This window comes from Halichoerus grypus, chromosome 1, assembly GCF_964656455.1.
Source record: "Halichoerus grypus chromosome 1, mHalGry1.hap1.1, whole genome shotgun sequence".
Classification (NCBI taxonomy): Eukaryota; Metazoa; Chordata; class Mammalia; order Carnivora; family Phocidae; genus Halichoerus; species Halichoerus grypus.
In genome coordinates, this window is record NC_135712.1 from 197,878,424 (window position 1) to 198,014,664 (window position 136,241).

At 58.9% G+C, this 136,241-nt stretch overlaps 5 protein-coding genes across 13 annotated transcripts in view; all 5 read right to left on the reverse strand.

Annotated features, from left to right (window-relative positions):
• Positions 1–4,563: 4,563 nt before the first annotated feature.
• Positions 4,564–24,898, reverse strand: GNAI2 (G protein subunit alpha i2). Of its 2 annotated transcripts, none has more exons than XM_036092014.2 (9): positions 24,675–24,897; positions 10,678–10,720; positions 10,275–10,416; positions 9,940–10,100; positions 7,542–7,670; positions 6,981–7,110; positions 6,748–6,901; positions 6,201–6,415; positions 4,564–5,584 (listed from the first exon to the last, which is right to left on the reverse strand). In XM_036092014.2, exons 1-8 carry the CDS (start codon positions 24,790–24,792, stop codon positions 6,225–6,227), a joined length of 1,068 nt encoding a protein of 355 aa, XP_035947907.1. In that variant the 5' UTR covers positions 24,793–24,897; the 3' UTR covers positions 4,564–5,584; positions 6,201–6,224. The 2 variants fall into 2 exon arrangements, with proteins under 2 accessions (XP_035947907.1, XP_077933978.1); XM_078077852.1 differs by having other exon boundaries at positions 5,486–5,729; positions 24,675–24,898.
• Positions 24,899–36,779: 11,881 nt separating this feature from the next.
• Positions 36,780–50,884, reverse strand: SLC38A3 (solute carrier family 38 member 3). 5 transcript variants are annotated; one of them, XM_036091980.2, is made up of 18 exons: positions 50,779–50,838; positions 45,408–45,486; positions 43,391–43,426; positions 43,132–43,280; positions 42,956–43,037; positions 42,668–42,783; positions 42,029–42,102; positions 41,853–41,945; positions 41,673–41,754; positions 40,469–40,551; positions 40,318–40,376; positions 39,949–40,113; positions 39,789–39,868; positions 39,411–39,511; positions 39,052–39,176; positions 38,822–38,966; positions 37,797–37,900; positions 36,780–37,708 (listed from the first exon to the last, which is right to left on the reverse strand). In XM_036091980.2, the coding sequence occupies exons 4-18, from the start codon at positions 43,230–43,232 to the stop codon at positions 37,604–37,606; spliced, it is 1,515 nt and encodes a 504-aa protein (XP_035947873.1). In that variant the 5' UTR covers positions 43,233–43,280; positions 43,391–43,426; positions 45,408–45,486; positions 50,779–50,838; the 3' UTR covers positions 36,780–37,603. The 5 variants fall into 5 exon arrangements, with proteins under 5 accessions (XP_035947873.1, XP_035947874.1, XP_035947872.1 ...); XM_036091981.2 differs by having other exon boundaries at positions 43,391–43,474; XM_036091979.2 differs by lacking the exon at positions 43,391–43,426.
• Positions 50,885–55,437: 4,553 nt separating this feature from the next.
• GNAT1 (G protein subunit alpha transducin 1) lies at positions 55,438–61,900 on the reverse strand. Its single transcript, XM_078077899.1, has 8 exons — positions 61,251–61,900; positions 60,017–60,059; positions 59,769–59,910; positions 59,510–59,667; positions 59,293–59,421; positions 58,896–59,025; positions 58,469–58,622; positions 55,438–58,341 (listed from the first exon to the last, which is right to left on the reverse strand). The coding sequence occupies exons 1-8, from the start codon at positions 61,354–61,356 to the stop codon at positions 58,151–58,153; spliced, it is 1,053 nt and encodes a 350-aa protein (XP_077934025.1). The 5' UTR covers positions 61,357–61,900; the 3' UTR covers positions 55,438–58,150.
• A 1,927-nt stretch (positions 61,901–63,827) lies between these two features.
• Positions 63,828–93,437, reverse strand: SEMA3F (semaphorin 3F). Of its 3 annotated transcripts, XM_036091970.2 has the most exons (19): positions 92,880–93,437; positions 88,800–88,959; positions 74,620–74,780; positions 74,453–74,515; positions 74,233–74,352; positions 73,519–73,611; positions 71,857–71,950; positions 70,430–70,549; positions 70,107–70,246; positions 69,874–69,988; positions 69,641–69,710; positions 69,327–69,471; positions 67,948–68,170; positions 67,259–67,347; positions 67,092–67,133; positions 66,757–66,914; positions 66,268–66,335; positions 65,823–65,956; positions 63,828–65,161 (listed from the first exon to the last, which is right to left on the reverse strand). In XM_036091970.2, the coding sequence occupies exons 2-19, from the start codon at positions 88,909–88,911 to the stop codon at positions 64,748–64,750; spliced, it is 2,361 nt and encodes a 786-aa protein (XP_035947863.1). In that variant the 5' UTR covers positions 88,912–88,959; positions 92,880–93,437; the 3' UTR covers positions 63,828–64,747. The 3 variants fall into 3 exon arrangements, with proteins under 3 accessions (XP_035947863.1, XP_035947864.1, XP_035947865.1); XM_036091971.2 differs by lacking the exon at positions 73,519–73,611 and having other exon boundaries at positions 92,880–93,435; XM_036091972.2 differs by lacking the exons at positions 88,800–88,959; positions 92,880–93,437 and having other exon boundaries at positions 74,634–74,766.
• Positions 93,438–123,251: 29,814 nt separating this feature from the next.
• The window catches only part of RBM5 (RNA binding motif protein 5), a 24,972-nt gene continuing 11,982 nt past the window's right edge, over positions 123,252–136,241 (reverse strand). For both annotated transcript variants that reach the window (XM_036092038.2, XM_078077911.1), the window contains 18 exons: positions 134,938–134,998; positions 134,400–134,465; positions 133,980–134,140; positions 133,439–133,536; positions 132,737–132,824; positions 132,482–132,559; positions 132,330–132,402; positions 131,400–131,485; positions 130,928–131,012; positions 130,622–130,713; positions 127,912–128,073; positions 127,320–127,469; positions 127,166–127,237; positions 126,392–126,571; positions 126,000–126,074; positions 124,912–125,009; positions 124,704–124,833; positions 123,252–123,751 (listed from right to left, as the gene is read on the reverse strand). In XM_036092038.2, the coding sequence (XP_035947931.1) occupies positions 123,626–123,751; positions 124,704–124,833; positions 124,912–125,009; positions 126,000–126,074; positions 126,392–126,571; positions 127,166–127,237; positions 127,320–127,469; positions 127,912–128,073; positions 130,622–130,713; positions 130,928–131,012; positions 131,400–131,485; positions 132,330–132,402; positions 132,482–132,559; positions 132,737–132,824; positions 133,439–133,536; positions 133,980–134,140; positions 134,400–134,465; positions 134,938–134,998 (1,881 nt within the window). In that variant the 3' untranslated portion in view covers positions 123,252–123,625. The remainder of the gene's footprint in view (positions 123,752–124,703; positions 124,834–124,911; positions 125,010–125,999; positions 126,075–126,391; positions 126,572–127,165; positions 127,238–127,319; positions 127,470–127,911; positions 128,074–130,621; positions 130,714–130,927; positions 131,013–131,399; positions 131,486–132,329; positions 132,403–132,481; positions 132,560–132,736; positions 132,825–133,438; positions 133,537–133,979; positions 134,141–134,399; positions 134,466–134,937; positions 134,999–136,241) is intronic.

The following is a 136,241-nucleotide window of genomic DNA, read 5'->3' on the forward strand; positions in this document are numbered from 1 at the left end:
TAACATATATTAACATAAGTGCTATCTTCCCTTAATCGGCTCGGGGGACAGCTGCCCGGGAGTGCGGGTTGGGGGGCTCTGGATGCTGGGGTGGGGGCGAACCTGCCCCAGGGATCAGCCCCCTTAGTAGACTGGGAGGAGCAGGGTGGAATCGCGACTGCTGCTCCCCAGCTGTGTGTCTCTAGGGAGACACTGAACCTCTCGGATCTCTCTCCTCAACTGCCCTGCGGTTGCAGCTGGGTGCAGGGTGGGGGAACACAGGGGTCCGCTCTTGGTGCCACCTCCGCACCCGGCATCCTGGGCCTCCAGGCAGACCCTTCACTGCTGCGTCTTTCAGTCCGGCTTCCCCGGAACCCTTCTCGGGCTTGGCTCTTCTCCTGTCCACCCCCGCCCCAGCCCCCAGCACAATGACTGCCTCCACCCTCCACCTGAACCTCTGTCCCTCCCCGACCCCTGGGGACTCCTCAGTCTTCTTCCTCCGAGTCTCCAACCCAGCCCTGGCAGGGGCCAAGCGCCCATCCCTTCTCCCAGAGGCCCCGATCTCAGGGAGAACTTTTTGCCCAGTTAGACGGACAAGGCCCCGCCTCCTCCCTCAGCAGCTCGTGGCCTGACCCCTTCACCCTACTCCCAGGCTGTGCCCTTGTGGTCTTTCTGCCACTCCTCCTCCCAATGCCTCCCCTCTGCAGTACCCCGCCCCCCACCTCAGAGAGCTCGCTGGAGCTTGGGGGTTCCCAGGCTCAGCCTTAGCCGACCCCGCCAGTGCTCCGGGCACCCAATTTTGGGGAAGCAGCAGCTCTTTCTTTGCCAGGACTTTGCTTTGGGCTGTGCTCGCCACACTTTAGGCCCTCCCCTTTGCCACCTGCTAGACTCTCTTCTTCACCATTCAGTATCCAACTTCCCCGGTGTCGTGTCGGTGTCCCTTCCTCTGTGAAGCCCCAGATGCCTAGAACACCCAGGTTCAAGCCTCTCTGCAGGCCTCTGGGTCCCCCAGTGGCTATCATCAGGCAGAGGACAGGTACAGGGAGGGAGGAGATAGAATGCCTGCAGGAAGCCCTTCCACCCTCCTGGGCCTGCTGAGTCGGGTGGTGGGGTGGGGAGGGGGGCGATGGGAGACTGATGGACAAGGGACACATCAAGTCCCTACTTGACCCTGCACCAGCCCCTCAGGCCTTGACTCTCTCCACCCACAATGAGTTTGGAAAGCAGAGTCAATGGGAAGGGACATCAAACTGATTTTTCTCCTAAGTAAGATCACCTGTGGGGCTTATTTCATGCAAGGGGAGAAACCAAGACGGAGAAAAAGTGATCCATGCCCGCTTGGACCCTGGTGTCCATCACCATTATTAACCGAGCAGCTGAGTGGCTGGCAAGTACGGACACACTCACTATCACACAGCTGCACACGTACCCCACCTGGCCCAATGCCCTCCTTGGATGTGTGGTGGGGGCTGGCTTTCCCTCTGGGTGTCCAAGAGGGGTTAGGGGAATGTGTAGCCCCATGACAGGGATGTGGGCCCCCAGGATCTCTTTTCAGGGCAATAGACAGGAAGATTGGGCTCAGTTGTTTGGGAGTGAGCCTGAACCCAGAAGTCAACCACGAGAAGCTACGATCCTGTCCCTGCCCTCTCCCTGACTCCCAGGGCAGCTAGGACCTGGCCTACCATGCCGCAGAACAGGTGGCTGGAGTCAGGGCTTGTGTTCTCCAGCGTCCTGGCTGGCCTGGCATTCTGGGTCTGGGATGGGGTCTGTGGGGGGATAATATGAGGGGTCCTGGGTGGGTGGGGAGTAGGAGGTTTGCCTGACATCAGAAGAAACCGTGGGGCTGCCCAGGAACATGGTGAGGTGTTCTTCCAGGCCTTGGCAGCCCCTGCAGCGTCACAGGTCCCAGATCTCATGGGTCGCCTCCCCATTCTGCACCTCGAATCTTGGCCTCCACCCACCTGTTGTGGGGGGCCTGGACCTGAGCTGCCCACTGGCTCCTCTCCACAGGGTCTCCCTAGATCCTGCCCTCCTAAGCCCTCTGGCTCTCAGAGCTTGTCTCTCTCTCTCTTCCCAGCTGTTTCCCCACCCTGCTGATGGGTTAAAAATACCAAGGCTGCCACCACATCAGTAGCCTGAGCAACTGTTTGGAGTGGGGTGGGCCCTCTGAGAGGTGGATCGGCCTCGTGGAGGTCTCCACCGGCTGGTGACAGCCCACTTCACACTGGGACCCACAAGCTTAGTCTGGAAGCAGGAGCCTGGGTCCCTTCCCTAGCTCTGCCTTTCTAAGAGTCCCAGGCCTCATGGCCGCCGCTGCCCATGGGTGGGGCCAGAAAGATGGGCCTTCTTAAGCTGGGAGTGCTCCAAGGTACACAGGGCCAGGGAGCACTGAATCTCTCTGGCTGCCCTCACCCCGCTGCTCCCGGGGATGAGGTTCAGCCCCTGGAACGCTCCAGGCAGTCGGGGATCCCCAGGAGTCAACCCCATGGAGTTCCTCCCTTTGGGGTGTAGGACACCTGGGATGCCACCCCCCACACCCCTGCCATCCTCAGCTGCCCCCCAAGGCTGGGAATTTCCCAACTGCCAAAGACAAGGAAGAATTGAAAGGCCGCCCCCGCCAGTGCTGGGACAATGGGGCCTTATAGCCTCCAAATCAGAGCAGGGGTAGGAAGGCCGAAGGCAGGTGGGGGCCTAGCTGTCTGCACCCAGGGAAGCCTTGCTTGCCAGGACCCAACCCAGACCCGCTGCAAGCTGGGTACAAGGGGATCCTGGCCAGAATCCTGCAGGGCCCACCCAGGGAGAGAGGCCCTGGGTGCGTCTGGCAGACAATGCCGGCCCCTCAATGGTCCCTCTGTGCGGGGGTTCCCCTCAGGAGGGAAGGAAGGAACCATCTCCGGCGCGGCTTCCTGCTGAACGGGCTTCACGGGGGGGTGGAGGGGCTCCCCCGGAGCTCCCGCCCCGCCCGCGTATCTGGGGCTCAGCGGGGTCCAGGCCTGACCGCCGAAGGAAGGCAGGGATCCTGGGTTGGGCGCGGGATCCTGTTCTCCTCGTCAGCCGGCCCTCAGCCCTCAGTCTCGGAGGCAGCGGTAGCAGGAAAGGCCCGAGGTACTGGGCCGGCAGCGGAGGCTGGGGGATGTTGATCTCCTTCCGATCGGGCGGCCACAGCCTCTCATCTCTTGCCAAACACTCGGGGCCCTGAGGCCGCGCGGGGACTGGCAGGTGTGCGGAGGCGGGGTCCCGGGTGCCCGGCCCCACCCTCCCACCCTCCGCCTTCCCCGCCTCCGCGGCGCCGACCCCGGCCCGGGCCGCTTTGTCCCGCCGCGGGCGCGGAGCCGTCGCTGCCCCACAAAGCTGCCTTTGTGCCCTGCGGCCTCCGCAGGACCGGCTGACGTCAGCGTCCGTGACCAGCCCGGCGGGGCCGGGCACGGACTGCGGCGCCCCCTGGCGGCTGAAGGCGGGGGGAGCTCGCCCCTGAGCCCCGCCCCGCCGAGCCCTTTTCCGTGGGCTCAGCTGCCCGCGGTCGCTGCCAGCGGGACAAAGTCCAAGCGCCTTCCCAGGCGCTCAGGGCTCACCCCACAGGCACCCCCCCCACCCCGCGTCCCGCCGTTTTGTCATCTGCCACTGTCTTCTCCAGCGACGTGCGTGCACTTCCCATAGTCGCACAGAAGCTTCCGCATTTCTGGGGCCCTTGTCCCAATGCACCCAGAGCCCTGCCGCCCTCCAGGGCCACTTGGCCTATGGCTATGGACACACTGAAGTGTGGCCACCTACCTGTCTCTCCCCGCACCCCCTCCCCAGGTTTGGAGGGGGACCTCTGGGGCAGAGACCCTTCTAAACATGGCTCGGGCCCCTACGGTCCCCAACTTTGTTTCGTCAACCCTAAGAAGCCCAGCCCTGAGTAAGGATCTGGGCAACACCTCAGACTGGGAGAGGGGAGGGTGTACGAGGGACTCGGCAACTCCCGGTCTCTGAGCCCCGGGCCTGGGAGGTCAGAAGTCACATTCTCCTCCTGCACTACTCACTGGACACCTCTCACGCTCCCAATAAAGAGGAACCCCTTAGGGGCACCTGGGTGGCTCAGTTTGTTAAGCGACTGCCTTTGGCTCAGGTCATGATCCTGGAGTCCCTGGATCGAGTCCCACATCAGGGTCCCTGCTCGGCAGGGAGTCTGCTTCTCCCTCTGACCCTCCCGACCCTCCCCCCTCTCATGCTCTCTCTCAGTCTTTCTCTCTCAAATAAATAAATAAAATCTTTAAAAAAATAAATAAATAAAGAGGAACCCCTTAGAGGAACGGCTCCCGAAGAAATCTGCCCGGCTGCTGCAGTGAGGCTTGAAGACTTAGCCACAGACCCCAGGCCGCCCAGGGGCTGGGAGGAGAGCGGGGCACGTACAGGCCCCAGGAGGTACAATGACAACCACGCGGGAAAACCGAGGTGCCGCGTACAGGGCCTGAGGAGGACGTGGAGAGCCGAGCGGCCAGGGCCCTGCCACAAATGAGGACTCTGGTTCGGGTCACTGTCACCTTGGTGCAGCTTAGTCTGGGTCTCTGGCCCCAGGACAGAAGAGGACCGAGCAGTACTTGGTATTTTTTCTTTCTACATTTTATTATTTCAAACCAGGTGAACAATTCCATAAAACATGTGAAAAAAGCAAGGAAGTGTTCAACGCTGAAGGACCCGGGCCTGGGGCAAGGGCACGAGGGGCGAGGCCCTCAGCAGACAGCAGCAGTTCCTAGGTTAGCGCGCTAAAGAGCTACATTTAGGTTAATGGAGCCAGGGCCCAGGGCCACTGGGATGGGGCCCTCGGTGATGTTGGCAGTTGTCTGGATCAGCCCTTGGAACCCAATTCTGTGGAGGGCAGGGCAGGGCAGGGCAGGAGTGCCGCCCACACGGGGGAGGTGGGGTAGCCAGCCGAGGATGGGTGTAAACACGCAGACACACTCAAGGCACGGAATCACTGGAAGGGGGCTGGGGGGGCGCTGGTCAGGATTTGACAGTTTTAAATAGTTTTTCTCTAAAAAGTTTTCTAGGTTTGCAGTTTTGTCTTTTTTTTTTTTTTCCTTTACTTTCATTTTTTTAAAAAGCTACGAGAATGAGCAGGTGGACTGTAGTCTCCGGGAACGGTGGCGTCTCACGCTTCTTGTGCTTTTTCCTTTGGGGCCTCCGAGCGGCTGGAGGGGGGTGGGATGGGCAGGAGGCTCCCTGTAAACATTTGGACTTGGGCTGGGTCAGGGGCTGGTGTTGAGCGAAGCCAGGGGTCCCAGGCTGGAGAAGTGAGTGCCCCTCCAGACACAGGCCTTGGGAGACTCAGCATGTGCTCCCCTCCCCATCACAGAATAAGACAATGGTTAAAACCAGAACAGATGCCCGGGAAGGGGGTATCGCGGCCATTTCCGGCACCTAGGACAAGGGCCGGCTTTAAACAGGGAGGCCTGTGGCAGTTCCTCCCCCGAGTCCCTGGAACTGAGGGAGGGGACAGGGGAGCCAAGAACAGAGAGAGGAAAGAGGGGAAAAGCAGCCCGGGGTGGGGGGGGGCAGGCAGGGAGCGTGGTCCTCTTGCCCCCATCTTCCTCAGGAGCTGGGGGAAGCAGAGTCAGCGGTGGCCCTGGAGGTGGGGGACAGTCAGGGCATGGGTCGGGAGGCAGCCGGGGTGTGCCTCTCCTCCCACCCCCCTAGACAATGACCCTCTCCTTTTTCTCATTCACCTGTTACCAGGGACACAGTGGCTGCCCAGGAGCCAGGGTCTGTTGCTGGGTTACATGAGGGAGGGTGACGTGAGGGAGGGGAGTCTATCGCACTGGCAGAATCTTCCCCATCTCCCCCAGGGCCGGTGGGGCCATCGTCAGCCCAGGACCCTCAGATAGGTCTGAGGGAAAGACTGCAGGGCTGAGCACAGAGCCGGTCACACTGAGTGTCAGGTGGCTGGGGCCTCTGTCAGCCAGCCTCCTTCAGGCCAGGCCAGTGGCTTGGAGGGGGCGCAGTGAGGAAGTGAGCTTTCTCCAAGGGAGGCCAGGACAGCCCTTCCGTTCCCTCCAGGCGCACGGCCGGGGGCTTCTGCTGTCTGGACCGCTGCCCGGCCTGTCTGTGTGCTCGTGCCCCTCATGCAGTCGTCCTCCTGACCTACCATCCCGTGCTCCCAGGCTCCCCACCTCCACCCTCCCCAGCCCCCAGTGGTCCCTTCCCTGGGCTCGACAGCTCCGCTCCGTCCCACCCCCGCTCACCATCCTGCCAGGCCCCGCTGCCCCTCAGAAGAGGCCGCAGTCCTTCAGGTTGTTCTTGATGATGACGTCGGTGACGGCATCAAACACGAACTGCACGTTCTTGGTGTCGGTGGCGCACGTGAAGTGCGTGTAGATCTCCTTGGTGTCCTTGCGCTTGTTCAGGTCCTCGAACTTACTCTGGATGTAGCTGGCTGCCTCGTCGTACTTGTTGGCCCCTGTGGGAGACAAGACGGTGAGGACTTGTGCCACCTGCGCAACAGGCACGAACGACAAGGTTCTGTGCACGTGGACAGACAAGCATATGACCTGTGCACACGTGCGCGAAGGGTGACGATGTGCGTGTACATGCGTGCCTGGGTGTATAAAGAGGGGCTCCTGACTGTGCACATGTAAGGGGCACGTGCCCTGCGCGCAGGCCCAAGCCCGGAAGCCTAAGCGAGGCCCAGCTCCGGCGTGAGTGTCCTGCAGTTACCCTTCCGTCCAGTGGGGGGCGCCTGTGCACCACCTGGTCACCACCAGCTCCTCCCCAGAGGCCCAGTCCCCACACCTGTGTACTCAGGGAAGCAGATGGTCAGGGGGCTGTGTGTGATCTTCTCCTCAAACAGGTCCTTCTTGTTGAGGAAGAGGATGATGGACGTGTCTGTGAACCACTTGTTGTTGCAGATACTGTCAAACAGCTTCATGCTCTCATGCATGCGGTTCTGGGGGCAGGACAGCGCGGTCAGCACCTGCCCCTGCCCCCCGCCCCCACGCCCCCCCAGCGGCCTGTCGGCCTCTCACCATCTCCTCGTCCTCCGCTAGCACCAGGTCGTAGGCGCTCAAGGCTACGCAGAAGATGATGGCGGTGACGCCCTCAAAGCAGTGGATCCACTTCTTCCGCTCAGACCGCTGACCGCCCACATCAAACATCCTGCAGACACGGGGTCGCCTTAGCTCCAGAAAAGGCACTTCCCAGAGGGGGGGTCCCCGTTTCACAGGTTGGCTGAGCACAGACGCCTGCTCAGAGGGGGGCAGCTGTCTTCACAGCATCCCCCCCACCTGCGTGCCTTACGCCTGGTTCTGGGCCAGAGCGCATCCGCACGGGCAGGGCCGGGGCCGGTGAGCAGGGCAGGAGGCAGCCACACGGCGGGGGCGGGGGGGGCGGGTAGCAGGGGAGCCGAGCCACCGGCAACCACGCAGCCTCGAGAAACCTCAGAGCGGGGCTTGGAACTCCTGGAACGGCCCCTCCTCCCACCCAGCAGAGCCATTAGCGGGCCTTGGAGTGAGGATCCCCCCACCCGCGTCCGGTGCCCCAAAGACTGGCAGGTCCCGCCCTTCCACCCTGCCCACATGCCGGCTCACTTGAAGTGTAGGTCCTTGAAGGTGAAGTGCGTCTCCACAATGCCCGTGGTCTTCACACGGGTCCGCAGCACGTCCTGCTGTGTGGGGATGTAGTCACTCTGTGCGATGCGCTCCAGGTCATTCAGGTAGCTAGAGGTGGGGGCAGTGGGTCAGTGGGGGCCGGCATGAGGCCTCTTCACCTGGACCCCGGGCCAGCTCACCCAGGCCCCCTATGCCTCCCCTCCCCTCATTTCTCAGACAAAGCCCTTGCCTCTTCAACCCTTGCCTTCGTTACAGTCATTGCTCAGATGAGGAAAAACTGGACCAGAATCCCTCGCCTCCTGCCCGGGGAATGGGCCTGGAGGAGGTGCAGCTCTGTGCCCGGCCAGCCAAGCCCTAGCGCCCAGGTCTGAGTCAGGCCTGCCTCGGACAGGATCTAGGCTGGTGGAGCTGCAAACTGAGGAGGGTGGGAGGGGGCCAACGCGTCCTTCAGGGAGGGATTCGGGATGCTGATCGGCACAACCACGGCACCCGCTGCGGAGCGGCCCGGCATGCGCCTCGACGCGGGGCTGGACAGGTCGGGGCCTGCCAGGCTCAATGGGCTCTTTGCCCAGTGCCCAATAAAATTTGGGCTCCTCGGGGGGAGGGCACGGACACCTGTTTGGCAGGAGTCCCGGGGCTCCTCATTACCAGCTCCCTTGATTAGTATCAACACTGCCCCTGCCAGGCCCTGGGACTAGCTCTGCCGTCTGCCTCAGTATCCTTGCTGTGCCCTGGGGACTGGGTCCTCCGAGCCGCTGTCCAGTGCTGAGGTCTCACTCCTGGCGCAGGCCTGCTGGGGCCAGCGGGAAATGACCTCAGAGACGCAGGGACAGAACAGAAAAACAGGAAGGACCACAAGGGCCCATGACGCATGTGCTGTGACCTGCTTACTGCACCCTGTCGCCTACTGAGAAGCTCCTGCCTAGAGGTCTCCTGGGGGGTTCCACACCAGGCTCTCCCTTCTCCCCAGCAGGGCTCACCACAGGGACCCACCACCCGCCAGCAGCCTTGAAGGACTGCTGTGAAGAGGGGGTGGGGTCCTCCTGTTCCCTGTAGCGTTCCAATCTGCTCCCCACCCCACCCCCAGCTGGGGTGAGCTTGTCATGGCCTAGGAGAGCGGGACCCCTGTCGCTGCTGAATCCCCACACCCAGACCAGAGCTGGGCACACAGTGGGTGCTGAATGGGGAATGAAGAACGGCGTGGTGAAGGAGGGGGGAATGGCCCAGAAGGTGGCCCCATCCCCACCTCTGTGAATGCCCTGGACACTGAGGTGGTAATGGTTGGGAGGGCCCAGCCCTGCCTGCCTCTAGGACCTATAAGCTCTGCTGGCGCTGAGCCCCGGGACCTCTGGGGGTGGGGGTGCGCTGAGGTCCAGAGGCCCCACTGTGTTTGGCTGTGATTCTGCAGCTCCTGAGGTATTCAGGCCACTGCAAGGAGAGGGAGTCAGTCCGTGTGACTGGGGCAGGGCTCAGGGCTCAGGGCTCAGGGCCAGGCACGGCCCGCCTCCGCCTCAGGCCTGGATGGGCGGCCGAAGGGAAAGGTGCTGCAGAGGGGCCGGCTTAAGCAGAGGGGGGACGGCTCAGGTCTGAGCACAGGCACCCTGCCTCTTTGGGTGTCCTAGCCCAAAAGGGCTGTGCACGTCTCCTACAGCCCCCCGGCCATCAGCACCGGCCACCGACCTGTCCTGTTCTCCACGGGGGCTCAGCCCCCTGCACCAGGCCTGGCACGTGGCAGGCAGCTCAGGCAAGGAGTTCAGAGCATGACCCTGTGGGCTGGGCCTCTGGACAACTCCCGGAACCGCCTTGCTTCCCCAGCCGAGTCTTGGGCTCCAAGCTGCACACAGATCTGGCCCCTCCCAGCCTCTTCCCCTTGTGTCTTCGTCTCCAGCCAGTGTGAGTATCTGTAGCCAGCACTGCTCCCTCCAGGACTGTGCCCATGCTGTGCCCCCCGCCCCTGAGCTTGTCCTGTTCCTCCCCTGCCCATCTCTTGCTCAGAACTTGGCTGAGGCAGTCCCCCACCATGACACGGACCCCGTGGGTAGTCACTGCTTGGGGACTCGTCTGCTCCCCTCATCCCTGGGTCCCTCAAGCCTTGCCCAGGGCTTGGCACAGCTGGCAGCAAATGTCCTTTAGGACGATTATATCTAAGGACAGATCAGACTCAATTGGCCCTGGGGGACAGCAGCCCTGCCTGTCCCTCCTCCTGGCTTTCACTACCACGCCCCCCACCTCAAGGCAAAAACCACCAAGGCCTTGGTTGACAGTCATCAGCTTCGTAAACAGAGACTGGCAGTGTCTTCCTGAGAGTGCTCAAGCCCTCCACTCCCGCCGGCGGTCCAGCACCCCGTCACCCCGCCCAGCCCCGTGGGGTACTCACTAGGCCGCGGAGTCGTTGAGCTGGTACTCCCGAGAGCGGCCAAAGCAGGCCTGCACACCGTGGTCGGCCCAGAGCCTCCGGATGACGCCGGACAGATCCTCAGGGAGCACGCCCTGCTCCTCAGCGGTGCAGGACAGGGCAAACAGCTGCCGGGCATCATCCTGGGCACGGGGGGCGGGGGGTCAGCCAGTCACAGGAGCACACCCCCACCCTACCTGGCCGAGGCAGGGAGGCTTCCAGAATGGGGCCTGGGCTTGGATATTCCCAGGTTCCGTAGGACAAGGCTTGCCCTGAGGCCTTTAGGGAGGCAGGCGGGGGTGGAGGGGAGGACATACCGCTCGGGAGGGGTCAGCAAAGTCAATCTGCAGATTGCCCATGGCTTTGACAATGGCCATGATGGACTGGATGGTGTTGCTGTAGACGACCGCCCGGTACTGCCGGCATTCCTCTTCTGAGTAGCCGTCCTCGTGGATGATCCTGGCAGCCAGGGGTCAGGAGTTAGGGCTCAGAGGGCAAAGGACCACACACGGCCTCCTGGGGCTGCTGGGGCCTGCGGGACCTCCTACAGAGAGGAGGAACCACCACCACCCCCCCACCTGAGGATGGATGACTGCCTCTGGCAAGGTCCTGGGCGTGGCGGAGACAGGCTGGGCCATTACTCAGGGGGGGCAGCAGAGACCCAGAGGAAGAAGAGGGGAAATCAGGGTTTGGCAGCTGCTTCTCACACACTGCACTTACTTCATCTGCTTGACAATGGTGCTCTTCCCTGACTCCCCAGCACCTGGAATAGAGGGTACAGGCGGTCAGGGAGCAGCCCCAGCGGGGCCACACGGACAAGCAGCCAGTGGCCCAGCCGCCTGCAGCCCTGGAGGCAGAACTCACCCTGCCCATCAGCTGCACCAGGAGACGGAGGCAGTGGGGGCCTGGTGGGCAGCAGGGTTACCCAGGGTGCAGCTAGCAGGGCCACAGTGCTCAAGGCAACCCAGACCGCCTGCACCCCTGGGGGACTCACCCCAAGCCTTTGTTTCCCACGAGCTTCCACTGCCCACCACGGCAGCCCCCGACCCCCACTGCCGACCGCCAGCCCTCAGGAGTCTCCCTGTCATTCTCAGGCGGGCAGGCTCGCCAACATGGCGCCTGGGCAGAGCTGACAGGAAGGAGCCCCGCACACTCCAGCAGGGTACAGTCCCTCTTCTCCTCACACTCTGAGCCACCGAGGGGCCTGGGCTGGGGCACAGTGTCATAGTCCTGCCTCCCAGGCATGGCCCAAGTCTACCCTCAGCAGATGGAGACCAGCACTTGGGAGACACGCGGCATGGCCAACACAGACTCACACGCACACACCCCAGTCTGGCAGAGGCCCATTCTGTATTCTCTTTGGCCGGTGCCGAGGGATTTGCTGGTCCTCTTTCCCATGACAGTCATATGAGCCCCACAAACATATTGTTTCTGTTCCCATTTTACAAAGACAAGGACACTGAGGCTCAGAAAAGTAGTCCTGGCCCAAGATTGTGCAACCAGGATTCAGATGGGCAGGGAGACGCATAGGACTATGACGCCTGGCCTGCCCAGCCTTTCTCAAAATATGGCTCAGATGCTGCAGGAAGCCCTGGGAGGGTGGTTTTTGTTTTGTTTTGTTTTTAAGAAAGAAAAAAGCAGATTCCCAGGTCCCATCCTAGACACAGAAAGCCAGATCTCAAGGGGTACAGCCCAGAAACCCACATCCCCCAGGGAGTCTGCAGGGAAGTGTGAAGACCAGGAGGGCTGCCCTATCTCCCTGGCTGGGGGACGGCGGGGGTGGGGGCAGGAGCTCATCTCCTCCTTTCACTGTCCTAAACTCCAAGTAGAACACATCTCAGTGGGGCCAGCTTTCGCTCCCAGCGCTTGCCCAGACTATTCCCTCTCTTCCTTCCCCATCACTGCCAGTCACACCTGCACCTGCCAGGCCCTGCCTCTTGCCAACGCCAGGCATTTACCCATGGAGTTTTCTCTGCTGGGCACACGGGCCCCATGCCCCATTTCCATGTGTCCCAACCCTCTTGATCAATGTGGCAGGTCAGTCCCTCTGAGCAGCTCAGCGGGGCAGATGGTGGGGTCTGTGGGGAGGTTACACTTGGAGACTCTGGCTTCCACATCCCTTGGAGTAGGTCAAGAAAACCTCAGAAGGGGGCGCCTGGGTGGCTCAGTTGGTTAAGCGACTGCCTTCGGCTCAGGTCATGATCCTGGAGTCCCAGGATCGAGTCCCACATCAGACTCCCTGCTCAGCAGGGACTCTGCTTCTCCCCCTGATCCTCCCCCCTCTCATGCTCTCTCTCTCTGTCTCATTCTCTCTCTCTCAAATAAATAAATAAAAAATCTTTAAAAAAAAAAAAAAAAAAAAGAAAACCTCAGAGGATGAGGGGCTAACACACACACTAACGTGAGCAGCAAGAATAGCGTCAGCAAGAATCATAAGAGCAAAGCCACAAACAGCGCCCTCTATGGGTCAGATGCTATTCGAAGCCTACCGCGCCAACTAAGTTTCATCTCCCAGCAATCCCACCTAGCAAATGAGGAACAGAGAGAGGCTGATGTCACCGTGGTCCTAATCCCCTCTGTAGGTGGCCCACCTTGCTGGCCTCCTAGAGTTGCCCTAAGAGCCCTTTACTGCAGCTGGACCACACTGTCCTCAGGCCCCGACTGCACCTGTCACTGGGTTCACTCCTTGCCTTCCTAGGCAGATGTTGCTCTGAATCTCTGCAGTGCCCTCCAGTCGGTAGGAGAGCACCCCCACCCTGTCCCCGCCAAGGCCCCTGCCCACCTCCATTTACCCTACTCCCACCCCAGATCCACATTTTACCCGGGGAAACTGAGGCACAGCTGTGGCCCTCACAGGGGCAGGCCTGGGTATGTCCACAACCCAGTGGCCTCCCTGAGAAGAAGGGTCTGGGCTCTCCTCACAAATGCCACCGGACTGCCGGGGATCACTGGGCTTCTGACCGTCCCAGGCCTGCTTCCCAGGATAGGGGACTAGTTGGGGGGAGGGGGGACAAACGTGCAGTCTCTGGGCAGGTTGGGGGTGGTGCTGAAGCAGCGAGCCCCTCAATCAGTTCAGCCCCTGAGCACTAGAAGCACCCGTCCTGGTGCATTCCCCTGGACATGGGCTTGGTCAAATGGCAGTACTCCCACTTCTCCATTGGGCTGCGCATGGCAGAGGAACAGCCAGGGTCCCCCACACTGACATCCCATGCCTGCTGAGTGGAGACCTGGGGAGAGGGCCTAGGAAGGCCCGAGAGTGATGCCCAATCATGGAGGCCCATCCTCCAGGGCCAGGGAGGGCAGCACCGGACGGGCAAACCACAGGGGCCAGGTGACCTCCTGAGGCAGAGAAAGACTCAGGAATCAGGGGTCTCAGCCAGTACTGGGGGCCCAGTGGGGGAACAGAGGCCAAGGATGTGGAGTGATGGGTCAGATCAATCATGCGGGCCCCAGCCAGGCAAACCTAGACTCAGAGCGGGCAACTGTCCGGGACACAGGAGACCTGAGATTTTGGTGAGGTGTCCCCTCTTGTGTGTCCACCTGAGGCACCAGTTTCCCTGTCTGGCCTTTTGACCACTCTCTTGGTAAAGTGCTGTGGCATTCCGTGGCCCTGCCCAGAGATAGGGATAACAGCACTCTTGCTTTGCATCTGATTTTCCTAGCAGCAGCACACCTGGCAGGCCCAGACGTGGGCAGTACCTGGGTGACCAGGCTGGTGCCAGCACACTTGCTCCCTGCCCCAGCCAACTGGGGGTCCACTTTCCTATCCGCTTTGAGCCTCAGGCTCCCTTCCTATCCCATTTTGAGGGTTAGGAGGGCATTCTCTGCCCCCGTCTGACAGGTGGACAAACCCAAATCAGGGAACCCCCATCTCTGGACTCAGGGCAGTCCCTTTGTCGTCCCAGCAGCTGTGACTCAAGCAGAAAGAAGTGAGCGGCAGGACGAAGGTGTGGTGCCGGTGGCCAGGCAGGAAGCTGTGGGGGACACAGGACAGAAGCAGAGGCATGGCCCAGGAGCAGCCTCAACACACGGACCAGGGAGCAGGGGCAGAGGCGGTGAAAGGGTGGAACAGGTGGGGCTAGGTGCCCCACGAGCTGTGGGTCCTAGCCCCCCTCCTCATTCCCTCCCCCGGGGCCCTATCCCATCAGGGCCTGGCAGTGCTCCCCTATCAGATAAGCTAGTACTGGGCTCGGAGTTTGCTTGTACCCTGCTGATCCTGGGTACCCGGCTCCTCCCACCCAGCCCTGCACCTTCCCCTCAGAGGAGGGGGCTTCACTGGCTGGCCCTGGACTGCTGCCAAGGTGCTTCTGATAGAAGGCGGCAGGAGTCTCCCGCCCACAGAGGATCCCACCAGGCGCTCCCTTCTCCAGCTGGGTGAGATCAGAGGGGCCCACAGAGGCTCCCTAGGATGGCTTCGGTGTTCCCATTGGGCCATACCTCTTCCCACCAAGAAGAAACCTCGGCAGCCCTTGCCCCAGGGCGCAGCTGCTGGACCCCCAGCAGACAGGCAGTAATTGCCATGATGTGCTGGCGACCGGGTCTGCTCTGCATTAGAACATCTGCTTCCACTCTGGGAGTGCCGGGCCCCAACGGAGGAGGGAACGGAGGGGGAAGGGAGCCGGCACAGCTCCACCTGCCTGAACAAGGAACAAGGCCGGCGGGCCGCTGTGGCAGAGACAGGACCGCGGGGCCTGTTGCCTCGTGCCGACTTCCAGCCCCAGCATCAGGTCACTGCTGTCTGTCGGTCTTGGACCCTCTACATCCCGGACAAGGCTTTGCCCTGCTGGGAGGCCCTGACACGCTGCTGTTGTCCTCTCTGGCCTCAGTTTCCCTTCTGCAGGGGCTGCCAAGCCTCGAGTGGCCAGCTGGCCTATCTCGCACTCTCAGATCCTCTCCCAGAGGGAGGTCCAGACCTCCCACAGCCCTGGTGCCCACCCTGATCCTTCCTGCTGTCTCCAAGGGCCTCATCCCCTTCCTGCCCTCGCTCTGGTACCCCATCCGTGAAACAGGACACAGAGGGGACAATTTGACACAAAGCGCTTCTCACAGTGCCCAGCACACGGCAAACACTCATATAGAAGTTATCGCTATGTTTCTACTCTATGGAAGATCACAGATGTCCCCAAACCTTTCATTTCCTGCAGCCTACGAGGACCACACTGCATAGGTCACTGTAACCACAGCCTGCAGAGTGGCCTGCTGAGGCCATCTCATCGGAAGGAGAGTTTCTGAGGCTTTCAGCTGAGGCACAGTGGAGGGCAGTGACCAGTGGCCCACAGGCTGGCTCAGCATCGCCGTTCCCGGGGGGACCTTGTGGACCCTGGGACAGCAGTCAGAGCCACTCGGGCCTCTGCGGGCTGCTGGCCCTGAGTTCGTCACTCCCCTTCCACATAGGCCAGGACTCGTCTGTAGCTGGAGCCTCCCTCAGCCCCTGAGCCTTGCGGCAGATGCTGCTCCCGGACTCCATGCGCTCAGAAGGCTGCGCTGGTGGGCTCCGCTCTAACACATGGGGCTAGGGAGAGCAGCCAGCTGACGTGGCGGCCCGAGGGCAGAGATTCTCATGCGCAGCGGGGCTGGGACCACAGGGTAGACTTGGGCTGCAGCCCAGCTCCAACCCACAGTACCAGGCCCGCCCCCACGGCCACCCCCCAGCCAGCCCGAGTGGGGCACAGGGAGAAGGTGGGGATGACCCTTGGGAAGCCTACCCCAAAGGCAGCCCGGGCACCACCTCCCACTCTCATCCCAGGAAGGTGCCACGTCTCTGGTCCAGCCAGTGGTTCCGGGCCCCTTGGCTCTGGCCCCTCCCCTGCAGCCTCAGGCCCCCAGGCCGCGCCACCGCCAGGGGGAGCCCAGCAGCCAGAGACGGTGGAGGAGGTGGGGGCTGGGCAGTGCTGGGGGAACCTTTGCTTCTGAAAAGCAGCCTAGGCTAGGGGCAGCTGGGGGAGGTGCCTGGACCCTCACTCGAGGCCCTCCGCCGGCGGAGACCCCGCACACCGGGGAACAATGGAGATGGGAGAGAGGGGGAGGGGAAGGGGTCCGCCAGACAAAGGCCCTCCAAGCCCCGCCCCTGGCGTCTCTTCCTTCCTCCAGGTGCTTTTCTTTGGTCCCCTCACTCCTTCCAAGGCGCTCAGTAAGGGTCTGGCACTGTGGGGGGCAGGGACATGAGTCTTGGATGGGGGCTGCGACATCCCCACCCACAAGTGTGGCCTTGCTTGCCCCAGATGCCCTAATAAACCTGGAAGCTCCCTCTCTCCAGTATCTGCCACTTGGGCGGCCTCCGTGGCTTCCAGGCCTTCATGATGCCCCCACCAGGGAAGCATTAGCAACCAAGATCCGGCCTACTACTCCCAAGTCAGAGCTCTGTGTGTAAGGGAGTGGCCTCAGGGCCTACCAGACACGGAGAGGGCTTCCCGGGACAGGGCTGTGTCCCCTGTTCTGTGGCCCTGCCCACTGGACAGAGGGAAACCGAGGCACTGGGTAAGGCAGGCCAGCTTGGAGGGGAGGAGGCCCTTTAGCTACAGGTCTCACTCTCTACAGGAGCCAGGCTATTTGACACACTCTTCCTGGATGCTTCTTTGTTGAAGGAATCCCTTTGCTGTTTTCCAAGAATCTGAGTCCCCCCATCTCTCTTCGGGTTCGTTGTGGTGGGCCCTGGGTGAGATGCCCAGGCCCCAGGCCTCAGTGTTCCCATCTATGAAATGTACCTCTCCAGGGAGTGTGCCAAACTCAAAGCCTGCCCTGAGCAGCCTCCCTCGGATCCTCACACTCACCCAAAACCGCCCCAAGGTCCAGCCCAAGCACACAGCTTGTCTCTGTGCCCATAAGCCATGGGGCCTTGCTGAGAGTCATGACGTCACAGGTCCCAGCGCCCCGTACAGAGAGGGAAAAGGACAGCCTGAGGTCACACAGTGAAGAAGGCGGGGGAGTGGGCTTTCTGGGACCCAAGGTCTTGAGTGACCGCGAGGATGCGTGTTCTCTGCTTTGTGCGTGGTGGCCCAGCAGGCCTTGAAGCATCTACCCGAGCTGTCCTGAAGTCCCTCTCAGGCTCCTCAGCCCCCTACGGCCTGGCCTGATAACACAGAGCACAAGCCCCAGGAGCCTCCGTGGGGGAAGGCAAGGCCACACAACTCGGATTCCCAGGCTGCGGAGCATGGGGACCCGCCTCCTCACCCAGCATGCTGTTGTCTGCCCACACTGCGGACACATTCGGCTGCTGCACGGCGCTGCAGACAGCCCACCAGCCTTCGCGCTAGTGGGGGCCCTCTGCGGGAAGGCTCTTTCCTTCTCCTCATCTGGACAACTCCCGGACTCAGGGGCCCCCACCCTGGACTTTGACAGCCTCTGACCCTTCCTCAGGCCTCCTCTCGGTCCTCCTGAGCCTGGGGGTTATGGGAGGGACGAGCATAGTGTTAGGAGACAAGTACTCAGTGGCCGAACTATGACCTGAGTCTTTCTGTGAGGGAACACGGGCCGGGGGCAGGGGGAAGACGGGCAGCTGCCTTCGGATAAAGTCACCCCGTGGCCACACAGCAGGAAAAAGATTCATAAACAGACTCTTGGGTCCCCAACCTCCAGGGCAGGCAGACTCAAAGAATCTCCGAAAAGAGGAATCGAGGCCCCCCACCCCAGAGACAGGTCCCCAAGCATAAGCAGAAAACACGTGGACCCACAGCATCCGCCTCTTGTCCAGACTGACCAGTTCTTGCCAGTTGGACACACACTCCTGACGGACGAAAGCAGTTGTGGACAAGTGCTCAGTCACTATCTGGTCATACCTTGGTGTCTCCACCTATTGGGTAAGTCATGTAATATCTCCAAGCCTGTTTCCCCATCAGTGAAATGGACAGAATGTCAGTCCCAGCCTCACAGGGTTAAGTATGGTAAGACCGTGAAGAGTCCAGTCCTACATAACAGTCACGGTTCAATCAGAGACAGCGGCTGCTATCACCGAGGGGAAACTGAGGCCCAGTGATGGCACCCCCAGGCCCAGCAGGTGGTAGTGGCGGGGCGGGGGGGGGAGGGGGATCCTTAGGCTGGACCAAGGGCCCCTCTGTCCGCTCCCCGGCCGGGGAAACCCAGAGTGAGCTAATCCCGGGGCTGCTGCTCCATTTCCGGGCATTCATCTCTGCCTGTAGCCGGCCTTCCGGCTTCGCAGGGCAATGGCCGCTCGGGAATATAAGAGCAGCCCTCTGCTTTCCTGCTAGCCGCCCCCCCCACCCTGCCGCCGTCCCTCTCCCAGCCACCACTTCCTGTGGTCGAAGGAGGGGCCTGGAATCCTTCTCAAAGGCACCACCTTTTCTGAGATCCGGGGCCCAATAGTTGCTGAGGTGGGACAAGGGACAGAGTTGCCTGGAGTGACGCCGACCTGGTGACTACCAGCGGTGGCCCTTAGGGCTATAGAGAGATGAGTCTGGGCAGGTGGGGTTCAGCTTCCAGGCCCCCCAGTTGACAGGGCTCACACCCCCACCCCAGCAAAGGGCAGGAGCAGTCCTCTAGCTTCTTCCTCTTTTGGGCCCCTCCTCCCCCAGCTGCTTCCTCCTTTTCCTCCGGTGTGGACACCACTTCCCCAGGCCCAGCCCTGCCATGCAGACTTCACTGCCCCTCCTCCCGTCCAGGGCACAGTGGGTGCTGCCATCGACAGCCCCCCCATATTTTGAGGCCGAGCAGGCTTGCACCCCAGAATCCTCCAAGCCTTCTCAACAAGCTTTAGACAATCCCGCCTTCAGGCTTTGTTTCAAACTGACCTGGCACTCGCTGCCAAGCCTTGGAAATGCCCGCAGAAGGCCAACACCGTGACCCAACCCGACCCAGCAACTGTTGGGTGATTCCAAGGAGATTATTTCTCCCAAACCACACAGCTGAACACAGCTCCAAGAAGCAGCATGGGGGTGAGCGTGAGGATGGGGTTGGGGTTTAGTCAGAACAAGAGCTCCAGGTTGGAGGGGCTGCATGGAGCTGGGCAGAGGGGTCCCACCCTGCACTTGTGGCTGAGAGAAGGGCTGCCTGAGAGCCCTGCCTGAGGTACCAGGGCCGCCATCAAAGGGCTTAGTCCTCTGCCCTCGTCAGGGCACCTTGAAATGTGTCCTTAGGCAGGGCCCATGAGCTGTGGCCCAGCCGGAACCTGATGACCCCTGCCCCCTCAATGTACTCCTAGATTGGGACTCCTGCCCCAAGATATTGTGAAGACAGGACGGATGCTGGCCTGGGCCCTGGCCCCATCCGCCCAGAGCTGCCTCCCAAAGCACAGAGGGGTTTTGGGGAGGCAGCACTCAGGCTCCGGGTCAGACCATCTCATCCTCTGCTGGGGGTGTGATGGGGCGAGGCCCCAGTCCCTCAGTGGACAAAGCTTATGTGGACAAAGCATCTTCCATCCCGTTCCTGCCGAAAGAATGGGTGGCTTTTAGAGACAGAGACCAAGAGAGACCGCTGTGCCCGGCCACCTTGGCCCAAGGCACCCCAAGTACAAGCCCCTGCAGTGCTGGAGGCATAGTGACCGCCCCGGCAGGGGGTCAGGCCCCACCCCTACCTGCTGTCACTTGCTGGGCAACAGTCTGCAGGCCTAGGACACCAATGATGCTACCCAGTGACCCTGCAGCTCAGGCCAGCCCAGGGCCAACCCCTGAGAAGCCACCCAGGCCTGAAGGGGTCCCAGACCATGCCAGCCCCCCTCCGGCTGACTAGGCTTCAACTCAGCACAGTGGGCGGCTCGGTGCTGCCTCGGGGCCTGGCATGGAAACCTGTGCTCCCCAGCTGGCCTGACTTCCACCTCCAGCTATGGAGGCAGCTCATTCCCTCTCTCCTTGCCACCTGCTCTGCCCTGTCTGGGGTTCTCCACCCCCACCCTCCTAGGATGCCCTCAGCTGAGTGCCAGCGTCACTTCGTTTGCAAAGCCACCCCGGTTCACCCAGTCTCGTGGCCCAGGGTATCCCCTGAAGGACCCAGTCCCACTCCTATCTAGAGGTCCCTCCTGTTGGCTGCACCAACACTAGGGGCAGGGGCTGGGCCCAGCGGCACTGGGCAGGACGCAGGCCTGAAATGGCTTAGACCCTTGCTCACTTCCCAGCGTGGGAGCCCCAGTGTGGCTGCTCGGGAAGACAAAGCCTCGCCCAGCCTGGGGGAGGGGTGGGAAGGAGAGACGGGAGGCCCAAGCTACCCCGCCCCCCATTCAAGTGCTAATGAGCTCCAGCCGGGACCCCGGAGGCTGTGGGGAGATCGGGGAGGCGGGAGGCCGGCCTGGGTACCAGCCCACCTGGTGCCTAGAGCCCAGCCACATCCCCAGCCTTAGGCCCCCAGGAAGGCCGCTCAGTCCCCAGAGGTTGGGCTTATGGTCCCCAGGACAGTCTGTCACTCTGGCTGGCACCAACTGTCTACACACCTCGGTTCCCCTCCTTGCTGCGAGCAGCTGCCTGAGGGCAAGGGAGGGGGTTCCCCCGGGGCCTCCATCCTGGGGCCAGGCAGCCTGGAGGCTGGGAGAGCCTTCCCCACCAAACTCTCCACGGCGTAGGAGGCATGAGGGGCTCCCTCACCTGTTTTCACACCTCCAGGCTCTGGGGCACTGTCCCCCACCTGTGGCTGCCTGCAGGCGCGCCGTTCCCAGGTTCCGAATGGGGAACAGAACACCTACAGGAGTTCACTCATCTGTCTCTGCGTTTCCCAGCGAATGCACCAGGTGGAGCTGGGATTGGAACCCACGTCTGTGTGACCCCAAGAGCTAGTCCAACGAGATGAGCCCTCCTCCCCCAGGCCAGGCCTTCCAGCCTCAGTGCCCTCGCTGAGTTGAGTTGGTCCCTCGGCCCCATACCTACCCCCTGGCAAATGCTGCTCATTTTTCAAAGCCACCCAGAGGACCGCCCCCACCCTCCCCCCACACACACTCTATTCAGTCTCTTCCCATTACCCAGCCAACCAGGATCCCAGGCTACCCTTTTTCCAGCTAGACCAAGCGCCAAGCAACGGCCCCAGAATTACTTACCCCCGTTCATGGATGTGCTCTATAGAGTGTCATTCTTTCCATACATGCTTAATAGGCACCTACTGAATGCCAGGCCATTTGTTAGAGACACAGACAGGACAGAGACCACAAAACTCCCTTCTTTTTCTTTTGGTAAACCTAATTGAGCCCTTGTATGTGCAGTCCCTGCACTGGCCAGGCCAAGAACTCCTGCAGCATTGCTCTGGCCTGAGCCCCAGGGCTGTGGGGCAGTCCCAGCCCTGAGAGCTAGACCCGCTCTCCTGGAGCAGCGAAGATAGCAGGCCTGCAGCAGTCCCCAGACCGCCTGCGCTGCAAGGAAGCATGCCACGCCACTCTGCTAGGGACGCCACAATGCTAGGGACGCCACTCTGCTAGGGACGGCTGGAGGCCCTACATGCTCTGCCCTGTGACAGGCTACGGACTCATCAGCAAGAGTTCTGCACAGGGTGCGATGAGGGCTGTCTCTGAGGAGCCAGCGGGCAGGTGGGGAGTTGAAGAAGAAACAGCCTGAAGAACTTCTCCCTCGCTATCCGCCACCAATCCCTGCCACTGGCCCGACACTGAGCCCTTGCCACCTGCCCACAATACGTCAGGTGCGGTGACCGCCATCTTACTCCTCCATCTACCCACCCGTCCCCAAGACTGAGTTCAGACCAGTAACACTTCTTTCATTCAACAAACAGACAAGAAGCATTCAATAGGTGCCAGGCTCCACGCTTGGCCTTACAGAAGGCTCAGAAACGAACAGGACACAGCCTGCCCCTGTAGTCTCAAGGAAAGGCAGCAGTCACCCAGGCAAATATGATGCTCCGATGGGGGACGCTCCAGCACCACGAGCCAGAGGAGGTGCTTCAGCAGCCTCTGAGAAGGGGAGCTGTCAAGGAAGGATCCTGGGAGGTGGTCCCCGAGCAGAGTCTTGAAGAACAATCAAGTAGGAGTGAGTTAGATGGAAAGAAGGGAAATGCATGCCAATCTAGGAGAGTAGATGCAAAGTCCCAGGGACAAGAGAGAAGGCCTATTATTTATACCCTGAAGCCTTCATGGAACCCACCAGGGAAAGTCTCTCCTTTCTCTGGAGGCTGCCCACACAAGCCCATCCCAAATCAGAGACATCCCCCAAACACACACTCTTCCTTTCCCTTAAGTGCCCAGCCCAAGGCCCTAAATTCCACCTGGGGATTGTTGGTCAGTCAGGTTGAACTAGGTGGCGGTGGGGGGGGTGTCCCTGAAGTAGGGCTGGTGTCAGCAGCAAGCTACCAGGAAAAACACCCTCACTGGTGTGTACCCCATCTGCCTCTGCCCTCGGTGCCCATCCGCCAGCAGGGCTACCCAGGAGGGCAAGGAGCCAGTATGCGGGTGGGGCAGCAGGCGTGGTTCTGGCTGGAAGGGAAGGCTGGCAAACTGCCCAACCGAAGAGGCCCGTTGCCTGGACAGAGTTCCTCCCGCTACGTGGGACAGGCGCCCAGCACTCTGAAGCTGCCCCAGCTGGGCTCCCAACACCTCCCTGTATACCTGGATGGGAAAGGGATGGCCAGCCAGGACCCTTACCCATGCAGCCGTGGGTCCCCGATTTCAGGCAGAGGTAGGTCTCTCAGCCCCTTGCGGTACACCCTCTGCGGGGTCTTAGCTCCCATCCCCTACCCCCAACAGGGACCTCCCTGTTCTCCCCATCCTGGGCCCAGCACTCCTCTGGCCCAAACCCAGGAAGCCCATTCAACAGAGGAAGCAAAGGCCAGAGGAGCAGGATGCTGAGATGGACTCCCCAGCCTAGAAAATGCTGAGCCAGACCCTGCGCCCCTGGCTGCTGCCAGCCCAGTGTGGGAAGGGTTGCCAGGCCCAAAACCTGAGCTGAGCTCCAAGGAGCAAGACTAGTGGAATGGGGTTTGGGACACAGAGGGCCAGGAGTCCTCTGTAGCCCGGCCCTGTGGCCCAGTCGCCCATCTCCTCAGCCGATCGGCCTGGGAAGGGGCCAGCCAGCGGCCTCAGGGTGGGCACCAGGAGACGGCGGAAGCACCCTACCCAGGCCCAGCGGGCATCAGCAACGGGCCCTCCACCTTGGCGACACCCACTCACTGGTGCTGCCGCACTCGCAGTAAAGACAGGAAGAGGCAAGCGCCCAACGCAAAACAGCCCAGGAGGCTGGGCCGCCGCCCCTTCCCGCCCCTTCTCTTCCTACCCGCAGCGGCGGCGGAACGGATGCCATTTTGAAACCTCTGGGCTGTGCCCCTGAGGCCAGGCCCCCAGGGACAGTCAACAGATGGGCTCAGATGGAAGACACACTGTCCCTCGGCCAGGCACCCAGCAAGGAAAGCTCTGCTTTTCACAGCCTGGGGACCCCACCGCGGCTCTGAGGCTGAGGGGCCACACCCCCCCCATACACTGTCCAGGCCCCCACGCTGCTGCGAGGGCATCTCTCCCCCCACCCCCGAGCCCCTGAATCAGGCAGCCACCGGGCACCACACCTGCTCCCAGTGGAGGCTGGACGGGGACAACTACCAGGCCCACAGTCTTTGCAAAAGTCCACCTGAGATGCCCCCCAACTCCAGCTGGCCCCCAAGTCCTCATCTAGCTGGTCCGCCCCTTCCCCCTCACAGGGCCTCACGATCTGACAGGCCCCCCCCACTCCCAGAGGCCAAGTCCGTGGCCTTTCGGCCCAGAAAGGGTGCGGGAAGACCAGCACCCGTCAGCACATCTCCTTGGCCCGCCCGCCGGCCAGGGCACCAATATGTCGGCTGTCTCACCACTTCCACTTCCCCCCACCCCTCAAGCAGCCACCATCTTCCCTGGCCTTGGAGGCGCCGCAACCCAAACTCCTCCACACTCACACTCCCTCCTACTCCCCAGACGCCCCCCTCACCGGCCCAGATGGGGCTTAGAAACTGGGAAACAGCCAGCCGGCGGAATCTCCCTGGGAGGCTGGAGGCCTGGCTCCCTCCCCCAGTGCAACCAGTGGAGCCTCAGTCCAGCCCCTCAGTCTGGGCCCCCTCCTCTCGGCCGGGCCCACCCGGTGCAGGAGGGGTGGGGGGAATGAGAGGTAGGCCAAAGTGTGGGAGAGGACTTAGGGAGGAGGAGCAGAGGGTCTGAGGAGTACTGTGTACAGAGAGGGACCAGGTGGGCCAGATGGAGGGAGCAGGGATCTCTAAAGGTTTGGGGGTTCCGGCTGGAGAGAGGGCTCATGAGCAACCACAGTTTCCACTTGAGAGGTACCCTGGTGTCAGGGTGCACAGGTGGAGGATACAGGGTTCAGAGTAGGGATAGGGCACAGAGCGGGAAGGAGGGAGTGGGTGGGGGCCTGGCAGGGGCCCCAGGGATATTCATGCCCAATAGGAACTAGAGGAGCAGGTGGGGGAAACAGGTGGTGCCTAAGGGTGGGGACCAAGTGGGGTTCTGGGGCTTTGAGTAAAGTCTAGGGAAGGATGGAAGGACAAGGCAGGGACTCTGAAGGTCTGTGAGGTTGGTCAGCAAGGGTGAATGGTCAAGCAGGGTTCTGGATCTGGGGGTTTGGAGTCTGCGACGAGCTGAGGGTCTAACCTAGAGTCTGGGCTACGGATCAGAGGTCTAGGCCAACACAGAGTTTTGAACCATTATTTGGGTGTCCTGGCCAGGCGGGGTCTGGGAGTTCAAGTCCAGGTGTGGGGGGTCCAGGCTGAGTCCGGGAGTTCAAGGCCCTCAGTCTGGAGGTCAAAGTCCTTGTCTGGGGATTCGGGCGGGGAATCGGGGGTCCCAGCGCAGGGCGCGGCCTCACCCAAAAGCAGCAACTTCACCTCCCGCGCCGCCTTCTCGCCGTCTTCCCGCAGGTTCTTGTCGATCATCTTGGAGCGCTCGGCCGCCGCCTTGTCCTCGGCACTCACGGTGCAGCCCATCCCGCCGTCCGCCGGCCCGGCCGCCGCCCGGCCCCCACACGGCCCCCGGCCCGGCTCGGCCCCGCCCGACCCACTCCGCTCCCGCCGCTGGCCCTCTACGGGTAGCTCTCGGGTCGGCAGTTCCGAGCGTCTGCGGGCGGTGCCTTCCCGGCCGCCGCGCACCGACGGCGGGGCGGGCCGAGGGTGGGGCCGGAGCAGGCTAGGCCCGGGACTGGGCCGGGGCGGGCCCGAAGGCGGGGCCATAGGAGATCCGGGGCCGGTGATTGGCTAGAGGGCGGAGCGGACTAGAAGTTAGGTTCAGCCCAGACTCGGGCCCGGGCTGGAGGCGGAGCCACGCCGAGGAATAGGAGCAGGAGTGGAGCCAAGCCCAGAGGGATTGGGCTCCGGGCGAGCTGCAGGCGGGGCCGGGCTCCGATTGGATGCAGAGCGCCTGGAGCTCGGCTGCCCGACGGCGGGGGCGGGCAGATCTTGTAGCCGGAGGGTGGGGATCCGGGGCACCTCGCCGGCTGAGCAGAAACCAACCCTCGAGCTTTAAGCAAGTTGGGCTAGCTGGGTGGAGGAGGCGTGTCTTCGTCTCGTTAAAGTTAATGAACCCAATAAACTTGTTTCAGGATCTACAGAGCCCCGGAGTCTTTCTCTGTCTTACGGCGAGTTTGGCCCCTTCTCTCTTGAGTTGCAGTTTAAGAAAATGTCTACTGCCACCCCTACACCTTTGCCCAGGCTGTCTCCCTCAGCCGGGGTGCCCTCTCTTGTCACCCAAGGCTTTAAACATCCTTCACCGATCTAGGAGGCATCCTCCTGCACGAAGTCATCGTGGACTCCAGCCTGGGCCATGGCAACCAGGTCGAGAGAGAGAGAGAGAGAAGTAGAGGTCCATCTGACTTCTGGAAACATAAGTGGCCATGATTCTATGGCCTGTCCCCATTGGACAGTGGCTGCAACCCTATGGCTGGGCAAAGGTGGAGTGGAGGCAGCAGCATTTCTAGCAGAACATTGCAGTCTTTCTGATCCTCTTCAGGAAGAGCCCACAGCCCTGACCTCCGATGGACCTCCAATGACAGGTTCTACCAAGGGCTACCGAGAAAGATGTCCTGTGTGGCCCCAATGCCATGAGGCGAGGAGGCCTCAGCCCAAAGACAAGGAAGGTCCACAAAGCCAGGGAGGGAGCTGGCCACCCGCAGCCCCCTGTTCGCATAGACTCCCTCCTTACCGCCCTGCCACACATCTTGTTTCAGCTCCAAATCCTCAGGCTGTCTGCTTTCCCTGGAGGGTCTGTGGATCCCTATCTGAATGGCTCCCTTGTTGAGGAGCCATTGGCCTGTAAGTCCTCCAAGGCTTCCTCCAGGGTTCTCTCCTGCCTGGAGCCAAAGCTCAGGCAGGCCCTGCCACAAGCATGCAGCAAACATGATGAAAACATATAATGGCCATCCAGGGACACAGACACTCAGAGATATGCACTGTTCATCCAGATATAGGCCCAGCTTCCAACATGTCTCAAATCCACAGAACATACTATAAAATGGGTGCACATAGCCTGTCCACACATAGGCTACAAACCCAGCTTTAAGGCCAGCCTCTTCCCCTGCCAGCCCCGCCCCACATTTGAGAGCTGATCCTCCCTCCTTGGGCCTCCCCAGCTGGCTCCTAGCAACAGCCAACAGCTCTTGCAGTTGCCGGGCAACGGGGAGAACCTGTCAGCCCCTTGGAGGCCAGGCTCACCAGAGGTGGGCAGACACAGACCCTAATCAATGGAAGCAGGGCAGGACAGGGGCCACGGGGAGGCATGTCCTTCCCCAGTCCCAGGCCAGGCTGTGCGGTCCTTGCACAATTCCACCAGATAGTCACTCCCTCAAATTATGCATTCTTCCCAGAGTGTCCAGCAATCCCCGCTCCACCCCTCCCAGCTGCCCCCTCTCCGGCTTCATGGGGGCCCCAGGGCTATGGCTAGGCCTCTGCTTGCCACTCCATTCACATGCCTCCCTCCCACTACAGGGGCTCAGAACCCCACTCTGTCATCTCCAGCCCAGCTTCTCCCCTAATTACCAGCCCCATGTCCATCACTGGTCTGAAACCTCTCCCACACACTTCAGGCACCTCCAGTGGCCCTTGTTCCTGGTCTCTCCACTTTGTGACCTCTCACCAGCCAGAGCCACAGCCCCCTCCTCCCCAGCCCTACATCCTTTCGGTTTCTTCCCCTTCTCAACTCCCCCCTCAAATGTGTCCCTGTCCTATGTCCTTTATTGTAGGCCTCCAGCCTCCTCCCTGGCTCTCGTTTCCTCCACAATTCATCCTCTACATGGCAGCCAAGGGATCCTGCTGAAAGAAATCCTATCACTCTCTTCTCACAAACCTTCTGTGGCTCCCCAGTGTCCTGAGGATAAAACCCCCACACACCGGTTTGGACAGTGCAGGAGGCAGAGGTGGTAGAGTGCCAGTTGACAGCAAGGACTCTGGGGAGCAGTCTACAAACTTGCCAGCTGCGTATTACTTTGGAGAAATACCAGAAACTCCTGGTGCCTCAGTTTTCTTATCAGTAAAATGGGCCCAATAGTAATATCTACCCACTATACTGGCTCAGGTCAGTACTAAGGGAGGAAATGTAGGTAAAATGTTCAGAATATGCACGAACACGTGGAAAACTCTAAGTAGGGGTGTTTGCAGCAATTTCTGCAAGGCCCTGTCCCCACCCAAGGCCACTCCCTCTCCCCCCACTTAACACACCAGCACTCAAGCCATCTGACTGACCTCTCTCACCCCATCCTCTTGCTCTTCCTCCCTGTTGCTCATTGCATGGCTGTGAGCTGAGCCTCTAGGACTCCACTGTCCTGGAGCTTCCCCCACCCCGGCCCAGATCCCACCGTCCCAGTGGTGAGTCTCTCCTGCCCGGTTCTCTGATTCCAGACCCCTTAGAGCATAATCCTTGAGGGTGGCAGGTAAATATCTGTCAAATTAAATGAGTGAATCACACAAACCCTACCCCACTTTTCCAGGGGTCTCCCCCCCGCCGGAGCTAGGAAAGCTGTAAACAACTAATCCTGCTGCCGCTATAATATTTGCCATAGTCATGTGTGCAGAGAAGGGAGAAACTACTCGTGCTGGGGAAGGAGGCTTCTTGGTGGTGATGTGGGGAATGGTAGAGGGAGAAGAGCGCTGAGGAAGAATGTAGCAGCAAGGCGGAACCAGGAGGTGGGACTGTGAGGGTGGGTTTGGGGAAGAGCCAGTGAGAAAATCAAGGGTCACGCTGGAGAAACCCCTTGCTTTGCTGCTGAGGGTCAGAAGGGGACAGGACCCATCTGCGGTCATCTAGTGAGGGACAACAGGCATCTGCTTCCTTCCCACTTGGGAATCTGGGAGTCCTTTTGAGAGATGTTGGTTTGGAGGCCGGGGACAGCTGCCTAGCCATGGGCATCCGAGGAGGCAGGACTTGTCCCGGGACTAAACCTGAAAAGACAGTGAAAGGACAGCCAGCAGAAGTGAGGGCGGCACTCAGGCTGGAATGGATAAGTGGCCGCTGCCTGCTCAGTCGGCTTGCCACTGGGACAGCTAGACTAGCCCCGGGGCTCGCCACAGGCCACGCAGGGCCAGCTTGTACTGAGTTCTTCCTACCATGCACCAGGCTGAGCAGGGGGAGGAATGGAGACCCTCTCAGTGGGTCTGTGACACCCCAGCCCACAGGCTCCAGGAAGGGGAAGCTAGCAGCGCTTCCTCAAAAGTAGTTTCGGGGTGGGTGTGCCTGCCCTCACCCAGAGTCCAGGAACAGGCAGGACCCCACGGAGACACCCAGAATCCTGGATCCTGACCACCCCCACTTCCATGGCTTTCAGGTGGCAGGGAGTCCCCAGCAAGAGTCTGTGACCACCAAATCACAGGCCTTGCAGATAAGAGCCTCAGCAGCTTCTGCTTGTAGATCTCAGTGGCCAGAGCTGGCTCCCTCCCTGCAGCCCTGAGCCAGGCTCCACCTCCTGGTACATTCCCTGCACTTCCCCCTTCCTGCTTTCCTAGCCCAGAAGCAGTTCTGAGACTGGAGTCAGCTACCCTGCCCTCTCTGCCCCTTCCTTCCAAACCTCTCTTCCCAGGCCTCTCTTACCCCCTGGAGAAAGAGTCCCAAGCCTGGGAGGCCTTGAGGTCCAGGGTCCCCCTTCCTGGTCATCCACCTCCTTCAGAGATAATTGGCTTTGGCCTGGAGAACTCAGGCCAGGAATTTCTGGATGGGCTACGGGGGCAGGAGGAGTCATCTATTCAACTACTGACTACTGTGAACCCATGTGGGCCACTGTGCTGAGAACCCTGGGGAGAGAGAGGCAGCTGGGACCCTGCCCTTCAAGAGCACATGCCAAACAAGTAAACAGGGATATGAACTCCACAGTTTCAGAGGAAATCAACAGGGTGACAAGAGAGCCACTGGGAGTGTATGCAGGAGTTTAACAGTCTGAGGAGAAGACCTTTGAATGATAAGAGACCAACCGTGTGACAAGCCAAGAGAGCGATAGGTGGAAGCAACAGCAAGTGCAAAGACCCTGGGGTAGAAAGACATTTCGTGCGGTGCCTGGGTGGCTCAGATGGTTAAGCGTCTGCCTTCAGCTCAGGTCATGATCCCGGGGTCCTGGGATCAAGCCCCGCATCGGGCTCTCTGCTCAGTGGGAAGCCTGCTTCTCCCTCTCCCACTCCCCCTGCTTGTGTTCCCTCTCTCGCTGTGTCTCTCTCTGTCAAATAAATAAATAAAATCTTAAAAAAAAAAAAAAGACATTTTGTGTTCCTAGAACAGAAAGGAGGCCACTCTGGCCAGAATCGAAGAACAAGAGGTACAGTGATGTGAGAGAAGACTGCCAAGAGGCTTTACTGCGGAGTAGGGCAGGCAGGAGTTTCCCAAGTCCCCAAGAGATACTGAGGTAGGGGTACACCTGAGCCTGCAGCAGGCATCAGCATCTCCAGGCCAGTGACCCATGTCTGGCCCTGCAAATCCAACTGGTCCTGGCGCTCAGGCTGCCACTGACATGACTGGGGGAGAACTGCCCAGGGAGCCCTTGGGGCTTGGGGGCCAAGTCTAAGCTCCGTCCCTCTCCTTGTCCTTGAAGAGTTCACGGTCCTACTCCTCACTGTGTCTGCCACATATACAGCCTCTAAAGGCCACCTCCACCAGGAAACCCAGGGTCCTCAGAGGGCCTGGGAAATGATAATCAGCCTAGCCCCAGGAGCCACTCTTCTGTTCACCTTGTTACCTAGCCCTCCCTGTCACGCTGTCCAAAGGCTGGAGCTGGTAGCCTCTCCCGACTCGTTAGGGCCTTCATTAGCAATGCTTCCTGGAATTTAATTTAATGAAGGAGCAAAAACAGCCCTAATGAAGGTGATGCAAGAGCAAGCAGCCCATGAGGTGCCTCCAAGGCCCAGCCACCTGGGCTCAGGGGCTTCCTGTAGATGGTAACTGGGAATAGAGGGACAAGAGAAAGGGGACTTGTCCTGGGAGGGATGGCGGTCATTGAGCCCCGAGGGGAGGGGACATTGCCCTGCCATACAGCAGGGAGCAAATGTTACCACTGAAGCCAACGACACACAGGAATGAGCCTGGCTGGGCCTGCTTCAGGCTGCTGGAGAAAAGCTTCTGAGATGCTATCAAACAGGGCAAAAGTCCTGGGCCAACATGGGATGTTGGGATGTCACAGCACGGTCCAGGCCGTGGGCTAGCGCCAGAGGGTGGTCAGCAGGGGCCAGGTCATCAGGGCCATGGGGCAGAGAGGAGTTTAGATTTCATTCCAAACGTAATTGTGATTGAAACAACTAGGGTTTTTGTTTTAACAACTAGGGGGTTTTTAAGGGAGGGTGACATGATCTATTTTAAAGTTCCCTCTGGGGGTACCTGGGTGGCCCAGTGGTTAGGCGTCTGCCTTCGGCTCAGGTCATGATCCCAGGGTCCTGGGATCGAGCCCCGCATCGGACTCCCTGCTCGGCAGGAAGCCTGCTTCTCCCTCTCCCTCTCCCCCTGCTTGTGTTCCCTCTCTCACTGTGTCTCTCTCTGTCAAATAAATAAATAAAATCTTAAAAAAAAAAACAAACTCTGGCAGCTATGAGGGGTATGGCCCCTGTGGACAAGAAAGAAGGCAGGGAGAGAGGCAAGGGGTGAAGGTGATGGAGGGAAGCCTCCCGAAGACATGGTTGTCCCTCATCCCCTAAAAAGCAGCTCCGGGGACATGGACTGGGGGGCATGTATACCTGGATTGAGCTTGTTTCCTCTAGCAGGTTTGGGCTGGCTGGTCCCCCTTCAGACCTCTCCACAGACTTGGCCTCTCCTCCAAACGGACATTTAAAGAAAATCGGTCTAAAGGGTTCCCCGCGCCCCATACCTGCTTTCCCCACCTTTGTGCCCCTCCCACCTCCCCGACTGGAGTTCCCTTCCCATTTCTCCACTGCTCGAAGCGCTCTGTGCCCTGACCCCGGGCCTTGCGCAGCGCTAGGGCCCCCGGAGCCCCGGGACTGTATTTCATAAGGGAAAGGGCCCGGAGCTCAGGCACAGGGCAGCGAGCTGCGAGGCTGCAAGTTCGCAGACTAGACTCGCTCCAGTCCTGCCGCCTGCAAGCCGCGTCCCCCCACCCCGCCCACGGCAGCCCTCTAGCACCGCCCCATTTCTTGACCCCACTCCCCAGATTCTCGCCCCCAGGCCCCACCCACGGACCCCCCATCCCCCCACCTCCCGGGCACTGAAGCCGGAAGCAGCGTCCGAGCGCGCGCCCCGCCTCTTCCGGGGCCTCTCTAGGCGGGAGTGCGGGACTTCAGTGGCCGCAGGAGGCCCGGCAAGGCTTCGCGGGGCAGCGGCGCCCCCTGGCGGCTTCGGGCACAGCGCGGGAGCCGAGGCCGGCCCGGCGCCCCCGTCTCGGCCCCCCTCCCTCCGCCGCCGCGCAGCCTTCCCCTCTCCTTCCGCTCCTCTCCTCTGGCTGTAGTAGGCCTGCCTTCTCGTCTCGTTTAGTCTCCGGCTCTAGCCTCGGCCTCCGCCGACCTGCCTGCCGCTCGAAGGCCGGCGAGGTCCTCTGTCCACAGGGCAGCAGCCGTTCGGCGTCCTCTGGCTCCGAGTTCTCCAAGGCGCCCCGTGGCGTGGCCCTCGCTCGCGCCTGATCCCAGTCGGCCAGGCCTTCCCAGCCATAGAGGAAGAACGTTCCCTCGGCCCATCCCCAGAACGTGCCCTGACAGCCGCCTTCTGCTCTCTCTGGTCCCGGCACCTTCACGCCCTCGATTCCAGGACGCTCTCCCGCCTCCGCATCCCCAAATGCGCAGCGGAGATCAGGCGCCGATCTGGGGCACCATCCGGGCAGGCACTTCCCGGCGGCTCCGTGTCTATGGCCCGCGCCCAGCCTGGGGCCGGTTGCGCAGTGGGGGGCTCTGAGTTTGACCCCGGGGTAGACATGGGCAGGATAAGGAGAGGAGTCGCGCGGGGAGGGACTCTCAGAAGGCTAGAGCAAGAGTGGCTCTAGGAGTCCAGCCCCTTCCTTCCTTCCAGATCAGGCAACCGTGTGGAGGTCCAGGCCTGCCCCCCTGAGGACCTGGCCAAGTGTGGGACTGGCTCACTGACTCACTCACCTGCCCAGGATGCCCTTCCCCGCCCCCTCCGCCCCGTTAAGGTCCCGGCCCCTCCTTGGCCACCTTTCCCCCTCCTGTCCCTCCCCGAGGCTTCCTGCCCCGGTTCCTTCCACGCACCAGCCGGGAAGCCTCTGGGGACTGCCTTGGAGTCTTAGGGCCCGGCTGCACAGTCACAGCTGACCATCCCAGCCACCCAGCCCCTCAACGTGTCGAGTGGGTCACGGCGCAGCCCAGACTCCGACTGTTGGCCGCCAGGGGACAGCAGAGGCCGCCTTCTACAGACCTCGGGGTGAGGGTGGGGGGTGTGGGGATCAAGTCGCCGCCTAATCCTGTCCAGGTCCCGCTGTGCGTGGCAGGGCAGGTTTGCAACCTTATGTGGTTTTGAAAGCAGTTTTGTTCTTTCAGATTTTTTCCAGGACTACTCTAACTTCCAGTCAATTATTACTGTTCCAAGTTGTTTGAAAGTCAGTTGCTAGATGAAATTTAAACAGAGGTCAAGGCAGATATCTGGATGAGTCCTCTGGGTCCCTCGGTGTGCTCTTCCATGGCCCTGGCTACCAAAGCTTGGCCAGGCCCGCTAATATCTGCCTGTATACTTCCTGGTGCTAACTGTCCGACCTGCAGCTGCTATCTTCTAGCCCAGTATCTCTAGAGCCCTGGCCTTCACCTACCTCCAACCCACGGTCCAATCTCTTTCCAGTCTTCCTAAAAGCCTCTGTTGGCCCTGCTGCTCTCACTGCACACAGGTCGTCCATACCTGGTCTCACCAGTCCTACCTCTCCCTCCTCTGCCTACTCTGGTCAGGCCTGCCCCTCCCTCCACAAAACAGCCCTGGCCTGGGGTCCTCAGCGACCCACACGTTGATGAACTCAGCTGAAGCTCCACGCTCACCTTCCCCGGCACTTGACTCCTGCCTGGCTCCCAGGAGCCAGCTTCCTCCCTGGTTTCCTCCCACCTCCTCCTGGCTCCCTCCGCTTAGCTCCTTTTCAGATTCCACTTCATCTCTCCTACCTCCTAACAGGAGTGTTCCAGAGCTCCGTCCTGCCTGCTGCCCTCCTGTCTACACTCACCACCCTCTTCTCATCCAGGCCCCTTTGCATCCCAGACCCAAAGCTCCAGCGCTGGCCACTCTACTGAACTTGAGTCACATATCCAGCCGCCGACTGGGCATCTCCACTTTGATGTCCAGTCAGTGTTTAAAGCTTTTTTTTTTTTTTTAAGATTTTATTTATTTATTTGAGAGAAAGCGAGCAAGAGTGAGAGAGAGAGCAAATATGAGCAGGAGGAGGGGCCGAGAGAGGGACAAGCAGACCCCCCACTGAGCAGGGAGCCCAATGTGGGGCTTGATCCCAGGGTCCTGGGATTGAGACTGGAGTGGAAGGCAGACGCCCAACCCACTGAGCTACCCAGGCGCCCCTGTTTAAAGCTTTTCATGGGCAAAACTGACCTCCCTCCCTCCCAAGAACTGCCTCCCTCAGGGGATGCAGTAGCAGTGTGGTCCCTAGACAGCCTCAGGATCACCCTAGACTTGTCTGACTGCCTCACTCAGCATCAGCCACAATGACTTCCCGGGTGCCCCACTCACGGGCACATTCCGCCTCAAGGCTTTGCACTGGCTGATCCCTCTGGCTGGAATGTTCCCTGCAGCCATCCACATAACTTCTTCCCTCTCCAAATCTCTGGTCAAACATCTCTTTCTCAGTGAGGCCCACCTTGGACCCACCCCCGGAACTCCTGTTCTTTGTAGCCCTTATCTTGCCATTGTTAGTCCCTATGGTACTGACCATCTTCTAACAAACCATGTCACTCACTGATTAGGTTTCACGTTTCTGGTCTGAACTCAATCTCCCAGCTAGGATATAAGTTCAAGGAAGGCAGGGGTCTTCACGTTGGTCACCACTGTGTGTACCGGTGCTGGAAGAGTGCCTAGCACGTGGGAAATCTTCAGAAACTCTTGTTGAGGGGCGCCTGGGTGGCTCAGTCGTTAAGTGTCTGCCTTCGGCTCAGGTCATAATCCCAGGGTCCTGGGATCAAGCCCCGCATCGGGCTCCCTGCTCGGCGGGGAGCCTGCTTCTCCTTCTCCCACTCCCACTGCTTGTGTTCCCTCTCTCGCTGTGTCTCTCTCTGTCAAATAAATAAAATCTTTAAAAAAAAAAAAAGAAATTCTTGTTGAATGAATGAATCCCTTTTCCATCAATAGGTGAAGGTGTGCATGCGCACATGGGTGAGGAGGGTATGGAAGGGGGAAGCAGCTGGCCAGAGGAGACCAAGGCGGGGCTTTGGCCCCTTTTCCTGGTTTATAGCATCTCATTTTGCTGTTACAAACAGTCATAAAAAAAGCAGTGAAGGGGCGCCTGGGTGGCTCAGTCGTTAAGCGTCTGCCTTTGGCTCAGGTCATGATCCCAGGGTCCTGGGATCAAGCCCCGCATCGGGCACCCTGCTCAGCGGAAAGCCTGCTTCTCCCTCTCCCACTCCCCCTGCTTGTGTTCCCTCTCTCGCTGTGTCTCTCTCTGTCAAATAAATAAATAAAATTAAAAAAAAAAAAAAGGCAGTGAAAAGAAATATAGAAGACCTCTGTGCTGGACTTTCGGGCTGCTTTAACTTGTTCATATTCCATGCAAAGCAAATTTTAAAAAAAGGAAAAAAGAAGAGAAAGAAGACCTAGGAAATTCTTCAAAATATACCAAAATGCTTAAGTATGATCAAGGGCCTGCAGACCCATCCTTATGGAGGTTGAGTGGCTGGACCTTTTTTTTTTTTTTTAGAGGGAGAGAGAGAAAGAGAGGGGGGATGGGGGCCAGAGGGGCAGATGGAGAGGGAGAGAGAGAGAATCCCAAGTAGGCTCCTTGCCCAGGGCATAGCTTAACTCAGAACACGATCCCACAACCCTGAGATCATGACCTGAGCCGAAATCAAGTCGGACACTTAACCCACTGAGCTGCCCAGGCGCCCCTGAGCAGCTGGACCTTGACAGCCAGGGACAAGGGATACTCATTTTCAGGCAGCCATGGGGGCACTTGGCTTTTAGATATAGTCTACTGGCCATATCACCTGCCCCCTCCCCCTGGAGAAGGCTGCCCACGGGCCAGGCTGGAGGAGACTTTGCTGGGCAGGCAGAGGAGGCCTGTGGGGGGCCCGAATCCTTCCTCCACCCCAGTTCTCTGTGTGTGTGTTGGGGGGGGCAGGGAGGAGAAGCAGGTGGGGCTCCAGTCTAAGCGGCCTACAGCCAGGCCTGGGGTTTTAAGGGAACCCAGGCAGTCCTGTGACTGCTCTGACCTATAGCCTTCTTTGGACAGACGGGAGTATGAGAAAAGCCCCCCAGGGTCTGTCAGCAGGATGGACCCCGTCCTTCCCTGCCTCACACTCTGCAGGAGTCCATGCAGGGCTATGACCTAATCCGATGACGAGGAAGCCAGAGACCCCCAGAGGGCAGCCCGTACGCCAGGACACTCAGGGCTGCAGCCCCCTCTAGGCCGGTGTCCAGCTCTTTTCTGGGGCTGCAGGGTTCCCGGGGAAGTCCCCAGGCTGGAGTCCAGCACCTGGGGCTAAAGGGAACTAGATCCGGGAAGCCCCCCTCTGGTCAGCGGGCCCTGCCATGGGCCTAGCAGCCACCAGCTTGAGGAAATTCTTTCTTCAGGGGTTTCCCAAGCTGGCAGCTGCCTTGCCAGTTCAAACCGGATTTTTCCTGCTGCCCTTTCCCCGGCGGCCTAGCCGGGTGCAGGGTCTCTCCTAATGAGAGTTTGGTGCCAAGGCCTGGGCAGCTCCATCTTGCTGGGTACCAGCTGGTTTAGGCCTGCCCCAGGCAATAGGCCGCTTCCCGGTCCCATCGGCGGCCAAGGCCACCTGGGGCTACCCTGCATCCTTAGACTAGCCCTGCCCTGCTTTGGACCCCCTACTCAAAACCCAGGGTCCCCAGTACAGGAATTCACTAACCCACCTTTATTCACAGTGGGTTTTACTATTAACAGAAGATCAGTCTGACAGGTCACAGGATTCCTGGACTTTTGTTCCCAGACTCAAAGCATTGACAGAGGGTTGACACGGCAGCCAGGGAGGGCAGGGGGCCCTTCGACAGTGCTTCCACAGGGCTCGGCTGCCCCCAGCTCAGACCCTCCCTGAAGCTGCTGGGGATGCACCTCACGTTGCCTCCTTCCGGAGGCCTCTCTCTGTCCCATTTCCTGGGGCCTCATTAATTCCTCCCCACCTCACCCCGTGAGAAAGCAGGTCTGTGCTAAGCCTGGCCCAGATCCAGAGCTGAGTCTGAGCATACCACTGGCTGGTTTGGGAGGAAGGGGGCCTGTCCCCACCCTCATCTCAGGGAAGGAGGCCGGAGGGGCTCCCATTACCATCCATGTCCCGATGTCTACCCACTTTCTAGGAGCACAGGGGCCATGGGGATCAAGAATACACAACATAGCTGGTCTTATGTATAATATTTATAAAAGGGGGCCCACCACCTCTCCACTCCTGCCCCAGACCAGCCCCTGGGGTCTTTGGCTCCCAGGGGACAGAGACACTCCGGGCCCCAGCCTCTTTCTTCTCCCAGAAGTGGAATGTGAGCTATGGCCCAGGCTTGGGGTGGGGGGAGTCCCAGCCTCCCCAGGACTGGTGAAGGGACAGGGTAGGGGTCCCTTGGGGGTGCCCACACCAGCCTCACACTCAAAAGAACCTGCTGGCTCCAGGTGTGGGGGGGAATGGTCTGCTTCTGGTGACGGGGATGGGAGAAGGAGACAAGAGTATCTAAGGGCCTGAGTCCAAGTGCCTGAAAGGGGCCTCAGGGACAGAAGTGGGAAGAGGTGAGTGAGCTGAGGGAGATGAGGCCCCAGGGTGCAGACCACGGCCCAGCAGCACGGTGGGGAGATGGCTGCAGGCCTGGTTTCCAGCTCTACGTGCCCTATAGGCTGTGTGACCTCGGGAGGCAGCTGCTGGGCCTCGTGTGCGCATCTGTGCAAAGGAGAACAGAGGCTTGGGTGGGAGCTGAGGCAAGAGTGAGGGAGCAAGGGTACAGCCCTACTCTGCTCTCAGCCCAGGCAGCCCCTGGAGCCCGGGAGCCCAGAAAGGGAGTGGCCCTAGGGCCTTGGTCCTGGCTCCGACAGAAACCTTCCACAGAGAGGATGTGAGGCAGGGCCAAATGCCATAGTGTTAACACGTCTTTCTTCTCCCCCTTGGCTAGATGGGAGCAAGGGCTGAAGACTCTGGGCAGGGGTACGTGGACGAGTAGTCAGAACAGGATGGGTGTCTCCTCCTAGTGGCTTCCTCCATGCCGGCCGGTCCCTGACACCCAGTCAATGATGATGAAGCTCAAGCTCATGGTCATCAGCAAGAGGCCAAGCACAGCGAAACAAAGGGCCTGTGGGGACAGGAGTCAGAGTCAGGGGTGCAGTCAGGGCAACCCCCTCAGCCCCACACCAGGCCACCAACCTCCAGGACCCTCGCACCAGGATTTTGGGGGTAGACTTTGCAGGCTCCCTCTCGGTGGGTATGATGCGGAAGTAGAAGATGGCAGGGAAGATGAAGATGAGGCATGGGGCAGATGTGGCACCTGCAAAGAACGAGGCATGTCCGCATACTGGCTAAGGTCTGGGGGTGGACCCTTCAGTGAGATCAAACATTCCTTGTTGGCGGAATGTCTTCCTTGAGACTCCACTTGAGAGCTCTGCCTGATTCTGGAGAGCCCACCAGCCCCTCCCCTGGTTCTCTGTCTACCTGGATGGAAAGCTAGTGCTGTTGGCAGTCGAAGAATCTCTAGCAAAGAGAAAAGGCAAGCCAAGAGATAGACACAAAGCCCTGAAGATATTGGGTTCCTAGATATAGCTATTCCTGAAGGCTTTTTCATTATTTGAGCCAATTCATTCCTTTCTGCTTAAATCACTTTTAAGTCAGATTTCAGATATATAGAACCAACAGTCTTGCTTATGATATCCATGACACTCGGCCCCCCAGGCCTGTGCGTTGGTCCTTGCAGACTTGGGTTGGGGAGTGAGTCTTCTGAGTTGGGTCACCCCAAAGATATCTCAGAATTGTCTGATCTTCTAGCTCAGAGCCCCAGCTGGGATGGGACAGTGGACAGAGTACCAAACCTATAGTCCCATTATCCTAGAGCTAAATCAAGGCCCCCCACTTACCAGCTGTATGGCTCTGCTACTCCCCTAATCATGATGGACCTTAATTTTCTCATATGTGAAATGGGGACAAGACCCAGTGAGATCATTCATGGAGGTCCCTGGCACCTGGGCTCCACCTCATCCCCCAGCAAGGGGAACTGTCTCTGGTTTTGAGCCCTCAAAAGGGATTAGAATAGCCTTAAGGACAAAATCTCAGACAGGAAGCCAAGCTGTGCACACATGGCCAGTAGCCATCACTTAAATGTAGGGTATAATCTCAGGAATCTGCCAGGATTTGCAGATAGGAAATTCTCTGGGCCCATGCCCTGTCTCTATACACAGCTGGGCCAGACCCTCACCGATGACCCCGAAGATGCCCAGGATGTTGGGAGCGAAGATAACCAGCAGGTTGATGCAAGTGAGCAGGCCAATGGCAATGAGCGTGTGCCGCAACCAGTTGAACTCCTGGTTCTTAAACAGCATCTGCTGGATGGCACGGCGCACCTGGGGGGCGGGGGGTGGGAAGAGTCACCAATCTGTCAGCTCCCTCCGTCCCACCCTGCCTTGGTCCACCTACCCACCGGCTCACCGGAAACAGAACGATTGGCACCGTGAGTGTGACTGCCGTCAGCACGGCCACACGCACACAGAGGATCAGCACGTCGAATGGGTCCACCTTGCTGTAGGTGTGCAGTAGCTCCGACTCCACCCCGTCTGCGGCAGGCAGGGAGGGCGGTCAGCACGTGGCCCGGGGAGGGGGGTGGGCTCTGAGCCTGGGTTGACCCTGACACTGTGCGAAGTGGCAACAGACTCACCTCCACAGCCGCAGGGCACAGTTAGGCGTCGCACACCTACTTAGCGCCTACAGTATGCAGGGTGCCATGGCCACTGGCCAGCCCCGTGCCCCCCAGCCTGGCCTCTGCCTCTGCCCCCATGGTCCAGCCATACCGTAGAAGGTGAGGTAGCCGAAGAGGGCAGCCAGGAAGTACATGACATACATGACGGAGATGGACAGGTTGGAGATGTGCTGCATCTTCCTCTTGGAGGGACTACGGCGAAGCAGGGGAGGGGACTGGTGCCAAGCTGGGCCACACCAGAGACCCCCCTGTGCCCTGGGGTCTCTCCGGCACCACACCCTCACCATCTGGCAGCTGAAGAAGTCTCCTTCTTGTCCCCAGTCGCCCCTCAGGGCAGCCACGGAGAGCTTTGATAAAGTGACTTGGCTCCCGTTCCTCCCCACCCCCACCCCCTGTCCTGTCAGGACCACATTCATTCTCCCCAAACCAGCTTAAGGTGGCTGCCCCCCTCTCAACCACAGACACCTACTCCTTGAGCTCTGTATAGATGGGCAGCACCTCGGGATGGCAGACGAAGGCGAAGGCCATGATGGGGATGGTGTATGCCGTCTGGGGAGACACGGGGACCACGTCAGGGCAGCCCCCCCACTCTCACGGGGCCCACCGCCCCCACCCTGGCCTGTTGGGACCTGTGAGTTGAGTGTGAAGTAGCTCGGGGTGCAGAGGGCTGTGGTCTCTGTCTCAACCCGCAGCTGTGCCTCCTCCTTGGTGACCTCCACGAGGCTGAAGTTGCCCGTGATGTTGGCGAAGTTGACGGGCAGTGGGCAGGGCACATGGAACTTTTTGTAGATGACCTGGGTTGGGGAAAGGATGAGATCAGGGCCAGGCTAGATCTGCCCGGGAGTCACTATGACGCCACACCTAGATCAGGACGGAAGGGGCTGCCTTCTGACCCAGGCTTCCCAGAAAGGCCTGACCCCTCCCCCTGACAGAGGAGCCTGCCCCCCACCCCCTCCCCAGGACACCTGCCCTCCACTCCAGCACGGAGGGTGACTCACTGCGATTAGGAAGAACACCATGCAGCTGAGAGAGAAGCCGCTGGAGTAACCCAGGTAGCCTGCAAAGTGCGGAGGGGCTCTGAGACTGGGGTCCTCTCCCAGGCATCCCTCCAACATCCCCCCTCCAAGGCCCTGGCCTTGCCACACTCACCAAGCTGCCGCATCAGTGCCAGAGGCAGAATGACGGTGACAGAAACTAGGATCACCAGGTAGTTCCCGTTCATGTACCAGTTCCTGCAGGGACAGGAGTGGGGAGCCAACATCAGTCTCCTCAGCCTTAGGGTGGGGGGCGTCTGCCTCCATACCTAATCGGTGCACCCGGGGTGCTACTGAGTGACCTCTGGAAAATACTTGTTCAGAGCACTGAGTCTCCCTTTCCCCATCTGCAAAATGGATGTTCTCTCAGCACTCTCCTGGGCGAGGTGCGGACTAAGGCGCCGGGCTCCTGCTTGGTGACCATTATAGGTATAGTCACTGCTCTTGTTTTTCTCAGGACACACAGGTCTGGGTCCAGCTTACCCAGGGAGGGGCCCCCAGGGGCCCAGGGAGGCAGGGGGATGAACGAACCTGGCTCTGAGGGGTGGGACATTTTCTATGGGGGGATCAGGGACTTGCCAACGTCTGGTGCCCCTTGTGGTCCCTCCTGACATCTGTATCCTGCATCATCCTGCACCCCGCCACCACCAAGGGACAGGGGGCACAGAGAACTAAAGGGATAAGGAATGAGACCCCCCTTCTCAGGGAAGCCTAAAGGTCAACTCCTTGGGAAAGGCCCCCAGGACCCGGTGGGGGGTCGGGGGAAGAATCCTGACTGCTTCTCTCCTCCCAGAGCTGCTCTCAACTTCACACCCCTCTGCTTGCCTGGGCTGTGTGGCCAAGGGCAGGGCCTGGCTGTCATCTCTGTTTCCACCCACAAAACATGGCTGATTCCATTAGTGCTGGCTAAACTGATGATGGGCAACTGGGACACCATGGGCTTAATTTCTTGGTTGGGGGTCAGCTAACACCCAAGCCATGGTCAGGAATAGCAGGGGCTTAGAGCTAAGCCCAAGGCTCTCAGGCCCTCGCGTGCTCACAGGCTGGGTCCAGGCCCAGGTGGGGGCCCAGCTTCCTCGGCCTCACCGCACCCCTTACCCCCACTGGCCTTCCTGGGGGATTCCCCTAGGTGCACCCTAAACGAGTGTCGACTGAATGTTAGCTCGGCTGGCAGCTCTCTGCCCCTCCAGCTGCCGCTTGCAAGCACTGTCTCGTCTCTCCCACTAGCCCAGCCTGGGTTCCCGGGGCCAGCAGGGCACACGGAGGGGTAGACGAAGACCTCCCACCCTCACCCAGCCCCGCCCCACCCTGGGGCTCACGAGGTTTGCTCCTCCAGGTTCAGGAAGGTCTGTATGACAAGGGGCAGCTCAGACTTGATGATGTACAGGTAGCTGGACATGGCTGGGGGGAGAGGGGTAGGCAGGCACTGGGGTCAGCCAAGGCAGCCAGCCCTCGGACTGCCCACCAGCCCACCGCCTGCCCGTGTCTGCCTGCCTCACCTCCAATATTCTGCAGCGTGATGGCCAGGGCCGCTGCCAGCTTCCCTGGGGTCCCAAAGGCACGGTAGCCCAGCTGCTCGTAGGCACGGATGCCTGTGGGCACGAGGAGTCAGAACAGTCAGGGGTTCTCTCCCCGGTCCAGCCCTCCCTTGCTCCAGGTTGGGTTGAAGGCTCACCCACGATCCCTGAGGACTTGAGTAGCAGGTGGATGGAGTAGCTGGAGAGCAGGGCAACGGCCGTCAGCAGGAACCTGAGGAAGATGGATGAAAGGAAGCCACCTGGGGCTTCCCTGGGTGGCAGGGGCGAGGAGCTCTGGGAGGCCTGGGTGTGTGGGTCTGTGACCCAGGTGTCTGGACCCCCAACAGGTGTGGATGCAAGTTCAACAGGCCCCAGCAGTGGTGAACACCACCCATTTGACCCACGGTGAGCCGCAACCCAGAAGGGGCCTCTGAGCACCCCCTCCTTGCATTCTTGGAACAAACACGTTTTCCATTTGGGCAGCAGGGCAGAGTTCCCAGGTAAAGTACACATGTGCCCGCACAAGGCCTGGCCGCGGGGGCTCGCTCATCACGTGTAAAGGTGGTAGAAGGATAGACTCGGGTCTGTTAGGCTTGTCCTGTGTTGTAATCTCACCGGCTTTGCTGGGAAATGAGGGCTGTTTGTCCAGCCATGGCGGGTTTTTTTAGCTGTGGTTTGGGTTAAGCCCACCCACTGCAGCCTGGGTCTTGGGATGGGAAACCGGCGGGTCCTGGGAGGTCATGGCTGGTGGCCTGTTTAGGGCTCCTGTCTCGGGAGGGTTCGCTGAGAGGACTTACAGGAAAAGGATGATGCCCGTGTTGGCCATGGCGTAGGCGAGGCCCAGGATGCCGCTGCCCATGATGGCGTTGCTGAGATTGAACACTGACATCCCAAATGAGGTCTTCCCCTCGAACTGCAGGCACCAGAGTGAGATGGGAGTTGGGGGGCGGGGGTCAGCAAAGCATGGAGGGCCTCCCAGCGTTCCCCCTCACTGTCCCTTAGCCTCCCATTGCTGCCCCAGAGCACTTCATTACTGCACACAAGCTCCCAGCGGTGTCCCGAACCCCCAGTGCACCCCGGCTCACGTCAGTGAAGTGCGGCTCCTTGCTGGGCCTTTTCTGTAGGAAGCCCTCGCCCTCAACACAGCTCCGTCTGGGGCCCTCGACCCTGCAGGCACAGGCCAGAGCAGGCAGCTCACCTCCAGCCCTTGCTCGGCACCCTGCCCTGCCCTGAGCCGGGGCTGGGCCTCTCCTCTGCTCACCTCGGGTTGCCGGCCATGGGGGTGGCGACTGGGAGCAGCCCCTCCGAGTGTTTGCCGTTGGGCACCAGCTCCACCATTTCCGTCTGCAGAGGTGCCTCCATGGTCAGGGCCACCAGCAGGATCACGAGCTCTCACACCAACACAGAAGTCTGCAGAGCAATGGGTCCCTCTGGTTATCCCCGCTCCCGGGACCCATGGCCCAGCCTCCCACCGGAAGTCTAGCCGAATCACACCTCCCAGAAGGTCACTCAGGACTTACGTGCATATGCGGCTGGGCCTGCTGCCTCCCTGGGCCCTGCTTTTGGGGGAGTAGAGCTCAGATACCTGAGTTCTCCGGGACATCCTGAGGGGACACCTTGGCCAATACATAGCGCTCCCTGCCTCCCCCCCCCCCCACATATCAGCCCAGGCAAGCCCGTGGGGGCCTCAGTTTCTCCATCTGTGCAGTGAGGATCAGCTGGATGACCTGAGTTCAGAGTCCAGTGGTGCCTGGACCCTAGGATGCTGAGTCCCAGGCATCCAGACTCCACTCTGGGGGTGGGCCCCGGACCGACACCCCCTCCCTGACATTAATACCGGGAGACGGTTTCCTGTGCCGGCCCTGTGTGCCAGGGGCCTCCTAGCCAACCTAGAATGGCACTGCCCGACGGCTGGAGGCCTCGGGAGAGGGTGAGGGCTGTGGGCCCCGTTCCCAGCCGCCCGGCGGACACTGCTGGCAGCCAGAACAAAGGGCCTTCTGTGGTCTGAGAGCTGGCGCTGGGAACGGCAGGCGCAAAGGCTACCCCCCCGCCCCCCGGAGCCAGGAGGCCTGAGGCGGTGCTGGGTGGCTGGACACCTGGCCCCTGCCCGCCTGGCCGCGAAGGGCCCTCAGGGGGCCTTCCAGGAAATGAGTGTCCCAGGGCTGAGCTCTCTGGGCCACACAGGCGTCACCCTCCACACAGCCCTGGCCTTAGGGCCACGTTCTCCTTCAAGCCTCTCCTCCTAGGGAATACCCCCACCCCTTAGGTGGCCACCCTCCAGGAGTGGACCCTTTGAGCAGATTCTCCATTTCCCAGAACCCCAGGCCAGGAACTCAGGGCCTGAGGCCGCTGTAGAGGGGCCTGGGCCACTGGATCCATCCTCCCTTCCCTGCCCTCAAGGCATGGCCCTGGTGGGCCTCTAAGGAGCCAGTTCCCCTACTTGCCCCCCACCACCCCTGCCCCCTGCCACACACCTCACTGGCCCCTCTCCTATCACTGGGGCTGGGAGCCACCTACCCCATGCCCAGAAGGTACCTGGGCACAGTGCCCCAGGATCTATAAGGACGTCCTGAAGGCTACATAGGCCAGCAGGAGACCAAGGAGGGGGCAGCACTGTCATGTAAGTCCCCCAGAGCCTAGTCTTTTTTTTTTTTTTTAAGGTTTTATTTTTAAGTAATCGCTACACCTGATGTGGGGCTCAAACTCACAACCCCAAGATCAAGAGTCGCATGCTCTACTCACTGAGCCAGCAAGGCGCCCCTCCCAGAGTCTCGTCTTGACGCCATAGCAGCCCCTCTGCTTGGGAACTCTGGATCCGGCCCTGAATACCCCATCCCCCTCTGGATCCTGACGGTCTCAGGTCTACTTAGAACCCAGAGCACCAGGGGTCTTAGCACTCGGAGTTATGCGTGGGGACAGGAAGCTGGGTTCAGGCCTCAGGCCCCAGTGTCCTGGGGGCAGCCCACCATTGCCCCAGGCAGCCCTAGGCCAGAGTTCAGATGCTGGGGACCCACACTTGGCACCCTTGGACTCCCTCACCCTGCCTCCCCTTTTTCTGATGCTGGCATCTGAACCCATCTCACCTCCAGCCCTGCCCCTCAGGACTATGACAATGTGACCATCTCCTCTCGTGCTCTCCTCCTCTGGATGAGAGCCCCTGAAGTCAGCCTGTCTTCATGCCCCTGCCCTAAGCCTCACCATCAGCACCTCTCCAAGGGTCCCAGTTGGGTGTGGAGATGCCAGCATCTTATCTCCAGAGTCACTCCCTGGTGCCCCCTGGCTCTCAGCTAGGGTTGCCCTTTTCGGGCCTCCCACCCTGGGCAGGCTGGGACAGGCCCTCAGAGTGTGCTGAGTTGGCAGCTTGGACAAAGCACCCTTCTCTGCCTTAATATCCTTCCCTAGCAGCCAGGCACTACCTCCAGGGAGACCACAGCCCATGGCATGGTCATGGCCAAAGGGCCTGAGTTCCTGGCTCCAGGTTCCCCATCCCCCCAGCAGGACTTAGGCCTAGACCTTCACGTCCTGTCTATTACTCACAGTCAGGTACTGCTGGGTTTTGGCCTGGCTTGAGATCCCAGAGAGGACATGGAATATCCTTCCTTAAGTGGCTTCCAGTCTGGAAGGGACAAAATCCCCAAACATATACCCATGCACAGCAGCTGAATGTGAGCCACATAGTGCTGGGACTCAAAAAAGGGGAGACAGAGGCATCAAGGAAGGCTTCCTAGAGGAGGAGGTGATGGAGCCAGTTCTGAAATCTCAGGAGGAGTCCCAAAAGTGTGGAATGGGAAAGAGTCCCTGAAGCAGAGGGCACAGCGTGGGCAAAGGCTCTAAGGTGTGCTATGAGGCAGACTGAAGAAGGTTCCACGGCCACAGACAAACCCAATGAAGCCTTGAAGGCCAGGTCAACGGGTCTGTACTTCAGCGTAGGGCAGGACTAAGGGCTGAGAAGCCAGGGTGGAGATGAGTGGCCCCCAGCCATTCCCTGAGGCTGGCAGCCCGTTTCTGACATCTGCCGTCCCTCAGGCCTATCGCCTAGGCTCCTTTGTATCAGGGAGTCAGGGTAGACTCAGGGATAGCTTCTGCCTAACACAAGCTGCCAGCCGATTCTGACCCACGGTGGGGAAAGCCCAGAGTGGACATTCTGAGTCTGAGTCGTGGCCTGGCCCTGGGCCAGGGGGACCAGGGGCAGAGCATTCCCGACTCAGGACCTCAGTGTCCTCCTGCCCTCCAGGGGTCCCATGAGGTTTGGCAAAGCCGGGGACAGAGTGAGAAGCCTCCCCAAGGCCTTTGTCCCAGACCATGCCATGGGCTCCCAGAGAGGGGTCAGGCTCCAGGTTGGAAAGACCACTGCAACCTTGGGCAGATCATCAGAATGGCATCTGTCATGGGTGCAGCGTGGACTTGGGCAGGAAATCGATGGCCTAGGCCACTGCCCTGGGGCCTGTTGGCTCTGCTGGGAGATAAGGGCCAGGAGAGGCCAGGAACCACAAGGATGGTGCGGCAGGTAACGCTCGCCCACGCGGCCATCACAGAGTGAGAATTTGTCAGGCACACCTCGACAGGTGTTAAGTTTGGCTAATTAAAGATTTTGAGGCCCAGGAATCCAGGCCACTGCTTGCATCAGCTGCTGTGGGACACATACCTCTCTGTCCCACAACCGAGGTCCTTGGAGCCACCAGGGACTTGAGCACTGCTTTCTTCCCCCAATGCTCAGGGACATCAGTAGGTCTGCAGTAGTGGGCTAGCTAGCTACAGGGAGGCATCCACGCTGTCCTTCCCTCAGTCCTGCAGCCACATAAGCTTAGTGGGGGCACAGACCCCATAGAACTTGCTGCTGCAGCCCCCAGGTTTCTGGTGCTTGGGCAATCCTAACCTCAGCCCAGATGTCAGGGGACAGGCAGCTGGCCTGGCCTGCAGGTCCATTGCGATCATTCCCGGAGGCTCAGGGATGAGGGCTGCCCCCAGTTCCAGCTCAGCCATCCTTATTCCCCTCCTCGGCAGAGACAAGGGGCCCCTCCTATCCCGGCACCCCTCTGCCCATCTGCTTCTCCAGGCTTCAGAGGGAGAACACTATCCTAGGACAAGCTATCAGTCAACAAGGAAACTGGATTAAATGGACCTGTCTGAATTATATGTTCTCAAGGCACGGGCCCAGGGATTGGTGGGGAGATGATTGCTGAAGTCAGGGGACTAGACGTAGGGCACGCGGGAGGGTGTTCTGAACATGGGAGAGTGCTATAGCCGTATACACTCCTAGCCCCTCTTCCAGGCCCACGACTCCAGATTTTGACCTCAGTAGACCCAGGCCCCCGTCCACTACTCCTTCATTGTCCACAACAGTGGGTAAGTAGGCAGTGCCTGGCCAACGCCGGGCTGGTACTGAGGCGGGTGGTGTGCAAGAGGGGGCACATCCAGAGAAAGGAAGATGGCCCAGAGCACTGATGTGTCGGCAACGCCAATCCCTCCTAGTCTAGCTCCCTGGCCCTGGTGTCTGGGGACTGTGCTTCTGTGTTCTGGGCATCCGGAAGTGTCTAGGAGGATCTGAGGGGCCCAGCTGGGGCCGGAAGTTGGACTTTCCTGTGACAGGGTACATTTTCTAGACACCCAACAGATGCGTAGAGTTGGGCCTAACCTGAGACACCTAGGCCTCCCCTCCCACCCAGCCCAGGACCCTCCTTGCTCCCCCAAGGGAAGCTGTAGCTGGAACCTCTTGGCTCAAGACTGGGCCAGAGCCAGAAACAGCCCCCTCCCCCCACTGCCAGCCTGCTGAGAGGGACGTGCAGCCCGAGGCCCAGCTGAGGCAAAGGACAGGACATCACGTGCTTGTGGCCCCCCAGGGGCAGGGGAGACCCCGAGCCAGCCAGCCCATCCTCCTCCCTCCTGACCCGGAATCCCCTGGAGGCGGCCAAATATTTGGACAGCCGGACTTCTGGCCCCAAGGAAAGCTGGAGCAGGGGCCTGGGGCAGCTCAGGACTCATTGGAGACCCTGGTGTGGGCGGCTAGAGGCAAGGTCGGCCTGGAGGAAAGGCACCATCCAATGTCAGGCAGAAGCAGAGAGGCAGAGGGAAGGAAGAGAGAGACAGGGAAAGAGGAAGGACAGAAAGCACATACGTGTGGTACATGTGTCCACGCATACTGATCCAGACAGACAGACAGAGAGGCACAGGGAGAAAGAGAAATGCAGATGGATATAGAGGTATACAAACAGAAAAATGCACACACAGAGAGAGGTGGACAGACATTCAGACAGGGAGACAGAGACAGAGAGAGAGACAACCAGGGAGGTGAGATGGCCAACCGGCCAGAGATAGCCAAGTGGAGAGAGACAGAGAAACAGGGAGACAGCCAGTGAAAGACAGAGAGAACCCCAGAAGGAATGAGAAGGGGAGAGAGAGCCAGAGGCCCAGGTGAGTGGGCAGCAGGCCCAGCGAGCACCACAGGGATGGCCAGGCGGAACCCTGCAAGACCCTGCAAGAAGGCTGCCACAGCATTTGCAGGTTCCTACAAGGGCAGGTTAGACCCCTACTAGCTGGGTGCAGGGACATCCAGCCGGTGGGACTGAGCAGGTGCATGGCCAGTCCCAGCTGGAAAGACCGCTCCCCAGTCCAGCGCTTGTCTACCCGCACAATGGAAAAGATACACAGAAGTGATGGCCAATTGAAGTGACCCCCATTCTCAGCAGCCACGCACGTGTGCAGACGTGCCGGCCGAGAGGCTGTGTACAGGACGTGGCCCGCAGAGCGGAAATTCAAAACCAAGCCACCCCAGGCCGCTGACCGGAAAGCCCCTCCTGCCCCAGCAGCTGGTCCTTCCCTTTGGCCCCCAGACGCCCCGCCTGGTCCTCTAGAGTGCCCCCCCCACATCTGTCTTCCTATCCAGAGTCAAAGGCCAGTTGTCCACCCACCAGACTGAAGGTGCGCAGGGCACACGGTAGGTGCTCAGTATGTGTTGCTAAGTGAATAGAATGGGTTCAAGGCCCTTGGCAAGCCCCCAGCCCATGTCAGCCCAGCTCTAAGTGGCCCCTGGCCCCTGGCCACGTCTGCACTAGACCGTGTGCCTGCAGGGCTCCTATCTTACCACAGCACAGGCTGCACATCCCACCGCAGCTTTCTGCGCACACAGATACCAAAACCGTACCTCCCTTGCAGTCAACCACTCCCCTAAAACATGCTTTCCCCTCTGAATGAGTGCCTGTTTCCACACCCAGCCTGGACTTTCAGGGTGCACTCAGTTCAGCTCAAAAACCTTCCCTGGCCCTACCCAGAGACCTCGAACCACCCAGGCTGTCTTGTTGTGCCTCCGTTTCTCAATTTGCCCAAGGCTCCAAGGCCACTTGCTAGGGCAGCAGGCAGCAGGACAGGAGCAATCTGTTATGGTCTGGCCACCAGGAGCCCTGGACTGGGGGGGAGTGTGTGTGGAGGGGGGCGTAGTGATGTGGGCCAAAAGAACCAGTACTGAAGAAAGAATGGTTTGAGAAGCCAGTGAAGACATGGGCTCGAGCCCAGGCAGAGTGGAGTTTTGAGACATACACCCACACCCTCCCCAGAGAACTGGCCCCCTGTCTCCAACCCCCCAGGGGGTCAGAGATTCTCGTTTCTGATTCCAGTCACTCCAGCCCTCTTGGAGATGTGCCAGGCCTGGCCTCACCCACCCCTGATTCCTCCCTCCTCTGGTGCTTCCTACAGGAAGACTTCCAAGGTTGTACAGAACCGACCCCTCTCAAAATGGAACTGTCCCCAGATCTCTCCGGCTTTCTATGCTCCAGACTGAGAAGCTCTGGGGCATTTTGTTCCTCTCTAGAAGGAACTGAGCTCCCATGCCACACTGCGTACTGAAGAGGAAGGGGTGGAAGGTCCAAAGGCTTCTCCCAGGGACAGAACAGTGGCCCAAGGCCGTCATGGAAGGAAAGACAGGACCGGCGGGCTGAAGGAAGGGTGGGCCTGGGTCGAGGTGTCCCCAGGGTGCAAGGTGCAAGGACCTTTGACTTAGTCCTCTCAGACTTGTCCTAGAGCCTCTACCTGAGCTCAGGGCTCAGGTCACTGCGGGGGAGAGCGCGGATTCCCACAGGCCCCGCCCCTGGCCTCCCCCTCCCCGGGTGTAAACAAACGCACGCATTCGCTGTGGCCAATCGAAGGGGCCAATGGAGCGGGGGCGGGCTCCTGCAAACCCAGTCCTGGTCCTTTCCCTCTGCCCTACGCTCGGCGCCCGCTCTCACACCCTCACCGCGCAATGAGGCGGCAAGGAGCGCGCACAGAGCCCCGCCCTCGGGCCAGAGAGCCACACGCGCCCTGTACCCGCCGTGCCCGCTGGCCCGGCTGCAAATGGCACGGGTTCCGGGACCAACATGTGCCCCGCGGCCCCTCAGGCAGCCTGGCCCGATCTGCCCTCAAGCCCCTGCCCAACGCGGCCGGGATAAATATACCCGGACTCCCGGCGTGCCAGCCGGGCAGATTTGCCTGTCAGGCGCCCGTCGGGGCAGCGCTCCAGGGCCCGCTCCCGGCCCCTCTTGGGCCCCCCTCCGGGACGCTCTCCAGCTAGTCCCCGCGGGTTCTGCCTCGGGAAGCCCCTCGCGCACCGCCCCGAGCCCCGACAAGGCTTCCTGCGGCCCCAGCCCCGAGTGCTGACCTCCTGCTGTCCCGCCCGGCCCTGCCGACAGGCCCCGAGGCGACGAGGTGCCTCTCCCGGGATACCAGCTCCATCTCGGAGCTGAGTCCTGCCTGGCGGGTCCCCGGACCTGAGCCCAGATCGCGCGGGGTTCTGGCTCGCTGGAGGCTGGGGGGAGGCCCCTGCCCGGGGCAGGGCGGGCGAGGGGAGCTGCCCGGAGCCCGGCTACGGACGGGAGGGTGCACAGTAGGGCTCTGCCCGCCCGGTGCCCTGGGCTGGGGTCGGCGCCCCCAGCGGTACCTGGCCCGGCGGGTGGGGGACGCACGGAGCTCCGCTCTGGCTGGCGCTGTCCGCTCTGCTCCCGGCTAAGCGCAGCGGCGGGGGATGAAGGGCGCCCGGCCCCGCCCCTGGCCCGCCCCCGGCCCGCCAATCCCAGGCGGCGGGCGGGAGGAGGGGCTGGTCTGGGGAGGGGGGGGCCCTCCCCCGGCCCGCCGGCTGCAAAGGGGCAGCCCAAGCGCTAAAGAGCCCCTAGGTGGGGGAGCAGCTGCTCCAGGAGGGGCTCAGTTGAGTCCTGGGGGAGGAACGCTTCAGTCCAGAGCAGATTCTCTCCGAGTGCCCTCTTAGTCCCTGAAATGCTCCGCGCTCACCTCCCTGAAGCCAGAAGAGAACGGAGCAATGCTTAGCTTCGGTGGAGGGTGCTCTCAGTGGGGAACTTTCAGATATCAGTCAGACACAAAATGTCTTTTCTGCCTGCTTCACCCTTCCCAAGCAGAGGTGGGAGAGCGGTGAGGACGGGGGGGGGGGGGGGGGGGAGGCGGGGGGGGGGGAAGCGGGGAGGCTACCTGCATCAGTTCTTCTCTCTTCACCCCAGGTATTCAGACGAGATTGAGGCTGGGACAGACAGGGCTAGGGCCAGTGAGACAGGAGGGGAGCATGGCTGGGCTTGTGCTGAGCCTCGCTGGGCTCTCCCTGGCCATTCCCCCCATTTCCTTATTTCTAAGGAGTAAGAGACAGCTGTGTCTGCCCATGGGAAGTGGGGATGGGGACTTAGTGCCCTGGGTGGGGGAGGGGTTTTAGGCTGTCCTGTTCTTGACTGGGGGGCTCCTATCCCACCCCTGCCTGCCTCCCACCCAAGGCCTTGGTGCTCAGAGGTGGGTGGCCGGTGTTAAGGCCCCCCAGGCCTAGCCAGCAGGGAGCTGGGAGAGGCCTTGACCTTGGGGGTGAGCTGGGGGGTTCCCAGAACAGCTGTGTCCCTTGCTTCTCAGCCACTGGCTCTGATCCGATTAATTCCATGGCCTCTGCTGTTCCTAGCCAAGCTGGATGTCTCTGTGTCATGTCTGCCCCCATCCTGGAACCGGGGGAATGCCCTCAGAGGACAGGTCTAACCTCTCCCCTGCCCTGGGCTGGGAATCAGGACTCCTGGACTCTCTTCCTACTGACTCACCAGAGCCAAGCCCTAGCCTATCTCAGTTTCCCCTCGTGTCACAGGGAAATGGCTCTGTCCTTTCCCCTGGCCTGAGGGGAGTGGATGAAGGGGAAGATGTGAGCCGAGGGAGGAGACTCAGCTTTGGCTGGGAGTGCCAGGGAGCTGGGAGGACTAAAGAGAAAGGCACTGGGATGGTGGCAATCCCTCAAACCACCCAAGCTCCTGCCCTGCTAATGGCTGAAAAATAGGAAGGGACTGGCTTTCCCTCCTGATCTGGGGCTAGCGTAATCCCCAGATCAGAGCTTACCTTGGTCATGAGGGACCCTAAGTCTCTCATCCTCCAAAGGGGCTTGAAGACTGCCCACTGGGTAGTCAGTAAGAGAGGTACTGACCAGGGTCCCCCACCACCACCACCTCCTAGCTACATATATCCTGGATGCTCACTGAAGCCATTTGCAAAGGGCTGAGGGCTCCCACTGGCAGTTCCTGAGGGGCCAGGCCTGGCATCAAGGTCACCCAGCATGTGGGTATTGGGGTCCTCAATCCTGACTGGAGGGAGCTGGGCTGGGCTGCTGTGGGTGGCCTGAGGCAGCATGATGTGGGGTCCCTGGGCCAGACCAGTTGTGGCCAGGAGGGGGAGGGGCTGCCTGTTTGTTGATGCTAGGTCTGGGCCCCAGCCAGGGCAAACACAGCCCGGAGGCCTTTCCCTGCCACCTGCCGAATCTCCCAGCCCAGCCTGTGGTGGCAGGACAGGGGGCAGTTGGGATGGGACTCAGAGCTGCCAGGCGCCTTCTCCCGGGGATCGGAGGGAATGTCCATCCGTGTAACACAGTGGTGGGGGCAGCCACCTGGTGTGGAGGGGAGGGGGCTTTATCTCAGCCCTCAGCCCAGCCCCCACCACTACTCCCCCATCTCCAGAAACTGAGACACAGGCCCAAGAGGCTGCCAGACACGTGAAACAGAACTTAGGGTCCCGGCATCGCTCAGACTCTCCTTCCGGGGTCCTGGCAGCCCTTTGCTCTCCTCCTCCCTCTTCAATCATGTCCTCTCAGCCTCCAGCTAGGTGGCCCCCTCTCACCATGTCACCACCTCCCCTGGCATGTCATCCACACGGTGCCCCAACACCCTTCTCCAACAGTGAGACCCCATCTTCACCTCCAGCCCAGTCCGTCCCCAGAGCCCAGCATCTGCACCCACTGACGCCTCAGATACTCTGCGGGGCCCTGCCTCACCCTCAGCCAGCCTCCCTGACATCCTCTCTCAACCTGCTCCTTGTCCCAGTTGGCCTCCCCCCACCCTAACTGGCTGGCCACACATGTTCCCGTTGTTCTCAGAACACACCAGCCCCTTCCCCTCCCTGGCCTTCTCCCCCCACCTCCTCAGCAGGCTCCTACTTGTCCCTCAACACCCCCATAGAAGATGACCTCTGAATACCCTGGCCAGCTCTTCCGGTACTTCATGTGGCCACTCTTGCCATCCCACCACACAGCCTCAGTGTCTCCAGGTGCTCCCTCCGGGTCGTCTAGACGGGAAAGCTCCTGCCAGTTTGGAGGCCGAGAATCCAGAAAAGCCTGATGAAGAAGCAACCTGTGGGCTTGGCTCTGCTGAGGGGAAGAAAGGCACGTGCCAGTTGGGGAAGAGAAAGGGCATTTGGATAGAGGAGACAGGAAAGCGTGAGTATGAGTGTGGGATTAGCACCCGTAGGGGGAAGGCTGTGTGTGTGTGGGGGGGGGGGGGCAGGACGCTTGGCCTGGAGTCATGTGGGGGGTTTTAAGGCCTCATAGGAGAGGAGGGTTCTCACCTCCACGCCCCAGCGTTGAGGACCCACACCCATAGCTCCCGACTGTGCTCTGCCCAGTTTGGTGCCTGGGAGGCTCCTCTTCAGGGACAAGCAGGGCTTTAGATGGTATAATCCAGGGTGTGAAACCCTGTGAGGGACCCATAGGCAGACAGTCCTGTCTAGCCCTCCCCCTGCCTGGGTCCTCAGAGCTGATGACCTCTTGGCTGAGGCCTGCTCCCACAGTTCTGGCATGCCCTCCCTCTCTCCCCTGAGATCTGGCCCCCGGCTTCTCTGGCCACTGAAGCGGCTTAATGAGCCCAGGTCACATGGGCTGTGCTCCTGCCTGTGGGGAGGGCCCAAGCCCCTAGTGGCCACCCGACCAGGCCCTGACGTCAGCAGCATTAACCGTCCACCAGGCTTGTCTAATCTCTGGTCAGTGGCTGGGCCAGGTTAGTCCCGCCAGAGCCAGAGCTGAAGGCTGTGAGGGCCCTCGGGGGCACCTTGAGGTTGCAGGTCAGGCAGGGATGGTGGTGATTGGAGGTGCCCACAGAAAATGACCCCGACCTACAAGACTAGGGTGTGGCCACTGTGCTGACTCTGGGCCGGTTCTGATCCTCTGCCCTCAACTGTGAATCAGGCACTGAGCACCCATTGATCCTGCTCCTTAGGGTGTAATTACACTGGTGCGGTGAGTAGGGCCGAGGAGGCTCTGAGCTGGGAGACTCAGCACCACCCCCCACCCCGCCCCAACCCCATCATACTTGTGGCCATAGGCAGGGCAACTTGGGGCCAGGCCCTGGCCCCAGCCCATGGGATCCAGGAATACCAGTCTGGAATCCCCGACCCTGGGGTCAGAATTGTGTGTGGAGGGGACTCCCTGGAGGGTGGGGTCCGGCCCCTGCCTGGTGTTTGGGCTTCTCTCTGCCCCTGGCCCAGGAAGGCTGGGGAGCTCATTACTTTTCTTCCAAGACAAGGTGACTATGTGGAAGACCCCATTAGCACACCTCTCCTTACAGCTTCCTCCCTTCCAAGCCTACCGCTTCCAGCTCCTCAAAGCCTCTTGTCTTCTGCCTTGCCTCTCCCTACTAAATCCTGAGGTTACTCCCCTCAATCCAATAAACTGCTCAATCAGAGGGTCCTTAGTGGAGATGAGCAGCCTGGCTCAGCCAGGCCCAAGACCACCCAGTGAGGATCCTGAACCACTGACCCAAGCCCCATCTTCCCCTCAGGAACTCTGAGCAGCACCAGTGTGGCTGAGTTCCCTAACCCATCCAGGGTCCCTCTACCACCACCCTGTGCTCAGGCCTGGGGACCATCATTCCCCCGTCTTCAGCTCACTTCAGGCTCACAGCTCTGCCCTCTACTTGGACACTGAAGATGCTGCCCACATGTTGCCTTCTGCCCAGTCCCGGGTATCTGTCTGCCTCCTGGGCATCTCCCCCAGGTGGCCACAGGTCTGGAAAGCTTAGTCCACTCAAGAGTCCTGCAGTCCCAGCTTGGTGGGGGCATCATATGCACTTGTCCAGATCCAGACCCTTGTGGCTGAGCCCCATCTGCAGATCCTGGCCCCATGGGGTAATGGGGACATAAGGCTCTTCTCATGGATTCCCCAGCCCTGCTCTTCTCTTCCCCCATACCCTCTCACACTGGCCCCCAGGAAAAAATGTGTGCCCCTACATACCTGTTTTCATGAAAAATTTTAATGATTATTTTTTTCCAGAAACAGAGTTGTAAAATATTATTGATGATTTTATTTTCATTAAAGCTAGGAAAATAAGATTATAAATTGTTTCACATATAGATAAAATAGCTAAGCTTAAAATAATGTTGAGTTTTAATATACCCACTTCCAAATTTTTTTCAACTAATTTAATAGTCTATAAAAAATTTACCATTAAAAATACATAAAAGCATATATAGGAGTGGACAGTTTCCTTTTGCTTCAAGCTCCAATATATAGCTCAGCAGAGTTCTCTTGGATCTTGTCTTTATTTAAAATTTTGATATTTTGCTCATCATGGGTTTTTTGCAGTGATTTTCTTTCTTTCTTTCTTTCTTTCTTTCTTTCTTTCTTTCTTTCTTTCTTTCTTTCTTCCTTCCTTCCTTCCTTCCTTCCTTCCTTTCTTTCTTTCTTTCCTTTCTTTTTCTGAGTAGGTTCCACACCTAATATGGGGCTTAAACTCACAACCCTGAGATCAAGAGTCACATGTTCTACCGACTGAACCAGCCAGATGCCCCTGCAGTAATTTTGAATTTAAAAAGTATTGCATTAATATCTTCTTTATCTTGATTAATGAACTTCTTGGCACCACCTTAAATTTTGCACCCCAGGTGAGTGCCTCTTTTGCTTCAACCCTAATCCCAGCCCTGCTATTAGGCCCTAACTTGAAGGGCTTCCGAGACCCATCATCTTCTGGAGGAAGCCCTGGCCCTCAGGCTGGCACTTGGCACCTGCCCATTGTCTCCCCACCCCATGTCCCCTTTGCCTGTTCTTGCCCTATTGAACTATTATGGCCCACAAGCCCGTGTTTCTGGCCCCTCCTCTCCCTGATAGAATAAGCTTCTACCTCAGAACTCCCTCTTGATCCAAGATTATCCCTGTGAACGTTTCCCACGGCTCCTTTCCCCTTAAAGCCCTCTCGAGAGGCACAGGTTGGTCCCATGTCCCCTGTGCTCCTGCCATGACAGGCCAGGTGCTTCTCCCTGGAAGAGCCCATTTTCCCATTTATGTCCAGCCCAGCACTGGGCATTTAATAAATGCCCATGACTCGTGATAATGAACGCCTTTCCCTTCCCCACAAGAAAGGACAGCTGGGGCCTGATGCAAAGGTTTATTGCTGAGTCTGTGCTTCTACCTGAGGGGAGTGCAGCCTGTCATCTGGCCTTGAGAGATGGAAGCCCCTGTCCTCGACTTAGCACAGGTCTTGGCTCACAGGCATCAGCAAGGACTCAGGGCTTGATGAGGAACTGGGAGCAGGGATATAGGGACATGGGCCTCTGTCCCTGACAAAATTCAGACATGGCCCTCAGTTTTTCCTGCCAGGGAATGGGCTCTGAATGGAAAGGGTTCGAGAAGTTGCTGGCAGGGACAGGAGGGTTACCTGGGTTTGCTTGTGACCCCCCCTGAGGTAGACCACTCTGGGCCCGACCTGGGCCTCAGTCATTTCCCAAATCCTCTGCCTGGGGCTGATCGATGGAGCTGGACTCTGCCCCCTCAGCCACCCCTCAGGACAGTTAGACCATTGGCCACAGCTGGTGTCAACAGTACCCTCCCTCAACAGACCATCCCCTTGGCCGGCTGGCCTGGAGCACTGTGGGTGGGTGGGGGTGAGGTAGGACATGGATCTGGTGTCCAAGGATGGAGGGGGCAGAGCCTGTGGGGTAAGGGGATGGGGGGTTACTCTGAGCCTGCTATGTGGGGAAGGGTCCAGCTTGAATCTCTTCCTGACACCCAGGGGCTCCCAGGTGTGCCCCCCACTCACTAATTCATCTGTGCAGGAGCCAAACAGGCCAGAGTGGCTTGGACTTTGGACCCCTGAAGCTACTGAGAGGGACAGTCACTGGCCACTGGGTAGACAAGTGTCAGACTTGTCACATGGAGGTGGTAAGGCTGGAATGGGCTGATAGTAAGCCTTGGAGGAGGGATCTCTGCCTGCTCCCCCGCTCTTCATGAAACTGGGAGGGAGGGCTATTTGCTGAGCCCAGACCCACCAGGTGAGTCATGGGCCCCCTGGGGAGAGAGACCTGCAGGAGATTGGTCAGTTGGGCACTGCTGAGTCACTGTGAGCTCTAGCTATCCCACGTCCTGCCTGTTCCTAGCTGGGGCTGGCTGGGGTGGGTCCTGGAGGCCAGCGCAGCCAGGCCGTGAAGGGCAGCAGTGGGGTTGGGGGCACTGGGCTCTGGGAGACACGGGGGAGGGTCGGGGCCTCAAGGCTAGTGGGGCTCAGAGTTTTGGGTGTGTGGCTGGTGGGGCCACAGGCTGGGGCCCAGGAGTTCTGGGGGGCTGATAGGCTCCTGTGGGCTAGGGCTACAGGGCGGCTAGAGCTACAGGGTGTCAGGGACACGCATGAGTTCAGGCACCTGTGAACAGAAAAGAGGAAGCGAGTCAACATCCCTGAGCTCCAAAATAATTGGCTTTCGGCTGAGAAGCACTGTGGAGGTGGGCTTGTAAACAGTGACACCAGAGGGATCAGGGCGGGGTCAGAAGAGACTAGGTGGGGGGGACCTGTGCACGGGGAGTGCAGGGTGGTGGTGGGCAGTGGGATGGAACCTGAGGGGCCAGGGTGGGGCCTGGGAATTGGGGGCCAGCACCAGGTCATGGAATGGGTCTGGAGAGCTGGGGCAGCCCCTGATATCCTGCAGTGGGGTCTGCTGCAGTGAGGTGGGGTGGAGAGCTGGGGATGGAGAGTGAGGTATGAGACCAAGGGGCAAGACAGGAGAGCATCCCAGCCCTCGAGGAGCCTACCTCAAAAGAGTCCGCAGTCTTTGAGGTTCTCCTTGATGATGATGTCTGTGACCGCGTCGAACACAAATTTGACGTTCTGCGTGTCCGTAGCACAAGTCATATGGGAATAGATCTCCTTCACGTCACGTCGCATGTTGAGCTCGAGGAACTGCACCTTGATGTAGTTGCCCGCGTCCTCGTATGTGTTGGGCCCTGGCAGGGAAAGGGGGTGCTCTTACTAGGTGTCCCCACTCCTTCCCGCGGCGGGGGAAGCGCAGGCCCAGAGCACGGGGTTGGGGCGCCGCCTGGCGGCCAGGCTGCGGGGGGGGGCGGTTCTCACCGTCGTAATCCGGGAAGCAGATGCTGAGATGCGCCTTTTTGATCTTCTCGGTGAAAACGTCCTTCTTGTTGAGGAAGAGCACAATGGACGTGGTGGCGAAGTAGCGGTGGTTGCAGATGCTGTTGAACAGGTGCAGGCTCTCGTGCATGCGGTTCTGAGGAGGACAGAAGCTGTCGGGCACCGGGTGGGGGGCCATGGGCAGCCGTCCCTGCGCGGTCGCGGCCCACAGGCTCCGGGGCACCCGGGGCCATCCCGCTTGGACAGCTCCAAGTCAGCTTCCCCCACTGCCCCCCTCAGCGTGGCTGCTGGCTCTCTTGTGTCCTCATTCGGACTGTTCTGGGACGAATGTCTGCTCTCAGACGCTCCCCGCTCCCACAGTACTCTCCGGCTTTCCCCTGAAACACTCCAGGCCCTGCTTGGCACCCACCACTTCGTCGTCCTCCACCAGCACCATGTCGTAGGCGCTCAGCGCGGCGATGAAGATGATGCAGGTCACACCCTCGAAGCAATGGATCCACTTCTTGCGCTCTGAGCGCTGCCCGCCCACATCGAACATCCTGTGGAGCAGTTGGGGCCTGAACCCGCTTGGAGCCCCCTGGACGCGCCCACAGGCATCCCCTTGCCTCCTAATGCTGGGGGGCACTCAGATGGGACTGGCATGTGGAGGGGCCGGAACTTTCTGCGGGCGGGGTATCAGAGGAGGGGCAGGGTCTCCTTGGGATGGGGCCTCCGGGACGCGACGGGGCCTCGGGGCGCTGCACTCGCAGCCGGACCCCCAGAGCGAGGGCAAGGGCGAGGGTGAGGGCGAGGGCGCGGGGCCGTACCGGAAGTGGAGGTCCTTGAAGCCGAACTGCGTCTCAATGATGCCTGTGGTCTTGACACGCGAGCGCAGCACGTCCTGCTCAGTGGGCACGTAGCCCGGGGTGACCAGGCGCTCCAGGTCCGAGAGGTAGCTGCGGGAGACCGCGGGGTGTGGGTGGGTGCGGTGGAGGGGCGTGGTAGGACCCCGCCCGCACCCCCGCGCCCCGCCTGCGCTCTCACTAGCCCGCGGAGTCGTTGAGCTGGTACTCAGAGGCGCGATCGAAACAGGCCTGGATACCCGAGTCCTTCCACAGCCGCTGGATGATGTCCGACATCTCCTTGGGCATCGTGCCCTCTTCGATGGTGTCCGCCATGTGCATCAGCTTCCGGGCGTCGTCCTGAGGGCAAGGGTGGGAGTTGTTGATAGTGACCGTGGACTTGAGACCAGTCTCGCGCCTCGAGTCCCCGGAGGCCCTGCTCAGCCAGTCTCCCTGCACACCTGGCGGGCAGAGTCTCCATACTGGATGTTGAGCGTGGTCATGGCGCGCACGATGGCAAGGATGGACTGCAGCGTGTTGCCGTAGATGATGCTAATGAACTCGAGGCACTCTTCCAACGAGTACCCATCCTGGTGGATAATCCTGCGGCCGGGGTGAGCCGGGTCAGAGCCAAGTGGACTGTTGGGGAAGGACAGGCCCGGTGCGCGCGCCCACCCTCAGGGACCTCAGAAAAGGCAAGGGCACTCACTTCATCTGCTTGACAATGGTGCTCTTCCCGGACTCACCCGCACCTGGAAGGGAAGCCCCGCCTCAGAGCTGCGCTGGCCGCACCTCCCCACAACTTCCCCACCCACCCTCCACCCCGCAACCGGGCGCGGAAGATGGGGACCCGCAGACTCAAGGCAGGTACAAGTCCAACCCCAGTTCCCCCTGTTTCCCCCACCCTCCACCCCAAAGCAAGGTCCTGACACCCTGGAGGAAACACGTCTGTAAATGCCAGCAGTGACATAGGGGGCTGACGAGGGCAATCAACGACCTCAACTGTGTTGGGGAGCCTCCAAGACCCCTTGTATTTGCATTCTTGATTATTCTGAAACCAAAATAAAGGAACCTGGAGCGCCACATTGTGGAGGGTTCTGGTACTGCACGCAGAGGATTATTTGACCGGGTCAACCCTTGCTTTTCAGGGGTTGTAGGGAGGGGAGTGTCTCCAAGAGGCTCAGAGGGAATTAGCGCCTTTGAATGGGGGAGAAGACAGAGCTCACAGCCCCTCTGAGCCTGCTCTCGCCAGGGCTCTGGGCACAGTTAATGGGATTTCTGGCTTAGCCTCTGTCTTCCTGGGGTGCTCTGGCTTGGTCCCTCTGCCCACAACCAGATGCCTGATTGGATCCTGGAGAGCCTGGGGTGGAACCCGCCTGCCCTCTCAAAGCAGCTCCTTCTTCCACTTGTGGGGAGGTAGTGGCCCAGAGGCACTGTGTCAGCCCCACCTCTCCTCACCACCCATGGGACCATGGACTTGGCTTTATCCGTTCTCCACTGGGCCTTAGCTCTAAAGAGGCACACCCTCTTTAGGTCTGCCAACAACAAAGCTCTGGAATCTAAGGGCTGTTGTCTGTGGATCTGGACGGTCCTTGAAGATGCCCACTCCCAGGAGGACTGTTACTTTCTTCTTCCAAAGAAGCAGCCCTATTGTAGGGCTCCCAAGGAAGCCCCTGGTTTCTGACCCCTGCCCAGCAGGGCTTCTCCAGAGAGGAAGGTGCCTGAGTCAGGGCCCTCCGGAGAGGGGTTTCATGATGGGATACCCAGCCTTGGGGAGTCAGGGTATCGCCTATCAGGGCCAGGGCTCCCACTCAGTTCCCTGACCTGTCTTAGGGTCATTCTGCTTCCCAAGTCACCCCTGTTTCACAGAAGGGCTACCTGCCTGCCCCCACCCCCGGCCTCTGACCTAGTGGCAGTGGCCCCACCTGGACCCACACCCATACCCAGAAGCAGCAGTTTCACAGTTCGAGCATCCTTCTCAGCATCTTCTTTTAGCTTCTTTTCCAGCTCTCTTGAGTGCTTCTCCTCAGCGCTGGCCCCAGCCCCCATGGTCCCAGCAGCACGTCAACAGGGTGGTTAGTTGGCTCTTCTAGATGGAGGGGATCCCCAGAGCCGGGCTCGGGCCGGCCTCAGGTCTCCCAACACCCTTCTGACTCTGGGACTGGCAATCAACTGGCTTTCCCCAGACCTGTGCAGGCCCGGGTGATGCTGCTTAGTGGGATTTGGGGGCCAGGGGTTCCCAAGAGCCAATGAGAGACAAGGACAGGTGAATCCAGCTCAGCCCCCAGCCCTTCTAATCAGGCTGGCATGGCCCCAATCCCTCAGCTGCTGACTTTGCACCCCTCTCTATGAGCCCCAACCCTCTAGGAGAGACCGTGGAGACAGTCCAGCCCCTGCGCTGGAGCAGGGTGACATGTTCCGTAGGGTCCAGGCTTAGAAGGGGGGAGAGTAGGACCCTGAGCCCCTAGGGTGGGGGCAGGGAGGTGGGGCTGGTAGAAGGGAAGAGAGGGAGAGCCAAGCATGGAGCACCTGCCCATGTCCAGCACTGGACTCAGCACTGCTCCTTATTTTGTAAGCTCACATAGGCCCTGGTGGATGGGCACCCACGTCATCAGCCCCATTCTACTGATAAGGAAGGAGAGGCTCAGAGGGTCACACAGAAGGAAGTGGTTGAGAAGGGCGGGTGACTCTGGACCAGGGTTCTACGCTCTGCAGAGAGTCAAGAAGGAAGGGAGGACATTGAGTTTGCCCCGTACCGAGGGCTGGATCTGACCTGGGCAGGGCCTCTACATACCTCCACGGCTCCAACAGACTTGGGGGGGGCCGTGCACGTCTGCTATGTGTGCCTGGGTGTGTGTGTGTCTATCCTTTGCTGGCAACAACCAAAACAATGACATGACACGTTTGTTCACGTGTACGCTTGCATGTACGCCCGTGCCTTGGGAGCACATGGGTGCCCACGCACGCCAGGCACATGTGTGCACGTGTGTCGACACGCTTTTGTTCCTTCTTCCTCACGTGCACACGTGCTGATGTAGCATGACACGTGCACTTGGGTATTTGCGTATGGATGCAAAAACACGCGCACATGAGCCGGTGTGTGCGATAGCGTGCACGAGCCTGTGGTTTTCGCCTGGGCGTGTGTGTACACTTATGCACGTGCGTGCCTGCCTGTGTGCACACTTGCGCCTGCCTGTGCCTATGTGCACACGTGTGCCTGAGCACAACAAGGTCTCTGACACGCAGAGATGGCCAGGCTCTTCCAGAGCATATTTTGCAGGCCTGTCGTCAGATGGGGAAAATGAGTCCCAAGGCAGGTGCTCCCAGGGGCACGGAGGAAGGACTCACTTCCTGTCCTTCTCCTGATCTGCTGCCTGTGGGTGTCTGAGACCCGCTTAAGGGCACATAGGGCATGCCTGTCTCAGCTGAGGGGGTCTGGGGTCTGCGTATAGGTTCAGACGGGACAAGGAGTACTGCTGGGTGGAAGTCGTTCAATTAAGCCTAAAGTTCCCAGGCTCTGGAGATTTCTCACCTCCTATAGGAAGACCCAAACCCTGGGCTCCCAGGGCTCCCTCCAGAGACCCTGAGCCTTCTGGCTGGACTCCTCCCGGAAACCTGGCTGCCTTGTAGTACTCAACTCTGCTGCAGACCCAAGAGACCACGAGGGGGTGCCAGGGCCTCAGATCCTGAGTAGTGGAGACTGTCCCCAAGCCTGTGGGAAATGGATACTGGCTCCTACCAGAGGCTGGTGGCTTCACATCTACCCTGCTGGGTGGGGGTGGGGTCTGTCCAGAAACAACAGATTATCTGTGCTACTTTCAGCTTCCAGGGTCCATCCAGCCTCTACCCCCCACGTTGTAAGTGGGCCCTGGGGGTGGGGGTGGGGGTGGCTCTGCAGCCCCTAGGGATTTGGGGCAGTGCAGGAGCCCAGGTTTGTTACACCAAGGCAAATCTGGTTTCTGCTTATTGGGTTTATTTAGAGTGGGGCCATCCACTGTCTCCCAGTCCCCCTCTGGCTCCCCTTGCCCACCAGATATGGCCATAAGCCCTGCTGGACCCATAGGCCTCCCCAGCTCTTAGCTTCCCCTGCCAGGGCTTGACTCATTAAATTTGGATCAGAGCCCCCAGCCCCACTTTCTCCTGTCCAGCAGCACCCCACCTGCCCTGGCCTTCCCCACCCGTGGACATTCGCTCATGCCAGTCCGTCTGCTGCGATCTGGCTGGAAGGAAGCAGGAAGGTTGGGAATTTTGTCAATTTTCAGGGTGGGGGCAGCCAGACTGTGAGGGCTGTAGCTCTGTCTTGCCGATACTGAGTCCTTAGCGCCCGGCACAGAGCCCACCGCAAAGCCAGGTGAGAAACCAACGATCAAACCTGCGAGTGAGTGAATGGAAGCTGAGCTTGCAAGAGAGGTGTGGGAATGGTGGTCAGGCCACATAAAGGGGGGCAGGAAGGACAGAATGTGGGCTTAGGCTGAACCCCCATCCTCCCTCCACTGCCAAGGAGAAAAGCCAAAGTCCAGTCCCAGAGCCAGTGTTTATTAGCAAGATGGAACCCAAGGGCAGCTGTGGCCTGGGCAGCCGAGGGCCACCGGGAGCCCCTACCCACCTACCCCAAAAGCCCCCCAGAGCTATTTACACCCATCCTCTGAAGTGGTGGGCAGAAGGGAGCCCTGGGGAGCCCCTGAAGGCCCCAGGCCTCCACCATGGCCCCCTCTCCCCTCAGCCCTGCCTGTACCTGCCCCTCTGCTATTCTCCCAGCCCCCAAGTCACAGTGGCCCAGAAAAAGCGACGAGGAGGTAGAGCGGCCAGGCAGGGAGGGAGGGAGAGGCTGGAAGTGTGCCCCACCCAGGCAGAGCTCCTTTGCTCCTGTCCCCAATAAATAGAGAATAAATACCCAGGAGGGGGCTGGCCTTGACTGAGTGTCCCCTCCCAGGCAGGGGCCGGCCTCCTGTGGCGGCCCCTTCTTCCCTCCTCCGAGTGCATCTGAGCCCCCCACCCCCGCTGCCCGTCTCCAAAGTAGTCCTTGCACCCGCGTCGGCGTGTGCCCGCGGCACGCACTGGCAAAGGGGAGCAGTCCGTGCCCTGTCCGGGGGGAGCTTGCTCCCTCCCTGGGTCCTGTGGATTCCGGCGGTGGCAGTCGAGCAGGTGGACTCCCAGCTGAGCCCGGGGGCTGCGCGGTCCTGGCCTGGCGCCGCCGACTGGCTGGGCCTGGTCAGGTGGGCTGTTTCCGGCCGTCTCCGACCAGCGTGGGTCTGAGTTTCGGACAGTGCCGCTGCTGAGGCAGGCCGTATACAGCCCACCAATAAATACTGTCTTTGCAGGGGCAGGGCGTGTATAGAATATAGATATTTTATATATATATATTTATATATATATATATCTTTTATATTAAAAGGGACAAGGCCGAGGCTGGCCCACCGCAGGGCTCAGGCAGCAGGCCTCATGTGTCCGGCGGGTGGTGGCGGCGGTTCCGGGGCTTTTTCTGGTCCTGGGGTTCAGGAGGCCTGGGTGCCCCCGGGGCCTCCCGGGGGCCTGGGGGCACGTGGCGCCAGTAGCCCTGGCAGTACTGGTGGATGAGGCCCACTTCTGGCTGGGCCAGCAGCTGCGCCAGCTCCTGGTAAGCGGGCGTGGGGAGGCCGGCGCCGCCGGGGGCCGGCGGGGCGCTCACAGCTGGCGGTGGGAAGAGGGCCGCGTGGACGGCGTCCCGACCCAGCACGTGCAGCTGTACCCGCGTGACGACGTGCTTGAAGTTGTTCTCGGTGGCAGTGCAGGAGTAGAGGCCTCGGTCACCGGGCTGCAGGGCGCGGAGCAGCAAGCCCTGCTCGGTGCGCAGGAAGCGGTCCTCCGCGCGAATCTGCGGGGGCAGGGAGCTGGGGCTCAGGGCTCGTGTGACCGCCCTGCCGCCCAGCCAGCCCCCGGAGCAGACCAGCTCTGTGGCCATTCCGTGGAAGGGGCTCCCATGTGCAATTTCCACAGAGCAAGAAAAACCCACAGTAAGTTTCCACATAACACCTGAATCAGGCATCCACGTACTTTTCCATCTCAGGAGGAATGATCGTGGGGGGATGCTGTACAATGAGAGAATTTTGGAGCACAGAATTTCTTTTTAATGGGAATACCCAACCGAGGTATCCTTATAGAATCTCCATGTAAGGATGGATGCCTGGAACACATTTCCATAAAACGAGGGCTCCTCCACAGAATTTCCACACACTGGAGCTTGTCCGCGTGATATTTCCATGTAATGAGGTATACCTCCAATGGAGCACATGTATGGAATTTTCATGTAAAGAGGCATGCTTATAAGTGGTTTCCATATAATATGGAAATTCTAGAGTTTCCATATAACTGGATTCACCCAAATGACTTCCACATAGGGAAGGGGAACTTGGAAGGGCTTTCTTAGAATGGGGCTGCCGCAGAAGGGCTCCTATACTACATTCCACCCACATGGCACTCCTACTGCACGGGGGCCCTCGCATCCACGGTGCGGACTGTGGGGTACAGGAAATCACCTCACGGCGCCGGTCACTGGGATCTCGCTGAAACAGCCACTTAACAGTGGCCTGGGGCGAGCGAGGCTGGCACTCGAGGAAGGCCGCGCTCCCTGCCACGCCGTACTGCACGGACTCCACGGCGTTCTTGTTGGCTGGAGAGAAGAGGGTGTGGCGTGAAAGCAGCATTGCCTCTGGGCAGACTGCAGGCCGCCAGGGGGCCGGGGCCGAGGGGCACGCACAGGGACACCCACGCGGGAAAAAGGCAGGGCTATACCATCGGGCATCCGCTCCTTCCTTGAGTGGGTGGCTAGGGACATCCCATCTCCCAAATCCCAAGCCCCCTCACCCCCCCCCCGGGTCATGTGAGAGTCCTTCCGGCGGGGGGGCCCTGGGAGCAGCTCCATGGGCTGCACAGGGCTCTACACCACGAGGAGCGCCCAGGGGGGAGGCACGGCACACTCACCGTTGGAGTTGAACCCGCGACACTGCCTGATGGGGTTCCCGTGCCGGACATCCTGCCGCCGGCTCCGCCTAGATGACGAGAGCTCCTGATCAAGTATTTTATTTTATTTTATTTTATTTTATTTTTATTTTTTTAAAGATTTTATTTATTTATTTGAGACAGAGAGAATGAGAGAGAGAGCACATGAGAAGGGGGAGGGTCAGAGGGAGAAGCAGGCTCCCCGCCGAGCAGGGAGCCCGATGCGGGATTCGATCCAGGGACTCCAGGATCATGACCTGAGCTGAAGGCAGTCGCTTAACCAACTGAGCCACCCAGGCGCCCTGATCAAGTATTTTCAAGGAAGCTTGCCCCCCCAGGTCCCTGTACCCCCCAAGACTCCAGGGAAGAGTCTCGTCCATTACCCCCAGGGAAATATCACATCGGCCACCGAACCCCCAGGACAGGCCCCTGGGTCTGCTGGCTAACATTCCAGGGGTCGGGGGTCCACACCTCTTGGAAGATGCCGTGTACCGGGAGCAGGCCTGGCCGTCCCAGGCACAGTAGGGGTCGCGGGCGAGGCAGCAGTCAGCACAGGCGGCCCCGTACGCCTGGCAGCGATGCAAGCTCAGGTGGGTGACGCCCACGGCCGACGCCACGTACAGTTGTTGCTGAGGGCAGGGGGAGGGGCTCGTCAGTTCCCTCCCCAGGGGCAGCCCCATCAGGGGCCAACTGGGCTCCTTCCCTTCCTGTTCCATGCCTCAGTTTCCCCATCCCTATGCCAAGGGCAAGACCCCAAGGGGGAACATCCTCCATCCCTACCCCCAGCCCACCTCACTAAAACTCACCCTCTTGGAAGAGATGGTCATGGTCTTAACAGGTGCTGGGTCCTGGAAGAAGACAGGGATTAGCTTGGGGACTGGGGATCCCCTCCCTGTCCTGATCTGGAGGTCTGAGGTAAGCAGCCAGTACTAAGGAGGGCCAGGGGGAGAACAGCACTGCGTGTCATACCCACCTTGAAGACCTCCACCTCCTCCAGCATGAGCTCCTCCATCTCCTGGTCATCCTTGGGCAGCACGATGACCTTCTGCACTGTCCCGCGGTCTGGAACGGGCCGGGCAGGGCCTCAGTGGGGCTGAGGACGCTGGGGAAGGGGTACCAGCCTCAGCCCCTTCCCCCACCAGGCCCCAAACCCCCAAGGGCAGTGGAGCAGAAGCTCTGTACCAAGGTTGAAGAATTTCCCCTGGATGAAGGGGCCCGGGATAAGGGGTGGGGGTGGTCATGGCTGGGGTCTGCCCCTCCCACCCCAGACCCTCAGTTTAGGCACTGCTGAGGATAGGATGCTGGAGGTATTCCTGTGTGGAGGGACTGGAGCTGTGGGGAGCACACGTGCGCACGTGCACACGAGAGCGTGTATGCCAGTATTTGGACCCGCGTGTCCTGCAGGTGTCTACCACCTGTTCCCTCTTTCCTGACCCTACATGGGTCCCCAGGTGCGCAGTGTCCCTGCTCTCCCAGCCCCCCGGGGGGGCTGGGGATGGTGATGGGGTTTCCCCACCCCTTGTCTCAGCTATCCTGGCTCCGAAGGTGAAGGTAGCAGAGTTGACCTCGGCAAGCCCGTAGCAGGGTAGGTCCCCACCCCCCGATCAGCACCCTCCACCCAACGGGCCCAGCATGGCAGGGTCTGGGAGCAGCAGTGGGTACCTGTGCCCAGGAAAAGCACCTCATAGCGCCCGTCGGCTGCATCCACCTGGTCCACGGCGACGGTGGTGAGCCTATAGGGAGCGCCCGTGCGGACGACCAGGGGCCGCCTCTGCAGAGGGTACACAGCCTGGTACATGAGCGGGTGGCTGCGCATGAAGTTAATCACTTCGTCAGGGTAGTCCTTGGTGGACTTCATGGATGGCGTGAAGGTTCCTCCAGGGCACTGCAGGCACGTGATGAGCGTCAGGCCCGGCTGGGGCTTGCTGAACCCCTCAACTTCAGGAGAGGCCTCTCCTTTGTCCATCCCTATCACATGTACCTGCTCTGCTCCTCGGAACCCCCATCCAGGCTTTTCCCCCTCACCCAACCTCTCTGCAGGCCCTGTTCCAGCCGAGGTCCCAAGCTCCTACACGGCCAAATTCCGCAGCCACCTCCCTGGCCTGTGCGCCATGACCATGTGGCAGCATTAGGCAGAGCTGACCCCTCCCTTCCCCTGTCCTCATCCCCCACCCTGTTGTCTCCTTCCTCCAGTCTGCCCCCCACACCCACCCACCCCTGCTCGAAGGTCTACGGCCCCAAGTTCCCTTAACACTCTGAGGGTGCTCTGCCCTTTCCTGGTGCTTTTCCCTCTGCCTGTCCTGCACCCCCGCCAGCCCAACTCTAGCCCATCCCTCCAGCCTCCACGTTCACCTTCGGGGGCAGACCTCCCTGGCCAAGGCTGAGACCAGCTCCCCCATTCCAGCCCTGACCACATGGAGCCAGAACAGATCACATGTTCTCCTGCTTAGACTCCTGCAGAGACCCACATCACACCAAGATCAAGTGAGTTGCCTCCTACCACCACGGGAGGTCCTGCAGGCCGCACTCTGCCAGCCCTCATCTCCCCGGCCACCATTAGCTAACTACACTGACGCCAACTTGCCCTCCAGATTTGTCTTGGCTCCCAGGCGGCACCCCCCTTCCACCCCAAGTGGCACCCGCCTCCGCGCAGCTTGCCACACCCGGCCACTATCTTTGTTCCAGGATCCTGGCTGGGCTCTTCACAGCCTGGTGCTGTGTAAACGGTGTTTCGTTTCATTTTGTTTTACTTATTTATTTTTTTAAGTATGCTCTATGCCCAATGTGGGGCTCGAACTCATGACCCCAAGATCAAGAGTTGCATGCTCTACCAACTGAGCCAGGCTGGCGCCCCTGTTTTGTTTTTTAATGTCAGCTTTATTTAAATGGATAAATGGTAGGTTTATTTGTGTGTTTGGTCCTCCTCCCCTACCTGGCTGTGAACTCTGTGGTGGTGGGGCCCACAGCTGCAAAGGGGCTAACCCAGAGCAGGCCTTATAAACAGAGGGGAAAGGGAAAGGTGGAATGATGGGGGTCCTCACCGTGCCGGGCCGTGGGTAGGGCATCTTCCCCGAGAAGGGCATCCACTGGTAGTTGGGGCCCTCTTTGTGGGCAAAGGGCCCGTTGAAGACCATGCGGATGTCAGCCATGGAGTAGACGCACACGGCTGAGCCTCGGAACACGGAGCTGCGGGCGGGGCAGGCTGCTGCTGCGGGCGGGGCAGACCCTCGGCCCAGGGCCCCTCCCCAGCCTGCCCCCACCCCACAGCCCGCCCCACCGGACTGGGGTCCTCCCCACGTCACAGCCCCCCAGTGCAGCCAAGCCCTGCCACCCCCAGCCCTGGCCCCAGCCTCACCCTGAGGAGGTAAAGACAGCGTAAATGACTGGGTTCCTCACATCCTGTGTCTGCTGAACAAACACGTCCTCTGGGGGCAGAGGGAGGAGACGCGGGGAGGGTGCATTAGCCAAGAGCCCTGGGAGCCCCACTCCTGGCCAGGGGGCCCCCCGGAGGTGCCCTGACCACCCCCCATCCAGCCCCCACCCCTCCCAGAGCAGCCGCAGGACCCAGCCTGCATGCCGGGTACTCACGGAGCTCGTCGAAGTGGGTCTCGATGCCATCCTCACTGGGCACGGAGCACACCAGCCGCGCCTTCAGGAACGTGCTCCACTTGTTGACCAGACAGCAGTGGCCGCCGTCATCATTCTGGGGACGGGGGGGGGCAGGGTCAGATCAGCTCTCACACCCAAGAGCCTGCCACACAGGCTGCCCGAGCCAGCGCGGGGTCTGGAGAGGGGCAGCCCGGGGCCCCGCCGGCGCGTACCAGGCAAATGCGCCCGATGCGGGCGTACACAGCGGGGCTCTGCGGCGCCTCCGCCGACCGCTCGCGGAAGAAGAAGTAGAGCTTGTCGTCGTTGCGCTCCGCGCTGTCGGGGATGAGCTCAGCGTGGATGAAGGAAGGGTCTGCAGGCGGGCAGGGGTCAGCTGCACAAGCACCTCCCCAACAGAGCCCCGGGCCGGGTACAGGAACGCCACCTCCCCCCCGCCGCCAGCCAGTCACAGGGCCAGACCCCCAGCGGGTGCCTCTGGAGGATCTGGCCGCATCCCAGACACGCTGCCCGCCGGGGGCCTCTCGGCCGCCCTCACCGTTCAGCCACCGGGAGTTGTACTGGTCCGTGCGCATGGCCGTCTGCTTTCCCAGCGTGCGGAAGATGGCTGCATCAGTGCCCATGAAGTCGATGTACACACCAGCATAGAGCTCCTCGTCTGCGGGCGGGCAGGCGGGTCACTCAGGGCACAGCCCAGCGACCTCCATCCAGGCCAGGGTCCTGTCTCCCCCTCCGACTCCCCAGGGCATGACTGTCTCACCAGTGGGCTGCTGGGAAATGCTGAAGAATTGGCTCTGGGAGGACTGGGATTAGCAGCAATTAGCTCTGATTAGTAGCGAGAGCCAATTTCTGTGGTATAAGTACCCCCACCGTGGCTGACTTCAAGCTCCTAACCCGGGGTCGCCGCAGGTGGAGCTGGGGAGAGCTGCCGACACCATCTTATGGTCTTTCTACCCCACAAATACAACACGTGTAAATAACCTCAAGAACAAAGATAGTAATAAAATGTGGTAAAATAGGAAGTAATGAGTTGTGAGTATTTTTACCTTTGTTTTGAAAGTAATTTATTGGTAAATTATATAACTTAGTGTTTAATAATAGCTGGCTCACAAAATACCTGAAAATTTGCAGAAAATTTAGCGACCACGCTGGCTCTAGCATACCACTCCGTGTCTTCCTTCTAGACGTGCCCAGGGCAGGCCCTGCCTTCCCCCATCAGACTCCCTGGTCGGGGAGCCACCATCAGGCTAGGACCTTTTCAGTCAGCAAGAGGTGGAGGATAACGTCCACCCCCTGCCCCGAGGCCTTTCCCAGGCCTGGAGGTGGCACAGTGCCCAGCAGTTGCTCTGAGGGGCAGACTGGGTTGGGCAGCCAGCAAATAGGCAGAGAACAGGGCCCAGAGTCGTGGTGGGCTCGCCCAACCTGCGGGTAGGGGCAGCAGCTGCTCCTGAGGCCCCAGGTACGACTCCTCCTCACAGAACATTCCCCCAACTCTCCTAGACACCAGGCCAGACCAGAAACAAACCCTGCCCCCCTAGTTGGTGAGAGGGCCAGGACTCTCCATCCATGCTTCCTTGTGGGCCTCTCCCAGCCTCCCAGACACACCAAGAACATGTATGGAACCACTCCCCTTCTGCAGCTTCCAGTATAGACCAAGTTCATCTTCCCTCTCATGTAGTCTGGGGCTGGCCTTTACACGGACCCTATTTCAGGGTAGGATCTGGCCCCCTTAGCATTCCATCCGAGGGGCTGGAGAGACCCTCACACCACTCGTCTCTGCCCCTCGGCTCACACTGGGGTCTGGTCCTTAGCCCTCCCCCCGCTGGGTGGGGCCCCAAGGGAGGGTTCAGGGATGGCGTGGTCACGGTCTCTGCCCCGGGGAAAGTGTTGGTGCCATTCCCCCTATTCCAGAGGCAGAGGCCACACACTTAGGCTGTAGAACCAGGATGGGGTAGAGGCACTCACTGATGAGGGCTGAGGCTGTGTCCAGCTTGGGGTCGTACGGACACTTGCCCTTCCCTGACTCGAGTCTCTCCGGCTCCAGGTAGAAGATGTAATCCTGCAGGGCAGAGGGGAGCTCAGCATCGTCCAAGCTGGTCCCACAGCCAGGAAGGGTAAGGGTCATCAGGCCCCCAGGGTGACAGCAAGCCCCCTGGAGACAGCCTGAAGCCACATCCCTTCAGTCCCCAGATATCCTTGGGTTTTAGCTCTGTCCAGCCAGGTCTCCCAACCCAGGTCTCCCAGGGCCACGACGCACATTCCCAGGGAGGTGATTCCTGGTCCCAGGTATCAGATAAGACCTGAGAACCAGGGGCTGAACCCCACCCCCCCCCCACGCCAACTGGTTCAGGGAGACTCTGGTCAGGGCCCCTCAGGCCACAGAGGCACAACTCTTTGAGCTGTGGCCTCCTGTCCTGGGCCAAGACGGGGCTGCCAACTTGACCAGGGCAGGAGGTACTGGCCAAGGGTGTTGCCAAGTCCCACCAGGCCAGAGGGCCCTGAGGGTACTGTGTGCCCAGGCTTTATGTCCTACCTGTGGTCCTCAGGACAGGCTAAATAGGCCACGGCCTTTCCCCTGCCCCTCAGCAGAGACCCCGGTTCCCCATGTCTCCCAGTGAATCAGGAGTTGAGCAGTTCAGCCCAGACCACAGGGATTCACAAAGCCCTCCGTGCCTCCCAGCCCAGCCCTGAAGATGCTAGCAGAAAGGCTGATGAAGGCACTGGGACCAGGATGAGCTCATGGGGAGAAGGAAAGGAAAAGAGAGAGGCACAGAGGCGGGAAGGAGGTGGCGGCAGGTGGCAGGGATGGTGATGGGAAGGTGTACACAGGCCCACGTCCAGTTACACTCTGCACACGGGACTTCCGCACACACGGGGCTGCACACACAGCTTGGCACACAGCACTGTCAGCACGTGGAACCCGCCGTTCACACCCTGGGCACACATGCAGTCGGAGCCGTCCCACGTTTCAGCACTCCCTGTCACAGACACACATGCTCACGTGACCACTTGCTCTAGCACTCACCGGCAGCCCCTGCTCCCCTGCCCGCCCCTGCCCAGCCCCAGCCTCCCCCCCGCAAACCCCCTGCCCCAGTCCCGGAGCATGACTAGGGGCGGACAGCTCTGCCCCTTCGGCCCCAGGGGAGCAGAGTCCCCAGCATGTGAGTGTGCGGGACACCTGTGTCTGCCCATGACCCATGGAGGCCTGGGGCACGGACAGGCGAGAGTAATATGTCAGGCCGCATACATGTGCCATGTATGGACTCTGGATGCTAAGGTGTGCGTTGGAGAGCACACGTGCCCACGTGAATGTTGGTATAGGCTCATGCATGTCAACACACGTGTTCTGAGGGCTGAGGCTCCGCTGTCCCCAGGCTGCCTTTGCACCTGGTGGCTTCATGATCTCTTGCCTACAGGGACTCACTGAGGCTGACACAAAGCCAGCTGGGAATGCCTTCGGAGCCTGAGGGCACTGCGGGGGAAGGGGCGGGATGGGGGCCCAGAGTTGAGGGAAGACCCTCGGGAGGCTCGCGTGGGCTGCGGGTCCCTGGCTGGGAGGCCAGGCCCGCGGGGAGTTCAGTTCAGAGGCCGTGCTGCCTGGCAAGGGCCTGGAGGGCTGCGTCCCACCTGGCGTGGGGCTGTGGGCGTCGGGCGGAGGGCACCATCCGTGGCTCTGCTGCCTCGGCCTCTGACCACCTGCATCTGGGTCCAGGGCGTGGCCTGAGAAGACGAGGAACAGGGATTAGAGCCGGGGGTGGCAGGGGCTGGGGGAGCGGGCTCGGGCTGCCGGCCCCTCACACCACACACGCCAGGAGCACACGTGAGCCCCCGGAGCACACACACACAGCTCGGCGCGCGCCCGCACACACGCGTCCCTGAGTCCACTCACTCTCACGCGTGTCCTACAAGGTCACACCAGCTCACGCGCATGCCCACATGGAAATGAGAAAGGGCGGAAGCGGGCGGGGAGGGACAGAGCTGGGGAAGGGGCCGCTCCCCCCCCACCCCCGGGGCCATGTGGCAGAAGTGGACCCAGGCGTCCAGCCTCCTGACGCTGAGGGCCCTGCCAGGCCCTCTGGCTTGGTGGCAGGGGCACGGTCCACGGGCACGGCCGGGAGCGCTTACTACGTGCCAGGCACAGTGCTAATTGGGAGCGGCACACCGACCTGTGAGAGAGGCATCTATTAGCCCCATCTTCAGCTGAGGGAATGAAAGGAGTCACTCACCCAAGGTCACGGGGCTGGGAAGTGGCAGGGCTGGGGCTCAAGTTCATCGTCCCATCAGAGCCCTGGCGTGTGGCTACTAATGGGGCAGCACGGGGCCGGGGCGGGCACGGCTTACCTGGGCACGGCGGCCGCGGTTTACGTAGGTACACATGGGGTTGTAGGCGCCGGTCCCACACACGTACAGGTGTGTTCGGTTCCAGGGCTGGATGAGCCTGACGAAGTTCCCGCACTCACCCTGGGGCCGGAGGGAAAGCCAAGGAGGTGCCCCGCTGCCTGCCTGAGGCCCCCTGCCCCCACACCGCCCCCATCCCACCCGGAGGCCCCCCTGCACTCACATTGCCATCCTTGCCTGAGAGTACGCACTCCTCAATGCGCTGTGGGGAGGCTGCCCAGTGGATCTGCCGGAGATGGGGGTCAGAGGGGGCGGCCTGCTAGACAGGGCTTCCAGCCCTGGGGCCCCATGCCCCTCATCCCTCCGGCCCCACACCCGGCTGGCCCTTACAATGAGGGGCTCACGGTTGATGTCATGCAGGTCCAGGGACAGCACATAGTCCTTGCTGCCCACGTACATGCGGTCGTGGTCCTCGTCTTTGAGCAGGATCCGGTAGTCAGTTGTGTTGAGCAGGAAGTTGAAGAAGTGGGCAGTGCCTGTGGCCTTAAGCTCTGTGGGCGGAGGGCAGGGCAGCAGTTAGGATCCTTGGAGACCGTCCAGACATGCTCCCTTTCACACATCATCTTAAACCCCCAGCTTCCCCCCCACCCCACCCCCGGCCCGGGGCCTACTTAGCTCCCTCTCTAGTCCCTGAGATGCTGGGAGGAGAAAGTGGGACGGGTGGGCAGGCCAGGGAAGGGACCACACCCAAAGCTAAAGGCCTGATTCATCAGCAGCCCCAGCCAGTCTCTGGGTCCCAATGAAAGGGCAGTGGGTGCGGGGCAGGGAGCATGATGGCATCAAAGAGTCTTTGCTCCAGTGGGGGTTAATGCTCCCACGCTCGGGGTGGGGCCTGCTTCCCACAGGGGCCTAAAAGGGTTAATGAGCAGGAGGGTGGGGGACAGGTGCATCCAGGACAGCCTGCACGGAGCCGGGATGCTCTGTCCTCACCCCAGCTGCCCATCAGACAGGGCGAAGCTGGCTCACAGCATGGTCCCCGCCTCGTCTGAAGCTGGTTAGCCAGGACACTGGACAGCCCTGCTGGAGACCTTGGGCTTCCCCCAGGTCCCACTGGGGTGCTAAATGTAGAGTTCTCAGGCCACTTTGAACCAGTCAGGAACAATCTTTCCCAGGAAAGAAGCCCTCCCCCTCGTGCTACGGTGTCCCACGGCTGGGGGGCAGGGTCCGGTGGAGTCCTTAGCTTCCCTTCTGCATGAGTCTGACGGCCCTGGCCCTCCCACCCCCAGATAGCTGGGGGAAAGTCCGCCTTCCTGGGGATGAAGGACAGGAAGGAACTTGGCCAGTGACAGGCCAATGACAAATACAGGACTCCAGAAAACTTGGGAACTTTCCTCTGGGAGGGGGGACAGCCAAGGGGTCTACTTGGCAAGCCCCTCCTCTGCCCACCCCCAGCTACATTTAGCTCAGCAGGAGAGGGAAGATTGTAATGAAGGTGACGGATATTCACCAGCACGGGAGGCTGGGGATGGCGGCACACGGAAGAGCACACAAACGTATGCACACGGCTGGCGTCAGATGAGGCACTCACGAAGGCCATGATACGTATCCCATCTCCCCTATCCCATCTCCCCGGCCCGTAGCTGGGAACCCATTTCCCAGGTGGGGCAGTCAGGAGGGAGGCCTGGAGAGGGAGAACAGCTGGGATGGCATGCCCTAGATGCAGCCTGAAGGTAGGACCAGCAGGTGGCCCCATCCCATCAGTCAAGTCAAGGTCGACCTTGACTCAGACAGCTGTCTCTGACCTGCCTGGCTGACCCTGACCCCGGCTGTGTGCTAGGGACCCTGGAGCAGAGCTGGAGGGCCTGTGCCCGAGAGCAGCTTTGGATGGGAGCTCTGGGATGTGCTAAGATGGGTGTGGGAGGTGGGCTGGGAGCCAGGAGACTCCCACGGCAGACCCAGAGCCTACATCTGAGGGGCTGCGGGACAACCAAAGGCCTTGCCCTGCCCAGCCCTCTGTGGCAACGAGAGAATACAGGTGATGACCTTGGCCAACCGCTGGGACGCAGGGACGCCAAGGGATCAAAGGGCCGATCCCTGCCTGGCTACCGTTTCGCCCGCCTGTCCAGCGGTGCCTCTGAAGTCCTGGGCAGGGCAGCCTGGGCACCTGTCCTGCACCTGTTGTTAGGCCACTTGGAGTCCCCCGCCCGGCCACCCAGCCATAGTGACAACAGGAAAGTAAACAGTCCCCCACCCCCAGGGCCAGGAAGCAGCCAGAGAGGAAGTGGGGCTGCCAGCGGAGCCCCCCCAGGCTGGGACAACCCGCCAGGGGTTATTTATACCTTGGCTGGGGGCATGGCCTTGGGTTGTACCCTTACCCGTCCTACTGGGTTAGGAGGCATTTGGGGGGCAATGGAGGGGAGGGCGGCAGAGGCTCAAGTGGGTACCTTCGAACACAGGCACCTGGGGTCGAGGAAAGCTCCAAACATCTAGCCCTGGGGACACAAACAGTCATAATCCCTACCACCCATCCCTGCCCAGTCTTGGGCCTCTGTAATCTGGCCCCTCCCCCTCTGCAAGAATCAGTGCCCAAGCCCCAAGTCCAAGTCCCCCTGGAGCTCAGAGCCCCAGCACTCCAGGCTCCATCCCCCTTTGTGGGAAAGGCAGGGGAGAGACTCATTCAGCAGAACCACATGGGGAGCAAGGAGACTAGCCTTGATCAGACATCCTACCTCCTAAACCTGCACTCCCTGCTCCCTAACCCCTGGGTGGAAGTGGGCATGGAGGGAGCCTCCCACTTACTCATCAAGCACCTATTATGTGGAAAAGCTTAAGCTCACAACATTCAATTTACAGATGAGGACATCAAGGCACAGAGAAGGGAAGGAACGGGCCCAAGAGCATGGGGGCAGGATTCCCACCCAGGTTGGTGGCCTTTGGGGCTGAAGGAGAGGCAGGCCCAGGCAAAGCCAGTCCTGGAGGTGGAGACTGCCCACTGGGAGGGCGAGGGCCTGAAGGTGACCCCCCGTCCATTGACAGGGCACATGACTCAGGACCCTCGGGACCCCTCCCAGTGGCTATAGGATATGGCGTCAATGGCTCTGTTGTCACAGGACATGATGCTTTTGTCACTGTGGAAACTTTGAGGGGGAGTCCCCATGAGGCCATGTGGGGTAGGAAAGGGGTGGGACCAAGGGTCAGGAGTCTCTGGCTCTGGCGCGGGCTTCATGACCCCAATCAGGGCACTCTAGACCTATCTAGTCTATTTTCCTATCTAGACCATCTCTTGAGCCCTCCTAGTACCAACATCCAATGTGATCCTCGAAGGTGAGGGTCCTGCTCTGAACTCAGCGGAGTACTCCTTGGGACATCCCCTTATCCTCCTGCATGGGCTGTCTCTGCCTTGGTGGGGAGAGGAGAATGGATGGGGTTCCAAGTTCTTTCCCCATGCAAGCTGGCTCTCAGATGTCACCATCTCTTGGAGGACATCCATCCTCAGTCCCATTCTCCCTATACCACTTCCTAGTGCTGGGCTACAGAGCAGAGAGGGTAATGGGGCAGGAAGGGGCTTCCTGTTGACTCAGCCCAACCCTCCCCTAACTCCAACTTGTCTCTACCCCATCCCCAACTCACAGGAGCAGAGCTAAATCCTGAATCATCCATCCAAACCCAGTTTACAGAAAGGGAAACAGGTGGAGAAGGATGGCTTTTCCAGGGTCCCAGAGTGAACTGGGTGTGTAGGGCTCTGGACTTAGCAACCCATGGCTGGAGGGCTCCTCTCACTCATGTCAGATTGTAGGAAAGAATTAAAACAAGAGGCCCCATGACAGCCCTGTACCCCAACTCCAGACAGGAAGACTAAGATCCAGGGGAGAGTGGTGCTCACCTCAAGTCACAGGGTGAGGAGTGAAACTGGTATCCTGCCTGCCCCCCGCCTCACTCTGCCATAGGGCAAAGGAGCCAGAGGCCTTCATTCCTCCAAGAAGCCTGGGTCAGGGCAGGAAGCGGTCAAGTAGTCCTGGGTTTCCTGCTCTGACACCTGCAGGGTCCGCAGGGCTAGATGCTCCTGGCCCTCAGCCCCGCTAAGCAGCAGAGACTTGGGCCAAGGGGGCATCCGTGAGTGGGGGGATTTGACATGGGCCTGGCCTGGCCATGTCCTCAGACCCATCCTCTCCTCCTCTCCGCTCCACCGCTCCACGTGTCCCAGGCCCAGCTCTGACATTGGCAGTGTCGCCCCTCCCCCATCCCCATGGCAGTACTGAGGGGGCGGGGGCTGGGGCACAATCAAAGGTTCTGTGGATATCAGAACTCAAGTCTGGATAAGCTTTGACCTTGGGGAGAGAGGATGGTGTGCGTGGTAATGCCTCCTGGGAAGGGCTCCCCACCCCCATACCCTCACCCAGGCTGGGCACACGTTGGGTGGGGTGACATCCGGGAAGGCTTTTCCCGTCATCGGGAAGGAAGAGCCTTTTCTGGCATCAGACACCTCATTTCCGCCGCCGTTCCCAGCCTCTAGAACTTCCCCGTGGCCATTAGACGCTCAGGGTCGTGGCCCAGAATGGCCTGGCAAAGGTCCAGAGGCAGGAACATTCTCAGTGCCCAGGGGTTTGGTCTTGGGGGTCTCTGTGTCCTCCCCTCGGGGAAGCAGCCGGGGCCTTACTTTACGGAGGTAGTGGGTGTGGACAGCACCGAGGAGGTGTGTCCGCAGCCCTCACCCCAGACCCCAAGTGGGCGGCCCTGACCCCTGCTGCCGACCCCTACTGCCCGTCTCTAGGACACCGGCTCTGTGGCCAGTGAAGCAGGGGCTGCTGTCAAAAGGGGGTCTCGGAGCCGAGGTGGGCACCCCGCCCCCTTGGTTACAGCCCACAAAGCAGCAGGTCCTGACTGACAGTCACCTCCCCTGGTTGTGCTTGGGTACTGGGGAGTGATAGACGCGTCCCTACAGCCCAGCCCTGACCTCTGACCTCATGTAGGCTAGTGCAGCCCTAATCCCTGAGCTGAAGAGAAATGAGGCTGGGGGTGAGAGGTGGGGTTGCTGGCCAGGGTCTCTGTCAGTGCTCTCTCCTCCTGCCTTCCAGGGGCGGGGGCGGAACTGAGGTGGACAAGGAGGGGGCAGCAGTGGCTGCAACAGGAGTGACAGGGCCTAGACAGTCCTCACTGGACGCCCCCAGGGACTCCGGGGGGGGCTTCAGGCCCTTATCACTCCCCGAAAGCTGTGAGGGGCCCCAGAGGAAGGCCTGGGGGCTGGGCTGTCCCCCTGGCTCCTGGCCTAATCCTCTTTTAATGAGCGGCCAGCCGGAAGGCCTCAGCCCCTGGCCACAGCCTTACAACCCTGGGAGCCCCAGCCAGGCTGAGCTGGGGGCAGGGCAGCCCCTGAAGCCTCTGCGGGCACCTTTCCCCCAATTCCGCTCAGCACACCCACCTGATTCACATCCCAATGCTGAGACCCCAGCACTGGCCAGGCCAGCCCCCGGCCCCAGCATCTGCAGGGATATACCAGGGTGACATCTGTCTTGTGCTCCCATGGACTCCCCTGGGCATTTCCCATTTGTTCAGGGCCAGGTCCCACATGGACCCAGGCAGGGGAGGCTGTCACTGCTGATCAGAGGCTTTGCTTTCTCAGTCCCTTTTCTATCCCAGAAATGTTCTGGATGGGAATCCCTAGAAACCAGACCCAGAGTTTTGCCTGAGGCTTAAGCTGTCTCCTCCCTAGGGGGGTAGGCTCCAGTTCCTCTGGCCCCAAGCCCCTCAATATCTGTCCCCTCCAATCCCATTCCCGGGCCAGGCTTTCCGGATTGGAGACCCAGAAGATCCCCAGGAGCCATCCACATTCGCCCTCCTCCCCCCCAGGCAGGTGAGCCAGGTCGGTGCCAACAAAACCAATTACAGCCGCTCTCACCCAATTAGCAACTAATTATGGCCTCGTAGTCCATTCAACATAATTAACATGTAAATGACTCGGCGTGTTTATATTCAATAACCGCTCTGATTGAATTTAATTTAAAAGTCTGAACTGGGGACCCAGTTACCGTATTCCACCATCTAGAGCAGCCACTTCCTGGGAATGTCGGCTCCTCCAGGGGCGAGGGACACAAGGCCAGGGGGAGGGTGCAGGGGCAGGTGCTGTGACATGGCCCAGCGCGGGGTGAGGAGGGCAGGGATGGGTGCAGTCCCTCCATCCCTGACGTGCTATCCCAGCGGTGTGGGAAAGTGGTGAAGTCTGAAGAGCCCCAGTGGGACCCTCAAGTTGGGAAATCCTCTGGAACTAGGGGCCCCTTCTTAAGGGCTACTGTAAACATCCCAGCTGTTCAGTAAACACCAAGCCAGAGCAGAGCTGGAGCCACCCAGCTGGGCTAAAGCTCCGCTGCAGCCTTCCCTCCCATTTTGCGGGCTGGGGCTGGGGGCTGGGGGCTTCAGGCTGGGGCTGAGGCCTAGGGGCTGGGGGCTGAGGCCTAGGAGCTGGGGGCTGGGGGCTGCAGGCTGGGGGCTGAGGCCTGGGGGCTGCAGGCTGGGGGTTGGGGGCTGAGGCCTGGGGGCTGGGGGCTGTGGGCTGCAGGCTGGGGGTTGGGGGTTGGGGGCTGTGGGCTGCGGGCTGAGGCCTGGGGGCTGGGGGCTGAGGCCTAGGAGCTGGGGGCTGGGGGGCTGCAGGCTGGGGGCTGCAGGCTGGGGGTTGGGGGCTGGGGGCTAGGGGCTGAGGCCTGGGGGCTGGGGGCTGCAGGCTGGGGGTTGGGGGTTGTGGGTGGGGGGCTGCGGGCTGGGGACTGGGGGCCAGGAGCTGAGGCCTAAGGCCTGAGGCCCAGCCATGCTGTTCCCACGCCCGTTCCGCCCCAGTGCCCGCCTGCTCCGCCCAGGAGAGGACAGGCTGGGGGCACAGCTCATCCTGACCCAGGAGAAGCCAGGAGGGAAGGGGCAACAGAGTCTCCCTGGCACACATACCAGCCAGAAACCCGAGATTCTACACCTCTCTCGCACAAGGATGTCCAGTGATTTTCAAGCACTCTGCCCCAGTGGGTAGGGGGCTCTCCGACCTAGTGCCTCCAGTGTTCCCTGCTCACTCCCCAGGGCTCCCTGGCGCCTGATCATTCTAGGTCTGGGCCGGTGACTCAGGAGGCTGGGAGGTCCTCCATGGATCCTTCACGGCCCGCACAGCTGCCTATGAGGACACTTTTGGGCCTTCACCAGCCAGGCAAAGCTCAGAGCTCTTGCCCAAGGACATAGTGCAGGGGGAAAGCTGGCCTGGAGGGGCAGGGTAGCCCCTGGGCCTGGGGCAGGAGGTGGTGGCCTGGGCCAGGCAAGCAGCTTGGGGTACATTCCAGGCAAGGAATGTACCCCAAGAAGGGTAAAGGGGGTGGGAAGACAGTTGGCCCTGAGGGCAGGGTTGCACTGATCCATTTCTCAGGTGGGGAAAGTGGATCCAGCTTCCAGTTCCATAGGCCTCGGGGACCCACCCCGCCTCCCACATTCCAGACCCAGCCCGGAAACCCCTCACTCCTTCCCCCACCACCTCCTCCTCCCCGTGACTGCAAAAGACAACAAACTCTGCATGGCTCATTTACTCTGATAAATCAACCAGACGGACAGGCCAGGACAGGACTGACAGGCTGGTGGGTGTCGAGACCCTCCCCCTGCCCTGCACCCGGCCCCCATCTCTGCTGCCCTCCTTGGACTCCTGGGGTCCCAGCAGCCCTTCACATCGCCCACCCAGAGATTCCCAGGATGTCCCAGACAGTCTTAGTCCCCTCCCCAACATTCGGATGGGGAAACTGAGGCATCGAACAGACAGATGTGTATTCAGGGTCAGCCTTGGCTGATGCAGTAAGACAGAGTCGGGAGGTCAAGCAGGACTCAGCCAGTCACCCGTCTAGGAAGGCAGCGAGTTCTCCACACAGGCCTGGTGCTGGGACACGAGGGTGTCTCGGTGCAGGCAGCAGCCCTGGACAGAGGCCCCCTGGGGTGCCGCAGGAGCCCACAGGCCTCCCCCCGCCCCGAGTTCCAGCTGTAGGGTCTCACCCCCAGGGGCCCACCCTGCTGGCTGAGCAGCAGGCACACAGGCAGGGGACTCTGCCCGGGGAGGGAAATGAGAGCATCAGCACCGAGCCCTAAGTGGAAAGAAACATGGCTCTTGGCTGGGTGCAGGGACCTCAGAGGAAAGAGCGTGTCCGGGTAGGAAGCCAAGGAGGGGTCAGGGTGGGGATGGGAGGGGGTGGAGGCAAGGGGGGATGAGGGGGAGGAAGGAAGGAAGAAGAGTGGGGGCGGGGGGGTCTGGAGCTGATCCCTGACCCCTGGAGGGGCAGTTGCTTTGGGGCTGTCCCTGCCCGGCAGAGGGGTAGCCGAGCGGTAGCAGACAGCCCCACTTTCCAGCAGCCCCAGCGAGAAGGCCACGAGTCGGCCTAGCTGAGGCCCCCTCCCTCACAGACAGCCGCCGCCACCCAGGCCCATTCTTCGCTGGGCCAGGACCAGTGGTCAGCGTCTGGAGCCTAGGAGGCCTCCACCCTCTCCCTGAGACTGCTCAGCAGCCTGGGGTATGTTGGGGGGGCAGGGGTTGGTGGCTGCAGGCCTGCCAAGCTCAGGCACCCACGTGAGCTGAGCTTTGGATTCAGACTGGAGCCTTCTGGCATCCAGGCCTCTGGCAAAAGCCCTCTTGCTATTTCTAAGAAAAATGCAGCAGGAATCTTCTCTGCTTCTCCAAAACTCCAAGGGCTCCCTTGAGACAGGGCTCAGACTCCCAGGACAGCACCAGGCCAGGCTGGGAAACCTTGTTCTCAGCCCAGTGATGCAAATGCCCAAGTGAGCAACCCACGTCTGGTCGCCCCTAGCACAAGCCGCAGGGGCCGGGCCAGCGCTCAAGGAGGGGTCGCTGCGGCTGCTCACGGGCCCCCATCAGAGTGGGCAGCTCATCTGGGCGGGGGGAGCTCCCTCCAAGGCATCCCCTCCCCAATGCGTCTGTCTCACTGGAGTTTCCTCACAGTATGTACTTGGTGCCTCTGTCAAGAGGAACAAAGAGCTTAAAAACCCCAGGGAGCAAGTGCAAAGGCTCCATCCAGGATCCTGCCCTCTCCCCAGGTGTCTTGCCATACGCACCTCGCTGTTCCCGCTCTTCCCTCCCACGGTCTCCCTTCCCCTGTTTGAGATGCAGCCTCCTCCAGGAAGCCAGACTGGATGCCCACGGTAGGGGCACCCTATCTCCACGTGACCCCACTCCTGGCACAGGGCTCAGGGTACCTCCTGCAGTCCTTTCCAAACACCGTCACCTTCACCAAAGGTTAGAAATGTGGGGGGGGGGGTTGAGGCAGTGCAGGACTCCTTGGGCCTCCCCCAGGACCCGCCCTTGCCCCTCTGCCACCCTCAGGGTGGCTCCTAGTTCCTGAGACTTCCTTCCCCGGGGCTGGAACTGCACTCGAAGAGTTGATCCTCCCGTAGCACAGTGAGCTCAGCCCCATTGTCATGCCCATTTTACAGAAGGGACACAGGAAGGTTCACTGCTCAAGATCTACACCGTGGCCGGGATGCCAGCCTGAGCCCTCAGGATGTCGCTCCCACTGGGCCACTGCTGTCCCCACCTTACACGGCACGGGGGTGGGGTGGGGGGGACCAGGTCCTAGAGAGGCTATGCCGCCCGCCCGAGGTCACACAGCTCACAAGGGCAGAATGGAGGTTTGTCTGCCTTCAGGGACAGCCCTTTCAAAGAGCACCACCACCACCTGCGCATTCTCCCGAATTTAAGTCCTGGGGGAGGAGCAGGAGGTCTCCCAGGGATCAGGGGCCAAGTACCCACAGCTCTGAAGACACCGTCTGCCCCCGCCCGCCCCCGGAGGGGTCACAGGGTTGGAGGCGCACACACCCAGGTGCAGACAGCCAGGAGCCCACTCCGAGGCTGCTGCCTCCCAAGCCACGGGGTGAAAGATACCTTTACGGGCTGGGATGAGATTTTTATCTTGGCGGTTTCTCTTTAAATTCTTTACGATTACGAAGCAGCGGGGGCTGCCAAGGAACATGATTTACTCCTTGAGCATGCACCAGCTCCTCGCTCAGTGCCAAGGGAAGCTGGAGCCAGGGAGGGAGGGGCGGGCGTCATGCCAGGGAACCAGAGACAAGGCCTATGCTGCTGAGGCCCAGCTAGCGGCAGGCCCATCTGAGGCTCGGCTGGACCTGGAAGGACCACGGCTGAAGGCCCCCAGCCCTGACCTGGCTGACGGGGGCTGGGCCTCAGGCAGGTTCTCGGCAAGTACAGGACCTGCTCCACTCTCTCCGAGTGCCAACTGCTGGCCGGCTGAGGGGCAGCCAGCCAGCCTCCAGAACCTCCCAACTCACCGAAGTGGCCACTTCCAAGTCCCTTCTCAGGAGTAAGGCAGTCCCCATTTCCTGGAAAACTGAGATCCCAAATGCAGGAATCTGGGCTCAAGTTCATGCTTTGGGTCTTCCTACCTTCCTCCTCCTGGCTCATCTGGAATACTGGCCCTCCCCAGTTTGCTAGCTCCAAATCCCACTGTAGCTATCAGAAACACCTCACCTTGACCGAGCTCCCTGGTGCCCCCTCTGGCCTCCAGGCTTCTGGGCTTCCCCACACCTACCTCCTCGTCCTCCTTATTCTGAATCTCCTAGCCGCAGTGTCTGCCCTCCCCCCCCAAATGGCTGGCCAGGGAGCCCCTGAGGGGGGGCAAGGGCGGGTCCTCACCCCACCCCCACCATGCAGTCAGGCCTGGGGGTGGGGCAATGCTCCATCAAGGCTAAAGGCACCTCCACCTCAACCCATATTCACCCACTCTTCATCCCCCTTGGGTGAAGTAAATGGGCCATGACCTCTCCTAACCTCCAATGTCGTCACTTCCTAACAAGGAGGCCTGGCCACTCTGGCTCTCTGATGTCACATGTGGATGACGTAAGTAGTGGCACTATCCTGGGCCATTAGCCCCAGAGGCGCGGAGGCTGGGCTGAGGCGGGTGGGCAAGCAGTGACCAGCACCTACCCCCCTATTCGCCCTCTACCTGCAGAGTGTTCTTCCACACAGAGCAAGCCAGTTACGCCTAGAGTTAGAGAAGATCCAAATCTCAGGGCCACTCTGGACACAGGAGCCCTTTCCTCTCCAGGGCCTTGGCTTTCCTTCTCCAAAAGGAGAGAGCTTCCTGGGGGACTCTGATCAGTGGAGGACTGGGGTGATGGAGGGTTGGATTTACAGGAACAAGCAAACCCAGGTGCTGCTGCTTCCACAAGCAGAGGGCACGAGAAGCCCACCCAGGGCAACCTCAGCCCTCTCCTTAGGAAATGAGGCTGGGAAGGCTAAGGCCAGCACTGTAGGATCCTGGAACCCTGTCGAGAGCTGTGCCTGCTTCCCTCACCCCAACCTTTGCTCTCTCAGTCCTGGGACAGGCTCAGACATCAGGCAGAGCCAGGCTCCAGCTTCATCCTGCTCCTGAGTGACGGGAAGCCTCACAGGAAACCCAGGGAGAATCCCTCAGGCCTTGGAGAGAACACCACGTGGTTAGCATCATGGGTACCTACTGTTATTTCTATTACTTTCATCCTTCCCGGCTCTTCCGCCCCATCTCCCTACTGCGTGCCTCAGTTTCCCCAGTAGCCCAGCCACCTCGTGTCATCACAGGACCTCTTTCCCCCACTAAACACCTCTTGGCCCCACGTCCTTACTGAAGCCAGCCCAGGCGGCAGGCAGCGGCTTACTGTGGACGTGGCTTCCTGGGATAAAGTAAACATTCCCCAAGCTGAACAAAGGACCTGGCAGGGAGCTCACACCACCTCGCTGCAGAGGGAGGTGGTGCCCCCTGGCTTGGGTCATCTCAGGACGGGGGAAGGGAGAGCTTTTTCTCCCAGGCTTGGCCAGGGACTCTGGGGTTAAGGGAATTCCAGGCCAGGGTGGGTGGAGGAAAGGGTCCTACTGCCCAGGCTCTCTGGTCCCAAGCATGAGCTCTCAGGGAACACCTCACCTTTCCTGGAAATCCTCCCCACGTGACCTCTCACTTCTACCTGGCTTTGGCTGTGCTGCTCATGGAAGCTCAGGAGATGGGCCCTAGGAGCACCCTCCACCCCGCCTCCCCCCGCTCCGACCTGGACTCTAACTGAACTCTGGGCCCCTGCTCCCTTACACCTTTTCGGCTCTAGGCCTGGCTGGGGTACCCAGGCGGACGCACTGGCAGCAAGCCCAAGCCTGGACCAGTTCCTGCCTTTGTTCCTTTAGCTGCCCTAGGCTGAGTCCTGGGGCCTGGTATGCAAGCTGCTATATCCAGGCAAAGCACAGACAGAGAAACTGAGGCAAAGAGCAAGAGTGACTACCAGTGCTTCTAAGGACAACCGTCTCTGTGCCCCTCCCGTGTACCCGGGAGAAGAAGCTCCCACCCCTTTCCCAGTCCCTGGCCTGGCTGTGAAATCCCAGTTTCTACGGATGTTGGTACCATTCTCACTCCACAAATGCTTGGTGAGGACCTACTCCTCACTGAGCCTTACTCTGTGTACATGACGAGTCTGAGACCCTCCAGCATGGGGGGATGCACAGGGCCCGGTGCACCGTCAGTGCCGGGCTCCCACGTGCTACTGAGCAACTGGGTGCCCATTATCTTTTCAGCCAGTCTGACTGTGAGCACCCCATCTTGGTCGCTGCAGACTCCCTGATACTCAGCACGGGGCCTGGCACAAAGTAGGGACTCAAGCATCTGCTAAATTAAGTGACATGTAAGCATACAACTAGGCCACAGGATCAGCGGGGAACGGGAAAGGTCATGCAGAGCAGGGAAGCATGTGTGTACGAGGGCACGGAGGCCTGGGACAGGGTGGCCCCCGGCATCCCACGGTCCCACCCCACCCCAGGCTGCCACGGCGGTCAGCACCATAGGATGGCTGCCAGCAAGCTGGGCTTTTAGTCACTGCGGGTGTCAGCTTCAGAGCTAATTGAGAAGGAATCGACCTGACTGGTGTGGGCGTCAGCGAGGCCAGGACACCAGGGTTCTATTTCTGGCCTCGCCTCTGCCTCCCGCCTGACCTTGGCCCTACCCTTGCCTGAGCCTCAGTTTCTCTCTCTGGAAAACAGGAATGAAAGTCGTTGGCCCTTTGTCTCTGGAGGTCTGAGAAGGTTTAAAAGGCGCATACCGAGGACCTCCCTATGTCTTATCCTGCCTGCTTCCCCTCATGGGTCTCCAGGGTGATGGCAAAAATAACACCCAGAGTGGATGTCTGGGTTCTAGGGTCCCAGGGACGTGGAGACAAGCCCCTATTCCCTTCCCCTGTTGGGGGAGGGGAAGCTCTGCTCCCCCTGCTGTCACCCTGGGCTGGGAAGGGGGTGGGGAGGCAGGCCCCTTCAAGACTTATTAATCTGCTCTGAGGAAATCCACTGGGGAAGGGTGGAGTTATCAGCAGAATAAACTTCTCCCCTTCCGAGGCCTGGGGGTGAGGGGTGCTCTTACAACCAAACCCATCACACTTCCGCCCATTCCTCAGGCCCCACATTGGACTCCTTCCGGGCACATCGTCCGAAATTCACTCCCCACTCCCCCCATCAACTCACAGGGTGGGATGAGGACAGAGGGAGGAGCTCTGCTGGGGACATGGGGACAAGGGGATATGGGAACATGGTGAGGTGGAGGCTGGACCTCAGCCAAACCTGAGGAAGGAAAAGTCAGCCCAGCCTTTCACCCCAATATGTGTGCCCGGAAATCTGGCCAGCCAGGGCTGAGTCGGCCCCACCCAGGGCAGGCGGCTGGACAAAGTGACCTTGGGCCAGAGAACTCAGCAGTGACCCCAGGTCCCAGCATCCCCCTTCCGCAGGCAAGGGGGCAGGCTGGGGGGAGAACCTTCCGATCATACACACCTTTGAGGAAGTGGCTAGTGAGTGAGCCATCTGGACCCCTGAGTGTGCCATGTGTATTCACCTGCCAGTGGGCGAGGTACAAAGGTGATGGAGCTGGGGGACCTGTCTCTCACTCTCCAGACCCCAACCCGTCACTAAAGCCTTCCAGTGACTCCCAGAGCAAAGTGCTCATTGGGGAGCTCAGGAGCTCAGACGTGTCACATAGCACGCGCTGTGCCTGAACTCGCCAGGTGGCCCACGCTCCGGTCACAGCCCACAGCACCCTCCCTGCTTCCTGGGACCCCCTCCCACCTGGACACCTACCCCTCAGCAGAGCAGCTCCCTGCTCCTCCGGCTTCCTGCGGCCTCAGTTTGGGCCTGACCGCCTGACCCTCTGCCTCAGGGCCCACCCAGGGCAGGACCAGATGCAGAACAGCGGCGAGGAAGGGCTTCCACAAACACAAGTTTGGAAGTAGTGGCATCTCTCTCTCCCCAGTTATCTCTCACACAGAGGGAGGTGCTTTGCAGACCCGAGACCCCACTTTCTGCCTCGAGAAGGGGCCCAGACTCAGGAGACTTCCCGGAAATGTCCACGTGGCCCATTCTCTAGTCTTTCCCAGCAAGTTACCGCCAGCCCGCTTCTCCCCACCCACATACCCAGGGCAACCCATGTGGCTGCACAAAGTGTCTCTTTCCGCCCTGCCTCTTCCTGTCGCCTCTGCAGCGGGCCAAGTGCTGTGGACAGAAGATGATGCTGGAGGCCAGCAAGGCAGTCTCTTACCTTTGAATGAGAGCCGGACCCGGGGCGTGGCCGGGAGGTGGTCCTGGGTGGGGGTGGCTGGCCAGGCCCAAGTCAGTAGGGAAGCCCAGAGGAGGAGACCAGCGACAGGCATTGTGGGAGGGGCCTAGGGCCCAGGAAGCTGGCTGGGCTATCTGGACACCTGGGAAGGAGGAATCAGTATCAGAATATGTGAGGCAGATGGGGGAGTCCTGCCCTACCAACTCTCCTTGCCCACATCCTCAGCTTGGGGCCATGAATGCCCCAGTGTGCAAACCTTATATACTCTCTGGTCCCTGCCTTTGTCTGGGAAGGCGTAGCCAATGGGCCTGAAGACCGAGCAACCAGGTGCAGCATGGGGTCACCAGAGCTAATAGGGGCCACTGGAGATTCAAACAATGCCCCACTCTCCAGCATCTTGAATTCCATTCACAGGGTCCTGCTCAAACAGGTCATCCTACAGCTCCCTCCAGTCCCCAGCAGGCTCTCTCCCTTGTGCCCACCCCCAACCAAACGGACTGCTCCTTCCCTCGCCCACCTCCAGAAATGGGGGAAGAGACGGAGCCAGTCCTGCCTGCCCCAGCCAAACCTCTCCTCCCGATACAAGGGAACCTCGACCTGGTTCTTGGGGTAGGGGGCATGGGAGAGAGAGGAGGCTAAGTGAGACACACATAGACAGCCTAAAATGGAAGAGACAGCAGCCAGAAAAGGAGAGGCAAAGAATAGCAGGGTCTACTTTTACTGAAATCACAGCAGGAGGGATCCAGGTCAGATGTAGGGAAGGACTTCCTGCCAGGTAAAGTTCCAGCTCCGCCTCTAGAGGGCACAGAAAGGGGAGCTAGGATAGCCAGCAGGCCTGGGGCAGGGTGTGAGCCAACCTCAGTGTCCCCAGCAGAACCCCCAGCAGGTCCAAGTTTTGAGACTATGTTTTTCAAATATTGTCTCCCCAGGCAGGCTGGCGTTGGGTAAACGCAGCCCAGCACCAGTTGTCGGAACATATTGCTCCCTCCCGGCAAACACCAGCGCCAGCTCCCGGCCCCCCCATACACTGGGGGTGGGGGCACGGAGAATGACGGTGTGGGCCCCGTCCTCCAGATCTGCCCTACTCCCCTTTCCCATGGGAAGCAGGACCCTAGGCCCGTTTCTAGGACCCCGGAGTTGGGGTGAGACGCCTGTCGGCCTGCTGATCCCCCGCACCGGCTGACATATGCTGAGGCAAGGCCCCGGCTCCGCATCTGTCAGGCCCCACTCAACAGACCCAGGGGCCCTCCCTCGACCCACGTCTGTCCTGTCCCCTGGAGCCCTAGCCTTTCCTGCCCCGGGCAAACCACTGGTGGCTCTTCGGACAGGAAGTGCGGCTTCAGGCCTCCTGGCCCATTCCCCAGGTGGTGCCCTCTGTGGGAATCCCCCCTCACGTTAACTTCAAGATCCCCCATTCCAGATGCTCCCTCCTGGGGAGGCTGGTGGAGGGAGCGGAGAACCAGAACCAGCCCCTCCCCCAGGCTGTTGGGGCACCAAGCTGGTGCTGACTGAATCGCAGGCTCTGGTGAGAGGGGGCAGCTAGGGAGAAGGGCTGTGCAACCACCATCGCCCCCGGGGTGTACCTGGGAGGCCCCCACTCACAGTTGTGGATATACACACGTCCACACTTGCGTGCCCACACACGTCCACACAAGCATGTGTTTGCTCAAGAACTTGACCTGCTAGTGGGGTGGGGCTCAAGGAAGCTGGGGAACACTGTCCTGGCTTGGGGGGGGCAACTGCAGTCTGGGTCCCTCAGAGACCTTTGATCCTATGTATCAGGGGGCTCAGGATGACTTACACCCACCCCATGACCTCATTTCCCCTGCATCCATTTTCATGGTAACAAGGTCAGGGTCACTAAGGACAGCTTTAGAGTGCCCCCAAGGTAGCCAGGAAGATGGAAGGTTTTGCCCCACTGGGTCCCTACAGGGACCTCCCATAATGCTCTGGCCCTTTAAAGGAGTGAATGGGGGATGTTCAAGTTTGCTGGGGCCTCAGACCCAAGTCCAGGACCCCTCTTTGGAAAGCAAGGGGGATGGAAAAGAGGAGAGAAGAGAGAGGGAAGAAGAGGAAGAGAGGGACAGAGAGAGGGAAGGGAAGGACATTTCCACAGTCGCTTCCCCTCTGCCAGCCCCTAGATGCATTCCACTTAGCCCCAGCCCCAGAGAAGCCCCCAGTCAGGCGAGCCAGGTGGGTGGACAGAGAAGGAACAGCCACCGCCACCTGGGAGCCCACCAGGAAGAGAGCAGAGAAAGAAGGAAAGAAGCCTGGCGGGAGGGAGCAAGGGAGGGAGGCAGGCGGGAGGGAGGAGGAGAGAGGGAGGAGAGAGGGAGGGACGGAGGAGAGACGTTCGAACAAAGAACCGAGGAGCTGGGGCTGGCAAGGGGTGCAGAGAAGGGGCGGCCAGACAAGGGGGTCCGGAGGCACCTGGGGGTAGGGCAGGGGGCTAGGTGGTCGAATCGTCCAGCCTGATCCAGATCTCCCAGGCTTGGGGGGTGGGGGTGAACAGCCTGCCTCAGAGAAGGGAGGTTAGCTCCTCTGAGCTAAGAACTGCCTGGATGGAAGGGAGGCAGGAGCAGGGGCTGCGGGGGAACATGGAGATGAAATTATTAACAGCACCCCAGCCCTCCGGTACCCACCCCCACCCCTGCAGGCCAGAGCTCCTTTCTGGATCCTTGGCTTCCCCTCCCCCAACACCCCATGGACCAGGAAGCAGAGCCATCCCACCATAGCTGGGATTGAAACCCCCCTTTCATGATCAGGGGTTTCCCAGTCAAGGTCACCTGGGCTCAGCTTCATCCTTTCCCTCAAGGTATGCCTACCAGAGCATGGGGGGCACTGAGGCTAGGCTGCTGGCCTTTTCTCCCTACACCCCCGCACTTCCGGGCCTGGCTCCTTCAGAACTGAGGGTCAGCAGAAGGGGTAGGCTTGCCCAGGGCTCTAGCCTTCCAGCACACCTTACCCCAGGGGTCCAGGCACACTTCCCGTGCAGCCTCGGAAAAGGCCCCAGCTCCATCCAACCCCCTGGACTGGGATGAGCCTCCAACCCCTGGATACAATTTCCCTATCCCTGCAACCAGGACAGAGGCTTCTGGGAGACAATCTGGATGAATTCAGGAGGTCAGGAACCCCCAACCTGGCCCAGCTCCAGGGTGGACACACCAGTGCCTTCAGGTCACCCCCCTCTCCCGGTGTTCATGGGATGGTGTTCTCAACACAGTTATCTCAAGAATTATAAGTTATTTAAGCAGCCAGGACCTCAGCCTTAGCTCCAGCTGACCCATCCTGCCAGGTCTGCCTCATTCCCAGGCCACCTTGACACTCTCTGGTCCCACCTGTTCTAGGTGAGCCCACCAAGCTCCTAGAGTCCCCTGCCCATTTCACCACTGGGGCCCCAGCCTGCCCAAATAGGGCACTTAACCGCAGGCTCTCCCAGCTCACCTACACCCCGCATACAGCCAGGCCCCTAAGCCAAGCAAGACTCCCTGCTAGAAAAGCAAACCCAAGCTGGTAGCTGGGGGTCAAGGGGCTAGCACAGTGTTGGGAGAAAAGCTTCAGGGCTGGAGGTCCTCCGGCCTTGCTGATCTGGGGGACCCTCCACGTGGGGGCTGCCGGTATAGCGCTTCCCTCGGAGCAGACGAACCGGATCGGGACACTGAGGCAGGGCAGACGCACCTAAGGGGAAGAGCTCTGCCTGAGGCTTTAGTGGGAGAGAGCTGAGCCAGAGGGGCGTCCGTACTCCCGCTCCAGGAACGTGGGGCTGGGGTGTGGTGCGTGCGAGCACCCACCCACCCAGAATCTTATGAGAAAAAGTTGCTTTGCACACTGGTGACCCCGCAGGACACATCATCCACATATCCCCATGTCGCACCGATGATAAGGGTCCGGGCAGCCTGGACAGGTACAGCGCCCACTCAAGTCCTACCGCCTCTGCGTCCCGGGCCTCTCCGAGCCCCGCGCCCCGGACACTTCCGCAGAGTTGCAGTGCCGCGGGTCCCAGAGGGATCGCGGGGTGGCCCGGCCGCCTGCCCGCTCCCTCCCGGTTCCCGCCGCACTCACCTCCTCCGCGGCAGCGGGGCCTGGGCTCCCGGGCGGCGGGGGCGGCGGCGGCAGCGACAGAGCGGCTCCCGGTTGGGCCGGCCGGCGCTAGCGGCCCCCCGGGGCCATGGCCCTGCCCGCGCCCTCTCGCCGCTGTGCCTGAGCCGGGGTCGACGCCGCGGCCCGGGTTTCACGGGTTCCGCGGGCTTCGGGCGCGTCAGCAGCCGAGGCCCCGGGCCCTAGCCCGGGCCATGGGAAGGCTCAGGGGCGCTCGGGGCCGCCTCCCCCCGGGTGGGCTGCGGGCGCCCCCTGGCCGGCGCGCCGAGGGCGCATTCCCCGGCGCGGGGCGCGGGCGACGGCGCGCGCTCGGCTTCGGGGCGCTGCGCTTGGCTCGGCCCGGTGGTGCTCGCCTGCTTGCTGGACTGGGGCCGGGCGGCCGCGCTGGGCTGCGCCGCTCCTCGCGGCGCGCCCTGGCCCTGCGCTGCGCTCGGGGCTCGCCGGACCGCGGCCGTTCGCTCGCTCGCTCGCTCTGGTCTCGCGGCCGCCGGCGGGACGGGGCGCTCGGAGCCGCGCGGGGAGCGCCGGCAATTGGCCGCCCGTGGGCGACATTTGCATAGCGCGGCCCCGCCCCGCCCGCCCCGCCCGGCCCCACCCCCGGGGCGGGACCCGCCCGGCCGCCGCCCCGCCCCCGCTCCACCTGTCCGCGGGCTGGGCTCGGGGCTCCCGGGCGGTGGGGCAACCCGCGCCAGGGAAGACTAATCTGCACCCCGCGCCCCCGCCCCGGCTTCGCGGGCGGCGCCCCCGCCCCGCCCTGGCTTTGTCTCTCCGTGGATACACCGCGCACACCGCGCCTGGTGTTTACCCCGGCACTCAACTCCCTGGCGGGAAGGGCGGGCGCGCCGGGGAGCAGCGAGCCTGCGCTCACCTGCGCACCCTCTGCCGTGTCACTCCTTCCCACTTGCTGCGGGCCGCGCCGGGCCCCGCGCGTGAGTCCCGCAGCGTAGGGCCCAGGACTGCCCCAGCCGCTCAGCAGGTGGCGGTGCAGCCCCTGGGACGGCTGGCACCGCTGGACCTGCTCGCTGCCTCCAGCCCAGGCCAGGTCGCAGCAGCCCAGCCTCACTGCTCTGCCCAAGCACTCCAGGGCTATCCGTAATTCCCCAGCCTCCAGCCCTATTTCAAACCAGCAGCCCCACGGATCCACTCCTTATAGTTCCATACCCCCAGAGAAGCCAGATAGGCTGGGCCTCCTCTCCTAAAAGGGACATTTGCTTTCACATGGCCTCACGATGACCCAAGGGCCCAGCAACTGAGCCAAAACGCCTCCCCTGATCCCAGGAAGGGACCTGACACGCAACCCAACCCCCAAGGCCATGGCCTTACCAACCAGGACCACAAGCTCAGCCCTGCCCCATGCACTTTGTTGAGGTCCCAAGGGGCATGGGCCTTCTTTGTCCTCTCCTTCCTCCTCTCCCTCCTCCCTCTTCTATTCCCTCCCCTTCCTCCTCTCTCCTAGCTTCTTTTCTCCCTCTTTCTCCCCTCTCCTGTCCTCTCCCTTCTCCTCCCTCCTTCCTCTTCTCTCCTCTTTCTCTGCCTTCCCCTCCTCTTCACCCTCCTTTCCCTCCCCCTCTTTTCCCTTCTCTTTTTCCTCTTTCTCTCCCTCTCCTCCTTCTCCCTCCCCTTCTTCCTCTTCCCCCACCCCGTTCTCTCCCTGGCTAACAAGACGCCCTGGAGAAGGCATCCCTCCCTCTGACCTACTGACTGGTTGTGCCATGTTAAGAGCCCAGGTGAGGGTCTCCTGCCCGGGATTTGCAGTGCTGGCCCGCAGGCTCCAAGCAGATACCATCTGAAGCAAGGAAACACCAGCCTGGAGTTATGGTGGCTCTAGAGACAGTGCCTGCACCCCTCTTCTCTGTCAGGTCTCCTTGAAAACACTGTGACAATTGTCCCTCCTTGTCCCACCTCCTCTATACCAGGGTCACCGCTGAGGTCAGCACCACTGCGCCGCCATCACCATGGTTTCCAACACCATCTCTTCCACATTTCCCCCACTCCCCCCCACCCCAGGTCTCCCCCGTCTTCTAGCCTGGCCACCCCTGTCACCACCCCCAGCACGATCATCATCATGGTCACTGAAGCAGAACTGTTAGGACTTACCAAAGACTCCAGGGTGCTGGGTTGGGAAGAAAAGAGACTCAATTAATGTGTCCATGGAGCTCCCCTCAGACACATAGAATGGAGCTAGTGTGGGGAGGCCTTCTGAAGGGGCAGTGGGGCCGGGGGACAGCGCACGGGGAGAGGAAGAGACCACCTCACACAACGGAATGCCAGTGCTTTCCTAAGCAACATGACAAGGTTGAGTAATGGAAATAAAAGCACTCATCGCAGCAGGGAATCCACACTCACCCCCGCCTGGTGTCCGTGCCAGGTTGGCCATTATGTTATTATGCATGTAAGAGATATGCATTATTGGGAGGAATATAGTAGACCCTCCCGCAATTTGCCTTCAAGGTAGGGGCCTAGAGGCGCTTGAAACCAACCCTGGATGGGAGTCCCAGCCAGCTTGGGAGGCCCTGTATGCCAGCAGAGTTTATGGTTCTTTACTTCCAGGCACTTCGCAGCTCCTCCGAGAAGCAGGTCCTGCTGTCCCCACTGTACAGATGAGGAAGAGGCGACGGAGAGAAGTGGGGAGGCCTGTAGCCACTGGGCTGAGGTGTTAGGAAAAGGTGGCCTTTTCAGGAGTTATGGGAAGGCTCCAGGAGGGAAGGGCCAGGCCACAGGGCCCACATGGAGCCAAGGGCCTACAACCCAGACAGGCGCTCAGGGCTGGCCATGAGTGCTGGAGCCTGGCGCGGCACTTACAGAGTTCAATAAATCTTTATTGAATGAATAAGAGAGCAAATCCCTGCAGCACCAGATCCAAGAGGGAACATGAGCCAAGAACGCAGAGGCCAGGAGCCAACTCCTGGTCCCACCCCCTGGCTCCTCTGGGCCGGCTGCCCCCAGCAACCTCTTCCCCTGCCACCCAGAGTCCTTCTGTCTTCCTCTCCGAAAGCCACTCAGCCGCTAGCTCCACCTGAGAGCCACCTCGGATGCCCTGTGGGGTCACCTGAAGTGAGACAGCCAGGCCAGGCTGATCCCCTGCCCCTGCTGGGCTTCCCTCCCTCCCCTGCAGGACACTCAGATCCCAGGCCTGCTTCTTCTCCAGCTCTCCCATGGCCCATCCTGGTTCCAATCTGGATACGCAAGGTGAGGGTGGACACAATGATGGTTAGGCCAGGTCTGGTTTCTCCTCTGACCCAGCCTCTAGGGTCCCCCTCCTGGAGTAGCCCCCTCTCCCTTTCAAGATGGGCTCTGAGTACCTATAAGATAGACCCTCTGGGTGACATCCTGACTGTAGAGTCTGGGCTCATGGCTCAGCTTCCCAGAGCTTCTGAGATGCTACAAAGCCCAACAACAGGGCTTACAACCTGGAAGGAATTGGCCCCCTTTGTCTCGGTCCCCACCCCCAGGTGATGGTGCGTTCAGCGGACGGGAGCACCTTGGAGTTCTTCCCCAAAACACTCCCAGCCTTTCAACCTGGCCCAGCCTTTGTCTCTGCCCATACACATGCCTGTTTCTTTTCCTTCTGGCTTTTCCAGGCTGTGCTGTGGGGGACTGAAGTGCAGCCCTGGGCCTCCCGCGGCCTGTCGGGCTGTCCATCCTCTGTCTATCTATCCTATCCGCCTCTGTCCGGCCTCCCTCGAGTGGAGTGAGAGAAGCTTGCTATGCTGCGTAAACTCGAGAGAGGCTCTGCCCTTCCAGCCTCAGCAACTAGAAGGCGAGACTTGGAGGCCTGGGCCTCAGAGACCCGCCATGCCCCCAGGATGAAGGTGGCAACTAAACCAGCCCCCCCTTCCTCTGGCCCACTCTCTGGGGAACCTGTTTCCCGGGCCTAGCAGGCTGAGCAAGCCCTGGCCCGCCCGCCCCAGCGTTGCTGGCTCAGGTTTCCCCACTTTCTGGTTTTCTCATCTCCCCTGCCCCAGGCGCAGCCCTCACCCGCCTCCCGGAACTGGATCCCGGGGGGGGGGGGGGGGGGGGGGGAGTGTTGCAAAGGGGGCCCTGGGAGGGGGCGCAGGGCGTTGCTCGGGCAGCACTGGGAGTGGGGCAGTGAGGAGTCCCCATAGCCCAGGCTCAGGATGGGGTTCGGCTCAGCCTCCTCCTGCCCAGTGAGACCAAGGGGCTGGCTCGGAGCCCATCAAAAGCTGGAACAAGCCACCTCCCTGGCTGCTTCCCAAAGCCTCCTCTAGGCCTTTTCTGCTGCTGTCCCCTCAACCAGGAATGTTCTTCCCAGACTTTAGCACCAGTGTCAACCGAGTTTCGTCTAGACCCAAGCCCTTGGTCTCCTTTACCCTCAAACACTGTCCCCTTCTGCACAAGGGACAAGCCTCCCTTCTGGAGGCTGCCTCCTCCCCCCTTTCCCCTTAGGCAGGAGCTCCACACAGTCTCATCTCTTGGTCTTTGCACATGCTGCTCCCTTCCTTCTAGATCCTTCAGGCCTCTGGGAAGACATTACCTCCCAGGAAGCCAATCCTAATGGCTGAGTCAGGAGTTTCCTTGGGCCGCTGCAGGTCCTGCGCTCCTAGCCAGCCCCTAAGAGATGCTGCCTGGGACCCAGGTCTCTCTGGGTTCAGAGTGAACAAGAGAGGGGGGACACAGGGCTCTGAGATCTGCACATGTTACCCCACATCCCTCATCCAGTGTGTGTGTGTGTGTGTGTGTGTGGCGGTGAGGGAGGTGGGGGTTGGGTGGGCCCCGGCTCGGCTGGCTGCCAAGTGACCCATGACCATCGGCCAGCCTGAGCATATCCTGTTTAGACAGAGGCCAGACAGCCATCCCTCACCCACTTGGGCCTGCCCAGCCCCTGCTGGAGAGCCCAGGTCTTAGGCCTAGAGCTCAATCCTTATCAGGCTTCAGAGAGGCCTCCTCACTAAGAATTGGTCTGGGAATTCTGTGTTTCCTCTGCCCTCAGAGCAGAGGCCTTTACTTCGGGTGCTGAACCTTGAGGCAGTAATGGTTAGGCCGCCCCAGCCACTGGATGAGGATGGGGTGTGGAGCCTGCCTTAAGAGACAGGGTCTGTGTGGAAAAGACCTTGGATCTGGAGCCCACCTGGGAGCAGCCACCAGCCACTCCTTGGCTTTGACTGACTCAGTTGGGGCAGCTCCAACTTTCCAGCTGCTCAGGCCAAGAAGCCATAAAATCAGCTTGGACTCTCTTTCTCTCACATCCACATCAAACCATCAGCAAAGACTTGCAACTTCACCTTAACACGTGCAAAATATCAGGTGACCCCTTCCCACCTTGTCTCTAGTCACCAGCTCTGCAGCCCTGGCCTAGGCAGCCACCACCCCCATGGCCAACCTCGTCTCTTTCCTGACAAGCACACAAGCCTCCTTACTGGGCTCCCAGCGTCTGCTCTTGTCTCCCACAATCTAGTCAACCAGGATCCACAGAGACCCCGTTAAAATGGGAGCCAGGTTAGGTCTCTCTCTTGCCCAAAGCTCTCAAGGGCTGCTACTTTGTCAAGAGTCAAAGCCATGTCCTTGCAGTGGCCGACCCGCAGCCCCCTTCACCACCTCTGACTCACATTTTCCTGCTCTGGGTCACAGCCTCTTCACTCCTCCTCCCACACCTCTCCAGCCTCGGGGCCCCGCAATGACTGTTCCCTCTGCCTGGGTGCCCTTCCAATAGATGCTTCCATGGCCTCTTTTAGGTCTCTGCTCAGATAATATCTGACCGCCGACATCTCGGAATGGGAGGGGGCTGAGCCCAGGGCCCTCTGATCCGAGACTGGAAGCTGTCTTCTACCCTCATCTTGGGCCCTCTGCTCACACTCACCTGCAGCTGAGGATGGGGCAGAGATGGTGCCCATTTGCTGTTTCCTCCTCTACTTAAGAGCTGAGCTGAGGAGAGAGTGGCCCAGGCTGCAGCAGCAGGGACTCAGGGTAGACTCTGCCTTGACTTAAACAGTGATGCTGCAGCTGTGAGCCCCCCGGGGAGCAGGTGAAGTCCCTTAGGCAGAGCTGTGCCTCAGGGTTGGGGGAGACCTGGGCAGCCCCCAACAAAGCTGATGTGACGGGCTCTGATCCGTGGGGTTTCTGGCTGCCTCTCAGGCTCACATCTGCTGCGCACGCCCCATCCATGTGTCTGTGTGGCCACAGTCCTGGGGGAGGGGGGCCCAAGGAGGGTCCTGCAGCCAGGCCTGCAAGCTGAGATCTGGACTTACTTAGTTCCAAATGACTGGGGAATGTCCCTTCCGTGACAGTCGCCGTGTGGCCTCCCCTGGTCCCTCACTCCCTGCAGGGAAGTGGGGCCCAGATGAAGGCAGCTCCCCTGGAAGGGGGGAGGGGCGGGTGGGCAGACACTGGGCACCCTGCCATCCTGGCCCTCTTCCCTAAGCCTGGCTCCAGGTTTTCCCTGAAGAAGTGCTGCAATATGAGGTCACTGTCCGTAACCTCCAGACCAGAGATCTCAGGCCGGAACACCCCATCTCGGGCTCCATCCCCCGCGAGCCAGGGAATGGAGGACCTTGAGCAGCATGGTCCCCTGTTCTGCACCACAAGGCCTCTGAGGCACAGCAGTGTTGGGACTGGCCAAGAGGAAATGCTCCTTGCAGACAATCGCCCTTCCCAGCACATGGCCTCGGGGCATTGGATGAGTGCTGGGCAGCGGGGCGAATGCAGGTGGTGGGGAGCTGGGTCTTCCCCGGCCCACCGGCTGCTGGCTAAGCACTCCATCCGCAATGATGAGCTTCTTGGCTCCCAGGTGTGCTTGGCGGGGCGGCAAAGCTGAACCCCTGCTCCCTACCCCAGGATAGGGCACCTTCCTGTCTTGGGAGGGTTTGATTTCTAAACGTAACTGGACAGAGTGGACACCTAGGCCGGACCTGGCCTCTGGACCTGCACCTAGAAACTTGGGGCTCCACTCTTTTTCCACTCCCTCTTGGCGGTAGGCCATGGTTTAGTCACCAACAAGCAGCTCTTTGTCTATGCCCAGGAGCTACACACCCTCCAGGTGACCGGCAGGAGATGGTCGCCCAGATCAAGGCTCATGGCCATTGCTCCAGGAGATCAGGTGGTGCTCCCGGCAGGCCCGCCCCTCGGGGCTGAGGCTACCCTGGGTCAGTGTGGAGCGGAGGCTCTGACCCCCCGGAAGTAGCCGGCCGCACCCTTGGAGGTAAAGTCCATGGTCCCCTGGCCCATGCTGGGAAAGCAAGAGGGCGGACTCCCAAGATGGCCAAACAGGAGAAAAAGAAGACAGGCCGAGCCAAGCGGCAGATGCAGGACGACTGATGCTTTGTCAATGCTGTACCCACCTTTGGCAAGAACAGGGGCCCCAATGCCAACTCTTGAGTCCGTTGTAATCCTGGCTCTCCCCAAGAAAGCCACTTAGTTAGACAAAAAAAGACAAAGAAAAAGAAAGGAACTGGGGGCTCCACCTGTGGAGTCCTAGGAAGGAACAGGCCCCTGACTCACAGTGGCCAGAACAGCATTGTGGACCCATTTAATAGAAGGAAATACTGAGACTTTGAGGAGCAGGGGCCTGGGCAAACTTGTCTGTGGATTCCAGGCTAGAGCCCCCTTGAATGCTGAGGTGCAGTCACAGATTGAGAAAAGAGTAGGACTGGCCTGAGGGTTATGAGGCAAGGCATAGTCTGATTTACATTTTTAAAGGATTCCTTTGGCTCCTGGGGGGATAAAAATCAAGCTGCGGACCTCCAGGAGAGGGAGGGCAGGGACCTGGCTGGATCACTGGGGTGGGGCTGGCTATCCTCGAACTCAGCCAGGCTCCCCTCATCTTTCCCTTGGAGCTCATCCATAGGGCATGACCTGGGATTTTGAGGTGGGAAGAGAGGCCTCCTTCCCTGCCCCATGCACTCTCCACATGGGGCCTGGCTGGCCAGCCTCCCTGCTCCCCTCTCCTGAGACCATGGTTGAAGCTTTAATCCGAGGACAAGTTTCTGCAAAGCTCGTTTGCTGCCGGAACGAGCAGGCACCAGCTGAGATGGAGGGATGAAGAGAATGGTATATGGAGGAAGGAAGGGGGCAGGGCCTGTGTAGAGTGAGATCAGAACTCCACACTCCACCCTCTGCCCTGCCTGTCACTAGCACCTCCAGACTAACTTCAGAGACCTCGTTCTTGCCACCCGGAAGGATGCGTTCGTGTGTCCACAGCCCGCCGGAGCACCCCCTGCGTGCCACCTCTATCTCGGTCATGGCCGCAGGGCTCACAGGGAAGAGTCTCTGGGACTGAAGCCACACCCCCAGTCGGCCTAGTCCTGGACAGGTTCCAATTCCTGATTCCTGAGGATGTTGGTCAGGGGCCCAGAGGGCAACTGCCCCCCCCCACCCACGATTGCTGGGCTCCTCACAATCCCTGAGGGGAAACCGAGGCCCACAGCATGCCCATGCCCTTGTCCTCTCCTGCAGTACCCCTATTCCTGTCCTCTAGCTCCGGGTACCCCAACTTCTTCCACCGCCCTTCATTGCGTTCTTCCCATACCGCCCTTAACCACAGGCGGCCTTTCTCCACTCTTCCCTCTGTGCACCCCACTCCTGCCTAGAGGAGACGGGGTACCTGAAGAGCTGGGTGGTTGGAACCAGAAGGAAACTCCAAGTCCTCTTTGCTAGCTCCCCCTGCCTTAGGGCACCCATTCTGGGGGCAGAGCCCGGTTTGTGGGAAGGGCTGGGCTATAGCTCCCAGACCTAGTCTGCATCTGATTTCCCTGGGGGCCATGTCCCACAGACCACCGTCTCCACTTCGCTCCCTGAGACTGGACTATCTCAAGTATCCCCCTGGCCCCTCTGCAGCTGCCTCTCTGAGTACCCCCAAAATCAGTGCCTCCCAGCCAAAGACATCTGTACTCTCGCCTGAGAGGGGTCTCACCACTTGGGGTGGCCTAAAGAGGGGATCTTGGGCAACAAGACAATGCCCTGGGTCAACGCAGAGCCTCAGAAAGCCCCCATTTCCCGTCCAGGGGTCTGGTTGGGCCCAGGCTAGGCTAGGGGGTGCCTATCCCCTGGGCAGGGTTAAGCAGGTCCAGCTGGGGCCCATTCTCTGGATAACACTTGTGTTTCTTGCTGCAATTTTAGGCACACAGAGAGGGGACCCGGTCCTGGACTGTTGGCTTGCTCAGGTCTTAGGCTCTGTAGCCTTGTGGACACAAGGTGGTCCAGGCTGGGCCCCCCATTCTCCTGGGGCCTTCAGTTGGGGAAGGGGCCCTGGAGGAGGAGATAAGGGCTGAGCTGGTGGGGGCACAAGGCATGAGAGCCCCCCCAGCCAGAGTTGGAAGAAATTCCGATTGCTGGGGCGTCTGGCTGGCTCAGTGAGTAGTGTGCACAACTTGGGGTCATGAATGCAAGCCCCACGTTGGGGGTACAGTTTACTTAAAAATAAATAAATAAGACATTTTTCTTTTTTTTTTTCATAAATAAGAAATTCTGATTGCTGAATGCTCCTGAGCACCACCCCTCCTCATCTGCTCCCCTGCGCCCAGTGCTTTCTCACAATGGGGCTTGTTGTGGGGAGTACCGGGGGGCTCCCAGCTGCCTATTCCCTCCGTCTCTTGTTGACCAAGGGTACCCCTCCCCACCCTGCCAGATGGGACTGCATACCCCAGGGGTCCTGGGTTCTAGAGAACTCACCTGTACCCCTATGTTCTCCCTACAGGACTCCAGGGTGACGCTTTCCTATCTTCCCATGCCAGGGACCCCTCACTCTCGACCAGGCCAGACCTGAGGCAAAGGCACCACTTGGCAAATGGGGAGAACAGGGCCCTGAAAGTGTCCCATGGAAAGTCTGAGGCAGAACCAACAGAGCCTGGTTTGTCTGCCAGGGGACCAAGGCCGTCAGTCAGAGGGGTCTTCCTCTTGGTGCCTGGAAGCCAGGTCCCCCCGGCCTGGCCGAGCAGTTCCTTGGGTCACTGCAGGGATCCTGGAGGGCTGTCCGCTCATCACATCTCATACCATGTTACTCTCAAGCCCTTGCCCAGCCTAGTCTTCCACCGGGAATGTCTTTTCCGTCTCCCTGGAGAGGTTGTCCTGATCCTTCCCGCCTGGTTCAAATGCTATTTCCCCAAAAAAGCCTCCCCTGTTTGCCCAGTTGGTCTGTCTTCTGAGCTTCTAGGGGAGAGCCTCTCGCTCTGCCTGTGTTTTGATCTAATGTGATACATTCATTCTGCAGACACCATGTGTGTCCAAGCCTGTGCCAAGTACTAGGCCACAGGGGCTGACAGCTCCGCACATCTCACCTGTGTTCTGGGCCATGAGCTCCGGAGGGTCTGGTGGAGTCTTCTCGGGGCTAAGGGTGCAGAGCTGGTCCTGGGGAAAATGGGCCAGACTGCCACTGACCTCCTGCTCATCGGGTGAGGAAGCCACCAAGTCCCCATCCCCTGCTGCTGATTCTCTACTCTAATTTGGCCTGAATTTTCAACAAAATTGTCTCCAAGTGCTGGTAGGCTAGGCTCCTAGGCCTGGGGCTGAGGGGTGGGGGCTACCTCAGGAGACCTTGACGGCACTGTGTTGGGGATTCAAGTTCCTGCAAGGCCCAGGCCCACCCAGACCCTACAACTTGGAAAGGCCCCACGAGGGCGGGGAGATGGACTCCGGGTGGGAAAGGGCCTGGCATCGAGGGAAGCCTGGGTCCCCGGAAGTGTGGAGACCACTGTGCCGCCCGGGCTCTGGCCATGCTGTGTGCGCGGCCCCTAGAGCTTCTGTGGATGTGGGGACACGGGTGGACGGACGCAGTTGGGGCCGCTGAGGTCTGGTTTCACTGTGCCTCATCCTCCTTACACAAATGTCAGGGCTGACAAGTCTGGGGTGCGTTTTGTGTGCCACCCGCCCCACCCCAACTCCCATCCCGGCTGCATGCTTGTGGCTCCCACTGGCCCCCGTGCACTTACGCATTCTCTGGGGCAGGAGAGCAAGTCCCTCCCCCTGCCACCCGGTCCACACCACCCAGGTGCTGGGAAGGTGAAAGCAGCTACCAAGAGCAGATTGCTGGGAGCAGCATCTAATATGTAGGACACACTGTGTTATGACTCACTGTGTCTCCCCAGCGGATGACAGAGAGAGCCAGGCGCCATCACCTGGGGCACCGAATCACTCTGTCTGGGAGAGTGGGTAAGTGTTTGCCTTTTCATCCGGCATAAGGGTCTGCTCGGGATGGGGCATCTTGACCCCATATCCTGCCCCTGCCCCTGCTTGTCCGGCATCCGGGCCCCCACCTGGCGGCTCCCCACACTCACCCACACTGGAGCCTTCACCACAAAGGTGACCTCACTGTCTTCCCTGGGAGAGGACCTGCATGCAGGTTGTCATGGGAATGCGGTGCTGGCCCAGCAGCCACCTGGAACTTCTGGGCCACACGCCTGCCTCCCTCCTCAAACAGGCCTGCGCCGGCTTTACCACCACCCCAGCGTCCAGCCCACAACTCCTCCACACATTTACAAACCAGGAGCTGTGGGAGTTGGCAAGGTCAGCAGGGGTCTCCTGGTGGGTGTGCGGAAGGTATCCAGAGGGCTAGGAGGGTGACTCACGGAAGGCTGTGTGGAGGAGGTGACAGCCACTGGCCTTCAAAGAACCAATTAGAGGGGCGTCTGGGTGGCTCAGCCAGTTAAGTTTCTGCCTTCAGCTCGGGTTGTGATCCGGGGGTCCTGGGATTGAGCCCCACATTGGGCTCCAGGCTCAGCGGGGAGTCTGCTTCTCCCTCTCCGTCTGCCCCTCCCCGCGCTCATGCTCTCTCTCTCAAATAAATAAATAAAATCTTAAGAAAAAAAAAAAACAGTTAAAAATCTCACAGCTTGGGCGCCTGGGTGGCTCAGTCGTTAAGCGTCTGCCTTAGGCTCAGGTCATGATCCCAGGGTCCTGGGATCGAGACCTGCATTGGGCTCCTTGCTCACCTTCTCCCTCTCCCACTCCCCCTGCTTGTGTTCCCTCTCTCACTGTGTCTCTTTCTCTCTGTCAAATAAATAAATAAAATCTAAAAAAAAAAAAAAAGAAATCTCACAGCTTGAAGGATGACCCACCAAGGTATGTCCTAGAGGTCAGATAGTGGAGTTGTCTGGAAGGGGATCCACAGGTCAGAATCTACTAGAGATGGGTGTGGGGCAGGGGTGGGGGTTAGGGGGTGCAGCAGCGGCCCATGAGCTCCCTTTTGACCAACACTTACAAGAGCCAGGAGGGGCTGGGGCTGAGTTCAGCAAAGATGCAGAGGGAGGGGAGATGTGGGCCCTGGAACAGTCCTTGGGGAGGCCCCAGCCAGATGAAGAGGCCAAGCGAGGGGACAGCTGGCCCCAGGGAACTGGCAAACTAGTCAGAAGGGGAAGCAGAGGGGCAAGGAGCCAAAGCCATCCTAACGCAAAGGGCTGGGGTAGGGGGCTCCTGGAGACCCCCCAGCCTGTGGGGCCTTTGCTTTGCCTCTGAGCACATTCTCCTGGCAGACTGTGTCATCTTCCCCAAAGGGATAGGTGACCTCTGGAGGACATGCTGCTTTCATGGGGGTGGGGCGTTGGGAGGGCCTTGAGGCATCTAGGAGGGCACGAGGCCATAGGATGTGTCCCTCACATACCTCTCCCCTCCCCAGCTTCCTAGTGTCCTGCTCTACGCACCGGGCTGCCATTCAAGCCCACCCACGACGACCCTTGGGCTGGGGTGGGGCCCACCTGCTTCCAAGGCACCGTGGGCTACTCCTCGGAGACCCTATCCCAGCCCTGTTGTTCACAAATGGTAAAACCGAGGCCCAGAAGAAGAGGGCCTTGCCCAGCTTCAGCCCAACGTCGTCTCTATGGGCCTTCCTCCCGGGCCCCCCAGAAATGAGAAATCCCAGTACGAAGAGTGGGCTTGGACCGCACAGTAGCTTGGAGGTGCCTCTGGCAGTCTTGGCCCTGCCTTCCAGAGTCCTGAAACCCTCTCCGTCCTCGTGGCTCGGACCCTCCCCAAGGGCCCGGGGCTTTGGCTTAGCGGAGCTTCTTCATGCGGGGCACTGCTCCTGGAGGATGCCAGGCTGCCTGCTTTTCCCTGTGAAGACCCTCCACTCCATCCCCTTGCCTGCTTCCCATGGGCTGAGGAAGGACCCGATACCAGTCCCTGACCACCCCTCTCCACCTGCCCCGCCTGGGGACTCCCTGTATCCCGGGTTGTGGCTCCTCCAAGGGCTTCTCCAGAAAGGAGATCTGCTGAACCAGGTCAGGGAGAGAGGGGGAGGGGAGGGAAGAGGGGACCAAATGGGGTTGCAGGGCAGGGGCCCTCAGAAGGTGCTCCACTTCAGTCTCCCCAGAGGTGGTCTGGGTTCTGGGTGTCAGGCGGGGCTCTTGGCTGCCCTGCCCCCACCAGGTGTGGGGCTTCCGGTGGCTGAGAGGCCCCTTTGTCCCTTATCTTCTCTGCCTTGGTGGCTGGTTCCCGATAAGCATCCTATTCGGGACTGAAATTCCAGCCTGGCTGCCCAGCCCCCCACCTGGGGGTCTGGGACCTCCCAGCTGCACCTTCCCGGGGACCCACCCAGAGTGTCCAGCCCACTTAGAATGCCCCCCAGCTGCACATTTTCCCCCGGACTCCCTCTCCCATCTGCACACTTGGACCTGCACCCCCACCACCCTGTTGGCCAAGCAGACACGTGCCTCACGAACAGAGCACGCGCGTGCGCGGACACACACACACACACACACACACACACTGACCCTCCCCATTTTGTTGACAGTGGGCCACTTTGAGGCCCCTCCCCTCCCCGCGTTTCCACCCCACCTAGCTGGGGGTGGGGAGGTTTGCGGAGCAGCCCGGGCCTACCAGTGGGAGTCCAAAGCTGAAGAGCTGACCCCTGTGTGATCCCAAACACCACCCGCTCCCCACCCCCAGGCAACCCCCAGACAGACACATCCCCGAGCTTCCTGGACCACCCCTCTCAGGGACTCTGTCTCCATCTCCTAGCCCGGTTCAGCCTCCTTCTTCCCCGTCTCCCCCCTCCCCCCTCATTAAGCCTCCTAAACCCGCCAGCTCCCTGAAGCAGGAAATTGCATTCTGCCAAGATTAAATGGACTTGAACGCCCTGCCTCTGCCCGCGAGGGAGGGGAGCTGAAAGGAGCCAAGTTCGCTGAGGGTGGGGGCCTGGGACACCGAATCCCAGGTTGGGGAGGAGGGATCCAGAGGGTGGGGTATTTCAGGATGGGGTGGGGGCTTCCTGAAGGGTGGAGGGGAAAGGACGGTGACTGGGGAGGCAGGGGGCAGGAGGGACGGCCTCCCCCTCTCCCACGGAGGGAATGAGACACAGCGAGAGGAAGCCACCCTGTGGGGGTGGGGCATTCTGATTAGGTAGGGGGGAGGGGTGGGGAATGGAAAGTGGGGAGAGGGGAGGGGAAGGGGCGGGAGGAACGGTGATTGGGAGGTGAGAGGGGACGCCTGTCAGGTTGAGAGCCGACCTACAGGAAATGGGAAATGAACTTTGGGGGATGCACGTATGGCTTTTTTGGAGTCCCCAGAGGAAAGAGCCGGCACACCTCACACTCCCCACTGGCCCAAGGCCTCCTGGCAAGGGTACAGTCAGGTGGTTGGAATCCCCGTGTGCCCTTAGGTCCTTGCCCAGCTCCGGACCCACAGCCCCCACCCCTGCACTATCTGGAAGACCCCATCAGGAGACAGAGAGCAGGACAGTCCCTCCTGGGCAAAGATGCATTAAAGTTCGATACACCCCCACCCCCAGGCCCAGGCAGCAGGCAAAGTGGAAGCTGAAGGCTTCTGAGGTGTGCCCAGATCCTAGATCCACAGCAAGCCCTGCAGCCCATAGTTGGGGGGTTATCCTCTGCCAAGCTCTGAGGCCCACAGAGACTGCTCCCGCTCCCCAGGTCACAGGGCTGCCCGCAGGCCAGGGCCAGATGTAAGGGGGATGGGGGAGGGGTCATGCCAGTCCCTCCTTTTCCCAGGTGGGCAGGGACAGGGACAGCTGGGCTGAGTGTGGACCTCAGATAGGCAGTTCCTGCCCAGGGGCCCAGCCCAGCTCTGAGTCCGGGTCAACCCTTCAGAGCCCGGCAAACCCACATGGGCTGAAGGAGCAGGAAGAACAGGGGGTCCAAACCGGCCAGGTATCGTCCCTGGGAGCACCCAGCCCAGAGGCAGGACTACAGGCAGCCATGCTTACCAAGCATCCGCTCTGTGTCACCGGTCCTTTGCCCTGGGGCCGTGGTGGGCCCTGGGGAGCTCTACTGGCAGGGTGGCCCGGCGTGGAGGGCTCTGGGAAGTCTTCCAGGAGGGAAGCAGAGGCCGCTCCTATGCCAGGAAGAAAAGACAGGTCGTCTGGGGAGGGCCTGAGAGAGCTCGGCGTGGCTGAACACGGGCACGCAGCAGGTCAGCCATGGGACTGAGGGGTTGGAGGTCCATGTGGGCATCGGGCAAGCCTGGGGCCATGGACAGCTGTAGGAACTCATCTGCGCTCCGGAGCTGGGCTGGGCAGGCTGCATCCCTCCTACCACCCCCACCACCCCCACCCCCCCTCCGCTCCCAGGGCTGTTTGTTCAGATGTTGGTGCCCATTTCAGGCAACCTGAGCTGGACAGATGGCTTCCCAGGAAGGAGGCTGGCTCTGTTCTTGCGGCTGGTGAAAATAGGCTTCACCTGTCCAGATGTGGTACAACCCACCTGTGTGTCCACAGGAGGGGAGCAGGTATATGCCTGGCGAGGGCATCAGGGGTCACCCTGGCAGGCCCCATGCTGGGCCTGCTGGGAAGGAACACGGCTGAGTCCAGATAAAGCCAGGGTGGCAAGTACCTCCCACAGTGTTCTCCCCAGTGTCCCCCGGCCTGAATGTTCCCTGGCCACTTCCAGTCTCCAGTCGGATCAATGGAGCCGGCTGCCAGTGAGATCTGAGGGGGCCTGTCCTTCAGGTAACTGACGGGCAGTGACCCAAGGCCCTGCCACTGCCTTGTCCTGGCTCCCTGTCCCCAGGCTATCCGTTGTGGATACGCGGTGCCCTCTGCCCTCCCCTCCCATCCCCCTCCCCTGTCAAGGCAGCTCCAGCCCTGAGGGTTTCCGCCTGAGAACTGACACGCCTCCCCCTCTGGGCCGCAGACTGGAGACCCTCGGCCCAGCCAGCTCAGCTCAGGTACGTCTCCTCAAAGAAGATACCCTAGTCCCCCGGCCTTGGCATCCCATGGCTCCCGTGGCCCTCGTCACAGGCCAAACCGCTCTGGATCTGCTTTGTCCCCCTTGCCGTTGGGACTTGGAGTTCTGGGAGGATGAAGACCACATCTGTCTCAGTGACGCGTGGTCCCCGGCTCCTGGCAGCGCTGGGTGACAGCTCAGTCAGCTGACGGACTGACCACGGTATATTTCTGAGTATATTTCTAAGACTTTAAGGCAAAAATCATTCATTGCCTTGAATATGGAACAGCCTGCGTGCCCCTCTCTTTCTCAGCCCCTGGGGTGGGTGGTGGGTGATGGGTGGGGAGAGGTATGGACATTAGCCAGACATGTTTTCTGCCTGCCCAGGGCTCAGAATCTTCCTGGAGGACAGGCCTGGGACGAAGGAAGTAAGCGCCATGCCCTCGGACCCCAGAGAAGCCAAGAACGGGCTGCATCAGGAGAGGGTGGGCTGCTGGCCTCAGGAGTCAAGGGTTCTTCCCACAGGGACTTCAGGGAGGGCGCTGTCGTCAGCTAGGTGAGTGTGGAGGGCTTCTTAGGCTTCCAGTCTGCTTGGCCAGCTGTGGGGACGAGCCTCGATGATACCCAGTGCCCCCGGTACCGCCGGCTCTGGTCTGCTCCGTGCCCCACGGCTGGGTCACCTAAACCTCTGGTGAGACGACTTGTTCCCTCCATTCCTTAGCAACCAGCCTTACATCCCCTCCTACAGCCAGCCAGCCTCCGCTCCCCGCAAACTGGACCCTTCCCTGCCCTACCACACTGTCCCACCGACCAGGCCTGCCCACCCTGTCTGGCAATCTGAGTGTCCCAGTGCCCCTGTCCCTCCACCACGCTGTGCCCTGGGTTAGGAGTCATTGTCCCTTCCCCCAACATCTGGCTCCCAGGGCTGTGCGGCTCAGGAGCTGTGGGATTCCAGACAAGCCTCCTGCTCTCTCTGGGCCCTTGGGGTCTCCCAGCTCTAGAGCAAGATGCCTCCCCTTTGGCTGGCAGGTGGCCGGCAGGAGAACGAGGGCATGCGTTCTGGGTTTGGGCTGGCATATCCCACAGGCTATAAACATTTGCTGGCATTTCCCCAGCTTGTCTTTTAAATGCCCTCTGGGGAGGCAGGCTTCTGGGCCCTGATCCCTGGTCCTGGAGCCCCAGAGACCCCTCTCCACTGAGGCAGAGCAATTCGGGGTTTCTTGATGTTCAGGGATCAGGCTAGTCCAGGGATCTCAGCAATATGAGGCCTGCTCCCTGCAGGATGTGTGCGCACGGGGTGTGGGAGACGGGGTGCTGGCTCTGACCCCAGAGGAGAGGTGCCAAGAGTCTCCATGGCGCCCAGAATCTAGGCCATGAGGCGTCCCAGGATGAGGTGGTCTCTGTTCGCATCCGGCTGACACTTGTCCTGCCCCTGCAGAAGGCTTGCGTCAGCCTTGTCTTGCCCTGCTGGTCCCCCTCTCTCCTGCACCCTCCTCCGACTCCGGGTGGGCCTCCAGTTTGTCATGAGCCTGCCAGGGCCAGCAGACCTCCCTGGAGGGTCTGCCCACCTGGGCAGTGCTCTAACCGATGCCAAGCCCCCATCAGTGAGGCCCACCCGCCAGCCACCTGCTGCTCGCATGAGTGGCCCTACTCCCTAGTACTTCAGCCTCGGGGTCTCAAGTGTGGAGACCCTGGCAGAGCCGGAGTATGGTTCAGAGTCACAGATTTCTGCGGGGAGAGAAGGGGTCTGTCCTTCCCTGGGTTCCATAACCCTGGGAAGTGTTGCGGCTGTCAAGAAGAGGTGAGTGGAGATCTGCAGGGAGACTCGCGGGTACCCACCAGCTGAGCCTGGAGAAAGGCTCGGACCAGGGTGTTCCCACCTACGACATCCCCACGCTCACCTAGGGCTTGGTCTGGGCTCCTTCCTCCCCAGCCTAGCCTGGGGCCTCCTGGGTCTGGGAGCGTTGGAGGAGCAGGGGTTAAAGAAACTTTGGGCAGGTGGGGGGGGGGCGGGTGGCCACAACCCTCCTCCATCCTGTCCTCCCCAACCCTGGGCCCCATCACCTCCTTCCCAGAGGTCTCTGGTTTAACCTCTCCTCCCCCAGCCCTCCCCCCAGCTGGCAGGAGAACAGAAAAGAGGTAACTATGCCTGCCACGGAGAACCCTGTGGCTTTGTCTGGGCCAGCGGAGCCTCCAGGGCTGGTGGGAATAATAACTCATGGAAAGTGTCAAATACAGACTTTATTATCCTGCACGTGGGGGGGACCATGGACCCAGGTGTTCGGGCACTCGTGGACCCTGTGAGGGTCTTGTGGGTCCTCAGTGGGAAGGGCAGCAAGAACCCCTCCCTCAAGTGGAGTGGACTCAGGCTGGGACTTTTTTTTTTTTTTTTTAAGATTTTTAAATTTTATTTTTAAGTGATCTCTACACCCAGCATGGGGCTCAAACCCACAACCCAGAGATCAAGAGTCCCGTGTTCTACAGACTGGCCAGACAGGTGCTCCTGGGACTGCTGTTTAATAAGGGAGATTGGGGGGACACCTGGGGTGCTCAGTCGTTAAGCATCCTGGGTTCGAGCCCCACATCGGGGGTCCATGCTCTGTGGGAAGCCTGCTTCTCCCTCTCCCTCTCCCCTTGCTTGTGTTCCTGCTCTCACTAACTCTCTCTCTGTCAAATAAATAAATAAAATCTTAAAAAAAAAAATAAAGAAGATTGGGGAGGGGTGCCTGGGTGGCACAGTCGGTTAAGCATCCGACTATTGGTTTTGGCTCAGGTCGTGATCTCAGGGTCCTGAGATCGAGCCCCACATGGGGCTCCAGGCTCCGGGCTCCCTGCTCAGTGCAGAGTCTGCTTTAAAATCTCCTTCTCGGGGCGCCTGGGTGGCTCAGTCGTTAGGCGTCTGCCTTCGGCTTGGGTCATGATCCCAGGGTCCTGGGATTGAGCCCCGCATCGGGCTCCCTGCTCGGCAGGAAGCCTGCGTCTCCCTCTCCCACTCCCCCTGCTTGTGTTCCTGCTCTCGCTATCTCTCTCTCTGTCAAATAAATAAATAAAATATTAAAAAAAAAATTTAGGATCTCCTTCTCCCTCTGCCCCTCCCTCCTGCACTCTCTGTCTCTAAAATAAATAATAAATAAACCTAAAAAAATAATAAAGGAGATTGGGATGGGCGATGCTTACCCAAACAAACCTTGTCTCTGGGAGTTTCCTGTCTTGGGTGAGGGAGGAGCTGGAGTGGGCAGGGCCTCCGACAGCCCGGGCCTCAATCTGGGGGTTCTTTGTAGCCCCCGAAGGTCAGGCTGCCCATTTGTGCCCCGAGGAGAGGTTGCTGTCCCAAGGGGCAGGGAAGCTGGAAGTGACTTCCCTTGCTTTGGCACCCCCCGATGGCCCTGTAGTCCCTGTCTTTGAGAACCAAGCCTGCGGCTGCTGGGGTTATACAAACACTTTGCATCCATCCTGGGGGGAAGGTCCCCCGAAACTGACCAATGGCATGGGAGAACAGGCTTAGGGACAGAACAGAAGTGGGGGGTACCCCTGCTGGGCTCTCCCCAACTTCTTCCTCTTTGAAAACTCTTCTTTTGGGGGGCCCACCTAATGGGGGCACAAATCTGCTACAGACAGAAGTCAAAGTGTGAAAGCGCTACCTGCAGATGAGGCGAAATCAGGCAGTGCATGGCTCTTGGAGCCCCATTATCTCCTAGATCCAGTCTGCTCTGCTCAGGGCGCATCCACCTGTCCATCCTAGACTGGCAGCTCCTCTTCTCCCAGCCAGGAGGCAGGCGGGGGCAGGGAGGAGATGTTAGTCCTCATGAATTTACAATGACCAGACTAATGAGGCAGGTGCCTAGGGAGAGAGTTCCCTAGTAGGGAGGGGGGGGACAGGCACCGGACAGTATCTGCATCCTTCTCAGATGCCCTCTGCTCAAATCTGGCCCAGGGTTCCACTAGACTAAGCTTCTTAGCACCAGGATACAGCATAAACAATATCTGTCCCCTATTGTCCTGGGGTCTGGGCCCTGGGGCCTTGAGATCCTCAGAGACACAGGTCCGGGGGGGTCTCTGCTGATTCTCACTGCTCCTGCGTAGGCACACGGCCACAGGGGCTGCCCCCTCACCCATGCAAAGCCCTCTTCTTCTCACCACAGACCTGGGCCTGGAGAGGGAATGGGGAAGAGGCTGCCCTATTCTCTAGGGTCCAGCCTGGGTGGAGTAGTCGGGGAGGAATGAGGCCTGAGTATTTCCACCAACCCCTCTGACCTTCTACCTCCGGCTGGTGGTTGTAGCACCCCCCCCCCCCCCCCCGCCAACCCAACCTTCTAAGATTCAGAGAAGAAAAAAGAAGAATGAGGTGTCTGAGGATGAGGATTGAGGGGTGGAAATTACCTCAACTGAATTTTAAAAACCCCTGGCTGGTTGCCATGGTAACAGAAAGGTGCATCCCATTGCCATGGCAACAGGCAAACACCGAGGTCTGCTGCTGGGATTGGGGATTTGGGATGTGGCCGGAGGGGGTTGGCGGAGGAGGCTGGGTCTGAGCTAGAGCAGATGGGGGCGCTATCCGGCCTGGGATCACCCAGCCCCACCATTCCAGTGGCCAGAAGGCCAGGCATGGGGTCAGAGGAGAACCGATCATTGGGAGAAATCCCCTAGCTCCCACCACCCACCCCTATCTCACAGGTCTCCACCCCAGGAGCCCCGAGTGGGACCCTGCGCCTGCTGAACTGGGCTCCAAACCGGGCAGAGCCTGGGGTTTGGAGACCATCCAAGTCGGTTCCTGACCTCAGGGAGGGGCAGTCTGGGAGTCACCATTATAGTCACTGGTCCCGAGAAAGAGAAGCGCACAGCCAGGAATCCGCTCTGCCAGGCCTGAAGGACACCATGTAACATCTGAGGACAGTTACACCCACTTGAGTGGTTGTTACTGCGCACTCCTGGAGTATGACCACACACACCTGGACGATGGCTCCTCAAGGTGGCTGTCCTGTCCTCCAAGAGCCACAGCCCCCGGGACTCTAGCCCTATCACTGGGACCCTGGTTGAGTGCAAAGGTGCAGGGAGGGGCAGAAAGGCTCTTGTTCGGACACTACCAGGGACACTCTCAGGAGGCCCGGACAGCCTGGCAGCCAGAGGCACAGGTCACATTCAACAGGTCCTGGTGAAGACTCAGGACTGACAACCCCCGGGGGGCTGACCCTCTCACACCCACAGGCTCCACGCGAGGGGCTCACTGGCCCCACGGCCTGACATCTACCGTCAGAGGCCATCTCTGGGGATCCCAGTGACTCCAGAAGATGCTTGTTAGGCACACCTGGGAGCTCCTGGCGTCTCAGGCTTTTCCATTAATGCATTAGTGTAGCCAAGGTTCGGAGATGCTGTGGGCTGCCCGTGGCCTTGGAGATGTGGCTCTGTGAGCAGGCACACGGCCGTGTGTGCGCCGACCTGTCGGCAAAGGAGGTGGGGGGAGTTTACCTTTCCAGACTTGTTCCAATCTAGACTCCCAGACCCTTCCGCGGAGAGCGTGGCCTGGGCACAAGAGTGCTGGGGAGACACTGGAGCATCAGGGAGGCTGGGCAAGCCCCCCCCCAGGAGGACCTGGCTGGGTGGAGAATGGAGGGGAAAGCAGCCCTTGCGCAGGTAAGAGATGCCTCCTGACTCTGGAGAAGTAGGAAAGAACCCCAGGAACTCTGAGGCCTCCTGCCCCCCTCAGTTGCCTTGGCCTGCTCTTCTGGGAGGCTGGTTAGCAATGGTGAGAGGGGTACCTAGAGGGGTCTCCGTCCGCAGAAGCTCTTCCGCGGAGCTCCGAGAGCGGAGATCCAGCCCAGGGTGGCCCCCCAGAGTCCTGCCTCCCCACTGGCCCAAGTTGCTCTAGGTTAACAAATTTTGCTTGTACGGCAATAGCAATTCTGCTAAGCACAGAAAACATCCTGGTGGAGGCCCCGTGCACCCCAGCTTGGCCCGGTTCTGGGGACAAAGTGCCTGAGTTGGCTCAGATGGGGCATTTATCACGGGGGCAAAGTTAGTTCCGAAGCGTGGCTGGAGTTATGGCTGGCAGGCTGGGGGTGCACCCAGGCCCGCCTCTCCCTCACACCCCTGGGCGCCCACAGGGACTGATGGCGCAGTGCAGCCAGCCCGTGGGGACTCAGGACCTCCAGCCTCCTGACGCTGGCCCCAGCGTGGCTGAGCCCTCTTCAGAGCAGGGACCCTCGTCCCCAGGCACAGTCTGCATCCGTCTCCACCCCCCTCACCCTAGGCCAAGCCAAGGGGGGCACAGCCGCCACTGCCCCAGGCTGGCATCTGCTGCTTGGAGCCCCTGCGGCCACGTGTAAGAGACCAAGCCAGGTGCTGGGGACCCCAGCCTGGGCTAGTCCACCTCGGCCGGCCTCTGCCTCCCCGCCAGAGGAGCCTGGCCTTTCTCGCGGAAGGCTCGCCACGGGACACCCAGGCTCCCAGCACCAATAAGCAGAAGGACAAAGATCTGGGGCCCCATTAGGCAGGACCCAGAGTGTGGGAGAGGTGGGGACTCCTCCCCCAGGCTTCCTGAGGCTGCCCGCCCCCCTCTTCATCACCAGGGCTTAGCCCAGCTTGGCAGAACCGAGTGGGCTGCCCTGTGGGGTGGCACTCTGTGGGCAGGTTTAGAATCCACGGGTGACCCCATGGATCACCTGGGCCCCACCCCTTGGGCCAGGAACGCTCAGGGTCTCCCTGGCCTCACCATTATTGGTGTTCTCTTTTTAATTTCAGGGCTGCTTTGAATACCTCAACTAAGGACTGACCCCTAAATGTGGCTTCAATCTAACCCTGGGTAGGGTGGAGGGCAGGGTGCCATCCTGTCCACGCTAGAGCAAGAATTCAATGTGTCTCAAGTACAGTATGTACCCATGTCCCCACACGAGACCTGCCAGGGTTGGGGGGGGATCGCTCTTGGCCAGTGGGGCACCTTGGAGGAAGCTTCCTCACTCAGCTCCGAATCCTGGGCGAGGTCCCATCCCAGCCCTCTCCCTGGCCTAGGAGGCCTACCCTTCAGGCTTGCCCCTACCCTGAACCTGGAGACCCAGCCTCTGCCCCCAGAAACTCAAGTTTTGACCCTGCCTCCCCCTCTGGTTCTCGGGACAATGGTTTGGGCTGGGACCTGGCAGATCCTGCTTATCTTGTCATAAATATTTATCAGGCTCTAGGGGCCAGAGCCTGCAGCTGGCTTGGAAGGGGGGGCGCGGGTGGGGGCAGATGCTTCAGAAGGATCTCAAAGCCCTTCCCTAATGAGGGTGCCATGAGGGGATTGTGCCACCTGGGCCTTGGAATCCTTGGGGAGGGGGAGGACAGATGGACAGCGGGACAGAGTCAGGGGAGCCTGGGGGGACTTGGGCATGCTCCAGCAACCAGACCTCCCCATGCACCCCAGGAATGTGGAGGAGGAAGAGTCAGAAGAGACCAAGGCTAGGGAAGACATGGCAAGCTCCTCCCTGGACTGTCCTTTCACAGAGTGTTCCTGGGAACTGTGCTCCCCACACATCAGCCCCCAGACTGTGCTCTTGCTCTCATAATTCTCCCCACAATCCTCCCAGAGCTGTGCTTCCCGCATCACATCCTTTGAAGCTGTGCTCCCACCATCGTCCTCCCAGACTTGTACTCCTACAGATTCTTCTACCTGCAGAGCTGTGCTCCCTGAATACTGTCCATCTCCAAGGAGCGCTGCCCCACGCAAACCTCTCCCCACCATCTCTGGTGACCCCACGCCTGCCTCCTGGAACTGAGTCTTCCCAGGACTGTGACCCCAAAAGGGGCTACTCCGCACTCTCCATCGTCCAGAGCTGTGCTCTCCACACATTCAGGAGCCCCCCCTGCCCCGGTCATAAGCCCCTCTCCTGGCCCAGTGGGAGTCTGACCACGGGGGCTCTGGTGAGTGGAGCAGACTCCCCATCCCAGGGGTCCAGCCGTGCTCAGTCCCAGCTTGCCTGTGTGCCGAGCAGCCGACCCCCGCCTCCCTCATTGGCATGCTAGTGGGACCCACAGGTGGAATCAAAGCCCTCTGCTCAGAGCCCGAGCCGAGCTGCGCAGCGGGGAGCTGGGAGCTTTTGTCTCCCCAGCCCTGGGGGTGCAGGGAGCCCGGGGCAGAGAGGGCACGTTTTGGGGCCCAGAGCCTTCTCCTCACTGCCGTGGGCAGGCACAGCTGCAGACAAGGGGGGCAGCCTGAGCCAGTGAGCACCCCCAGTAGATAATGAGGGGCTGTGGGGGAAGGGACAGCCTCAGGCACAGCCTGGGGGGGGGAAGGCTGCCTCCCAAAGCCCAGAGCGCTCATTAGTGGAAGCCTGGGAGGGGAGGCAGCTAAGTGGGTCAGTCTCCCTCCCCCAGCCTGCCTGACAGGTGTGGGTGGGAGGGAGGCTTGCCAGCCTATTGTCCCCCGTTAAAGTCGGTCCCCCTCTGAATCCCCCCTCCCCGAAGCCCCACCCCTCCAGCCCGCTCCCCCTTGGAACCCCCTTTCCCTCTCTGAGACCCCCTCTGTGGCTTCCTCCCCTTCCTGAGACCCCTCCTGAGCCCCTCCCCTCCCCACCACCCCCTCCCCCAGGTGCTGGCCCCTCAGCCAGCCTCCCCAAGGCATCCTCCAGACTGAGCCACACCTGGGAGAAATTGAAATCTTAGACTCTTCCCCTACCCCCGCCAATGAAGCAGACATCCCTGTCCTGGCCACGAAAGGCAGTAAAGCACAGCTCCACTGGGGCCGGCGGCCGAGGCCTGGGCCAGAACAAGCATCCAGATTTGGGGGCGGGAGTCAGGCGCGGCGTGCTGTGGGCTCCAGGCCGGGGCTCCTCTGTGCCCCCAACCTCCCAGACCGCTGTCTCTGGGGGCCCACTCTGAGCTGTCCAGCTCCCTTGTGCTCCCCCACCCCCAGTCGGGAAGATCACGGTCTTGGCATATCTATCTCAGGAGTAAGAGGCAAAGAAGGGATGGGGGGCATCACAGAGGGGGAATCTTCTCCCTCAGGGTGGGGCGGTTCAAAGAGAAGGTGTCTGCTGCCTGGGTCCACCCTCCCAACTCAGGAGAGAGCCCGATGAGGGCAGGATGGACAGTGGAAATGTCAGCTGCCCACCTCCTCAGCCTCCTTGCCCCTCCAGTCTTCTTGCCTGGGCCCCTCCCTGATCAAAGGCCTGCTAGGGCTCCCCATTTCCTGTCAAGTCCACCTTCCTCAGGCTCTGAGAAACCTCTGGACCCGCCCAGCTGGTCCCGGGGAGGAGGAGGGCTCTGCCACCCCTGCCTTTGTGGGGACACAGTTCTGGGATAGCTGCGTGACTGTCCCGGTTCCCCCAAGCCCCACCCCAGCCTGAGGCCGCAGGGTCACTGCAGCCTGATGAGTCCTGGTCTGGCTGCACAAGAGTTAATCTCGGGGTGGCCCCCCCCACCACCACGTGTGCACAAATTCCAGGAACGCTTTCCATTAAGGACGCTTGCTCGGAGCAGATTTCATTTACATTAATAAGAACCAGAAAAATCTGGGTGGGGGGGCAACAGCGGGCGTGTGGTAGCTGCTCACGTTTTGCATCTGAGTTTGGTAGAGCCTGAGGGGCTCAGGCTGGGGCTCGTAGTTTTAGAAGAGAGGCCCCTCCAAGCTAGTGCTGGGGTGCCTAGTCCAAGGGGAGTAAGCAGAGTCCATCCAGCCCTGGGAGATCCCTGTCTGAGGGAGGAGGCATAGCCCAGCAGATTCTGGGGAACCCAAGGCTTGGGGGGTGGTAGCAGAGCCATCCTGGCCCTCGGCTCTCCCGGTCTGAGGGGATGGCAGAGCCCAGCCTTGGGTGGGATAGGACACCAACCCGTGGGAATAACTAGGGGCAAGAGCAGGAGCTGGTTTCCACGAGCTGTTAACGAACTTTATTAGCCAGGGTTTGCTGCTACCCATCTCTGAGCCTCAGTTTACCAGTTTGTTTGCGAAGGCTGCTTCCTCCCCTCCCCACTAGGTGTGGCTGCAGGTATTAGAAGGGAAGGTTCTGAGCTTTGAGCCAATCTATTTCAGGAGTATCGTGCCACCCTAGAGCTGAGTAGTGGACTCTGTTAAGTGAAAGAGCCTGGTCAGGGTGGAAACCCCCCAAATCCTCCTACCTGGGGAAGAGGGAGCCACAGAGTGAGTGCATGCGTGCACAAGGGTGTGCCTGGCCTCCCCCTTCCCAGCTCCCAGCTGGCTGCCAGACCAGCTTTCCTTCCTTGGGGGGCAGCAAGAGTCTGATTTCCGCCCCCTTGGGCCAGAGCAGCCTGCACGTGTGTACAGAAGTGAGCTTTCCTGACTGGACCTGGCCTGCCCACGTCCAGGTGGTCAGGGAGAGGTACGTGCGAGCTGGCATGCTTCACGCGTGTGTGTGGGGGGGTGTTGGGGTCTGCAGGCATCTGCGTGTCCTTCCCCCCCCAACACACACACGTCGGCGAGGGTGGGTGCCGGGGAAGTCGGCCTGCTGCTGGATGACGATCCGGGCCTGTGCGTGCATGTGCGCTCATACTCCTGCTTGTGAGCACAGAGCGCTGACCCCCAGCCCAGGGAGTTGGGCAGAAAGCAGAAGGGGAGGAAGCCCCCCAGCCCGGTGCCCCCGGGGATTTGGGTCCAGCCCTGCCTTCCTCCCGGCTCCACAGATGGGCATCCTGGGGCGCTCCGCACTGAACCCAACACGTGCACAGCAGGCGGGGCTCCCACAGCTGCACCACCCCCATCAGGGCCCGAGCAAGAGGATAGTGGGGGGACACTTAATTACACCCATGAATCATTCTCAAATAGCTCCTGTCCAGCCAGACTCAGGGGTGGCGGTGCCTGGGAGCCCGGAGCTGGAGCTGGGAGCTGGCCTGGGTGCACTAGGCTCTTGGGGGCCTTTCAATCTGGCAGGCAAGTGGGGGTCTGGGCCAGGCCTCCTGGCCCCTCCTCCTCCCCCGCCTGCTGTGGCTTCACCTCCCCCATCAGTGTGCAGAATTCACCACTGCTGCTCAGCTGTCTTATCTGGGCGGCTGAGGCCAGGGGGTGGAGTGGGACGGACTCCCCCAGACCCAGCCGCCCCTACCCCTCGTTATCTTGCCCCTGCAGCCTCCTCCCGTCCCTTGCAGCACCGCAGACCTTTCCTGCTCTTCCCAGCATCCTCTAGGCCTTGCTTTGTCTGCAGTTGTCTTTTTTCTCTGCCTCTCCCAGTCTGTCCTCTCTCTCTCCCCAGAGCATTATGGTGGTGGTGGTGGGGGGGGGTACGTCCCAAGGCCCAGCTTGCTCCATCCCCAGCTCCTCAGCTGGAGCTGGAGCTAGTCCTACCCAAACCTGAGCCTGACCTTGGGCCTGCAGCTAAGGGCTCCCTTCTCCATGGAGTTCCTTCTGCCCAGGGGCCAGCTAGGCAGGAGCCCCTAGGTTGGAACCCACACTCAGCACTTGCCAGCTTGGTCACCTCCAGCAACTGTTCTGCTTTGAGCCTCAGTTTCCTCTTTAAACCAGAAGAAAGCAGTGCAGGGCCTAAACTGGATAGGAGGGCCCTGCGTCTGGTTTGCGTCTCCGGGTGGAAAGCTCCCCCGCCTTTCCTTCCATCTTTGGGAAGCTGAGTGAGGGTACGTGGGTATCCCCTGCCTCCAGCTGAGAGCCCTGGGTGAGCTTGCCCCCACTCCCCCTGACTGTAGAGACTGGTCGCGGGCTCGGCCAAGAGAGTATTTCTATGAGTCAATCATCAGGCCGGTGGGTGAAGGGTGTGCGAGAGGCAGAAATGCATTTTATCGACCATAGAAATTATCTACCTGCTTTGGAAAGAAATGCTAGGAGACTGAAGCACTCATTGTGCATGGGGCCAGCCTGGCCCGTGCCCCACAGCTGGGCAACAACTTCCCTTCTAGTGGAGGGAATTCCGGGGGGGGGGGGCGGGCAGCGTGGTCGGTAGGGGACCTGTCAGGAACCTGCGGGGTCTGACAACTTGTTGCTTGCCTGGCTCCACATAGAGTTCCAGTCAGGTCTTCCTGAAATCTCAGAGACCTGGAAGAGGCCCTGGGCCCCTCCAGCACCCCAGAACCTGCCGAGAACCCCCCCACCCCCAAAACCAGGTGGCCCGATAAACGATGGGGTGCTGCCACCTGGTGGCCACCAGCAGCAGTGTCCTTCTCCAGGGCAATCTTCCCCCTCACACCCCACCTTGTCCCTGAGGACACTCATCCCTCGGGAATCAGGTTGACCAGTGGCTGGGCTCCGGGTGCCCTTGAGAGCCCCCCCGCCAGACTGCGTGCCTGGGGAGCTTAGCTCAGGCCTGGCTGCTCATCTGGGCTTTGAAACTCGTTTGATGCACGGCCACGACAGCTGCTCCTGGATGGCCCTCAAAGCCTGAATATTGCAGTTGTCCCAGCCAAGTGCAGGCTGGACTTGGGATCCCTGGAGGATCCCTCCAGTTCAGCAAGAGACCCTTCCAAATTTGGCATTTGGGTTTCCCTGACGAGGACGTCTGCGCTGCCCTCACAGCTCCCCGTCAGGCATGCGGAGGAAGACCGGCAGCTCTGTGGCCTGGGCACGATGGGGCAAGGCAGGCCACAGCACACACTCATCGCTGGGCCTGGGGTTGGAGCAGACCACGATGGGCTGGTAGCGGGGGATGCCTGGGCCCTTGGGGCTTCAGCCTCAGGTCCTCGGGGTGAGAGCCGTTCAGTACCCAGGACTCCCAAATTTGGCCTTGCATGAGAGACCGGAGCCAAAGGTACTGTCGAACTTCCAGAAATGGGCTCATGGGTTCAGATGGAAGGCGAAGGCTGCAGTCACCTGGTTTGGTATGCTGGCAACAGGTGTGGCCAGTGCTGGGAAGTGGGAGAGGGGGCCTCCAGCTTCTCTGAATGGCTGGCTCAGACCGCTAAGGAGGCACGCAGACTTCATGTTTATAGGGAAGTCCATGTCAGGCTCAAAGATGCTATGGTCCAGAGCAGTCTTTGTGGGAGCCCTGAGCCCCTGAAAATGGCGAGTGTCCGCACCAAGCGGTACAGGACAGATCCAAGTGCCCTTCCTGGTGTGGGGCAGCCCATGTGGGGCTCAACATGGCTCATGGGGGCCTGGCTCCCCTGCCAGTGCTCAGCTGTGCCTCCCTGCCACACCGCCCTCCCCCCAAGAGGCTTCCAGTCAGCCTTTGATGAACTGGGTGCATGTAATTAAGAGCTTCCCAGGTCTCAGGATGTATGTCTTCACCTGGAAGACCCTTCCAGGCCGGCTTGGTCAGCTGCACTTAACTAGGTTGCTTGCGACTGCCCCCAAGCTCCAAGAGCAGCCCCATGTGCGAGATGCATGAAAGCTCTGGAAGCCAGGCTGGTCTCCTCGCTCCAGCACTGACCCTGGAAGGCAGGACTCTGTCAGCTGGACCCTTACCTGTGTCATCCCACAGAAGCCCAGGTGTGGGGCTTCTGCATTTGCCTCCTCATCTTCCAAGGCACCCCTGGGAGACTGGGGTGAGGGCCCCATGAGCACTCCCCTTGCAAGTGCCTCCTGAGTACTTTTCATCCTTTTACAAGGGCCAGGCCTACCTCAAAGTAAGAAAACGGGACCACCCACAAAAGCTGTGACGTTCTAGCTTTGAGAATAAGCTCCCTCCCTGACTATATGCCAAACACGGAGCCCAAGCACTCAGCTCAGTCAGACTGGCAACATGGATCCCCCATCACCACATCCAGCCTCAGACACACTTCCTGTCCTCGTCAAGATAAGGACAAGGATGGGATGACCCCATTTACCATTCAGAATGGTAAACTCTGCAACACCCCTCAGCAGTTCCTGAGCAGCTGAGGTGAGGGGCAGAAAGTGAGTGGAGTGCCACGGAGGGGGACAGGGGCCTCCTCAGTCCCTGCCCCTCTCAGCAGAGCAGTTAACAGCCCGACACTGCATGCTGGAATAGTCTGGAAACTGGAGACACACAAGTGCTCACACTCACTTTGCTCTTTAGAAAATGGAAGTGGAAAAGCTGACTCCGTTATGACTGAGTTTCCATGAAGAATTTTAAAACACTCTTGAACTTAAGAATCTGAACATGCTTGGGGTAAGGAAAATAGCATAAAATACTATTTATAAATGACTTTTAACACACTTATCTCACCACCAGGCCTGACTAGCTCAGACATGCTCAGCACACCTGGTCACCTGAGAATAAAGAGACAGAGACACTCATTTTTTAAGGTATTTCTTTTGTAAAGGAGCCAGATTTGGCAACTAGACTGAAAATCTTCCAAAATTCTGTACAAATGTGTAATATACAAATATACACAAGGCTTTTGCCAAGAAAAGACAGCACAACAAATGACAGAGGCGGCTCTGGTGTCACATAACCACCTAGGGCATCTCAACACCCCCTAGGAGTGAGGGGCTGACAGACCACGACATGGGCTACACACGTAAAACACACTACATTACACTATGTACACTGAAGTATAAAAGACCCACTGTCCCCCCTGGCCAGCTCACAAGCCCTCTGGCAGGAAGGAAGGCCATTCGCCAGACAGCCCATATAAGGAGAACTCCTTTAAGTGGGAGAACCTTGTAGAATGGAGTGGTTCGCCCTAGAAACTATTAACAGCACAAGGCATGCCCTTAAAGAGACAGGTGCTAAGAGTGAATTCAGGAGACGGACCCCTCCTTGTGCTCCGAGGAGCTCCTCGTCGTCTTTCCCTCCCTCCCTCCTTCTCTGAGCCTCACTCCATCTCAGTGAACCGAGCAAACATGGCCTTCCGGACAGCATCTTTGTAGGAATCCGCACCCGACAGTCCGTATGCACTGCCTTTGGCTCCCAGGCCAGCTCCTTTTAGCCGGACTTGAGCCTAGGGGAACAAAATTTCTGTCAGCAGCTGACAGGTAGGGTGTGGACTGCTCCAACTCCTGCTCGTCCAGGCAACTCCCAAACAGGACCACCCACCAGGGACAGGAGGGAGAAAGCTTGGGAGACCTGGAGTAGGTTTAAGGACTGAAGGAATAAAATGGGCTAAGGAAGATATGCAGAGAGACACACATCCCCCAACCCTGCCCCCCAGTGCCTGCTCGGCAAGCTTCTGTGCCGAGTAAGGGCTCCAAAGCACTCCACTGAAGCCTAGGAAGGTCTGGTAATTATGGGCACAGATCATAGCAGGACAGCCTGAAGTCAGCAGAACTCGCTTGCACAAGACAAACATGTTCTGTCTATAACAGTCTGACCTAAGCTGTGTTGCCAGGTCAGAGAGGGATCGATCACTGGTGGTGCTCTGGTCTAGAAGGCCAGTGGGTGGGGACCTCGGATCCTGAAATTATATCTCAATCTGAGTGAACTCTGACCAACTAAACGATTTCTTATCATGCATAAAAATCCTACTAAATCAAAATTTATTTTATACATAACCAAGATCACTTAGAAAGAAATTAAAGCACAGTACACCTTTTAAAAAATCCAATCTAAGCTACATGGATCTGAGTCGGTGTTAAGTAAGGGACTGTTTCTAACAAAGGACACAGACATACACAGTTCTCAGAAGATGCCTTTTACCCAAAGATACCAAAAGACCAGAAAAATCAAGTAGGGTACCATCCCCAATCCTCCTAACTGACATCTTAAAGGGAGGGTGACATAAGCAGAGGCTGCAGGGAGGGAGACTCCCATTGGGTGGGGGGCGCAGCCCAGAGGAGACTGCCCTGTGTGGTGACATCAACCCTCCTGTGGGCCCCAGGCCGTCTGGCTGCTTCCATCTCGTCTCCTCACTAAAATAAGCCTGCAAACCACTGAAGCCCAATCTTACTGCTTACCTCGATGGGGGCTGTGATGCCTTGACACTTTCTTCCCAAACCCGAGCCTTCCCGCCAACCCATGGCCTGCAGCATCTTGTTGCCAATGTTACTGTGGTCAATGCCATCTTTGGTGGGCTGCTCGTAATTCCTGCCAGTGGCAAACACACAGTTACTAAAACCAGCCAGAGCCCCTGCTAACAGAGTGGAAAAGGTGCACAACACATACACAGTGCCAGCATCGAACTGCTTCTTGCGCTTGGGCTCCGGAGGTTCTGGAATGCCGTACTTCTCCCGCCTTTCTGCAGCTCGATCTCGGTATTTCATCTACATCGGAGAACAAACGAAGCTAGAGACACTCAAACTTGAATCTGCCACAGCCTGACGTACTCAGACTTCATGATTACCACCCTCAAGGACTTTCCCCATCTGCAGCTTGGCCTCTCAGAGTGGTCTGAAACACCAAACACCCTTGTTTCCCTCACTGCACTTAGTCCGATCCACTGCGTGTGGAACCCGGCGCAGAGCTACATCTGCAACAAGGAGTTTTATTTAATTAGCTGTCGCTGGTCAAGCACTTCGACAGGCCTGCTGGGCCGTCGGTGCAGCCCAGAGGAGGGCAGAGCTGCCGCTCCTCTCCCCACTGGGGACAGACGGCACCAAGGAGGCTTCCAGAGACCTGCCCATCAGTCCCTGGGGAGCTGGCACCATAAACAGTGGAAAAGAACAGGAAAGCAGAAGCCCTAACTAGAGACAGCCTGAACTACAAAATTCTCGTGGGCTGAGAAATTTCAAGTAACTCTGCCCACTGGTTCATTTCTAACCCATGGGCCTCTCTTTGCATTTTAAACCCGGCTGGCATCAACCTGCCTCATGAACTATCAAATGCTTGTCCATTATTGGCCTCACTTTTGCCGCCTTCACCCCAAACCTGCCCTGTCTACTGCTTCCTTCCCCATCACCTGCAGTTGTCTTATGCCCTGATGTCTCCTGGGCCTAATGGGAAGCCTCCCTCATCACAGGCGGAACGAGATCACTTTCTCCTTACTAAAACCCAGTGTCCTCAACAGCAAGTACTTGGCATGCAGGACCCGTGAGCAGTCTTCAGGATGCGCTTCTGTGCATCCTCACAGACTCAGTGCAGAGCTCACAACGCACACAAAGCCCCCGGGTCCAGGCTACATGAGCCAAAATGGCCGGGCGACAAGTATGTGACAAATCCTACCTTGCCCCTGGGACCCAGAACTAAGTGCTACAAATAAAAGCTAAAGGCAGATACAAGACACTCCTTCCAGTGGCAGAGTGACCCTCAGTCACCTCTCTCTCCCTCAGCTCCAAGGCTTCCAACTCCTGCTCACTCAGCCGGGACCGTCGGTAGATATCCATGTTTTGCTGTACAAGAGATTTGACAGACACAGTAAGAATGCAGACCATCCTGATTTGGAATGTCTAGCTCTATCAGTATCTATTTACTCTAAGAGTCAAAGCCCAGTTCAATACAGCACGGCACGAAAGCCAGAGCCTGCTGTATATGGAGCCACCACGCTCCTTGCCACTCTTTGATCTGGAATAGACCATAGTAAGAACAGCCTTCTGAAAGGCGATCACTCCAGGCAGGGATCTGCTGAACCTTCACCACTGTCAGGGCACCCGTGTCGCCTCGCTCCCTCCCCTCCCTGCCTCAGATCAGCTCAGAGGAGCACAGCCACCTTGTGAAGGTCTGAGAGCTGCTGGTGCCGGACCAGGGCGTCTCTGTTGGGGAACTGGCGCCGGCAGAGCAGGCAGGCCATCTTCTTCCAGTCGGCCAGCTTCTCTTCCTCACTCTCAAGTCTCTCCACCAGCTCCTCTTCATTGTCACTGTCACCACTGTAAGCAGCAACCAGACCCCTCTGGGGACAAGAGGGTGGGTCACTGGACACATACAGTAGGAAGGAGCCATGACTACGTATCTGGGTAAAGTAACGTGTAATTCCAGACGTGCGAGAACCCTCACCCGTGCCATACTTGGACAGCGAACTGCGTTTCGTTCAACTGTGCGCAACAGTCAGGTCCTCAAGCGCGGGGCCTGCCAACCTCCTGGTACCAACCCTCCTGGGGCCCAGGAAAAGTTCCCGGATGGCTGTTTTCAAACTCCTCACCATGAATGAAAACCCCAAATAGAACAGATAAGAGTAATGGCCCACCTAGATCAGTATCTATCCAGTAAAACATGTTTTACTGTCTCAATCTTCTCTTTCCAGACCGTTAAAACACTCTATTTACAAATGCAATAAAACTCAACTGAGCTTAGGAATCCAGCTCTCCAGCTCTCACCCAGAAAACAAAGCCCTGGACATGGATTCCATGTGCAGGAACTGCTCTAAATACCCACGGACAGTGAGCACACCCAGTTTTAAGGAGGAATCACAGCCAAGATGAAGCTTAGATTCCCAGGGAGACCAAAGCACACATACGGCCGTAAGACACCGGTGGTCCTGCCTTACCTTGAGAGGATTCTCCTCGTCTCCATTCCGCACCAGTTCTGGGATGAGCTGCTGCCTTTCGGCTAAGGCTCCCTGGGAAAGAGAGAATAACTCATAAGCCTCAAGTTTTACTTAAGTTCCCATCACGAAGTGCGGCCATTCATGCTACCGTTACCTTTTTCTCAAAGAGAGCAAAGCCAGCATCTGCTGCAGCGGACTCTCTCCTTTCTTCTTCCCTCAAGGAATTAACAGGTTGAAAGCTGTTCTTAAAATTTTCTTTCTGCTTGTTTAAACTCTTAGCCCAGCGTTCCATGTCTTTGGCGATCTAATGCCAAACAACCGTGAAAAACCCATTTAGATACATGACTTTAGAGAACAGTCTCCTGTGCCACAGTAAGCAGCCATTAAGAGTCTCACCTCAATCACACGCTCTGCAACAAAACCCCCTTCGCCCTTACTTCTACCTACAAATATCTTCATGAGATGTTACTGCATAAGATCAAAGTCATTAACGAATACTGCTCGAAAGCCTGTGAATATTCTAGGATATTCTTCCCTCTAAGTATGAATACAGGCAGCCGACAAACAACGTATGGTAACATTAAAAAATTACAAAATGCTCTGCGAACTTAATGTAAATAAGATGTGTGGCCCAGTTTTAAAAAAATCCAAATAAAGCTGACACATGTCCCAACAACAACGGAAAAAAGGCGAATCCCCCAGAGAGAACTGAGTCCCCTGGCTGGGTCATGGGGTCATGGTCTCACCTGCTGAGCTGTTTTGCTCTTGGGTTTCTCCTTCTTTTCCTTCCCCTCTTTTGCAGGAGGTAGGCCCGTCTGCTGGTGGGAGCTGGACTCTGCAGCTGGCACGTACGTCTCCTTCTCTCCATCCCAGTAAAGGTACTGCTGGGTCAAGGAATTGTAGTAGTACTAGAAACAAAGCACAATTAATGCAGACTTCCTGCTTTGTCAAACCATTAAAGGAATATTTTGTTAAAAAGGTATGTCAATATTGTTTTGTCAAAAAAATTAAACATAAACAAAACATGTTGCAGACCAGTAGTATTTCCTGCCCAGAGAGAAACTACTGTACGTGTTGGTATGGTAAGGATGAAGAACCAGCCAGTGAAGAGGTATGAAACTTCTTGGGCAAAGGTCGAATATGGTTTCTAAAGAGTGTAGTTCCATTAATCTAATCCCTGGGCCTGGAGGGCACCCAAAGAGCTATGCGTCTGACTCCTTTCCACAGACAGACCATTTTATACAAACCAGGTGGCCAGAAGAAGTGGTTTCATTTTTTTTTTTTTTAAGATTTTTATTTATTATTATTTTTAGTAATTTCTACACCCAGCATGGGGCTTGAACTCACAACCCTGAGATCAAGAGTCCATGCCCCACCAGCTGGGCCAGCCAGGCACCCCCTGTTCAGGAGGAGCTTTTAATTACACATCCTCCATGACAACCAGTTAATAGTTCATCATCGGGTTCAACCATCCAGAACCCTTTGGACACCCAGGTAAGCAAACATAGGGTTGTAAAGAGCCAGCTCAGGAGCCTGAAAGGTGGTAAGTGAAGGAACTAGATCTGACGTATGTAGGAAGAATTGCAATGGTGGATAGGTAGCACCCATCTCTCCTCTTCTTTATTCCCTAGTCATTCGCTCTACCTGCTCAGCAGGGACCCAGGAGAGATGGTCTGTTACGTCTCTTCTGGGGAAGGTGGCATGGATCAGACAGAGGAGTCGTAACTGCTATGGTCACTAAGAACTGCTTGGGTAATGGTGGTCAGACTTCACAAGCAAGAGAAGTAGAACCAAGCAAGGCTTAGCTTGCTCAGGTGGGTCCCTCACTGCTTCACACCTCACTCTCAGAAACCACAAGCTCTCAATGCCAAGTTCCTGTTAAAAGCACTTATTTTACTATTCTATATATACAGATCCTAGTCATAAGTAATTGCTTATTTATGGAGTGTTAAAACTGCCTTTCCCCTTTAAAATAATATACCACTACCCAAAATTAAACATCACCCAGAGATCTGCTAATTTCTACCCTCAAGAATACATTAGGATGCTAAGTAAAAGAGGCTGGACACAAGAGGTCACATGTTATTTGATTCCATTTACATGAAATGCTTTTAGAAGAGGCAAATTTGTAGAGACAGAAAGCAAATAGTGGTTGCTGGGGTAAGGAGGGACTAAGGAGTGACTGCTAATGGGTACAGGGTTTCTTTTTGGGGTGATGAAAACGTTTTGGATTACAAACAAATAAATAAATAGCAAAGGGTATGGGGCTGCCTCAGTTGGTAGAGCATGATCTTGATCTCAGGGCTGTAAGTTCAAGCCCCAGGTTGGATGTAGAAATTACTTAAAAATAAAATCTAGGGGCGCCTGGGTGGCATAGTCAGTTAAGCGTCCAACTCTTGGTTTTGGCTCAGGTCTGATTTTGGGGTCATGGGATTGAGCCCCATGTCTGACTCCACGCTCAGTGGGGAGAGTCTGCTTGGGTTTCTCTCTCCCTCTCCCTTTGCCCCTACCCAGTGTGTGTGCATGCTCGAGCGTGCCCTCTCTCTCACTGAAGTTTTTTTTTTTTTTTAAAGATTTTATTTATTTATTTGAGATAGAGAGCACAAGTGGGGGGTGGAGGGCAGAGGGAGAGGGAGAAGCAGGCGGGAGCCCGACATGGGGCTCGATCCCAGGACCCCAGGAGCATGACCTGAGCTGAAGGCAGACGCTCAACTGACTAAGCCACCTAGGCGCCCCCAAAATAAATAAATCTTAAAAAAAAAAAAAAAATCTTAAGGGGGCGCCTGGGTGGCTCAGTCGGTTAGGCATCTGACTCTTGATCTCAGCTCAGGTCTTGATCTCAGGGTCATGAGTTTAAGCCCTGTGCTGGGCTCCACTTTGGGCGTGGAGCCTACCTAAAAAAAAAAAAAAAAACAAAAACCCACATACCTAAAAACAAACAAACAAGCAAGGAAACAGTGAATTTTATCTCAATTAAAAAAAAAATACACAGGAAGAGAAACCACATTTTCAAACTTCTATCTTTACATAAACACTAACAGCCACCTATAAATTTTAACTTGACAAAATAATCCATGGTACTGTAAATCAGACTAGAGGTTACTAAAGAGGGCGGGTACTGACCAGCAAGGGGCATGAAGGAACTTTCAGCATGCCAGGAATGTTCTCTCATCTCAGTGCTGATATACATGTGTATACGTGTAAACATTCTAAGAAATGTACACTTCAACTTTGTGTATTTTTCTGTATGTACATTGTACCTCAAAACATTTTTAACCTTTAAATTAAAAATTAAAATCCTAAAGTAGAAATTACATCTTGGTGAGTCTGAAGAACTTAAAACTAATCTGGGCCACTCCCTCCTTTGCAGGAGATACTTCAAGTCATGCCTCATAAATGGATTAAGTGAAACAAAGATATTTCTAGTGAAACTGGGGAGGAAAACAGTGTATGCACCTGTGAGTTGGGGTCATAGTACAGCCCTGTCGTCGGATCGTAGTAATATCCTGACGATTCGTCATACTGGTAAGTGGACGTGTCGGGCACTGCTGCAAAAACAAAAACCAGCACACAGTCATTCCCGGTAAGAAGCGAGCGTTCCTTCAACCTCTAAGCCACTGAGATGCGGCAGGCCTTAATGGTTGTCTTCTCTCATATCCCCAAGTGTCCCTCTGGCACCCACAAAGGGAGAGGAACTCTTACTAGACACAGACAACAACTAGGACCTTCCAACTGTCAACAGCCCCATGAGGTTTGGCTTACCATATTTGGTACCAGGAACTACACCAGTGGGGGAAGCGGCTGGGGCCTGTGTACTTGTGCTAGTGCTAGGCTGTGCTTCCTCAGTCTGGAAAGAACAGCAGCTTCAATATAATTTCAACTGTAAAGCCTCTAAAGAGAACTAAATCACTGCAATCATCCAGGTGGAAGGGCTCCCCTGACAGACACACTGTAAGCAATGATCTAAGGCAATCCTTGAACAAAACACATGCTGACAACTTTCTTCCTAAAGGTCAAGTCGAGGCATGCAGAAAGCATACACCCTGTTTGGAATCTTATGTTTTAAATACATACCCCGAATTATTATCTAATACTACATGACAGAGAGAAGTAACGTTGGAATGTCTGTGTATTATTCAATCCTGGCTCACATAGCAGGAAAGGATAATACTTGGACAGCAAAACAAAATTTCCCCCACAGTCACCAGTTCTGTATTTAGGACGACAGGATTACCGGAGAGCTGGGTGGATTGGAGGTCTGATTATACAGCTGGGGACTCTGGGACACTACGGCCGCTGAGGTGGTGGTCACTGCTGTGCCTGATGATAAACACAGGGGGTTAGCAAGGGCCAAGGCGCTGAACTCCAAGCCAAACATCTTTATCTGTAATGCCCAAACTAGCCTTCTGTCTTTGTATATGTCAGGTCTTTTTTTGTTTGTTTAAAGGTTTATTTATTTTTAGAGGGAGAGAGCAGTGGGGAGGGGCGGAGAAAGAGGGAGAGAGAGTTTCGAGCAGATTCCGTGCTGAGCATGGAGCCCGAAGCAGGGCTCGATTTCATGAGACCAAGATCATAACCTGAGCCAAAACGAAGAGTCAGCCACTAAACTGACCACGCCACCCAGGCGCCCCATGGATGGGTCAGTCCTTAATAACCTAATTCCTACTAAACATCCTGGAACCTGTAACATTATCATTTTTATAATCCTACTAGAATGCTACACACAAAGTTAAATATTCTGCATGATTGTAAGAAGAAGGAAGAGAAGAATCCATAACTGGTCTGGGGTTCAGAAAAGATTTAACTATAAGGCTTTTATAATTCTAGAACAAAAACTAAAGCAAAGACTTCTTACAATGACCCTTCTGACTGATGTCTGGGCACCAGACTGATGTCTGGGCACCAGACCACATCCTCTGCTCCCATGAACCTATGTGGGCTCCCATGATTCCAAACATAGCCAGGGGAGATAACAAAGTTGAATTCTAAGAATGAACACTCATCACAACAGTCTCTAAGAAGCTGTTATCCATTCCTGATCTTGCCCAGAACCTTAGGCACACGGTGACAACCCTCTGCCCCCGCCCTGCAGGGAAACGGACACGTCCTATCTCCTTAACCACAGCTGCTTAAAAAAAGCTAAAACAGAGATGAAGTTTACTACCTGATGCAGATGATGCATCAGATTCCAATCCTCCAGCTTGTTGCTGATAAAACTGTTGGTAATCCTGTGAGTACTGAAGAAAAGTCCACTGTTAAAGCTGCTATTCTCAGACATGCTCTGGAGAGTAGTTGGATGCTGGTTAATCTACCTACCTGAGCGTACTGGGCATAGCCATCTTGGCCCGGCTGCAGGTAACTGTAGTCAACACCGCCTCCTTCACCGCTCTGAGACTACAAAATGTCCAAAGAAGAGGACACACAGGTGAGGTTAGTGGACATCAAGGAAAGAAGGCAGGAAGTACTCCCTAAAACTGCCCCTGGAGAGCTCCTAAGACACAGCGGAAAGATCACTTCTGTGACTTTGGGCACCAACACACTACTCTGAAAAAAAAAACCCCTCCACCTTACCTGGGTGGATGACCACTGAGCAGCAGCGATGGCTGTGCTAGCCACAGAGAAGGCGCTGACCCGGTTACCATCTGGCAGGACCAAGTCTCTGAAACCACAAAAACCTAAGCATGTGGCTCTCTCTCAGTATGCTCCCCATCTGTACCCCCCCACTGCCAAGGAAGAGCAATTCACTCTAGCCTTTGTTGGGAGCCCTCAAATGCTAGCAAGGCCTCATTGCAGAGCAGGGAGGGGTCTCCATGGGCAAATTCCTTAGTGGGCAAATGTCTCTGTAGTATCACTGTTTACTCTGTATCCTGCCATCTAGTAAGGTGTCTGCTGGATGAGTAATGATACTACAAACAGGAAATTTAAATCTCTAGACTGAAGCTCACTCTATAGGAAGCTATAAGCATGCTGTTCTGGAAAGAATTATTTCAAGATAGGTTTGCACTATCCTGAAGCGGTTTGCACAGCACATATTCTCAACCCATCTGCCACGTGTGCCTTTGTCCTGCTCTGAAGTTTTCTGGCAACTGTTTTTTCAGGATGGGGGGAATACACTGTAAGAGAAGAAAGACAACGGTCTCCCTCCCGACCTTGGCAACCAGGGACGATTGTGTCTCAGTGCTGAGAACACGGGCTTAGGGTACAGTCAGCAAAGCAGCTCTGCACAAGTGTGCAAGTACAGCAGTTTGAAATAAGGACAATAAAGCCACTCACTTTCTGGCACTTTTTGCAAAATCAACCCCAATAGTTTTGCCGTCAATTTTCAAAGGCGGATGGAGACTCTGTAGTATCTGAAGCAGCTGAGAGGCATCCTGAAGGAGAATGTCAAGAAAGAATTTTGTCATGTAATTAAAAATCTCCCCCTACAACCTACCCCATTCAAAGAAGTACAGCTTTCTATTAAAAAAAGCAAAAACAAAAAAACACACGCAGTAATTATTGTCTGTGCATATGAAACCTTGAAGAAATAAAAAAAATAGCCCTCTTTCCTCCAGCACATGAAGGTATCCCATATCATTAAAGGAGTAAATGCTAAACCAATCTAAAACAAAGCAAGAAGGAAAAATTAAGCTGTGGCTCAAACTTCACTTCTGCCAATTATCTACAGGTATACACATTATTTTTACCACTTATCATATGCAGCCTTGAACTTTGGGCTCCAGGAGCCTTACACATAGTATTACAATTAGATGAACCACATTTGCCTCGCACAGCCCAGTTTCTTTTAAAAGGAAAGATTCGGCGAGCACCTCACCATTGCAGAAGACAGCTGCACAAACGCGAAGCCTCTGTTCTGCTGGGTCTGTTTATCTTTTATGAGGCGAATGTTATTGACAGCTAAGGACGCGTAGGGAGACAGCGCTGTCATGATGGAATCCACCACAGTGTGCGGGGCTATGTTTCGAAGTATGATTGCTGGTGAAAGAGACAAATGACATATATGTGCATTCCCACCACCAGTGCTTTCCAAGGCAGGCTCAAGGACAAACACATAAATCCATTTTGGGAGATTGCCAGTATATTTTGCACTTTGACATGGAGAAGACTCTAAAACCAATCTTTTATGGGACAAACTTGAAGCCATCGCTGTTCATTAAAAAAGGGTAAGAGAACAAAAACTTCCAACTAAGGTCAACTTCTACCACAAAGGCCAAAAGAGCATAGTGGGACTTACTATCACAGTAGTAATCCACAGACTGAACAGATTCTGTGGTTCCAGGGGGCACTTCCTGTTCAGAGTCTACAAGGGAAGGAGACAGGGAGACTCAGTAACTGAAGACAAACAAAAAATAAACCAGTGTACTTTTAGTAAAGAAATATATTCAAACCCCAAAGTTTTAATTATAAGTAAACGTAGCAGTCATTTTTTCCTTTTTAAACCATCTGTGGCTATAATAAAACATGATTAGTTTTGACATGATAAATGTGGAATGCAAAAATTAGGCCGGTGGAGGACTGACAGTACCTCAGTACTAAAGAAAAGCAGATGCAGAATGCAAACCAGGTGAGCTGGCTTAATTTTGGAAAATAAAAGAACTCTCTGCACCCACAATCATCAGAAGCATCTACCCAACGTAAGGTAAGAAAATTTAAGGAGAATATATGAATTACTTGTTGAAATGCCCTATAATCTATACTTTTCCTCAGGTTCGCAGACATTTCAATCAGTCAGGTTTTTAATGCTTATTCCAAACAGCTGAGTTTGGGCTTACCAAACTTGTCCGCTCCACATCGGAAGCATTTTAGTCTTTTCCTGAAATTGTTAAGGCAGCACTGGAAGAAAAAAAGTTTTCTCTGTAATTATTTCTCACAGTAGGCCAGGCTTACTAGTAATGAAGTGGGTTAGAGCAATAGGGCCATGGACAAGTCCCAGTAAGCAAATAAAAAAGCAGAGAGTGATATCATGTAACCAAGACAAAGGGGCATTCACCTAAAAATTTAAAATGTTTTACTGTGAAATCTTCCAAGAAAAACAAATCTTGACAGATTTTTTTTTTTTTTTTTTTTTAAAGATTTTATTTATTTATTTGACAGAGAGAGGCACAGCGAGAGAGGGAACAAAGTGGGGGCAGCGGGAGAGGGAGAAGCAGGCTCCCTGCAGAGCGGGGAGCCCGATGTGGGACTCGATCCCAGGACCCTGGGATCATGACCTGAGCCGAAGGCAGACGCTTAACGACTGAGCCACCCAGGCGCCCCAAATCTTGACAGATTTTGAAGTATAATTCCATTTTTATCAAGTTGGGGGAAAGGTTCAGTTCACCCAAAAACCCTACAGCAAACCCTACAGTGGCAAAGTTCTTTTTCTTGTATCAGAAGAGCACTCACTATATGGACCACTCTATATACACAAACACAATGTAAATGGAATACTGTCTAGTCCCCTATTAGACACGGGCCACATGCAAACAAATAATCCAAGTACTTTCAGAATGTCAATGGCAACACCCAAGCTCAAAATGGTGCATTGGTGGGGCACCTGGGTGGTTCAGTTGGTTAAGCGTCTCTCAGTTTCCGCTCAGGTCATGATCTCAGGGTTGTGGGATCAAGCCCTATGTCAGACTCACCACTCAGCAGGGAGTCTGCTTGAGATTCTGCCCCACGCACCCAGCCCACCCACCACTCGCACACGTGCTCTCAAATAAATCAGTCGATCAATCTTAAAAAAAAAAAAGGTGCACTGGTGACAGGACCATAATGTTCTTCTTTTAATTTTTATTATTTTTTAAAGTAAGCTCTATGCTCAACATGGGGCTTGAACTCATGACCCTGAGATCAGGAGCTGAATGCTCTACCAACTCAGCCAGCCAGGTGCCCCGACAGGACTATAACCGATCTTTCATAACTTGAACAGGGTCAGAAGGATTTAGTTAATTTAATTAAGAGACTATCCATAAGTTGACAGAGACCTCTAGAAATCAAGTAAAGTGGAACAAACCTAAAATCCTAATTGAAACACTGAGCTTAGAACCTGGATCTTAATAAATAAAATTGCTAGTGTTCTAGGGACTCTATTATC

Coding starts and splice junctions, on each gene's coding strand:
- GNAI2 (XM_036092014.2), bottom strand. CDS start 24,792: ATGGGCTGCACCGTGAGTGCCGAGGACAAGGCGGCGGCCGAGCGCTCC. Junction 10,101..10,274: donor TTGCTGACCCCTCCCGAGCG/GTATGTCCTCCC, acceptor CCCCGTGCCCAG/GATGATGCCCGGCAGCTGTT. Junction 6,902..6,980: donor TAGCGGAGGACGAGGAGATG/GTGAGAGGCCGA, acceptor TCCTGCCCCCAG/AACCGCATGCATGAGAGCAT.
- SEMA3F (XM_036091970.2), bottom strand. CDS start 88,911: ATGCCTGTCGCTGGTCTCCTCCTCTGGGCTTCCCTACTGACTTGGGCC. Junction 74,353..74,452: donor TCTCAGGCAAGGATGGCAAT/GTGAGTGCAGGG, acceptor CTCCGGCCCCAG/GGTGAGTGCGGGAACTTCGT. Junction 66,915..67,091: donor TGACCATCTCTTCCAAGAGG/GTGAGTTTTAGT, acceptor CCCTGCCCTCAG/CAACAACTGTACGTGGCGTC.
- GNAT1 (XM_078077899.1), bottom strand. CDS start 61,356: ATGGGGGCTGGGGCCAGCGCTGAGGAGAAGCACTCAAGAGAGCTGGAA. Junction 59,911..60,016: donor ACCATTGTCAAGCAGATGAA/GTGAGTGCCCTT, acceptor CCCCGGCCGCAG/GATTATCCACCAGGATGGGT. Junction 59,026..59,292: donor TTCAAGGACCTCCACTTCCG/GTACGGCCCCGC, acceptor ACTGCTCCACAG/GATGTTCGATGTGGGCGGGC.
- SLC38A3 (XM_036091978.2), bottom strand. CDS start 43,232: ATGGAGGCACCTCTGCAGACGGAAATGGTGGAGCTGGTGCCCAACGGC. Junction 42,784..42,955: donor AGGAGCCGCACTTCACTGAC/GTGAGCCGGGGT, acceptor TGGTGCCTGCAG/TTCGAGGGGAAGACCTCATT. Junction 41,946..42,028: donor CAAGTCCTCAGGGATCGTGG/GTGAGCCTTCAA, acceptor TCGTGCCCACAG/GCATCCGTGCCTACGAGCAG.